Source organism: Xenopus laevis, chromosome 8L (assembly GCF_017654675.1).
Source record: "Xenopus laevis strain J_2021 chromosome 8L, Xenopus_laevis_v10.1, whole genome shotgun sequence".
Classification (NCBI taxonomy): Eukaryota; Metazoa; Chordata; class Amphibia; order Anura; family Pipidae; genus Xenopus; species Xenopus laevis.
In genome coordinates, this window is record NC_054385.1 from 85,513,595 (window position 1) to 85,657,773 (window position 144,179).

The window sequence follows — 144,179 nt, forward strand, 5'->3', positions numbered from 1 at the left end:
AATGTTATAAAGCCAGGCCAACATGAGTCACGTAATTAGCCTCTGCAAATGTGTTTTCCAGCTTGCAAATGGTTTCCATTTTAGGCATCCCAATAATACTGACAAACAGAGCCTGTAAACGGCAGAGTTTGCCAGACAAATGGCTGCTAGTGTTTTCTCTGCTGCACAAAATGATTTATGCCCCCCCCAAGGTGTTTTACAATATCTGCTCTCGTTGTACGATTCTTTGCACATGCCTGTTGACATTTTAATTGACATCAATGAAACTTGTGCAGGTAATGTAAAAATGTGCTCCTTTCTACATACATTGGTAGCATATTGCTAAAGCATTTACAGGGCACAAACTTTCTAAAAGCAATTGTTTCTCTGAATCCAAAGTGTTCTGAGCAACAATTATTCATTGTAGTACTTTCCTGCGTCTCTCAGTGCCACTTACTGTGTTCACCACCACTACAGGGAGGTTGTATGTTCGAGTCCTTCATGCAAACAATTTGTTAAACCCAAACCCGACCCGCGACCCACATACTTACCCGCTTGGACCCGCTACCCGACCTGCAAGTACTTTATCTACAACCCGATCCACAACCCGCTGACCATCAAGAAACAGGAAGTGCTGTCACTGTCAACCGGAAGTGACATCATTAGAAGTAGGCGTGATCAGAAAAAAAAAGGAGTAAAACTCGCTATTGAGAAGCCCCGCGACCCTGAAGAACTGCCGACCCGCGTCTATACCAGCTCGTGAAACTTCTACCTGCAACCCGCAGGGTACCACAGGTTTTTGCGGGTAACCCGAGGGTATCCAACCCGCTGCAGGACTCTGTTGTATGTGTCCAACGGCCTCTGCAATTCTTACATAAACAAGCAGTCTGCTTCCTTTTGGCACCGGCATGTATGAGAAGTAGCACCTTTACCCTTGTGCAGTTTGTCAGTTTGCTGATATACTGCTGCACCAAGAAGAAGCTCAGCCAGTACTTATGGGACCTGTTATCCAGAATGCTCGGGACCTGGGGTTTTTCCCAGAAAATGGATCTTTCCATAATTTGGATCTTCATACCTTAAGTCTACTAGAAAATCATGTAAACATTAAATAAACCCAGCAGGCTGGTTTGGTTTCCAATAAGGATTATGCCCCAGAGGAAGCCGGTCACGCGGCGAAACGCGTAGGGCAAGGCAGCATAGGTGGAGGATGGTGAGAGCAGCTCCTATCACTCCCAACGTAGACAGGCAGGTGCTCTGTGTGGGACTGGAAGGGAGGGGGGCAGACCATTACGGTCGGTTACTTACTTGACTATCAAGCATGGTGCTATTTAAGCCTTACTTTCTGATCTAAACAAAGGTCTTGCCATCTGTCCACCTTTGCGGTGTTTTAATTGTGTGTTTTTTATGGACATGGTCCAGCACTGTGTGCTTACACGCAGTGAATTCGTCAGTGTGGTTGTGGGGTGTCACATGGTTCACGCGTTTATATAATTTTAAATGGAATTATTAAAAGTTAAATTTTAGAAAGCTTTGTCAGTACACAAGACTATAGCATGTGTTCTGAACTGGGTTGCTGGGTGGCGGGACCAGATGTACTTGGCTAGCTGGGTGCACGGCTCCAACCCCATTGTTTCTATTTAAAAAAGGATTAATTATATCTTAGTTTGGATCAAGTACAAGCTACTGTTTTATTATAACAGAGAAATAATAAATGATTGTTTAAATCTGGATTATTTCAATGAAATGGAGTCTATGGGAGATGGACTTTCTGTAATTCCAAGCTTTCTGGATAACAGGTATCTGGATTTCCCATACCTGTACTAGCAGACTTTCACTACGCCACTGCTTATGGGGTTGGAGCTTAAACAAACAGCCTGCATAACGATACATAACCTGTACTAGGGGAAGATCAGCACTTCTAATATGTTTGGTTATAGAAGGAACAACATATGAAAACATAGAGCAGAAGGAGGATGCATTAAATCAGAAAACACCAGTAGGGATAGTGCCCTTAGAATACAAGTACAGGGATGGGATCCATTATCCAGAAACCCATTCTCCAGAAAGCGAGAATTACAGGAAGGCTATCTCCCATAGACTCCATTTTAATAATATAATTCATAATTTTTAAAAATGATTTCCTTTTAAATAATAAACAGTAGCTTGTACTTGATCTCAGCCACAATTTAATTAATCCTTATTGGATACAGATCAATCCAATTGGGTTAAATGAAGATTTAAAATCTCATACTTTAGTAGACTAAGTATGGAGATCCAAATTACAGAAAGATCTGGAAAGCATTCTGGATAACAGGTCCCATACCCTTCTTTCTATATTTTATGTAATGGTATTTCTTAGCTTAAGGAGAGAGAAAGTCATTCTATATGATGCATAATAAAAACAGCCTTGCCCTGTGTAACTGTTGGGAGTCAGAATGAATTTAAAACTTGCATTTCTAATAGTGGGACTATACAGAAAACCCAAAACCCCATAAATAAAAGGTTATCTTTTATTTAAAATAAAAAGCATTTATACATAGTTTTAATTCATATCATAAACATGTTTGAACACAGAACGTTGCAGCAAGTAAAAGTGTTTCATGCAGCTATAACATTATGCATTGGCAAAATAAACTTATTTTATTAACCCTATCGTGACAAGTGGGGACTTCAGCATTTGATAAGCCAAGAACCAGATACTACGTGGCTAAACACAAAAGGCATCATTTTGTTCAGTTCTTGGTTTCAGACGTGGATATGGCTTCCAACCACCAATTAAGATTTGTAGTGCATAGTAAGGAGTCGGGTCTCCTAGTGTTTGCGCTTTAGTCGGCATATACACGCTGTAGCAACTTGCATTCAGGCCCTAACATTAATAACACTTCTGAAACTTGGTGCTGGTAGAGGTATAGGGGATTCACACCACCGTATGTATAATTATATATATATATATATTTTAGACTCAATATTCCTTTTGGATATGGTGAAATTTATATATGCTTTGATATCGAATTACCTGCATTACTCAGCACCCAAAGATATTACTATATATCTCTCTAATGGGCTGTGGTGTGAATATATAGAAGCCAGACCTGTTAATAGTCAGGCATTACTCCTGCTGTGCAGCCGTATAACTGCATTTTCTGTACAAACTCATACAGCTCAGTCTGTTTCTCCTTTGGCATTCAGGAAAGGCACGTTCAGCTGAGGTTAGGAATAAATAAGTGGATTCCAATTAACGTTCTATTTGTCATGTATAAAGCCTGACCAGTAGCAGATTGGGGATTTGGCTACTAAGGAGCATTCCTGCTGTGGTGGAAAGGAGATCAGAACATTCCAGTAGTAGCGATTCTCTACCTGCAGCTCTCCCGTTGTTGTCAGACATTGAAGTTCAACAACAGTGAGAGAGTGTCACAGGTTGCAGACCACCGCCGACGAATCAAAATTAACTTAGGCCCACCTTCATTTTGTATTGCAGACAGCGGCTACTATCAACAACTGAGCACCGTCTAGTCCCCTGCAGTCTGACCTGTCTATTAAAAAAAGGAAAAAGTTCATCTCATAATTCAGTCAAAAACAGGGACAAATACTGTAGTGAAATACTTGGATTCTAAATATTAAGGCATATGTTTTAAAGGCATACATTAATAAATGCATAACATTCAAATGCAGATACACTGGATCTAAGGCAAATGTGGCTAATGCAAAAACAAACCAAAAAAAAAAAGATAAAACTGTACAATTATTATAAAATTTGTGTTTGTACATAAGTTACACAAAAATGTATACTTCATTAGACCTTTACTTCATATTGTCATGACATATTGCATATCTGACGTGAGTATGCTGGTGAATACTACTTGTTGTCATAATACTATATGGTGTAGAGAGAATGAAAGACGAGAAGATATATATATATGAAGGAAGAAAACAGGTTACAGATGGAACATTACATTTCCTCCCAGGCCCTTTTCATTTTCAGGATAGTCCTAGAGTTCAGTTTGATCTGGTGTGGTGAAATGACTAGCTGAAAATGGTTAACCCTGAGTGCTAAACAAGTGTGCACTCTGCCCCCTTCAAAGGGTTAAAAGGCAGGAGAGTTTAAAAACCACGCGGTCACCTTTACAAGTCAAATAGAAAGACACACATGCATTACACGTGATAAATAGATGTCGAATAGTTTAAGCGCCTAGGTACTGGTGTGGTTAAAATGGCTTCGGATTCTCACACCCTTTCATAGCTTGGGTGGGATAAATCCCGTCGCTGTATTCACTGCCAGCACAACTGTAACAAATACCCACAATGCCCACCACTGACCACAGGCAGAACTAGGTTAATGGAGGTGTCCAAATTAGTGCACTCTGATCTCGTTAAATGCAAAACGTTTCATAGAATGGATACATTTCAAGCTTATGTTTATTCTTCTTTTAAGCAGCATATGTAAAAATAAAAAAAAATAATTAAAAAGCTCATGGTAAATTGAAATTAGTAGCTGGAGCGGGGAGCGCGGGGGGGAGGGGCAATCACACCCAGCCACTGGTGAGTTTGAAGAACATCTCTTCGTCTAGACTTTCATTCTGGTCCTTTGCACGTGTCGACAGGAAAATGTAACCTCCGATGAATTCATGAACGACTTTGCAATCTACTTCTGCGCATATGAACGACAGCCGCATTTCATCTGCAAACTCCACAGTCACCTGTAGGCACAATTACAAGAATCATAGTCATAATGTCGCTTAGCTAAATACTGAATAATTGGGGGATGTGAAAATAAAGCTTTCTCCTCCAGCTTATAAATGATCTGGGTATGTAGCTTTCAGGGCTATGAAAGAATGATTTTGTTTGGCAGTTTGTGCACATTATTTCAGCACCAACAAACAATGCAATAACCATAACAAAAATATTACTACTTTTGATCATTACTAGGAGGGCTGCTGCTCTGCTATCAACAAAAGAATGAAGAGTCATTGCCAGGGCTAACATTCATTTGTCTGATCTTCCTGTAAGTTATAGAATTTCAAAACTCCTTGCCTCGAACTTCACAGTATAAGTAGAAAAGTGCTATATAACTTCAGAAAAGTAGATTCAGTACTGAGCAATAAATCCAAGTTGTTTTGCTACTCAATTTCCTGCTTAACAGTGTGCACCAACAATAGAGCACAAAGCTAAAAATGCAGCAGCTTCGTGGACTAGTTAGTAACCCATTCATGCGATTGTTCAAATGCAGCTCCAAAATAACATCTACTTCTCTAAGTACATCACCATTTTTTTTCAGTTGCACATAATCATATCTTTTTAGCAAAAGAAGCAAGAAATAATTTTCTGCATTCAACATTCCACAGTGACTTATCTCCAGTGAAATTGCACATTTACCATTTTTATTTCCCAGTTGACGTTCCACTGCTTCATGTTGCTAAAGCGCCAGGTCTTGATTGCATCTCCAGTGCTGGCATCCATTCTAATCAGCCTGTTGTATGCAATTCCAATCAGCTCCTCTTTTTTGCCTCCTTGGAACCTGTACAACACGTGTTGCTGTTAGTTTGGGAGCAGGAGTTACAGAGAAAAGCACACACTCCTCGCTCTGCAGGAAAAAATATTTTAAGCAGGGAAATATCGGCTGATTTTAGTAACAGTGGATGGTCAGTCTGCTGCTTTGATCCCCTAAAGATCTCCCACGTGTGCCCAAAATGTTTAACACCCCAGCAGAGACTGGCTGCTATATTATGGAGCTAGAGGACAGCAGATGTGAAAAGAGAATTCTGGGCCAAGACAACGGTCTGCCAATGCAAAGCAATAGCAAAACTTAATAAACAGGAGTTGTAGGAGACATGGGGAAATGTGACAGTCACATGAGTGTTCCAACAATGATTTAGTAAACATGGAGATCAGCTGACCATTATCACCTATAATGCATACACCCAGTGGTAGCTGCAATCTTCTCATTATCTCCAGCACTGTTGAGCCCAAGAACATTGTGCATTAGAGAGCCATTAAACGTGTAACTAACACACAGTAATAAGTGCTGCTGCATTTACACAGCCAAAACATTGCATCACATTTCATCTAGTTACTAATTTTTCTATGAAGGTAAAGCACAGAAATATTTCAGTAAGTGTTTGCTAGGCACCTGAAAGCTTAAAGTACACCATGCATATATATTTCAAATATTTGTTTTTCTTTACAAAATATACAGTGTTATAAGTACACATCTCTCTTGTATCCTTACAGGTCCAAGGGGAGGTCATGTACCACCTGAGCCCACTCCTTATAAATACAACACTGCTGAATGCAAAGTTCAAAAAACATTGTGATATGTGCCTGTTCTATGTGCAGTACTTTGCCATCTGTCCCATGCTTTGTAAATTGGGCCTTAATGTCAAAGGCCTTTCCCATTAAGTGGCCATGACAGCAATGCATCCCTGGCTTCATGAAATATAGAAAAAAGGTTTTGTCCCAGAACATGCCATAGAGTTACCCTACCTAAGAAAACTATTTATACACCATGTCAAATAAAAATAAGTGGGCCAGGACAATATCTGAATGAACGTGTGCTTGAAGAATTATATTAAGTATGGACAAAGATTTAGCACACAGCCAGACTTGCTTTATTTTATCCAAAGTTTTGTCTACTGACCTGGCAAGAAAGTGGGTGATGCCAAATTCTGGCAGAGATTGCCAGGCTTGAATAAACCTCATTTTGGCCTCAATCAGGCTCATCTGTGCTACGTTCTGATGAGCCTCCAGGATCCTGGCTGTGATCTGAATAATATAAGAAACAAACATTTGCATGAAAATAAAAGGTGCTTCACACAGACGTCACTTGGCAGAGCAAAATTTCAGCATTAGTTTTTTTGGGCCACTTTTCTAGAGCCTTCAGAACACAACACGTGATATTAACATACCAGCAAGGGGGCATACACGGAGAGGAAATCTATAACTATTTAGCATGTAATGCAGCTTAACTCACGTAAATATGAAATTATTGGAAAACCGATCAACAAATTACGAAATTCCCCATATATATTTTTTTACAAATAGAGCAGGCTATCTCCATGTTTGATAACTGCTTGGGGAAAAGCTAAAGGGACACAAATAAACATCACATAAAATTCCTCTAACGTAGTACTGTATAGTATTTCAGCAGGCTGTGGGGGGTAATATTCCCTCGGCAGTCAAAACTTTATGGCCAGGCTACTATAAATCACAGATGACAGGAAATGAAAAGTTCGGATAGAAGAAAAATTTCCTCCAGCTTGGCGGGAAACCATTAGTGCAACAGGAATTGTTATTATAACATGGTGTTGCTTTTTCTTAGTAGGGTTCCTTTAAGAACTTGTCCAAAGTCACTTGCAGACTAGGTGTAGTTTTGGAAAGGGGAATCTAAATAACCCGTGTCCAAATGCTACAATATGCCAAGAGAACACTGCAATCCCAAACAAAGGCTTGTTTAAATATGGTACATATATTTTTAGTAAATACTTCATATTACGCACAGAACGTCTGTTCCAAAAGACACTTTTAAAGAATGTTTTCATCACATACTTTGTGATCAGAACGTACTGCAACTTGGAACAGACGGCAGATATAAAAAGCCCACAAACAGTTCAAAAATTTTAGAAGTAAACAAGCTCATGAAACCTCTCTGATTTAGCCATGCCTCAAAATTCCCGTGAATGTTTAAAATGTATATCAAACAGGCAGCGTGGACTGAAAGCACTTGCAAAAGCCACATGCAAAGATAGTGTATGAAAGTGTGAGACGAATGTGTTCAGCCCAGAGATCTGCTTATTCCCAGGGAACTCAGACTGAAGGTTCCAAAAATTAGTTATTGTGTGCCTTGTTTGAGTTTCTATTGGCTAATGTACCAAGAAATGAGACAGTAATAAAGGGAACCTACCGAGATCCACCCTAAACCACTAGGATTTGTTTTGGATCCCAGGTCATAAAGTTCAAGAATCTCTGGCTCTTTTTAAAGCATGGAAGGCATTCAGAAAGCAAGCCTGCCCTAAGATGGTTTCCATACAGATAAAAAGATTTCAGTAGCATTTCTTTTTGTAGAAGTGCTTTCTGTGCACAGTTTAGGTTGCTAGCTTTAGTGTTTTAGCAGCCTATTCAATAGAAAATATATTAATGTTTATTAACAGAGGTATTTCACTGCATTATATATTTTAGCAGTTAGTGTGGGGCTAAACTACTGCGATATAGAAAAACTAAAGTTCAAGTCAACAAAAATATTTCTTCAAATGGCACAGCCCTTCACATTGGAGTTATACAGTTTTATTAGAAAAGCTAAGCGCTAGTTTAGACTGAATTACAGTTCATACAAGTTCAGCCCACAGAATGTGTCAGTGTGAGACAAGATTAACTCCTGTTTCTTGTAACTTACCAAGTCTCTTACATAGCCTGGCTGTAGGTGGCAGCGTGGAGAGAGCAGGGCAAAATATATAGCAGGATAAAATAAAAACAGAGAAAAAAGCATGAGCTTTAAAGCAACAAGCAAAGAAAAAGCTGCAGGCAAAAACATGCAAATAATGTCCAAAAGAAGCAAAACAAAGCACAAGCGCAGGAGTGAGGAAGGAAGCATTCGGCTTTATGGGAACTGGTGCAGCATAGTGGCACTTAATGTACGGATAGAAACAAACAAAATGTACAGATAGAAACAAACAAGAAGCACAGGGAACAGCAACACTGAATCACCAACGGCGATTGGGCTGTGATGCCTTCTAAAGAGAATTATAAATACTGCAGTGTCTAGCCAACATGTGTTTCCTTTGATAAAGAACATCATTTATAACAAATACATATTCTTTCTTCACATATTTTCATATGAGAGTGGGCAGCCATTTTGCTTTGTTGACATATGCACCCTCTGTAAACAGCAGAGGGTGCATATCTCAACACTTATTGAGGATCACTGTAAAATATGGATAAGTCTAAATATCCAAAGAAAGAATAGTGGTGCCCTCCTTAGGCTAGATCATGTTGTTATACAAAAGAAAAGAAATGGAACATATTAACAAAGCCTGTTCATTTCATATTTGAGGAGGCAGAACATAATATACCACATGAATGCATGCAGCTAGTTTAGATCTCAACACCATCAATATTGGCTAAACCTTTATTCACTCACTGTTGCTGGACAGTTTGAAACAACTGCTTACTTTGTCTTACACAAAACATGTATATAAACCCTGTGCTGTTAAAATTCTCATTAACTAAGCCTTTTCCAAGGGGCTGCATCATGCTGTCAACTTTGTGCTCTCAAACAGCAACTGAAAATGAGCCAACACAGTGGACTCAAGAGTCTTGTGCCAGAGGCCGGACACTAAGCAGCTTGGGTAGAGCCATTGCAGGGAAGTAGTATCTCAACATAAAGGCATGCTGTTCTCTCTTCCTCTCACTTGAAAGGGGGAATGTGCAGAGACAGCTGTGGGGATTAGTGTTTGACCTCGGTGCAGCTGCACAGTGATGGCCCTGGCAAACAGCTGCAAAGGTTCCCACTGAAGTGGGAGTAGAGGTTATTACCTCCTTTTTAAGCAATTTTAGTTTTAAAAGCTAAATCCACCTCACATGTGTAAAATATGCCATTTTCTCAGATGTTTAAAATAAGTGTAAAATTAACTCCATGAGTGGAAAATATTTGCCTACAAATTCTGTAATATTCCAATTAAAACTTTGAGTAAATTTAAATATTTTCCTAGATAACTGTGTTTACTTCTGTTAGCAGTTACACATTCCTTGCATTCTCCTGGCGCAGCACTTCCTAAATCACACAGCAGCCCAGTGTCATGGGATTCTGGGGACAGAAATGTGACGATGTCAAATCCCACGAAAAACAGCCTGGGATTTGTGGGTGGGAGGCAAGACATGTTTAACTGTTTGGAGACCGTCAGAATTTAATGCCGCTTGTTCCTGGTACCTTGCGACAAGAACGGTCATATAGAAAAGTGTGATGCAAATGGTCACATATACAAGTTAAAGTCCCTCATTAACCCATACAAAAACACAAGTGAAAGGGAAAAAAACATTAGCTGAGAAGGCAAAGTCACACATTGGTGCATGTTATTTTAAACAAGGAGCAGCTCTGCTTTTAATTTCCACTTTTCCATTTGAGATGTCAGTGCCTGGAAGACTAAACAGTACCTGCTTGTTCTTGTACTTCTTCAGATATCGAGGAGAAACAACACATTCAGGGTTTATATCAGAGTTGACTTGATCAGGAATAAACTGGGGATCTGGGTTGAGATGCTGCATCTTCAAGAAAGACAGAATATTCTGCACCTCCAGATTATAAGAACTGTCTGCCATGGTTTTGCCCTTGGAGGCTAACCTACAAGCTGCCATCCAGTGTGCATACTGCTTTTCCTGCCATTAGAGATAAGAGTGTCAGTGTTTGTATCTACATATTAATGTAAAAATAATTCAACTACAGCCATCATGCAACCCAGCACTTTACAAGTGTAAAATATCATTAAGATGTACCAAGAATTATGCATTCAGTTGCATGAATAAATATTCAATACCAAAGCACTTACATTTTCACAGCGCAGCCAGATTTCATTCATACCCTCAGCAACTGGTATGAGGAGTTTAATATTAAACTTCTGGCCGGATATATTAACATCCGGTGTCACTTCACAACCTGCAAAGTAATATAAGCAATTGGTAAATTGGTTGAAAAAAGTATGCAAGGTATTCCCTACATATAGATCATACATACAGTACATACATATAGATTAGATACTAGGAACCTAGGAGTGACATCACAGGCCAATGCATGCAATCATTTTTCAGCATCACAACAGTCCTGGATTTATTGCATTAAGCTTTCTCACTGCACTGCTCAATGTGATGTCCCTCTGGGATTCCTAGACATTCTCTGAACTGAGAATGCCAACTGAATCCACCTAATTGTGTTTGCATGACCTGGGAATGCGCACTTCTCCTTCTAGGGCTTTGATGATCAAAACTAGGATTATCATTTGTGCTATGGAGTAGCGTTTACTCAACAATAGAACCCTTCATGTACTTCATGCACATTTTGACACTTCTGCTTTCAGGCATATTTACTATATCAGAAGTATCCTTGATTAACTAAACTGTGTGCCCTTACTGAACTGTTTCTCCTATGGATGATCTACACCACTGGTGCACTGGAAGAACTGAGCAAATAAACCTTAAATAAACACACAGTAACTGGCCAAGCTTATGGTGCCTCTCTAACACCAATTGTGTCTGATCTCCAAAAAAACTGGGGCAAACTGTAATTAGTGTAGACAATTTGCTAAAGGCCATAAACTCCCCTAATTTCTTGCTCTGGTCATTGGAAAGTATTAGTGCATCATTGACAGATCAAGCCATAAAAGTGAAGAAACAAAATATAGGCCAGCCAGCGAATGCCTTTCCATGTAACCCTATGACAATATGTTTACAATTTTACTGAATTTTTAGGATTTTTAAGGTTTAGGGATTTAAATACAAATATTTTATGTGTCTTGTCGTTGCACATCTGGTCTTTATTGTTTATTCTGTGGTCTTCAGAGCTGTAACTCACAAACACAGCCTTTTCTAGGGAATAAAAAATGTCAGGCAGACTACTTGAATATGAAAAGTGCAGGGCAAAATACAAAGGCATTATTAGATTATTATCTATTTTGTTCCATTTGGAAAGCATAGTTAGAAATAACCCTATGTGTTAAGGATAGTTGTAATTCACAAATGTACCTGCTGTGCCCAATGGTAACTCCCATGTGAATAATTTACAGATTTCACAGAAAAAGATCTTAAAGAACAAATCATTATACAAGCCCTCCAATATAGGAGGAACAAGCGGCAGCAGTTAGAGAGCATGCTGTAGGAACTTCTAGATTTCTGGGATCTGTTGCATGCAGGAAAACCAGGAGAAATGTACCTAAATTATAGTACCACCATAGGTAAATTGGCCAGTGCAATGTCCTAATTATGTCTGAGAGCTCCCCCTTCATTCAAAAAAAAAAAAAAAAAAAAAAAGAGGGGTGGGGCCAAAAATACACTTTCAGGATTTTAGTTAGTGGTTAAGATGTCCTAACATTATGAAGAGTACACCTCCTGCAAAAATTCTTTTAGGCATAGTCAGCGGGATCCAGACTGTGTCAGTGTTCCCAAAATGGCATTCCAGTCTATTTCTGCAATTCTCTGTAGAGGGAGCTGACATCATTTGGCAGGTTGTATGTTTATTGCAAGACTGAAACACTAAGCAGGGGTCTTTGTATGGCGTTACACTATACAAGGATAAGAAAAGCATATGTTCAACTCCAACCCCCTCAAGAAAAACTGCAACATTTTTTTTTTTTTCATACGGGAGACACGAGGAACAAAAATGAAGAGTAGAATTCGTATCGCTGTGTCTTCTAATGGCTTTCCTTACCTCTAAGGTTCATCTGATGAGCTGGAGTTCCATTTGATTCTTCTTTACTCTTGTAGCAAGAAATTGATGTGTCTTTGAATGTGCACCAATACTGTTTGTAGCCTTTAAGGGTGAGTTTCTTTGGCCTACAGAAAATGAGAGAAGTTGAAAGGAAAAAAAAAAACAAAACAAAAAAACCATTGACACAGGATACACATTATAGGGAGAAGCAATTAAAGCGATTAATTAGGACAATGGCACAAATTGCAGGTGGTGGTGTATTGACTGCCAATCGTTTCACTGCTCAAAACTATACATCACCTCATATCAAAGTCAATAGTTATAACAATCACCAGTAGAAATATTTTCTCACAAGTCCTATAGGGGGTAACATAATAAAAGTCTCAAAATTTGTACCAGGCCTGTTAACAGAGAGCAATTTGGGTTGACCGCATTTGCTGGTCACCTGTTTAAGTGCTTGTTATGGGTTCTTAGACCTAGAGCTATCATAGCGACTTTTATTACATTACCTCCCTTTGAATTCAGTGGGAGAAAATTTGTGTCACTTTGATGCCCCAATGTGATAAAGCCAGCCAATGTGGATGTGCTCCAGTGGAGTAGGGACCAGTGTGAGTGATAAACATTCTCTGTACAGTGTTGTGTAGCATATCAGAGCTATATACTTAAAGCATTATATTTACATGATATAATATTATAATACAGTTCTTCTGCAGTTAAGTATTTGTTCTTTTCATAGGAGAGATTCCTATAACAGAACACTGAGCTGCTCAATCACAGACGTTCGTTTTGTACATTTCTATCATCTCCAGCCAAATGGTTTAACCATCGGTGTGTGATGCGTACTCCAAACGAGCAATTTGGAGTATGCAACACTAGTGTGATCTTTGGTTGATTTAACTAAGTGGAAGCTAAGCCAACCATACCCTACCTAAGGGCCAAAAAACTCCCACAAGCCTTATATTCTCCTGCTCAGCTTATGCACATAGTCCCTGATAGCAGGTTAAATACCTTCTGATAATAGAGCATGTAAGAATGTGACAGGGGCCTTAGACTGTAAACTCCATGGGGCAGGGGCTGACTAAAGCAATAAAGAATATCTTGGAGCTATATAAATGAAGACTTATAATAATAGGCAACAAAAAAGCAAGTTAACAGGCCACTATGCACTTCCATTTTCAGCTCATTAGAGGGGAATACCAACTAAAAATTTTAGGCTGAGCAATGCTGTCTATAAATTGAAAGATCTGTTTGTTAAACAAAGACATCAATGGTTCTTTCCTCAATATTCCCACATTGAGTTCCTGATCAATATCTGCCAGATGTTGGTTAGGTAGGTCCATCAGAGTGCCCCATACATGGCCACATAAGCTGCTGACTCGGACTGAAGGGACTGAATCAGCAGCTTTAACCTGAACCGCTTCATAGATTTTTTATTTTGGTGGCAGGTAGCCAGAAACATTCTTCTCTTAATATTTTACACACTTACAAAAGGAATGTAGGATTAGTGTCTGATTAGGGAACAGAGGTGCACAGAGCAGGCTGAAATGTTGGCAGCACATAACTGGGATTGCATTGCACAAATCTCGACTGTTTCCAAACTCGGACTTGGCTGCACATATACATTTTATTTTTATTATGATCAGGTGCATATTCTGCATAGTCTGCTGTCAGACATTCTATAGCAGTGATCCCCAACCAGTGGCTCACAAGCAACATATTGCTCACCAACCCCTTGGCTGTTGCTCCCAGTGGCCTCAAACAGGTGATTTTTTTTTTGAATTCCTGGCTTGAAGGCAAGCTTTAGTAGCATAAAAACCATGTATACTGCCAAACAGAGCCTCCTGCCAAACAGAGCTCACATGGAAATATTTGCATACTAAAATTGCTTATTTTACATTTGTATGCAAAATAGTGCTACGCAATATGTTGGCGCTATATGTTGGCGCTATATAAATACATGTTAATAATAATAATAATAATATGCGCCTCACAGATTAAAAGGTAATGGACCCCTGCTCTATAACCCCCGCTACATGTAAATGTAAAAATATTGGGAAGACACAAGAAGAAACAAAATCATTGGGGATGCCAAAAAAGGACTGGATAGGTTAATTAATAGTCCCATGTGGACTCCTAGCCTACAGGAGGCCCTATTGGAGTAATCCTGTGTCTTTATGCCTCCAAAACTTGAAGTTAAACCAGGAATTTCAAAGTGGGCCACTGGAAGCAACATCAATTAAAGTGTAAAGCAAAATGTTACTCGCGAGCCATTGGTTGGGGGAATCACTGCTATATGTCTTTGAAAATGCCAGGAGTCAAAATAAAAACCTTTAAGCATTTACAACATATAATAATAAGAGAACAGAAAACAGAACATCAATAATGAAGAGTAACTTGGCAATGGATGGTATTGTATTTGTTAAAAGAGAAGAAAAAAATACTATAAATACAGTATGTGCTTTACCTGCAGCCTTCAATGCAGGACAAACAAGTTGACAACCCTCACATGGAACAATACATTTTAGTGTGAACTTCCTACACTTTGGTTATAACTTATTAACCCAAATGGAGATCTATGGAAAATGGAGTGGATAAACAACAAATCCATATTAATAAACTAAGCAGAGACAAGGATGACATACTGGGGCTTATTTATCAACACTGGGCAAACCCTAACCTTTAGCAACCAATCGATGATTAGCTTTTTAAAGCCAGCTGCAAGAAGAAAGATGAATGCAGCAATCTGATTGGTTGTCATGGGTTACTGCTAGGGATGGGCGAATTTTTTCCCCTTGTTTCACCGCGGAAATGACACCCATAGACTTGTATGGTGTTGTGCGACAAAAAATATGACTTCTGCGTCATTTCGCCGGCGGCGAATTTTTGACGAAACTAAACGGGTGAAATTCGCCCAAGCCTAGTTACTGCCCATGGGCAAATTTGCTCAGTGCTGATAAATGACCCCCATTGTGTCTGTAGTCTGCTTCAGCACTTTCAGATGATCATTTCTCTGTAGGCACAACATACTGAACACTGAAACCATGCTTAGCTTCATGCCCACTTTCTCTGGTGTCCTTCCAAAATTCAATTAGATAACAAGAGAAGATGATCTGGAGCTGCTGGGTATTGTACTAAATATAGCAGACATAATTTATTGTCTGGAGATCATGTGTATGTGGGTGGATTCTCATAACCAACACAATCATTATTGGCAGAGTCATTGCCTGCTGTTTGGGAAATGACTGCATGAAGCATATCCTATAAGCATCACTGGAATTTATACACAAACGTCTCTCTTTCTGCAGTACTATGACCTGGGCAATGCAAACAATGACCGCTAGCACATGGAAGAATAGAGGTGGCCCTTCGGGGGAACAATGTGTAGATAAAAATAAAATGTTTTCAGTACAATTTCATATTTTTATTTTTAACAAGTTTATATTCATGTATTCCCAAATTTCTTGCCAGTCATTGTATCATTCTGTGAACAAGGTCAGGAGTGAGATATGTTCATAGTATTATCCACACAAGAGAAAACCTGAACTTATGTCGATACTTAAAGGGATACTGTTATGGGAAAAGTTTTTTTTTTCAAAATGAATCAGTTAATAGTGCTGCTCCAGCAGAATTCTGCACTAAAATCCATTTCTCAAAAGAGCAAACAGATTTTTTTATATTTAATTTTGAAATCTGACATGGGGCTAGCCATTTTGTCAATTTCCCAGCTGCCCCTGGTCATGTGACTTGTGCCTGCACTTTAGGAGAATAATGCTTTCTGGCAGGCTGCTGTTTTTCTCTCACTGTAACTGAATGTGTCTCAGTGGGACATGGGTTTTTACTATTGAGTGCTGTTCTTAGATCTACCAGGCAGCTGTTATCTTGTGTTAGGGGGCTGTTATCTGGTTACCTTCCCATTGTTCTTTTGTTTGGCTGCTGGGGGGGGGGAGAGGGGTGATATCACTCCAACTTGCAGTAAAGCAGTAAAGAGTGATTGAAGTTTATCAGAGCACAAGTCACATGACCTGGGGCAGCTGGGAAATTGACAATATGTCTAGCCCCATGTCAGAATTCAAAATTGAATATAAAAAAATCTGTTTGCTCTTTTGAGAAATGTATTTCAGTGCAGAATTCTGCTGGAGCAGCACTATTAACTGATTCATTTTGAAAAAATCTTTTTTTCCCATGACAGTATCCCTTTAATTCATGAGGATGTTATATCCTTTTGAAACTAATATCAGTTTATAAATACATTGAAAGAAATGAGGCCTTCAACCTTTCTAGAGAAAATAAAAACTTGTATCACAGATCTCGGTTACGCTGCCTGGTTATTTTATTGACTCACGTTCCTTCAAACACAGCGACGGCAAAAGCACTAGTTTACTGCATCTGATATTTTGGTTCCAACTGGGACCTTTCCCAAGGATAGATAATAGAGACAGAGATAGCTAAGACATATAGATGATAGATAGATAGATAGATAAAGATCCAATAACCATCATTATGGTAAAGTACTTACTTGAAAACCTTTAAGTAGTCTGTAAGTTCAGGAATAGAAGTAATGTCACCCTAAGGTTAAAAAAAAAAAACATACAACAAATAACAGTTACTATAGAAACGACATGAAAATCAGATATTCCAATCCTGTAGCCTTCCAGCTGCTGTCAAACTTAATTTCCCATCATGCCTTAATAGTCTATCAATAGATACTTCCATTTGTAAAGCACTGCGTATCTTGTCGGCGCTATAGAAATAAATGATGATGATGATTTGTTATTTTCGGTTTGGCCAGAAGTGGTTCCATTGGCAGCCAACCATATGCCTACAAACTATGATACAGACTATAGGAGTTAAGAAAGAAATATAGTTAGCCAAAAATGTAATGTGGCTGGAGTGACTGGATGTGTAACAGAACAGAACACAACTTTCTGCTTTGCAGCTTTCTTTGTTTCCACTGATTGGTTACCAGTCAGTAACCAATAGATACATAGAACTTTCTACTATGGTAGGAAGGGACTTTTTTCTCACCAGAATAGTTGATGTTTTGCCTCCTTCCAACGTGATCTCTAGATCAGACAGGGCAGCATCAACCTCGTCCACTTCTTTGTCACTGTTGTTGTAGTGATTTTCAGAAGACATGACCGACAACTTGTTGATATGGTACTATAAAAAGTTATAATAAATATATTCATGTATATTATCATAGTGCCAGTGTGCAATACAGCAGTTTCACCATTCTAATATGTCATGTAAATCAGGCCTTCTTAATTATGCAAGCTTAAAGATTGTTAAAGTTGAAAAATATTAAATCGCAAAATATAAAAATAGATAAAACATTAACATTTATTTTCAGTTATCTGGTGTTATAACTGCAGCACTTTAGGTTAATGCTGCATGGGGCTGTTTCACCACCTGCGAATAAACACAGAAACAGCCAATCTGCTCCTATTTGTTCCATGATGTAACTACATTAAACAGACATGGCTCTGGTCTACATGCAGACACCCTGAGCAGAGTTTGGTGAGAAAATATCCTCGGATGTTTCCGCTCCATGTAAAGCCATTTTTTAAAAAGAACCACACGAAATTACATTGAGTTTTTGACAAAAAGCTCCAGATTGACCTGGATGTGCTGTTGTGCATTCTGCTGTCTTGCTCAATTTATTCCCAAAAATATTAGGCATTTTGTTAAAGAAGAAAAAATAAGTGGTGCAGAATACAAATGAAAACAAATAACTGTAGGGAATCCGTGCAAAATCATTGCACTTATCCCTGTAAGGGCACAAGCCCAGATCCTGTGTCTGTGTGATGTAAGCTGTTACCTAGCAACCAGCTATTCGGTGATCTCAGTGCAACAGGAAGTGACACAGCAGCTAGTGAGTGGCTGGCAGGAAAAGGAAGTCACAGATACTGGAGAGCCTGGCATAGAGAGCCGCATGGCGGACAGAGAAGGAAGCAAGAGAGCTGCTGGTGGGCCCAGAGAGCCCGGTTAGGAGTGCTGCATGTACTAGTTGGCCATTTATTTTAGATAAACCGTTATTCAGTTTAACCAATACTGTGTGTGTGTTATTACTGTATTCCTAGTTGGGCCACCCGTAGGTGCATTCCCGGATCCCACTAGGTGAAGGCACTGCACTAGTAAGTACCAGGTACCCAGTCTCCCCCCCCCCCATACCACTGCGGAGTGGCTCAGGTTTGTCCCGTGCCATCAGGTAAGCGCCACACGTGGAGTGTAATACAGACAAAGGGGTGTTGAAAGGGTTACATAACCTATTTCAGTCTGCTAAAAATAATGAAGCTTGGGTGAAAGTTCATCATTACACATGGCCAAATTAACACCGGAGTGGCTCAAACACAAACAAGGTCAGTATTCCATAATTGCCAAATCAATGCTCAGATCTTAATCCAATGAGTATTTACCCAAAAGCCTTAAAGCTGTTATTGTTGCTAAAGGTAGCTCTACAAAATATGAAAGTGTGGTGATGATATCATCACGGACACAGCATTTCAGTTTATTTTTCTCAAAATCAGTTTCAGTCCTTTGAAATAAAAATATCAGATTTCAGCTATTTATTAAAACCAGAGAACTGGTTAAGGTTTTGAGACAGTGTTTTTGGATATTATATGCCAATTTAAAACATTTAGATTGCATCAGTGTTTAACCCTTTAAGTGCCACAGAACGTAGAATCTACGTTCTGTGGATCAAAGGACCAAAGTGCCACAGATCGTAGATTCTACGTTCTGCAGCACTTCCGGGTTTGCGAGCGGAGGAGCGGCTGTTAGAGCCGCTCGCTCCGCTCCTTCACGATCCCCTGCCCCTAGACAACGAGCAGAGCAGGGGATCGTGTGGCCCCTGGGGCGCGATCGCCCAGGGGCCCCAAAGCAGCAGCAGGGACGCGTTTCCTATGCGTCCTGCTGCTGCCTGCGCCGCACTTCCGCCCAGCTCCGCCCCCACATGGCTGATGATCGTTGGAGCTGGAGATCTGCTGCGTGGGACCCTTTCTGATCGATCTGCAGCATCTACCCCAGGTAAGTGTAACATTTACACACACAAAAACACACAAACACACCAACACACACTTATTACAGTAATATACACTTACATTCACACTTACACACACTCACACATAGATTTTTGGGGATTGGGGGGGTCACACACACTCACAGCACCCATGTACACTTGCACACGCGCAAATAACATGCAATTTACCCGTTGTGCACACGCATATGTACATATATGGCTTTGTGGCTTTTTTTTTTTTTTTTCTTATCGCATCGTCTCTTTTTGGGCTAAAAAAAATGTTTTATTGCCGTTCCGAATAGCGTATTCGCTAACCGTACTGTGCAATAGCTTTTGTATGTTATTTTGGTGGTTATATTGCAATTTTGGGTATTTTGGTGCATTTTTAGCCATTTTATTGAATTTTTAGCCATTTTATTGCATTTTCAGCTCTGCATTTGTGTTGTTCACTTGTTTCTGCCCGTATAATCGATTTGGCCCAGCTAAAATATTCAAACGGTAATTCTGGTGGCCGATTACACTAGTGTGAAAAAAAAAAGCATTGATTTTTGTGGTTTTATTAGTTTTTGGTGATTTATTTGCATTTCACACTGTTCTGTGTTATTTTGTTTTGCCTATGTAAATTTTATCTACTATATATCCATTTGGGGGTCTCTGTGCGCCACATAGTTTGGTATATCTATGCATATTGGGCATCAAAGTGTTCAGTAGACCCCTGTCATTCATATTTAGGATGTTTTATGCCGATACGTTACGAAATGTGGGGCACATAATGGGGTAAAATTCAAGCTTTGTGACGATTTTCAGAAATTTGATAAAAACCGTTATGTTCAGCATTGCTTTGCAGTTTGGCAGTTTGCTGTAGAAACACTTATTTACCCATTTTGGATTCGTCAGAATGTGTACTTTCTGAAAATATATGGTTTTCTGGGGTCTCTGTACTGTTAGGGGGGTCTAATGTCGCATAATACACACACCAGGTGCTTATATTGCAGCAGCCAGCGCGTCAGCTGTGAAAATGTCTATACATATTGTCATTTGGGGGTCTCTGTGCGCAACATAGTTTGGTATATCTATGCATATTGGGCATCAAAGTGTTCAGTAGACCCCTGGCGCTCATATTTAGGATGTTTTATGCTGATAAGCTACGAAATGTGGGGCATATAATGGGGTAGAATTCAAGCTTTGTGACGATTTTCAGAAATTTGATAAAAACCGTTATGTTCAGCATTGCTTTGCAGTTTGGCAGTTTGCAGTAGAAACACTTATTTACCCATATTGGATTCGTCAAAATGTGTACTTTCTGAAAATATATGGTTTTCTGGGGTCTCTGTGCTGTTAGGTGGTCTAATGTCGCATAATACACACACTGGGTGGTTATATTGCAGCAGCCAGCGCGTCAGCCGTGAAAATGTCTATACATATTGTCATTTGGGGGTCTCTGTGCGCCACATAGTTTGGTATATCTATGCATATTGGGCATCAAAGTGTTCAGTAGACCCCATGCGCTCATATTTAGGATGTTTTATGCTGATAAGTTACGAAATGTGGGGCATATAATGGGGTAAAATTCAAGCTTTGTGACGATGTTCAGAAATTTGATAAAAACCGTTACGTTCAGCATTGCTTTGCAGTTTGACAGTTTGCAGTAGGAACACATATTTACCCATATTGGATTCGTCAAAATGTGTACTTTCTGAAAATATATGGTTTTCTGGGGTCTCTGTACTGTTAGGGGGGTCTAATGTCGCATATTACACACACCAGGTGCTTGTATTGCAGCAGCCAGCGCGCATCAGCCGTGAAAATGTATACACTATTGTCATTTGGGGGTCTCTGTGCGCCACATAGTTTGGTATATCTATGCATATTGGGCATCAAAGTGTTTAGTAGACCCCTGGCGTTCATATTCAGGATGTTTTATGCTGATAAGTTACGAAATGTGGGGCATATAATGGGGTAAAATTCAAGCTTTGTGACGATTTTCAGAAATTTGATAAAAACCGTTACGTTCAGCATTGCTTTGCAGTTTGACAGTATGCAGTAGGAACACATATTTACCCATATTGGATTCGTCAGAATGTGTACTTTCCGAAAATATATGGTTTTCTGGGGTCTCTGTACTGTTAGGGGGGTCTAATGTCGCATATTAGACACACCGGGTGCTTATATTGCAGCAGCCAGCGCGCGTCAGCCGTGAAAATGTATACACTATTGTCATTTGGGGGTCTCTGTGCGCCACATAGTTTGGTATATCTATGCATATTGGGCATCAAAGTGTTCAGTAGACCCCTGGCGTTCATATTCAGGATGTTTTATGCTGATAAGTTACGAAATGTGGGGCATATAATGGGGTAAAATTCAAGCTTTGTGACGATTTTCAGAAATTTGATAAAAACCGTTATGTTCAGCATTGCTTTGCAGTTTGGCAGTTTGCAGTAGAAACACTTATTTACCCATATTGGATTCGTCAGAATGTGTACTTTCTGAAAATATATGGTTTTCTGGGGTCTCTGTACTGTTAGGTGGTCTAATGTCGCATAATACACACACACCGGGTGGTTATATTGCTGCAGCCAGCGTGTCAGCCGTGAAAATGTCTATACATATTGTCATTTGTGGGTCTCTGTGCGCCACATAGTTTGGTATATCTATGCATTTTGGGCATCAAAGTGTTCAGTAGACCCCTGGCGCTCATATTTAGGATGTTTTATGCTGATAAGTTACGAAATGTGGGGCATATAATGGGATAAATTTCAAGCTTTGTGACGATTTTCAGAAATTTGATAAAAACTGTTACGTTCAGCATTGCTTTGCAGTTTGACAGTTTGCAGTAGGAACACATATTTACCCATTTTGGATTCGTCAGAATGTGTACTTTCTGAAAATATATGGTTTTCTGGGGTCTCTGTACTGTTAGGGGGGTCTAATGTCGCATATTACACACACCGGGTGCTTATATTGCAGCAGCCAGCGTGCGTCAGCCGTGAAAATGTATATACACTATTGTCATTTGGGGGTCTCTGTGCGCCACATAGTTTGGTATATCTATGCATATTGGGCATCAAAGTGTTCAGTAGACCCCTGGCGTTCATATTCAGGATGTTTTATGCTGATAAGTTACGAAATGTGGGGCATATAATGGGGTAAAATTCAAGCTTTGTGACGATTTTCAGAAATTTGATAAAAACCGTTACGTTCAGCATTGCTTTGCAGTTTGACAGTTTGCAGTAGGAACACATATTTACCCATATTGGATTCGTCAGAATGTGTACTTTCTGAAAATATATGGTTTTCTGGGGTCTCTGTACTGTTAGGTGGTCTAATGTCGCATAATACACACACCGGGTGGTTATATTGCAGCAGCCAGCGCGTCAGCCGTGAAAATGTCTATACATATTGTCATTTGGGGGTCTCTGTGCCCCACATAGTTTGGTATATCTATGCACATTGGGCATCAAACTGTTTAGTAGACCCCTATGTTTATATTTAGGATGCTTTATGCTGGTAATGATACATGGACAATACGATGCTGGAAAGTTGAAGCTTTGAGGCAATTTTCAAAATATTTTACCAAAACCGCCAAATTTGGCAAAGCCTTGCGACTCAGTAGTTTGGGGCAGAAAGGCATGGGTACCCATTTTAGATTCTGTATAATGTGTACTTTCCAAAAATATATGGGTTTGGGGGGTAAACATATATTTCTGTGTTTTTACCCCACAAAAATGCAGTCAATGTGTTGATTTTTCATTAGCTGAAGTTACCCACAGGACTATTTGTATGCGCTAACTTCATTTTGGGGCCTCTAACTGCCATATACTTTGGTAAACCTATGCACAGTGGGCACCAAACTGTTTGGAAGACCCCTGGCAATCATATTTAGGGTGTTTTTTTTTGGTGCGTAACGATACGTGGGTGATATGGTGCTGAGAAGTTGAAGCTTTGAGGCAATTTTCAGATATTTCACCAAAACCGACAATTGTGGGAAAGCCTTGCGACTCAGTAGTTTGGAGCAGAAAGGCATGGGTACCCATTTTAGATTCGGTAGAATGTGTACTTTCCAAAAATATATGGGTTTGGGGGGTAAACATATATTTCTGTGTTTTTACCCCACAAAAATGCAGTCAATGTGTTGATTTTTCATTAGCTGAAGTTACCCACAGGACTATTTGTATGCGCTAACTTCATTTTGGGGCCTCTAACTGCCATATACTTTGGTAAACCTATGCACAGTGGGCACCAAACTGTTTGGAGGACCCCTGGCAATCATATTTAGGGTGTTTTTTTTTGGTGCGTAACGATACATGGGTGATATGGTGCTGAGAAGTTGAAGCTTTGAGGCAATTTTCAGATATTTCACCAAAACCGACAATTGTGGGAAAGCCTTGCGACTCAGTAGTTTGGAGCAGAAAGGCATGGGTACCCATTTTAGATTCGGTAGAATGTGTACTTTCCAAAAATATATGGGTTTGGGGGTAAACATATATTTCTGTGTTTTTACCCCACAAAAATGCAGTCAATGTGTTGATTTTTCATTAGCTGAAGTTACCCACAGGACTATTTGTATGCGCTAACTTCATTTTGGGGCCTCTAACTGCCATATACTTTGGTAAACCTATGCACAGTGGGCACCAAACTGTTTGGAGGACCCCTGGCAATCATATTTAGGGTGTTTTTTTTTTGGTGCGTAACGATACATGGGTGATATGGTGCTGAGAAGTTGAAGCTTTGAGGCAATTTTCAGATATTTCACCAAAACCGACAATTGTGGGAAAGCCTTGCGACTCAGTAGTTTGGAGCAGAAAGGCATGGGTACCCATTTTAGATTCGGTAGAATGTGTACTTTCCAAAAATATATGGGTTTGGGGGGTAAACATATATTTCTGTGTTTTTACCCCACAAAAATGCAGTCAATGTGTTGATTTTTCATTAGCTGAAGTTACCCACAGGACTATTTGTATGCGCTAACTTCATTTTGGGGCCTCTAACTGCCATATACTTTGGTAAACCTATGCACAGTGGGCACCAAACTGTTTGGAGGACCCCTGGCAATCATATTTAGGGTGTTTTTTTTTGGTGCGTAACGATACATGGGTGATATGGTGCTGAGAAGTTGAAGCTTTGAGGAAATTTTCAGATATTTCACCAAAACCGACAATTGTGGGAAAGCCTTGCGACTCAGTAGTTTGGAGCAGAAAGGCATGGGTACCCATTTTAGATTCGGTAGAATGTGTACTTTCCAAAAATATATGGGTTTGGGGGGTAAACATATATTTCTGTGTTTTTACCCCACAAAAATGCAGTCAATGTGTTGATTTTTCATTAGATGAAGTTACCCACAGGACTATTTGTATGCGCTAACTTCATTTTGAGGCCTCTAACTGCCAGATACTTTGGTAAACCTATGAACAATGGCCACCAAACTGTTTGGAGGAACCCTGGCAATCATATTTAGGGTGTTTTTTCTTGGTGCGTAACGATACATGGGTGATATGGTGCTGAGAAGTTGAAGCTTTGAGGCAATTTTCAGATATTTCACCAAAACCGACAATTGTGGGAAAGCCTTGCGACTCAGTAGTTTGGAACAGAAAGGCATGGGTACCCATTTTAGATTCTGTAGAATGTGAACTTTCCAAAAATATATGGGTTTTGGGGGGTAAACATATATTTCTGTGTTTTTACCCCACAAAAATGCAGTCAATGTGTTGATTTTTCATTAGCTGAAGTTACCCACGGGACTGTTTGTATGCGCTAACTTCATTTTGGGGCCTCTAAATGCCAGATACTTTGGTAAACTTATGAACAATGGCCACCAAAATGTTCAGAGGAACCCTGGCAATCATATTTAGGGTGCTTTTTCTTAGTACGTAATGATACATGGGTGATATGGTGCTGAGAAGTTGAAGCTTTGAGGCAATTTTCAGATATTTCACCAAAACCGACAATTGTGGGAAGGCCTTGCGACTCAGTAGTTTGGAGCAGAAAGGCATGGGTACCCATTTTAGATTCTGTAGAATGTGTACTTTCCAAAAATATATGGGTTTTGGGGGGTAAACATATATTTCTGTGTTTTTACCCCACAAAAATGCAGTCAATGTGTTGATTTCTCATTAGATGAAGTTACTCACGGGACTGTTTGTATGCGCTAACTTCATTTTGGGGCCTCTAAATGCCAGATACTTTGGTAAACTTATGAACAATGGCCACCAAAATGTTCAGAGGAACCCTGGCAATCATATTTAGGGTGCTTTTTCTTAGTACGTAATGATACATGGGTGATATGGTGCTGGGAAGTTGAAGTTTTGAGGCAATTTTCAGATATTTCACCAAAACCGACAATTTTGGGAAAGCCTTGCGACTCAGTAGTTTGGAGCAGAAAGGCATGGGTACCCATTTTAGATTCTGTAGAATGTGTTCTTTCCAAAAATATATGGGTTTGGGGGGTAAACATATATTTCTGTGTTTTTACCCCACAAAAAATGCAGTCAATGTGTTGATTTCTCAGTAGCTGAAGTAAAGTCCTGAACAATTTGGATGCGCTAACTTCATATTTGTGTCTCTAAATGCCAGATACTTTGGTAAACCTATGCATAATGGATATCAAACTGTTCAGTGGACCCCTGGCAATCATATTTCAGGTGCTTTTTCTTGGTACGTAATATAGTTTGGGATATGCGGAGCAGCAAAATAAAACCTTTGAAATGATTTTTCAAAATTTTGAATTTTATTTTGAAAAACCGCTATGTTCAGACAAGCTTTTCTGTTTGGTAGTTGGGAGTAGAGAGACATAGTTACCCATTTTGTAATCGGCAGAATGTGTACTTTTCAAAAATGTATGGTTTTCTGGGGTAAACCTATGGTTTCAGGATTTTTTGCCTTGGAATCTAAAGCATGCCGTTTTCTGCCTTAGTGCTTTCAAAATTCAGTAATATACTGCCGGGAGTTTTTGCTGTACAGAAATCCTAAATCTCCCTAAAACTATACATATCTGGTATTGGCACGTTCGAGAGACATAAGGCTTTCCAAATCAGTTGGATTTTCATCTGTAAAATGAAATATTTTTCTGGTATAAATTGATATACAATGAAAAATGGTAATTTTTCATTTTTTTTTGTTATTTAGCACTATAAATTTTTTTGCACAGGTGGAAATACATGAAAACTCAGGCAGATTTAGAAAGCTCAGTTTCTACCGAAAAAAACAATGTATAGTTTTCCTAGGTAAACTATAGGTTTCCCCTCAGAAAATGCCCCTAAAGTGAGAGAGCACAAAATGCTTAAAAACGGCTGGCATTTCGCGTAACCAAAATGTGAAATTCTGCTGGCACTTAAAGGGTTAAAAATCTGATAATTCCAGTGTGTTTCTTACAATCATTTTACAGCATCAATGATGTAAATAAATGATGGCTCCCTTTGTTATTATCTGGCACACCTCTACATACAAGCCTTGCTAGAACGAGAGCCAGTGTGCAACGTAGTTGCTTTAAAATTTAGGGGACGAGCCTTGAAGAGCTACTGGATTTCATGTCTCAAAAAGGGCAGGCTAAAACCTAATGGGTAGTCCTCATTTTTTTTTTTTTTTTTTTAAACCAAACCACATTGCACTACTGAAAGGAGGCGGTAGAAAATATCATGTAATTTTTTTGCAGTATTCTCCAGGGAAAGCCAAAAGCTTGAAGCTGGTGGGAATGATTTTTTTTTTTTTACATTTGCTGGGAGAACAAGTAGCCAGCATTTAACATTTCCTGCAGAAGGGGGTGGGAAGCACACATATGTTCACGTGGCCATGCTGCTGTGTTCAGTCCAGCTGAGCAATCACATTACTTAAATAGGTTTGTACTATACAGCTATGTTCAAGGTCAATACAATAGCACTCTTCAGGAAATGCTCCATCCCCAGGGCTGTATGGATCACACAAGGTCATCCCATGAGACAACAGGAAAAGAAGTTAGTTTCACTGGGAAGGAGGTCTCTCTCAAAAAGCACATACCCCCAGAACAATAGCAGAGCATACCAGCTGATATTCTTTCTGCTCCTATACCAAGAATAAGGAGAACTCTCATTTCACTTATTCAAAACTTCTAATCTGATGGCTAATCCTGAAATAGGAGTGAGTACATATTGCAAACAAGGCACAGATTTGGGAGCGTCGCATTTTTTGGCCACATACCACCAGATTGGGTTCCAATATTTTGCCCTTAGTAGGCAAAACCAAAGTGGATTTTCAGACAGCTAGTGCCTCAGCCATCATAAATAGAGGACTATTTATCACACCTCTGGCTGCAATAGTAATAAGCACAGGAAAGCCAAAATCACAATTTGCTAATATCTGAAAGATTTCACCCAAATCAACAACCACTCGTCAGCATATTCTTGACCCTGATAACTTCCACGTTCAGCCCCTGCGGCAGAGAATCAAGGGAAGGAGGAATACAGATCCAAATTAGAGGCTACTAATCAATGACTGTCAGCATTATAATCCCACAAAGCATGTGTGGGTAAAGGTCACCGGTGGTAACCAACCCACACCATCTTTAGTTCCATCACTATCATGATTATCAAGATTTTTAAAATCTGAATAAGAAATATATTTTTTGCTTAATTATTATAGCACTGACTTGGCACTGGCTCATTGATTCTCTCTGCTATCTATGGTGGGTCCTTCTGAACTATAGCATGTATATTTGTCTAACAGATTGCTCGCTTGTCCAGCATGAGTCGGGCCTCTCAGGTTTCATGCACCAAGGGAGATCATTAATGAAACAGAGTGAATCAGCTGCCTAGATGACAGCAGAGTCTCCTAGAACATTGCAGCACATAGCCATTTTGCATTCCCAGACTGTGTGCCTAACTAGGAACATCCTGACATCAGGGCTTTTAATATATGAATCATTTACTATAGCACATAGCAACTTTCATGATTATTTACACTAAACATTAACATGACCATCCAAAGCCTAGCCACATGAAGCCTAGCCTTATTGGATCATGGGTCTCCTGAAGCAGCTTTGTCTCAAATGGGGTCATGAAATCCTCCGCTGTTACCCTGCCATTTAAAAAAAAAAGTACACGCCAGAGCTAGCAGCTGTGTTAAGGAAAATAGATCACATTTCCTTGGTACAAAAAAAGAAAAGTGGAAATGCAATCGCTTTCTCATATCATTTGTATGTGAGGTCATAGAAAAGAGAGAGTTCTGGATTTGTCTAAGAAAGCCATTAAGAGCACACTGTTACATAGTTAACATGAGTTCCACCCCTTCAAACAAATCCCAGCACACAGGCATCACAAAACCAAATATCCAGAAAACTGAAATACAATGCGGCAACCTCTCAGAGTGTTTATTTTAGGCAATTCTAAATTTCGTACTACACAAAAGTATATTGCTGACAAGACAATGTTGTTTTACACACACACACACACACCTTTCCGTAATTTGGATCTCCATATCTTAAGTCAACTAAAATTAGCTGGGATAAAGGACAAGGAACAGTTTCATTACTATAGAGAAAAAGGTAATCATTTCTAAAAATTTGAATTATTTGATTGTAGTGGAGTGTATGGGAGACTTTCTAGATAATGGATTTCCAGATAACAGATCCTATACCTGTAGTAGATTTTAGGTACAAGTTACAGAAGGCCATGTTACAACACTGTCATAGTTCTGACACTGGGTCTGACAACCTATGTGAATTTTAATGTTCACTAAAGGGTCATAGAATTCATTGCTTTTCTAAATAACATGACCCATGGATTTAAATCTATAGAAGGAAACTTTATTTTGCAGACTTCCTTTTGTCTAGGGTTTATATAGCTTACATTGTAGCAAGATAAAATTATAAGAACAGTTTTAGAACAGGACAAGATGTATTCTGCGGAAGTCCCTGCCAGGAAGAGTTCAGCAACCTTATGTACTGAAAGGACCAACCCATGTATCGGGTGAGGAGCAGAAGTATTTTAATTAGATCAGCAGGACTAAAACATACTCCAGCACAACAAACAAATCCAGTTTTGCCTTTCCATAACATACAATGAGTGGCAGGATGGGTTAGATCTGCAAATCTGCAAATTACAGACAGAATGTAAGGACAATACCTGCAGAGCTGCAAACATCATCATCTCTTCTTCTGTGCACTCAATTTCCTCTAGAAGAATGGCCCATTTTGCTTGTTCATAAAGCTGGTTGATTCGAATTGCATCATACTAAGGAACAGAAATAAACACAGAGGATCAATTATGAGAAAGGAAAGCTGGAATGGGACAAGAGAAAAAAAAATGACAGCAAAAGTAAACAGTAAGAAAACTGGGGACAGTTAAAAGCATGAAAGAAAAGGAGTGTGAACGTTGGAAGTATCTCTGGGGAAAGAAGGAGGATCAAAATGTCTGGAATTGCAGCGGAACGGAAATTACAAGGCTTATTGCAATTAAGGCACACTGAATAGTTGGCCCTATTTGCAATAAGTATTGTGATATAAAATAAGGAAAAGGCTGTGGGATGGATGTGGATCTCCAAGAAATTATAAGGATTCTACCAAGAGGCAACGTCTACCGAATATAGAAAAACAATATCGGCTGCTTAATTTCCAGGAAGTCAACTAAATCTCTTGTGCCAAAATGCAGCCATTACTTAAAAGCACTGCCAACGCTCAAGAATGGGGAATTATAAAAAGTGTAGCATAGTACAGAGTGTGAAAGAGAAAAACCTCGCAATAGCCAAGTCAGTTGAAAAACATTAATGGCATAAACAGTTTTCTGTGGATGAATATGATATATTGCACATATATTAATATACAAGTTTATAATAATATAATACGTATGATATATATATTGAGTGGCTGTACAAATTCCTACATACAGCAGTCCTATGCATCTGCAATTATTGCACCCAGAGCCCATGTATCCCTTTGGCAAATCAGGATACATATTGCAATTCTCAGCCAACTGTAATAAATGAATAATTGCTTAAAATGCTTTACTCTGGAAAGCTATTAAGTACGAAGTACAGCAATTCTTGACAGTTGGTTTTTTAATTTAACTCCTACTATTCCTTGGAAAGCTGGTGCTTTCATTCAGAAACATGTGAAACACATACTGGAGATCTCCACTACAGAAATTCCCACCATTCATTTGGCTTCTGCTTTTATTATTGCATCTACCACCTGCTACCCACCTTAAAAACTTTTCTGCCACCCACCAGTTTATGTCACTTCCTGACAGCCTACAGACACATGTTTACACAAAAATGGTTGTGATTCTGATTGAACACTGAGAATAGCAGGGGCAATGGTGGATGTTTGGATAATGCATTTGTAGAGCAGAACAATATTGCAGTAATCAACTCTCTAGCTGACACTTGTGATTATCTATCTTTCTGGGGTGATCAACACACAACATGCCATAATGCGTTGAATGTTCTGTGATTAAAGGAAAACTGGAATATATATATAAGTAAATATTGCCCTACATCTCTTGCTTTGAACCACCATTTTGTGGTGGTCTGTGTGCTGCCTCCAAGATCACCTGACCAGAAATAATGCAGCTCTTACTGTAACAGGAAGAAGTGAGGAAGTGAAAGACATAACTATCTGTTAATTGGCTCATGTGACCTAACATGTAAGGTTTGTTTGTGTGCACTGTGAATCAGAATCCCAGGGCACTGCCCTTATTTTTTAAAATTACAATTTTCTATTTATGATTACCAATGGCACATACTACTAAAAAAGTATATTATTATAAAAATGGTTTATTTACATGAAGCAGGGTTTTACATATGATCCGTTTTATGCAATATGTTTTTATAGAGACCTTCATTGTTTAAGGGGTATAGTTTTCAAAGAGGGTCAATCACAGAACCGCGTGAAGCATTAATCAAATACAATGCAATTACAAAAAGATTTGTAGGGCTTCTGTACGATGAAGGTTTGGTAGTGTCCCTTTAAGAAGAGATGTTGACAAAGTTAGGCCATGGCTGGTGCTGGAACTGTTGTTGAGCAGTAACTCCCAGCATCCCTTATCAGCAACAGCTGCTGTGCCAAAGGTTGTCTATCTCTAGCTGTTAGTTATTCCAAAACTCTGTTCTAAAACTTTGCCCCATTTCCTTAAAAGAAAAAGTGCTGGCTTGAATAGTTGCAACAGGTTTGCCCACATGGCAGCCAAGATTAAAAGACAGGTGAAAGGTTTCTAAAATTAAACTGTCAATAGAAAGTGAACACATTGATTTTCACCCACTATAGATTTTAACAGTATACAATGCATGCACTGAATGCCGGGACTGAAAGGAAAAGTGCTGCTTATTGAAAATGTACACTGTGCTACTTACAGGCATATATTTAAAAGTATATGTTATATGAGGAAAGAAGAGCTATTGAAAGTGAACTCTGGGGTGTTACGTGTAAAGTGGAGGGACAGAAAATGTTATATTTGGAAGTGGGGGAAGGCAGACAAATTATAGGACTAGCATAATGTTTTTCAGAAATGGGTTATGCTACATTCCCCTTTTATAGCTTATAAAAAAACATGGTCTTCCATATCTATATGTTTCAGTCAAAAGTTTTTCCACCACAAACATCTGCTGCCTGCAGCACAAATCAGACTGTAGCACTGTTCAGCAGAAAAATCTGCCTCCTGGCAAAAATGTTTTAATGTGGAGCTGCAACTAATTTCAAGCGACAAAGCAATTAATATCCTCATTTTAAGTGGAATCACTTTGTAATAAAACACCACGCTGAAGTGCTATCCCCCTCCTTTTTTAGGGGAGGGAGAGGAATCTCAAAGTGGGGATTACACAAAAACAAATCCAAACCAGTTTCACTCTCTCAAGTATATGTAGTCACATTCATTTTACTGATGTAGTGTCTCACACTATGGAAAAAGCATGAAATGGGCCACCATATTCTATCCCCACTACGGGTTTCTCAAAATCCAGAAGGCATTCTTTACACTGACTGCCGTTACTCATTTGCTCAGTAAGGGTAGGTACCATGCAGGGGAGTCTTTTGGCTGCAAAAACGCATTACAAGAAGGAAAAGTAAAGGAAGGATCAAATTACCTTTGGATTTAAATCAAAAAAGCTGTAGTACTTGAATCGAAGTAGTAAGGCATCGTTTTCTTTCACATCTTGCTCCATGAGAGATCTAGCGGAATCCAGCCACCTAAAAACAATCATACTTTAATCTCCGATATTAAGATACATCTCTGATATTAAGCATCAGCTACACTGTTGGTACTTTGAGCACATAGATGTATTTCTTTTTATTATTTTAAGTGTTCACTAAATGCTTAAAGGGGTGGTACACCTTTAAGTTAACTTTAAGTACGTTCTAGAATGGTCAGTTTTTCTTCTTTTTTTATAGTTTTTGAATTATTTGCCCTTTTCTTCTGACTCTTTCCAGCTTTCAAATGGAGGGTCTCTGAACCCATCAAGAAACAAGTGTTCTGTAAGGCTGCAAATTTATTGTTATTGCTACTTTTTTATTATTGCTCTTTCTATTCAGGCGTTCTCCTATTCATAATCCAGGCTCACATGCAAATCAATGCATGGTTGCTAGGGTAATTTGGACCCAAGCAACCAGATTGCCAAAATTGGAAAATTGAAAGCTGCTAAATAAAATAACTCAAAAACCATGAATAATTAAAAAAAAATTGTGACAGAATATCACACATGGAACATCAAACTAAATTTAATTTAAAGGTGAACAGCCCCTTTAACTCATCCTTTGCCATATCTACTAAAGGAAAGACAGTGATGTTGGTTGATAAGTCATATAGGCCACCATGATTCTCAAGCAGGACAGACAAAGTGCTTCTTTTTAGCTGCAATACATACCCTTGGTTTATTTTGGCCTTGTCAAGAAGAGTTTGTGGCTTGTACATTTTGGCTAAAATCTCTGGTGAAGTTATTGGCTGACTGACGGCAAGTATACCAGGATTTCCTTCAGAAAGGGCACTATCTCCAAACCAGGCAGATGTTGGTGACAAGGGGCTACCATCACGTGAATCATATGTTGGTGTCATGGTTTTACTGTACAGACCAGGACTGGAATAAATACTCCCTAGTTGAAATAGACAGAAATCAGACAATTTGCACAAAATAACATCAAACACTTTGCAAGCACATATAAAACACAAATCAGATTTCTGCATACTCCACAACTCAGCAAGTTGGAAAACACAGGCTTGAAACAGGACAGTGAAAAAAGCAACAGAGCAGAGATGAAAAGGAGCCCAGGACTCACCTTTTACTGGGCCAATGTAAAGAACATCAGTTCCTAGACAAAAGATGGGAAAGAGAAGGAATGAAATAGCAAAGAGAAGGACTGCAGAGGGCCAGAGGACAGAAGCAAAGATAAATGGGTTTCCTGATGAGAGAGTGTAAAAATTGCAAAATAGACAACATACATGACTATAGTTATATAGTAGTATATAAACAAGCTTCTGTGTAGATACGGGGGCAGCCATTCAAAGGAGAAAATACTTACATAGCAAATAAGCTCTATAGAATATAATGGTGTTCTACAGAGCTGGTCTATTAATATACACAATAGTAGAGTTCCTGAAGCAAACACACCATTTTTACCAGGGCATGCAGTGCATTTACTACTTTAAGACACTTTCATTTATCAATCAGAAAATGAGGATTGTCGGTCATATAAGCAGATGCTACAGAGCTAAATATTAAAATTCCTATGCTAATTGCACTGGTTCCTGAGCTGTTGTGAAATCTGAATTACTAATCAACCTTGTATCATGCCTTTTTATTTTCTATATATACACCATACACAAATACAGTATATTGTAAGTCGGTCCATAAGCTTAGGTAACGGACAGTAGCTAATGGGGTCATATCCAGAGGAACAGATCTTCACTGTCAAAGGGCTGTGGTTGCCTTGGGTCGTTACAGAAGCCCAAAATATAATGTACAACATTTCTGCTCTACTTCATTAGTTAAAGGGGTTGTTCACCTTCCAAACACTTGTTTCAGTTCAGTTAGACTTTTTTAAATTTTAGTTTTTTTACCGGTTTCCCAAAATTTACGTTTAAATTGGTTGGTGTTTCAGTCTGGCAACTCAGTGATCCAGGAGCATTCTGAACTGTTACAGTTTGCTCTATTTAGTTGCTCATGATACATTTCTCAGCAGTATCTGTGGAATATTAGCAACTATTGTTTCAAATCTAACAGCTGCCTTTAATGAAATTCAGGGATTCAGCAGGGACAAAGATAACAAATGTATCAACTAAATGTATTAATTTAGAACAGTTAAAGAGTCAATGCCCCCCCCCCCAGAGCTGCTTTAGGTGAAAAATGAAATTGTACACTTCAATGTCAGCAAAACGGTCACATAAATAGGTAGTCATTGGAAAAAATCTTACGTTTCAGATTGTTCACCAGAAATAAACAACCCCTTTAACCTTTAAACCACCTGGAGGGCCACATCAGTCTGGCAGGTCTCCAGTTAGACAGCCAATTCTGAGGAACTGGTGCATGGCCATTTATATGAAGGGCAAACAGCCTTAACAGGGATACCAACTGCATGCAGAGATCAGAGACTGAAAAAACGGAAGTCGGCTTTCTGATTCCTAAAATATTTGCTTAAAGGGTGCACAAAGTCCGTATAAAACAAGTCAGTTATACTTGCCTCATACTCATATGCATTTTAAATTACTTGAAAATAGCACAGAGGACCACTTACTGCTTTACAATATAGCCCAAGTGTTGGTTATAATTTAACAGAGTGATTATATTGCTGTGATCAAGCTGGGTTTGATGGGCAAGATCTGTGTTGCTAAAGAGGCCAGAAAATAGAGAATACAAACAAAATGTTCATGGAGTTATCCAAACCTATAGAAGATGCACAGGTTGATACATTTTCCAGTTACGCCATCCAGAGACCATCCTAAGCAAGTGCAGAGAACTATTCTGCAACATACCATGAAAATATATGCCCGCAGCAAGTGAATACAGAAAAAGTATAGCCCATTCCTGTTCTGGGCCCTTCCATAACAGAACTCTGCACCTGTAGGAACAACACGATCCTCCTTTTGAGTACATTTGAACATACCAGAACCTGGAGTCAACAGAGGCCCCTCAAGTTCGAGAATGTTATCTTCACACTGATCATCAATTTTCTTCTTTTTTTTCTTAGTAGGATCCCTTGGTTTTCTAAGCAGGGAAAGTTCCTCTGGATGTCGAATGTCTGCGCAGAAGAGAAGTAAAGAAATCATATTTCAACATAAGTCTGGCTACATTAATGAACATTTTGAGAGGCTGTTAAAAGAGAGGCTTCCTACTAAATAAAAACTTAATAAATAACCTTTCAAAAAATATTTTAACTCATTTGTGGATACACTGAATACCTAATCCTCCAGAAGAAAAGAAAAACATTCAAGCCCATGATAGCTTGAATATTTGTTCTTCCTGTGCTTGTGTGGATTTCCTTGTGGTATTCCAGTTTCCTCCCACAGGCATATACAGGCAAGTTAACTGGTTCCTGATAAAGCTGACCAGAATATGTATGGGAGAGAACCACCACATTTACACTCAGTGGGCCTCATTTACTATAGGGCTGAGCTGCTATGGTCATCTTGGAATTACTAGATCATAATCTACAATTTAGATGGTTTAAGCCAGGTTTCATATAGCCAAGTCTACAGTGCTAACGCACATGCACCTTTCAGCCTTTTTTTTTTTTTTTTTTTTTTTTTTTAAACGAATGAAGTTCATCAAGCCCAAAACACTTAAGAAATTTCTATTGCCAGGTCAATGGCCAAGAACACAAAGACATTTAAATGTTTAAACTGGCAGGGGCAGCTGGCCTTGGAACGAAGGACAGACAAACATTACAAAATTGTAAAAATATTTCACATCCTTTTAAGGGGAGAACGAACTTCTCTTGGTTATGCAACTCAGATAAAAGAATTATATTTTCCAGTATGCAGAATTAATCCAGTCCCAAAAAAAGAGAAATACACTGACAACTATAGTTTATTCATTGTGTGTGTGCGCGTATGGCAAAAATAAATCACACGAGACACATACTAATCCAGTAAGATGTCAGTGATCATATCGCAATACTGGGTGATCTCAAAGCAAGTCTGCAGTTTCTAACCCTTCACAGACTAGGGGTAGGAAAAAAAAATGAGGCACAATCCTAGGACTCAACATGGGGGTGGGGGGGGGGGGAGTTTTAGCACGAAGCCCAAACTTTGTGTGGGCTTCTTGCTATTCAAGATCTATTGTGTGATACATTTCCTCTGTTTCTTTATGAAATACAACATATTTTAGCACTCAGACTAGAGATGGAATTTCTCTGCAGCTCTTTTGCTTTGCACCTATGAATACTGGGAATTTGAGATGGAATTTCCACCTTTTGCTGGATTTCATCTTGTCATTGTCCACAAGCTACAAAATCATCCTTTGTGACACTGCCCTTTATAGAGACCCATTTTAGTAACCCTAAACCTATCCCTGCGAGGCAGACCGCCTGTGCAATGATGCAGATATAGAGTGGCTGAAAAAGAAGTGCACCGTGCCAACTATGGCACTTATCCAGCATCACTGGATGCCAGAAACCAACAATCGTGCTTTCCTGAAACGTTTGTGCTGGTATTTGGTTCTGTTATCAGGCACAGCTAATGCACGTTAAGTATTTTACACTTAAATTAAGAGCAATGAATTTCAGTCAGAAATCTATAACTCATACTAAATGCTATTACCCACCAAAACCCCTCCTGCTACTGACCCAACCAACTAACATTATATTGCAACATATACAATGTTTTAATAATAAGCTGTACTTATTGGAGATGCATAAAATCCAAAATTATGTGATTTTAAAGCTCTGGGCAACTAAACACGCAAAATAAAATTGTGCCATTTTTTTTTAAATATGCAAATTAGGTTTCGGCCACATCTGAAAAACTATGGATTTGGTGCATCCGTGGTAAAATAGTAATTTATTAGGGATGCACCGAATCCAATATTTTGGATTCGACCAAACCCTCGAATCCTTTGCAAAAGATTCGGCCGAATCCCGAACCCTAATTTGCATAAGCAAATTAGTGATGGGAAGGGGAAAACTTTTTTTCCCCCTGGTTTTGTGACAAAGTCACACGATTTCCCTCCCCACCCCTAATTTGCATATGCAAATTAGGATTCCGTTCGGCCAGACAGAAGGATTCGGGCCGAATCCGAATCCTGCTGAAAAAGGCCGAATCCCGAACCGAATCCTGGATTCGGTGTATCCCTATAATTTATCCATCTATCTATATCGCCACACAGGGCATTTATTGGTGCTGCTACATTTACTTCTTAAGAGAATAAATTGAGAACAGGAACGATTTAATATCATTTTAAATGACAACCATTGCTGTTCCTGGTTTATAGCAGAAAATATAATGCCCAATCTATGCTCTGGAGGGCTAAAATTTGTGAAATTCAGGGTTTGTTGCCCTGGCGCAGATTTGTTTTTGCACCAGACATTAAATGATATCACACTATGGTCACCATTACCCAAGCGTTCAATTACTTGCACATTTGCCATACATTCTGGTCATTCGAGATCACTAGATCCAGTATAGCATTTTTTCTGGTTGGCTCCTCAACAACTTGTGTCATACAATTGCCATGCAACAAGTTTTTAAACTTGTTTTCATTAACGGTCCTGGCAGTACCGTGGCTCCAATCAATATCTGGGTAATTAAAATCCCCCATTATCATTACTTTCCCCAATCTAGCTGCCTTTTATATTTGCATCAGGCCTTCCCCTTGTCACTTACGTTAGGGGGTCTACAGCATACGCCTACAATTAATTTGCTGGACTCTTTACAATCAGTGAAAAGCTCCACCATAAGGCTTCCGCCCCCTCATTTTCTAATATAACCTCCTCCTTTATATAAGCTTTTAAACCCTGCCTAACAAATAGACATAGCCCTCCTCCTTTTTAATTGCCTCTGGACCTCAGATACAAAGTATAGCCGCGGATATTAACTGCCCAGTCATGAGACTCATTCATCCATGTTTCAGCAACACCAATCACATCATTCTCCCACATTCTCATTTTACCATACAGACTCCTTGCATTTGAAAACACACATTTAATACTGGAACCAGAGTGAGAATTTTGTAAATACAGCATGTGGTCCTCCCTGTCCTTAACCCACAACTAAATCTCATTGAATCCACTTTGGTGGTGTGGTTCTCTAAAGCATAAGGCATACATTTGGTTGTGAGCTTTGTTACTTGGGACTATGAATAACACACATTTAATACTGGAACCAGAGTGAGAATTTTGTAAATACAGCATGTGGTCCTCCCTGTCCTTAACCCACAACTAAATCTCATTGAATCCACTTTGGTGGTGTGGTTCTCTAAAGCATAAGGCATACATTTGGTTGTGAGCTTTGTTACTTGGGACTATGAATAAACCTGAACTACTGGTGCTGGTTTCTCTGAATTGGCCTAGGGAATTACCGCCCTAGAGTGCATTCGTTAATATATTTTCTATACTAGTACCATGTGGCCAGTAGAACTTCCCATTCAGTTCAGGATTTGGCAGTACGACAAAGAAATTTCTGGTATTTTTGTATGCTTACTTAGTTGTTAATGTGTGACTTTTCGGTAACCATTATGCTACTGTTGCTACAGTAATTTTTTGTCCAAAATGATTTGCAAATTAATTTGCCATCCTGCAATAGAGGCCGCACAGGTACAGTGATTGTGATTGGTGCACAACTACTCAGCCCAATACCATCAAGTGTGTGTGTGTGTGTGTGTGTGTGTGTGTGTGTGTGTGTGTGTGTGTGTGTGTGTGTGTGTGTGTGTGTGTGTGTGTGTGTGTGTGTGTGTGTGTGTGTGTGTGTGTGTGGTCAGATTCCTTTGCTAAAAATAATAAAAGCAAGTCTCTCTCTCACTGTAGAGGTCATGTCCAAAGCCCCAGTAAGCACTGTAGATGTGAGGTTAGGAGCCTGCAGGCTGTGTGGCCGATAATGAACTACTACCAGCTGTCACAGGAAAACGGAAACTTCTTCCTATATACCATTACAAGTTTTATCCAGTATAACACAATTCCAGTTTGTCTACATTTTGTGTACAAAGCAGAAACACATTCTGGGGAAAGGGACAATGTTGCTTTCTAAAATGTTCAATTAACCTCAAAGTTTGTTTTTTCTTTGCTCTTCCTAGAACACTTTTTCACCATTACTTAACCTATAGATACAGAAAATGCTTTTGAGTGTCATTAATTATGTATGCACACAGGGATCTTAAAAAAACCTGTATTTGCACTGAGCTTGTACTTTTTGATAATGACACACAGAGAGTGGTCCCAGTGGGAAGATGCAGTCTGAAAACACTATGAAACCGTATAATGCAAACAGAATGTAATGGATCGAAGGGATGTTACCAAAAATAAAGCAACTTGAGAAGACTCTAGAGCTTCATAGATTTCAAGAGCTGTAGGCTAGGCACTAGGATAAGGGGCAATCAGCTATTTCATTTCAGAGATTATTAGTATGCTGTACGTATTGCGTGTAGGCTATATACAGCTCTTGTGTATACACCAGAGATATATGTATACAGTCCAGGTCATACTGGGTTAAAGACAAGGGTGTTGTATTTTTGAAACAGATGGAATGGCCATAGAGGCATATACAGATCACAAGTTTACTACTAAGAAGGCTATCTGGCTATCCCCAAATAGCGACTCTCTGCATTTCTCCTTTAGAGCAATGCTTGGGGATAGTTCATGGTGTGTCATACATCAAAGGGAAAAGAACTGCATTTATGGTTACTTCTTTTCAACTCGTCCATTCTAAGATGGCATCACTGGTTCAGCTTCCAGTTTTATTCTTACCTCAGGAGCTACCTTGGACTTTTGGGGCAGGCACTCAAGCAATTTTTAGGTCAGGTGATTACCACTCAAAAACACATCAGTGAGTGATAATTGGATTACAACATTTATGAACAGAGAGGAAATTTTGAGTTTGTTGAATGCTGGCCAAGAAGTTACGAAAAACTGAGGATATATAAAAATAGATTGTCTTAGGATAGAATCTATTACCTCTGACAGTCACACTGCTGTGAGTGGTTATTCTCTAACAAGAAGCCATAAGGTTTGGATTTGTAGTTCAAGTGTTGTGGCATGATGCCCTTTGGAGTGTGATGAGCCAAGCAGTGTTGGATAACAAATGGAACGCCCCATAGAATGGACAACATTTCTTAAAAGCCTCCACTGAGAGATACCTTAAAAATAATACTAGCACAGCATATGTTGCTAAACAGATTATTTGAGGTTACAATAGCCCTTCAAAGTACACAACTGGCTCTAATTTTCCCCTGTAGCTAGGATCATTTGATTTCCTGAAGCCAGTTTTGACAACACATTTTCATCCAAGAACAAAATAACTGCTACTACAACATTTTAGAACAAATAATTTTAGCATTGTTATCTGTAGAGACTTGTGTCTTATGAGTTAAAATGTAATTTAATCACAATAAGAATGCCATTTTGTGCGGTTTTAAAGGCGACGCAAACTCTGATTCAAGGGAGTGGGCCATTTTTTTAGTTTCTTTCTCCTTTGGCACCCATACAAAGAAAGAACCTGTATTACCTAATCCTAATCACTGGCTCACCTGGTAAATAGGAAGAAGTAGATCTGCAAACAGTTTACTCAAGTAGCAAGGCTACTACTGGGCAAACTAGCTGACCACATGGAGCATATGGCCATCTTTACTCAAAATCATATTCGTGTACAGGTTGGGCGAGAACGAAAATTAGGTCATTTCTCCCCTTGCCAAAACAGACATGGTTCAGCATAATCTTTTCAAGGGTATTGCTCTCAGGTAGAGTGGGAAGCATGACATACTTGAAGTATCGTGAAGCATTCAAGAGATACTGTGTGTGTGTGTGTGTGTGTGTGTGTTTACAATTTTGAATGGATTTTATTAGCCTGTTTCTGACTAATCACTAATACAAAACACTTACAAAGCCCTTTATGATTTAGCAATTTTTATAATCATACCCGGCCAATTGAATAAATTATATCTGTAAGTACTGCAAATATATATATATCATAGTAAAAAGTCTATTTCCCAGGCATCCTGCACTCACAAACACACTTGAGATTAATGTAACAAATTTTTTTCCTTCCGTCTGGTATTTGAGACATTTCGATGAAAGTGTCACTCGGTCATTGTTCCAGGAATTACAAAGGTCGCTCAGTAAGTGTGGATATTGTGAGCAACAATCAGTGCCTGTAAGGGACTGAAATTCTTACAGACTACATATAGAAGCAGCTTGCTTGAACAAAGTCACTACTGTGCAGCTTTCAAATCTCAGCTCAGCAGAACACAATTAGCTATATTGAAGCCAGCTCATTAGACAGGCCACTCACCCATTGATCAGTAAGAGACTTGAATAATAATCATGTAGTTGAGCAGAATTACAAGCTTTCACTTTTTTTTTTTTTTTTAAATGAATTGCTCTGCCATACCCTAAAATCAATATAGGCTCAATCTAAAGAACAGCTATGGGTCATCATCTTTGACCTTTGCGCCGTGAACAATTTCCTACTCTTCATCTGCATGTATAACGCTACTGTTCTTCTCCAAAACGACATTAGAATGCATATTTTATAAGCACAAGAGAGGACAACCCTACAGATCCACGAGGACATAAATCAATGCATTACGCTTACAAAATAGATTTTCATAAAAGAAGTGCACTTCTTGCGTTATTGACAGTATTTTGAAATAAACTGCATTTATAATCAAAATAAAATCAGTTTTTCTTAAAATGCTGTGGCAGGAACAAGCACAACAATCTAGCAAAGCCAAACAGATTCTTAGGTTATGGATACAGGGCTGCCTTTGGCAGGACATGAAAGCAAAAATTGTGGAACCTCAAACAGCAGCAGCTGTAGGCACTGCAAATAATGTATGTTGAGCAGTACATAGAATTCTCTATTTTCTGCAAAAGGGTTGAAATTGGGGATACAGTGGAAGTATCTAAAGATGAAAAATGGTGTTAAGTGGGTGTAGCTATGAGAATGCATGTACAAGAAGGCAATATAGTGTTGCCTACACTTTATATCAGGGTTTGTGGCCTCCAGCTGTTAACTACTGCTGGTAAATGTAGCTCTGCTAGCCAGATACGGGTTGGATTATCCAGTGGCGGAACTACCGGGGGAGCAGGGGCCCCCCGGCAGTCCGTTCGCCGTTGAACATGCCGGCAAATGCGGCCGTACAGAGGGGGGCGGGGCCCGGCTGTGCATCACGCACCAGGTCCTGCCCCCCTCTAGGATCGCCACTGGGATTATCATAAAAAGGGTCTGCATTATTACCCCAGGTCTAACCACCACCTTTCAGGGTACCCTGCAGGTATAGGCCGTTATGTAGCAGACCCAACAGACCACAAAACGTTATGCCAACACAGCCACCTGGTGGATGCTATGATGGCAAACAGTGGAATGCTATTAAAATTTCTGCAAAATTCCTTTTGCTGCTCTAAAAGATTAGCATCTCCCCTCACTCACAGAATGGCTTTACATTACCAAATACAACCAGTAAACAAATATGGGTGATATCTGTAGTACTGCATATTGTATTATCTAATTTTTATACAGAGTAAGGTTTGAGGCTAAACTCCAAATATGTTCTAGTGTGATTCTCACCTACACTAGACATTTAACAGTGGTTTGATTTTTATATCTACAATACAAACATATGTAAAAAGTTAAATCAAACAAATGAAAACCTTTTAATTTAAGAGATATTGGACCACTCAAATCCCATTTAGGCTCAGGTTGCAACACTAACCAGAAAATAACTTTAACATGCCGAGGTGAGAGATTTTACAACTTGGTGTTATGTGGTCTCCGAACAAACTGTTGACACTTCAGTGGCCATAAACATCACTTTTTAAAAAGCACTTTATCTGTTGTGACAACAGCCAGGTAAGATAGTGGCTTGGTGCATTTCAAAGCAAATGTATATTACATGACACTTACTGAAGGTTTTGCAGATGTCCGAGACAGCTTTGAAGACCTTGTCGGAGAAGTTGACTTTTACTTTAACGTACTTCATGTTTGGAAGCTGCAGCCGTAGCAGTTTGTGCTGAGGTGTAAACTGCAGTTTGGCATCTGCTTGGATGCCATATTTGTCCAGTGTCCAATGGGTTTTGAGGAGCCAGGTTTTCTTCTTTTCCCACCATAGCACATGATCTGACCAATCTTTCTTAACATCTAGAGGAAACAAAGAAAGGAACATAAGCTTTGCTAAAAGAAAAATGCTAAAATGCTGTTGGCAACATATAAAAATCAACATCAACATAACATAAAAGCTAACAATATACATGCCCATATATGCAACTTCTTGGCATATAGCGAGTATGCTTTATGTTCTATAAATGGAAAATACAAGCTCCCACTTTTGTAAATATCCCTTAATAGCATAAGGCATCCAAATCAATGATTGCATATTCCATAATGAGTATATAAAAGATTCATTTATAGTGTTCAAGCTGCTCCCAGAGTCTGGCTAATTAGGGACATTGACAGTAGACATTTCACAAAATATGGTCAATTTCATGGCTAGCTGGTTGACAGTCTGCTCATGTTTCTTCCAATTTCCTTAATTACACATATCCCCAGAGATTTAGGCCTTCACAGAGACATCTTGATGGCTGGGCTATGTCATTATCACTTATTTCATAAAATGTAGTGCTTATCCATAAAGCATTTCAATTAGAATGCCTGATTTAATATTATTCTGGCCCAATAAGATTTTGCTTGCATTTCGTTTTACCTTAGAATATCATGCACAAGAAGATGATACATGTCTGAACTTAAAAGATAATAAGGGAAATTTAATGCAGCCTGCGTCCTTTCCATTACAACAGCAAGTCAAGGACATTATGTTCTGACACTTTTTATCAAATATATGAGGGATAAAACCTTCCCATGAACTGCGGATCATATAATAATGAACATGATTTACAGAAAAGTGTAGACAACCAAGTAGTTTATGTTCAATGACTTAATCCCGTGTAGGCTGGAAAGAGGATCACTGAACATTTTCTCCAGGGTTATGTTTAATTTTTCAGTGGGTATCAAATGAATAAAATAGCTGCAACAAAATAAAAAGAAGGCCATGGCAGGACTGAGATCATGAAGTTTAAAATTGGTTACAATTTGTTTCTTAACCAATACGACATTGCCAATCCAAACATTTATTTTAGTATACAGAGATCCAACATGGGAAAAAAAACAGCCATAATCATGGTAATTAGCTGAATACCACAGATTATGTGATAGTTAGGTTTCAGAATTCGTATATGTTCAATTCATGCATCAGATAGCCCAGGGCTGTCCAACTGCGGCCCGCGACCCCCCACATATGTGGCACCCCACATGCTGTGTCTGCTTACCATATGTAAACTTTAAAAGGTATCACTACAGAGATTAACTGGCACCTGTATTGTTTAAACCTCAAATTCAGATCCCCCTGTATTGTTCACACTTGTGATACCTCTATTGTTTATATCCTAAAGGCCTGTACTGTTCACACCTGAGACCCAGACTGAAACTGCCCACATTGTTCATCTGTTCACATCTTATTCAAAATGCTAATGGGGCACCAGCACTGTCACTGTATGTAGTACATTTTAGAATGATAGCTTTCCCTGTCTCCTGCTCTGTTCTGCCTTCCCTCCCTGTGTGTGCCATTCTGTGCTTGCCCAGTGCTGCTTGTGTGTGCCATTCTCTGCTTGCCCAGTTCTGCTTGTTTGTGCCATTCTCGGCTTTCTCAGTGCTGCTTGTGTGTGCGCCATTCTCTGCTTGCCCAGTGCTGCTTGTGTGTGCCATTCTCTGCTTGCCCAGTTCTGCTTGTGTGTGCCATTCCCTGCTTGCCCTACTCTACCTGTGGAATGTAAGCCTGTTAGGGGTTTGTTCTTGGGGTTTGTTAGCATTTGGAAATTGTTGTTAAGGGCCCCTAAGGTGTTTAATCATGTGTTGGGGGGTTGTTGTATTATCCACAGGGGAGGATGAGGCATATGGATTTAAGGGTATGTTTTAACATGACTTCAATTTTTCACATATGAGTGATGAGGGATTTCCCTGCAGTGAGCACCAACCATTTGGTTTTTTGATCTGCTACCACCGTTAATGTGGATATGATCTTAAAAGTTCTTTTGGTAACATGGGTGTGGTTTCAGAGGGTGTGGTTTAAAAGGTGAGTGGCCAACACTGACTTCCATTATTGGCCCTCCACCACATAGCAACAGCAAACAAGAAACGGATCCGCACACACGCTATGATCAGCAGTTGGGGGGACACCCCTCTTTATTATATCACCTCGTGATCAACGTTTCAGGGAGGTTTATCCCCCCGAAACGTTGATCACGAGGTGATATAATAAAGAGGGGTGTCCCCCCAACTGCTGATCATAGCGTGTGTGCGGATCCGTTTCTTGTTTGCTGTTGCTAAGGGACCTGGCCGGGGTCAACGGAGAAACCAGCACCACCAACGCAGTGAGAGGAAAGGCGAGTGTGCGGTAGGAACATATATTACAGAATCTGTCCTCCACCACATAGGCCAGTAAAATTTTGTCCCTCGATACCACAGAAATTGGAGAGCACTGAGCTAGCCCATCAAGGAGAAGCTCTGTTCAGCGGGCACCCTTTTGACTTTTGGACCTACAAATAGCCAAAACTTTTGAAAGGCGCTTTTTTAGAGGAAACTTCCATGATTACCTTTTCAGCAGTAGTTCACAAATTCAGCAAAATAGTAGCTTTAAAGTTTAGGAGCTTTTAATTTTAAGGGCAAGGGCACAAAAAGCGAATGGAAAGCTCTCTCTAACCTTCGGATTTTGATGAGGTGGAGAGAAGCGGATCAGCTTGTAGCAGCGGCTTCCTCTACATGCACTGAACAAATGTCATTTAAAAAACCCACACACACACACAAAATTGAAGACTAAATGCAAATAGCCTTAGAATACTGCTGTCTGCATGATACTAAAGGTTAAATTACAAAGTGCAATACGCTGTTAATTTCTGACATATTACAAGTTCTGTGACAATATTACATCCCAGTACTTCTGCTTTCTGATGAAAAGAACTGCAGTTGAAAAACAGTTGTACTTTCCTTTAGGTTATTGCGGATTTATTATAAACCAGTGTGTATGCTGCCAGGTATTCCTATATTGCAAAAACATTTAATAAAAAATTCCCCACTCATCCCAACCCAACATTTCCTGCCCCAGATCAGCCCGAAACTAAGGTTACCTAGCCTAAAGCAAGTATTCCTAGAAAGGTACAGGTATGGGGCCGGTTATCCAGAATGCTTGGTACCTAGGGTTTTCCGGATAATGCATCTTTCCACAATTTGGATCTTCATACCTTAAGTCTAGTACAAAATCATGTAAACATTAAATAAAACCTATAGACTGGTTTTGGAATAATTATATCTTAGTTGGGATCAAGTACAAACTAATATTTTAAAAATTTGGATTATTTGGATAAAATGGAATCTATGGGAGACAGCTATTCTGTAATTCAGAGATTTCTGAATAATGGATTTCCGGATAACGGATCCCATACCTGTATATTTCTACAGAGTAGGGTTGGCCCCAATGCTTTCCTGCTTTCGGCATCTGGTGGAAGGATTGTTAGAAAGGCATCACTCTACAAAGAATGATAAGGAAAATAATGAAGGGAGGGACAGGAAGTACAAACAATCTACTAATTTGATTCTCTAATTAGCAGGGAATAAATAATTCCTTGAACTGGAGTGCCCAATCAAGTAACAAGGCAGAAGCCTGATTCCGATTCCGTTGCTTTAAGGCTTTGGACAAATCCAAATCTTGCAAAAAATCTTGGCAACAAGCCAAATCCCAAAGTGATTCCTGGCTTTGGTGCATTATATATTTGCCATTCAAGCTTCCAAAGAATCCAGTCAAAATCCTCTCTAAATACCTTGAGAAAAAAGGACTAACCCTGCCAAGTATGTCGCAAATACATTTCAAAGTACAGCAACTTGATTAGATGCGGACAGCACATCTGGATTTTTGGACTGGAAAAATGTATATGTAAATATAGATGAGGCAAACTGAAGCCTATTAGGAGTGCTGAGATTTGTGAAGGTGTGTGTACACTCCAGCAATATAAAACCGGGGTTTGGGCAGTTTAACAAAGCCTGCACTCTCTTTTACTTGAATGGATGAACCAATCTTGTCTCATATGAAAAAAATCAAAGATCTAACTGTATATCACTAGGTTTGGTTGACAAAATCCCAAGGAGCCAGGTAGACTTGGCTATTAAAACAGTCACAGATGCCTTTACGTTTTAAATGTTTTCTATATATAAAATCACCTAAAATATATAAAATCATCCTAAAAACAGTTATTTTGCACATATTTGCCAACATGGGCTACCTGTTAACAGAAATATTCATTTATATAGTTCTATGTATATATACAAACAGCACTATACCTATCCTAACAGTTTAGTATGCAGGTAGAAGTTGCAAAAAGAGGCGAGAGAGAGGGAGATAAATGTGTGTACTCTCCTACTTTTGATTTTTTTTTTCGTATGGCTATATCTGTGCGCACACAAAAAAAACTTAAAACATAAAAAAAGCAGAGAATATATGACAGATGTATTGCATAGGAAGAACTACGGACGTACAGGTGCATTATTAAGCACAAGCTATTACCTTGCATAGAAGCCAGCAGGCCCCATAAGGCATTAACTTGGCATTAGCTAAACATACCTAATAAAGCAGCACATCCCATACTGAAAGTCTAGCCACATAAAACTTTTCCAGGGCTTAGAATAATGAAACATGTAGTTTATCATATTGGCGTCCAGGCAAGGAAAACACATTTATTCCTTTCCTGAAACTAAAAGGGAAAAAAGTTCTATATATTATTTTATTCATACACCCAGAAGAGCCCCTACATATGTTACTAATAACATGGGAGTGCCCAAAATATTACCTTACACGCAAAATGGAATTTGCCATGTAAAACACAGGTGTGAGCAACCTGCTGCTGCACTTAAACCAACTATACATCATTGACTTATAATATTAATACTTGTATATTTAACTCCGCTAAATGATTATTGACTCATATAACTCAGCTATTTTTCAAGTGGCCATCAGAAGCAGTGCATAAGGATTTGGGGTGACTGGGGAATGGAAACTCAGGTTAGACAATGGACATATCTGCTATCCTGCATTAGTAGATTTAATGTTGCAATCTGAGCTAGCTGCACTGTAATTTGCCCATCCACTGGGTGGTCAAATTCTATAAATAAAACATCAATGACACATGATTCCTCCTCTGCATATGAGCATTTTTACCTATGTTAAACAGCACAGCTGAAGGAAGCAATATGGCATCTCAGATTTAGCACAACATTCTTCTCTCCAAGCGAGACAGTTATAAGAGTCAAAAAATGTAACGGACAAGCTAATTGCATACCTCTTGGCTAAACTTGCATTACAAAATATTAACTAAGGAAAAGCTCATTACAAAGATAAATGTTGCCTCTATCATGAAAACCGTAACTTAACTATTATTAAACATAGTTTTTCTGCTATTCGTTTTAGAAACATAGTTTTTATTATTATTTTTTTTGTTTGTTTGTTTAATTGTTCAGCACAACAGAGGAGAACAGGATATACTGGTGCTTTACCAACAAAGGACAATAACTAGTGCAGGAAAGATGCCTAGAACAAGATTTTATTCTGTGTATGGGCATATCCATAATGTAAAGTGCCAAGATTCCCGAGGCAATTTCAGTTTATGTGCAGAAGACAGAGGTTTAATTATACGGAGACCTTTTGGCTCATTGTGATGGAAAGTTAACTCTTTTTGAAATTGGCATGGGTTTCAGCATAAATCATTTCACCAATGAAATCTGTTAATTCTAGTTTTCCCTACACTATATAGTGAACATTAGATTGTAACTCTGGGCAACACAAGACCTGAAATGTAGTGAATAATCTTTTCATGCTTCAGGTGTATCTCCAAACAATTGTCACCTACCGTGTAATGTGGGACACCAGAAATTCCACGACAAGAACGTAATGCTGCGCACGAAGCAGGCAGGCGCTCCAAAACCCATCCATGAAGAATATAATATACAAATCCAAACGAAACAAAGGTACACTCCATTCAATGCATCTGCAAGAATCTAAACCTTCTTTATTTAGGCGAGATCCTAGAAAACGTTTGGGGGACAAGCCCCTTCATCAAGTGCTTGTCCCCGAAATGTTTGCTGGGATCTCAGCTAAAATCATTATAAAGATATTCTTTTGTGGTTAAAGATTGCAAGGAAGGAGTTTAAGAATATAAAATAGCATTTCTTTTTCACCCTGATCCCAGCAAAACTGGCCATGGCACAATAAAATTATGCCATAGAGGAGACTACAAAGATCTAAATAACTTTTTGTGTGTGACGAGGGCTTTCTGATGCTCTTTGCTGTTTACAACCACTTATGAAGCAGCAAAAACGTTAAAAATCAGACTGTGCTTCATTTAGATTTTGGGAAAATGGTGCTTCATTTAAGCAAATGCATGAATAGGATCCAAAAAAACAATATACAGAAAGCTTCAAATTACAGGATGGCCATAGGGTCCATTTTAATCCGTACTCATTACCCGATTGTAATTAAGTTGTATTAATCATTATTGGTGGCAAAAAACAGAATCCCTTTCAAACGTAAGCTCAGTATGTCATTACTTTTTATTTCTAAATTACACTGTTTACAAATAATTCAGTCTACTACTCTATTAAAATGTTATTCTTGAACCAAAAAATGATGTATTTTTATGTGTAAAATTGGTGTGGAGGCAGCCATCTCAGTGCATTGTGCCTGAGCACAATGGGAAACTAACAGTATGTCTAGCCCCATACCAAATTTCAAAATTAAATATTAAAAAATCTGTTTGCTCCTTAATAAAAGTATTTCAGTGCAGAATTCTGCTGGAGCAGCACTATTAACTGGTGTGTTTTGGAAAAAAAAAAAAACATTTCCCATGACAGTATCACTTTAAATGTCTTTTAGTATACTTCTGGTATATCTGGTTATCCAAATTACATAAAAATCCTTTATCCAGAAAACCCAAGTCCCAAGCATTACAAACAATTGATAACATGGCAGTTTTCCTTTTAAGCCAGCAGAATACTTGTATGACATAATAAGAAATAAAACCAACATAAAAAAAATATATGATGTAATAACAAAACTGGCAGATGTGTTAAAGTGAATGCTCCCTGCGCCTGGGTTTTTGTTCAATGAGGTAACACATGTAGAGAGAGACCAATACGATTTTGAAAATCTTGCACTACATCTTAAAGGTGTTGTTCACCTTTTAATAAGCTTTTATTACGATATAAAAAGTGATATTCCAGGACAATTTGCAATTGGTTTTCATTTTTTATTATTTGTGGTTTGGTTATTTAGCTTTTTATTCAGCAGCTTTTTATTCCAGTATGCAATTTCAGCAACCTGGTTGCTAGTGTCCAAAATACCCTAGCAACCATGCATTGATTTGAACAAGAGACTGGGATAGGAATAGGAGAGGGCCTAAATATAAAAAAAAAAGAGTAATAAAAAATTTTTCAATGAATTGTAACAGATTAACTCAAGTGAGGTCTGTTCATTAATGATATTATTGGGATGCATGGATTGGGTGTCCACTTACTCATCAATATTGAACAAAACAACAAAAAAAAGGGACTTCCACAACACATGCGCCCAAAGAGTGCAGTAATAGTAAAAAATAGCAAGAACAATAAATGCGTAGCCTTACAGAGCATTTTCATTACATGGGGTCAGTGACCCCATTTGAAAGCTGAAACAGTGAGAAGATGTGGGCACATAATTCAAAAACTATAAAAAAGAAAAAACGAGGATCAATCAAAAAGTTTCTGTAACATACTAAAAGTTAACTTGAAGGTGAACTACCCATTTAATAAAGGTATAAATGTGTAACTATTCATATTTTGATTAGGTATATGTGTTGTATATACTTTTATCACACTCTAATAATTTAACCTTCCCTCTGCATGCCTCAAAATCAGTAGCAACAGCTGATAATGTCAACACTTCATTGGGATTCCTCTGCTTCAACTGTCTCCTGGCAGTCTGTAATCTTTCTGGGATAGGGACCTTATTCCCCAGTTTGCATTTACACTTTGCGCTGCATACACTTGAGTTACTAAATAAATAAATACAATAAATAGTGATTGTACAGCCACATGTCCTTACAATCCCACTTGACAACTGGCTGTGAAGTGAGCCCAACAATAAGCAATTTAGTTCTCAGTCTAGCCAATTCTAGCCACACTGCCAGATTGTCATTCTGAATGGGGGCACTCAGAGTTAGTAGTATGAGACCTCTTTGGAGCAATCCCTTTGTGCAACAGATAGGATACATGTGGCGAGCACTCAATGCAGAAAGATAGCAGAACAAGCAGATCCTTGTAAGAAACACATTTTTGCTAGGAAGCTTCCTGAGGAGAAGAGGGTACATATCACCCAGACAGTAATTAGCCAAGCAGGGGTGATTACTCCAGGCACTTGGCAGATACAGACACTCCAAGAAGGTGAAAAAAAAAGTTTTGCTGACAGTAGGAGTTTTCAAACAGAGCACAGCAGGAGACGGAGCCTTAATAATAAGATAAGCAAAGGTACATGGAAAGAAAATGTACAAGGAGCTGGAAGATATTGGAAAGAAAAGCTGGCTTTCAAAGGCCTATATCTGTGTGGCAGCTATATACGCAAACTAATCACTCAGGAAATATATGTGAGAATATACTTTCTCCCTAAAGTAATTTAGGCACACTGTGGATCAGGCAGCAGATGTTGAGAGGGGTTTAATTATTGTAAAACTCCTTACGGTTATTCAGCATTTATAATAATTTATAACTTGCTGGCACTAAAAAAAAAAAAAGATGATGATGAGCAGATAATCACAGAGTGCTTAATTGCTGAAAGAATACAGTTGCATCATGCACACCCACACAAGCACTCAGCTACCTATGAGACAGACTGTTTGGAGCGACTGAGCAGAGACACTCCTTCTATCCACAGAACTAATTATTGATACAGAACCATACAATAAATGTCAGGTTTTTGTCTGCAGGAGCCAGTTAACTTGCCTGTATGGTTTTTGCCTGCAGGAGGAAATCCATGCATTTACAGGGAGAACTTCTACACTCCATGCGGATTGTGTCCTGGTCAGATTAAAAACCAGGACCCCATTGCTGCAGTAATAGTCAACACTACATCACTGTGCATTGCGACCAAAATTGCTTACCAAGTTTCATAATATTTAAAGTGTCATACCATACCTAACAATTCCTTTTCAACAAAACATCTGTCTCATAATTATATAATGTCCATTTAACAGTTTAAGGGCAGTGGCCGAAGCGGAGGTTTATTTATGTACGACTGCGAGCGACAAATCTCCAAAAATTGCGCCTCCATTAGAAATTACTTAAATCACTGGCAGTAAAACCAACATAACGCAAAGTCGCCTCCCCGTCGACCACTGCCCTAAAAGAATAAAGTAGTAGACCCCTTTATTCAGAATGCATAGACTAAATGGTATGCTCACTCATGGTCCTGTTGCTTTCAACCTACATAAGGGCTGAATTAGCATTTACCTCCCCAAAGTGCTGACTTCCCTATTTTTCATAGATAGTCATTAAGACAAGGTTTACCTCAGTTTTTCCAGCTAGACAGAGATTATAGAATCTGCTGTGATGCCATTCTGCCCTTTTTGTATTTTTAATGGCAGAGATAAAGAGAAAAGAAAACTATGCTAAGGCCAAGCAAAGAAAGCCAATAAAATACTATTAAACATGTAATTGTACTTCCCATTTAGTATTCACTTAAATGCTTCCAACGTGAGGGGCTGTTCTGGCTAAGAACAGGGTTGTGGATTTTAAAAAGGGTGGCATTAAAAAGGATGTAAATGCTGTACATGGGAAATCACGAGAACATCAGTGCAATGCAAAAACAACTATGAGCAAATAAAAACTTCTGGGATACAGTTGTCCTTTAAAGGGGACCTGTCATCCAGACATAAAAATCTGTATAATAAAAAGTGTTTTTTAAATTAAACATGAAATCCAAATTCTTTTTTCTATTAAAACAACGATCGATACCTGTTATAAACTTGTTTAAAAGTCTCAGCTGTCAATCATATATTGCCTGCCACCCCTCTATGCCTTAGATGTCATTGCACTCCCAACATTCTCCCTTCCTCCTCACCATCTAATTGTGTAGCCAGTGCGTGGGCATCAGGTGCCCCATTCTGGCACATAAACAATATTTTGCCATGATGCAAAGTTGGCTTAATAACAGTTAACAAAATGGCTGCTGCCTACTTGCTGTGTAGCAAGAATAAGATTTAAATAATTTTTAAAGTGCAAGTGAAGTTTATTTTGCTTGACCAACATCATAAAATAGGGATTTGGAATTATTTCTTAAGATGACCGGTCCCCTTTAAGAAGTGCTACCTACATAAAAGCACAAATATAGGATGGGGGATCACAGTCCATGGGTAGTGAGATCACTTCAACAGCACTGAGGCATATGCCTAAGTGAACATCTGGAACAGATCAATGCTGCCCACAATGTGTTTTCCCTCACTCCCTGAAACTGCCACGTCATTACTGTGTCACACTTTGCTTTCCTTGTGAAATGCAAACCTACCACAACCCAAACCCAATTGTGCAAATGTTTAACCTAAATGAAAGACAAGAGGAAAAAAAAGGCAACGAGTTCTCCGAGCAAAGTATATTCTCAACCACTTTTCTAGAAATGGCTTCTTATTTGAAAAAACATAATCCTTGTATAAGACTGAAAAAAGGTACCCTGAAGTTCTCCTTGAAAATTAACAAGGTAAATAAAGTCCTTACAACTGCATGCATTGGTTTTCAGGATTTTAGGTGAATAGCTCCAAACTAGCAGACACTCTCAAACTCTCATAAAGTAGTGTGCACATAACACAGGCCATGGTTTTAACTGTATACCATATAACAAATATTGTCTGAGCATCAGAAATCATGGAAGTGAATAGATTGCCCTTAAATACTGTTATGGGGTAAAATATCTAAAGGTGGCCATACACTAAAAGATCCACTCGTTCGGTAAGGTCACCGAACGAGCAGGTTTTAACCCGATATGCCCACTAACAGCTGGCCGATATTGGATTACAATACTACGAATGGGCTCCAACGGGTCGCAGGACCACATCAACTAGACAATGCGGCCCTGGATCGATATCTGGCCGATTTTTGGCCTGATATCGGGAGCCCCCACACATGGCCAGACAAGCTAAAGGACCGATATCGGCAGCTTTAATATGCCCGTGTATGGCCACCTTAAAGGGATCCGGTCATCGGAAAACATGTTTTTTTCAAAATGCATCAGTTAATAGTGCTTCACCAGCAGAATTCTGCACTGAAATACATTTCTCAAAAGAAAAAACAGATTTTTTTATATTCAATTTTGAAATCTGACATGGGGCTAGACATTTTGCCAATTTCCAAGCTGCCCCTGGTCATGTGACTTGTGCCTACACTTTAGGAGAGAAATGCTTTCTGGCAGGCTGTTGTTTATCCTTCTCAATGTAACTGAATGTGTCTCAGTGGGACATGGGTTTTTCTTGGATCTACCAGGCAGTTATCTTCTGTTAGGGAGCTGCTATCTAGTTAACTTCCCATTGTTCTTTTGTGTGTCTGCTGGAGGGGAAAGGGAGGGGGTGATATCACTCCAACTTGCAGTACAGCAGTAAAGAGTGATTGAAGTTTATCAGAGCACAAGTCACATGACTTGGGGCAGCTGGGAAATTGACAATATGTCTAGCCCCATGTCAGATTTTGGAATACATGTCAGAATTGAATATAAAAAAAATCTGTTTGCTCTTTTGAGAAATGGATTTCAGTGCAGAATTCTGCTGGAGCAGCACTATTAACTGATTCGTTTTTCCCATGACAGTATCCGTTAAGTTTGTTCATCTTTCTACACTTTTTTCAGATAGTTCACTAAAAATAACGACTATTTCCAATTACTTTACATTTTCTAATATTGATGTGCAAAGTTTAATTTTTTACCTTAGTATGTCTTTCTAAAGAAGCTCTGGGAGGTGGGGGGCAAACTGTTCTAAATTGATACATTAGTTGATACATTTCTTATCTTTGGCCCGGCTGAGCAGAATCCCTAAAGGCGGCTGTACAAATTGATACAATAGTTGCTAATATTTCAATGTATCAACTAATGTAGCAAATTGTAACGATTCAGAATCTGCACCTGCTTTACTAGGCTGCAAGACTGAGACACCAGAGACAGAAATATTAAATTTAAATCAATTCTTGAAAACAGTTAAAGGAAAACTATACCCCCCAAACAATGTAGGTCTCTATTAAAAGATACTGAGTAAAACAGCTCATGTGTAAAACCCTGCTTCATGTAAATGAACCATTATCATAATAATATACTTTTTTAGTAGTATGTACCATTGGGTAATCATAAATAGAAAATTGCCATTTTAAAAAATAAGGGCCGTCCCTAGAGATCGTAAGATTCACTGTGCACACATACAAACTACATGTAAGGTCACATGAGCCAATTAACAGACAGAGTTCTGCCTTTTGCTTCCTCACTTCTTCCTGTTACAGTTAGTGTTGTAGTATTTCTGGTCAGGTGATCTCTGAGGCAGCACAGATATAGTCACGAAATGGCGGTTCAAGGCAAGAGATGTAAAAGAGCAATATTTATGTAAATATATATTCCAGTTTGGTAAGATTCTTTAATATGTCATTCAATTTGATATAAACTATCTGTTGCCTAAGTATTCATTTTGGGGGTATAGCTTTCCTTTAACAAATGGAAATCAATTGAAAAAAAAAGTCTGTTTCTCGTGAACAATCTGAAAACAACTGAAAAAAAGTTTTTAATGGTAAACAACCCCCTTAATTGTGGTGGATCATTGAAAACGGAACTATTTAAAACAATTGTTTTCACACTGGTTAAATAACACATTATTTTAAGGCACTCTTGACTACTTCATGTGAAACCCCTTATTTGGCTTTGTATATATATATATAGATAAGAAAACCTACACCATACTAATGAAGCCTCACAAGGGCACAAAATATTTGTAATTGGGAACGGATGAGAACCTACCCTGCCTGTCATTTAAATCCCTGTGGGATCATACAGATTTTACAGTATTCTGTTTATAATATTAACGCAGTCACGTATAGCTTATCATTAACTGTAATATATTTTATTTAAGAAGGCAAATGTATAAGTAAAAAGGCTTCTGAATTATATAATGTTGAGGTCACATGCAGGATTTGAATCCAGAGCTGCCTGGCCTATTCCCACAATCCTGACCGTAACATAACACCCAAATGGGAAGTGTCTGCAGCAGCGCAAAGGCATTTTCCCTGTTTATGGCATTTCATACAGAGCCCGGCATATTGTGCAAGCCTAAGGGATGGGGAGCTGCTATAAGAAGACCCTGTTAAGTTTTGTTTATCCAGATCAGTTGCTGCTATGATAAGAAAACCTCATCCATGCACAGATCCATAAACAAAAAACAGTTCCTCCTGGAGACATGAGCATGAAACATTGTAAATCAAGGGGAAATGCTTGGAGGACATGGATACCGACTTGGCCTGAAACCGTTTCTGCCCACTTCCAACTTGCATCCAGTCATTTAGTTGATGCATGATCATCTCACATGACCATGTGTTCTATCTTAAGATGCTATTTCGGGGGAAACAAATCCTCACAGAAAGACTTGGCATGACTGCCCAGCTGAATAACTTCCCTTCAGCAGCCACAAAAAAAGCTACAATGTTTCTAGGCGCTTTATTTGTACAGATCAATATGACAGGTGGGCAGGCCTTTCTGCACGTATTCCATACAGACAGCCAAATCGCTTCCTCCACCCCAATCCAAATAATGTTTAGTCTAAAAACCAACAAACATTACATATTATTCCAGACGCAGGCATTTCCCCATTATGCTAGACAACTTTATTTCCCCCTCCTGACTTGGGTGTGTGGCAGATTCTCCTGTGCTATTTATAAATATCAGATGCTTAGGAAGCCACTAAATGCCTGTGTGTATAGACTTCCATGCATGAACACAAAACATATAACAATGCTATTTCTGGATATGGAAAGCATATTCCCATCCCCTACACACAGTAGAACAACTTAACCCGTCATATTGATTTACTGCCAACAGGTAAAAAACATACATGCATTCCATCTAAACATTCACACTCCTGGGCTGGAGAGCTCCATGCACTAGTGATGTGTGGCTCATGAAAAATTCAACCCGCATCACTCGCACCTAATCCGGCGTACCTCCAAATATATAGACCCTTGCCCTCCCAGCAATAATGTCATGGAAGGGGTGGGGCCATGCAGGCACAAATCTATAAAAATTGCTCAGTGGAGGCGGAAGCTGGCAAAGTAAGGTCACAGACGGGGGAAGAGCAGAAGAAAGCGCTCAACCCAACCCCTCAAATGTACACAGAATTTTACCCGAACCTGCCCAACCAGCGGTAATCGGTCAGCCCGCACATCACTACCATGCAGAGAACTGTGCATCTTCCTGGCACTATATAAATAAATGATGAAGCATTTAGACATTAATTAGCAACATATAATGACTGGAGTACATGCACAGTGAATCAATTTGCTAATAGCACTTTTACCCCCATATTTAATAAAAGGCACTAAGTTTGACCAGGAGCAGTAATACATAGTAACCAATAAGATGGTTGCTTTTAAACAGGTGACCAGTAAATTCTAACTTCTGATTGGTTGCTATGGGTTACTGCTCCTGGGCAAACTTAGTGTCTTTTATAACATATGGGGGTAAAAGTGCTATTAGCAAATTGATTCACTGTGCATGTACTCCACTCATTATATGTTGCTATTTAATGTGTAAATGCTTAATCATTTATTTATATAGTGCCAGGAAAACAAATGCTCTGTAAGGCTAAAAATGGATATTGCTTATTTTTATTATATTCTACCCAAGCCTCACCTATTCATATTCCAGTCTCTTCAATCAATGCATGTTTGGTGCAGTAATTTGGACCCTAGCAACAAGATTGTTGAAATTGATTACTGAATAAAAAGCTAAATAACTAAAAAAAACACAAATAAAAAATGAAAAACAATTGCAAATGGTCTCAGAAGATTACTCTCTATGTCATACTAAAAGTTAGCAACCCCTTTAATTGGACCTAATGCATGAAGTCATACAGGCCACCAATCAAAATGTTATGCCAATACAATAAGCAATCAAATCTATCCCAGAGGTCAGCATTAGAAGACATTTAAAGTTTAAACTACATCTGCAGAGGGAGGAAAAAGATACAGCTGATGCTTTAAATTAAGTAGAAATGTCTCAGTTATTTTAATAGAACAATGTAGTTCCAAAAACAAACTACTTATGGAGTAAGACTTCACCAAACCTTACCACTATCACTTCTTCATTTCCAATAACAGAAATGTTGACTCATTCGTCCTATGTTATGGGACTGCTTTTAGTAACAACAGCCAAGCAACAAACGTATCTTTAAATGTTACATTTTTTACAAAACATAGAAACGCATTACAATGCTTACTTTTTTGGGGTTAGGTTGGAATGGAGACAAAATCACACTTACAAATATAGTAACAAGCGAAAGAAAAACCTATCATACTGTAGTATTTAGCTTCTACTGAACAGGATCCATTCCCTAATACTGTGCAGAGGAGATCATGTGATTGAAACACTTTCTTGGAACAATATATTACAGAAGAAAGACACATGCACTATGCATGACGGTTTGGGATCTAATGATCTTAGATATATAGAAGATTAATTTCCGCTAATCAAAAATACTTCCTTTTTAAATGTAATCTGCTGTGCACAAAAGACCGGCTTAAAGCCACCAAAGCCTAATCAAAGATAAGAGGACATTGTTTAGGTTTTGAGTCTCTTTTTTGTACAAGCTAGACACATATTTAAATAAGATTACTTGCTGTTTGCACATCATTTACGGTCACGTTTAATAAGCAATCTGCACTGGTCCATTCCAAATTATACTGTAATAGTGGCTGCAATGCTAGAATTCAACAGTGGTCAAACCAGCATTTTTTTAAAGGATTTATGCTCCTATAGCAAATAGTCTATCACTAACAGAAACAATATCAAGATTTTATTTAAATGTGGTCATCTATAGGTATTTAGTAGAATTAATCTCCTACAGCATAGTAACAAGCCCAGATTCTGTTCTTTAAAGTCTTGAGGGCTTGTTTCCTTTCAGTCATGCCAAAACTGCAGCGGTCATTGTATGAATTAACGCACGGTAGAAGAGTAGCTCCAGGGTTGCCTCTGTGGCCAATAGGAATGGGGCACAGTCATCATTTTGACACGACCATCAGGACATTTGGACTTTTAGGACAGCTGTGCCTTTATTGTGGGTAAAAAACACATTTAACTGTATCTGAGCAGGTGCTCACATATAATGTCCCGTTCATACATAACGATATGTTTGCACTGTCCACCCTGTCATGCTTTATATGGCCACACATGAATAGATTTAGGTGTTTTCACCACCAGCATATTTTAGTTGATGAATAAGTGCACAAATTGCCTCTTCTGCATCCTATTCACTTGATCCCTGACAGGGCCAGCATCTACGTACATGTCCCACTGAATATCAATACTACATAGCTTGTGGCCTACCAGCAGGTGAAATATGTAACAGAAACAACATTTATTAGCATGGGCACAAGGCCTAAGAGGTTGCATAGCAAGAAAGCTTGCTTCCCTCCTACCAGTGGGACAATAAGGTGGGCAGCTTTTCTAGAGCACAAATAAGCAAAATGGTACAATGTTAAACTATTGTGACAAGTAAACGGAGTAAAAAGTTATTGCAAAAGTGATCAGACGAGCACTCTGAGTCACTTAATATTAGGTTTTCTGGTGGTGAGCAAAACTTTATGTTCCATGTGGCAACAAATCAAAAAGTGCAACCATTTGAAAATGCCCACATTGTTCACCCATTCACACCCCATACAAACTGCTGGAGGGACACCGGCATTGAATAACTGTATGTAGCACAGTATAAACTGTTCATCTTGGAGTGGTCCTGATAGGTTTCCCTGTCTTCTGCTTTATTCTGCCCTCCCTATGCTCCCTGTGTGTGCCATACTCTGCTTGTCCTATGCTCCCTGTGCCATACTCTGCCTGTGGGAGGTAAATCTGGTGGGGGGTTTGTTAGCATTTGGAAATTGTTGTTAGGGGTCCTCAAGGTGTTTAATCATGTGCTGGGGGGTTGCTGTGTTATCCACAGGGGAGAAGGAGGCATATGGATTTAAGGGTATGTCTTAATATTACTTAATAAACTTGTTTCACATAGGATTGATGAGTGATATCCCTACAGTGAGCACCAACCATTTATTTTTTTGGTGTGCTACCACCATTAATGCGGACATGGTCTGGAAAGTTCTTGTGGTAACATGGGTGTTGTTTTTAAGTGGGTGTGATTTAAAAACAGGGAGTGGTCAAAGGCAGCTTCCATTATCAGCCCTCCCCCACAGAGACAAGAGCGGGAAGGGTGGGTTTGTTCCCGAGCATTCTGGATAACAAGTCCCATAACTGTGTATATCCTACCAAACAAGCAGTACCTAGCTGACACGTTCATGGGTTATACCAAATTAATCACAAGCAATTCCTTACAAATATAATAACTTTATATATGGGTTAATTCTCTAGTATTTTTAATGAGCTGAATTAAAACATGGAAGAAATAAACTATTTAGTAGAGGAAGATTAGGATATAGTAATTGATAATTTAGTAATTTCTCCTTATAAAGATACCTATGAAAAGGCATTAGTTTGGGAATGCATAGTATTGTCTTCAAATAATAAATTCCTTAGGAGACAAAAAAAAGAAGCACAAATAGTCACTTGGATAGTATACCCCATACTGAGCTTCAGATTCACAGAATTCTTTGTTACCAACCCAGTATTTACAATAAAACTGCTGCCTTTTCTGGTACTGTAAGAGTGAAAGCATGCAGCTACAAATCTGAAGTCAACAATACTGCTGAAAAAAAAAGAATCAATCATTTCAATGTAGAAGGGCTGCGGTTAGGTTATGTCATTTCTGCAGACTAATGGCTTTATTTTGAGCACTTAATGGAGCTGCAGAAGTCACCTTGACCAGTTCACTTCACTTGTTTTCTTTCAGAGTAAAAATAACTGGTAGACCCAGCCTTCCCGTACCCTTTGAAGATATTTCAATACATGACAGAAAGCAACTGGCATTCCTCTTTACAAATTTATGTTTTCATGTCCTCACCTTGCTAATGGATTATAGCATTTTTACAATTAAGAATCATGGTCCCTTTTATCTAATTAAAAATAAGATAAGCCTTTTATCAATGGGCACAAATAAAAGGCTATCAATTCTTAATTCCTGCCCTGATCATTTACTGTCCAACCAGAGACTCAGGGACCAGATACAGCCCTTATCAGATTTTTATGGCCTAGTCAAGTACTCAAATATTTTTTGCAGGACATAATTATAATAAAACAACTTATTGCACATGGGGGATGTAGGTATTCACATTGGCCTAGCCAAACTACAGTTAAGTATTTCTGAAACCATTGAAGAGCCAATATCTTGAATGCAGCAAATGGGGTGATCCCAAATTTATTACTTGGTGCTCCAGACACTTTACAAACGTGATCGTGTGTAAAGTTCCTGGAGCACCATGTAATATATTTGTAATCACCCCTTTTGCGTCATTCAATGTATTGTAATGGTTTCAGGAAGAATTTTATAATAATACACCATGAATAACTTGTAAACGATATGCTTATAAAAGGTGCTCAGTGGTATCACTTGTGTCCTATGACTCATGGAAATTTGCCTACAATATAATAAAATAATTTACACCCCAATTCAAAATTGGAGGATATTAGAAGTCACGTTGGAGTCCAATAACCACAATATATGGTCAATAAAAACGCCTCAGTAACTCCTAATATTATAATATTTAAATATGGGGTATATTATGCCCTATACGCAACCCCCAATTGTGCTAAAAAAAAAAAGTGCTTAAAAAGTGAACAAATAAGAAAGGATCCTTTACTGCATATGCACAGCATATTTCTTCTCTGCATTTATGCATACATGCATATAAGTGAGAGCTGTCATACTGCTGTTCTTCATCCACTACCAAGCAAGTTCATATATAAAATGCAATTATGAAGATAAATATGATTTTATTAACAAAATAAGCTGCAATTTCATACTTTAGAAAATAAACAGAGAAAATAATTTAAAATAATAATGAGTGTCTGTTTTCTGAAGGTCATATAACAAAAGGAAGGCAGGGCAGTATAATAAAGGAAAAGTCTGCAAGGGCATCAGTTTTTAATAAAATACACACTATACCTTATCCCTCCCCATGATATTACACGTAAGGGAATGAGGTTAGAGTGTTAGTCAAAGGTTTAGTATTACACATATACAGTATGATAACACCAATAATCTACATCTGGGAGGTGTATCTTTAAGAGTTACAGCATTTCTTTAATCACATTATTGTAGTGACATAAAGGTCCTTACTTATGCACACCCCTCTCTGTTCTGCTACTGCATCCAATGAAACAAAATCATATTCCTAGTGACTGCATGCCCATGCTAGCAAACAGATCCTGCTACCTGAGGTCTCCACCCCGAGGACAGAGGGAATTCATTTGGTAAAGAATAGTTTTACAAAACAAAATGAAAACTAATCTGATCCAATGTAAGGGTGGGAAGTTATGTTAAAAACGAACCAAATAGCATGCCCTCATTTATGCTGATCATTGACACTAGTTCTTCACAAAGCAGAAGACAGATACAGGAAGACAAAAGAGGGAGCTCTAGAGCTGGTCAGTTGCAGTCTCCAAATAAACAGAACCTTTCTATTACTTGATTTCTATAGGCCTAATAACCTTTTTAAGTAAATCAGCGATGCAAAATAATCTAGCCCTTGTTCTGAAAAACACTGGTTTTTAATATAGAAGTGGTGAAATAGTTATGATACACTAAATAGTCCTCAATCAGATGTTACATGTTATAAAAAGCATTACACATACATGCAAATAGTCCACATGGGCACAATGCCAATCAATCAAGGGCATGTGCTGCCCCAGAGGTTCTATAATTACCAGTGTTTCTATGTTTACAATTGAATGCAAAACCTTTAAAAACACGTCATTTCAACACCTGAGCATTACATATTATTGCAAGCTGCCATAGGTCTGCATAAGCACATATCCTTTCTGCGCTAGCCTCATGCCACATGTTTATCTAAGGATTTGCACAAACTTCCATTTTATTTTATTACATGAGCTTTCACCACTGGGGCCTTCAATGGCTTTGTATCAGTTCTTACGATCAGATCACCATCATCAGCTATATATGATGTGCGCCTGGGGTCAGGGGGATTGATTTTTCGTGCATGCGCAATAGTGAAAGCATAGAAGCCTATATTCCTTTCTCAAGATGGCAACCGCATTCTTCCAAATAAGCTGGAAACATCAAAGACGGTTCTCTAACTAAATAGGCAGAGTGGTGAGCTAAAACATTAGCGATTACAGTCATAAGCATGTGATCTTTTAAGGGAGGTAGTGTATAACTTTTGCCTTTCGTTCTCCTTTAAATACTTTCAGTAATTTTCTACAATTGCAACTCTAAATATTAAGTGCTCAATAAAAAGGTGGACAATTAATACATTTATGATTACCCAGCATCCCAAAAACAGGTTTTACTCTTGGGGTATGTGCAGTTGAATAGCAGCTGAACAGTGCACTTGGCTTGGCAGTGCATAAGAAACCAGTAGTGACACACTGTCATGGAGAAAATCACACAGAAAACTCATTCGCTGCAGGTAAGACAGCTATATCCTTTGACTGAGGTGTCAGGCATGGACCTGTGCTGAACCAGTGTCGGACTGAGATGTCAACGGCCCAACAAAAAATCTTAGACCAAAGGCCCAATTTCCACCTATTTTACCCTTCTCACTTACTCAGTCTATTTTCTTTACATACTATAATCTGGTTTTCCATCTATTTAGCATCTTTTTTCCCAGAAATAACGAGGGACTGACCACGACATAGGCCAAATAGTTAGAAGCAGGAGGGCCCACTGGGAGGTATCCTGGAGGGCCAGGCCCACACTGTGCTGAACTACCAGATCCCTCATTTAAGGATACTGGGAGTTATGGCTCATCACCAATTGAGGGTGGCAAGTTTCACACTCTCATTAGTCTGAGGATTACATACAGTACAAAGCAGCTTCAGAACTTTCAAAGACTTGTTTTTTGTCCATGCATCGAGTAAATGAATCCATTCTTTCTGGCTTGGCTGAGGGGGGTAGTAGGAACAGCCAAGGCAAGTTCTTTAACACAACCACACCTACATTGAGCTTGTGCAACTTACCAAGTTTTTCCACCAGTTTCAGCATCACCCCTCCAATGTGCACCTCCCCTGTAACCCTCAGGGTAACATCCCGATTCAGATCCGTCACATGGATATTTAACTCCCAAGTTCCATCTGCATAGCAGCCATCTGGCATCCGTATACCATCCAAAGCCATGATTCCTTTCCTGACAGGAGAGAGGAAATGACACTTCCATTAGCTAGAAGCAGACCCCCTAATAGAGAATCTTTGAAATAAAGGATGTCCAAGCAATGCAGTAGTATAATAAAGCAAGCAGAATGCACAGGCATAGGCATCGGAGAAGCATTTCTGTAACACTGTAACACTCTTTCCTGGGCAAAGAATATTAATGTGCGTACACGTGATCCTGCCTAAGTAAAACAAACGCTCTCCTTAATAACAGCTAGAGAGTATAGAAAACACCAAATACCCTGTATTAAACACTGGGCAGTTAGCCCACTTTATATAAGGAAGAGCAAAAGGGTGCCATCAAAGATACTGGGGGGGGGGAATGTACAGCATACCATACCAAACTGTTCTGAAGTTAGAGGAAATCCCACTAGCGTTTCCCCCCCCCCTTTTCCCTTGGTGATGTATTAGCCCTTCCACACCCAGCACTGCAGAACTGAGCCCCAGCAATCCATTGAAACAGAAAGGAGAAAGAGGGAAACTACTAAAGCAACCACAAAATAATCTTCTTCTATCCAAAGGGGAAATAATGAATCAGTCAAAGAAATGCAATTTAAAAAAGTCCATTGTGGAGAGAGATGGAAGTTGTACGTTTTAGAGACATAAATTACAAGGCTGGCTGACGTTTGAACACAATAAAAATCACTTTGTGGTTAAGTCAGGCCATTGTGGATTTATCATTTATATTTTAAGGGGATTGGGAGAGTTGGAGTTCAGCAACAGCTGGAGGCTCTGGGGCGCAATATTCACACTGTGAGTAGTGTTTGTGTGTGTATAGTAGTGTGTGTGTGTAGTAGTGTGTGTGTGTATGTATAGTAGTGTGTGTGTATGTATAGTAGTGTGTATGTATAGTAGTGTGTGTGTGTGATATAAGTGTGTGTGTGTGTGTGTATAGTAGTGTGTGTAGTAGTGTGTGTCTAACCCATGCAGCCCGAATACTGGTGTAGATAGTCCTGTCGAGCCCCTCCTTGCCCCGGCTCAGCCACTTTTTTCTTCCCATGCTGCTTTAATCCCCTTCCTTTCTCTCTCTCTTTCGTTCGTTCCCGGGGGCCAATCCATGTCCCTGACTATTATTTACACACATCTCTGCTCCACAAACCGTTGTTCACCTGTTTCCCAAAGTGAACCAACCGGTCGTGCTACTTCCAGCCCGAGTGGAACATTAACTTTGCCTGAGATGGAGGAGAGAGGCAGCAGCAGCCTCATGAGGGGAGGAGGGGGTTCAAACTAGATCAGCAGCAGCAGTTTAATGTGGCACAAAAGCAGCGACTCACCTTGCCCTCCCCTCTTCCTCTCCACTTGTAAGGGGCACGAGTAAAGGCGCAAGAAGCCCTAATCGTCCTTTTCTTTTCTTCCCAGTCCGAGCGCTCTGGGCTAATGGAGTCCCCCGGGCTCCTCTTCCCAAGCTCTGATCACGTCACTGCTTCTCAATCTGGTTTCCCCTGCAGCAGCACATACAGGCAACACACGCAGGCGGCAGCAGCAACCCCAGCAGTCACTCCCCTCGCTGCTTCCTATCTCTCACTGGACAGGACTCATAACTCCGCAAACTGAGCATGAGGAGGAGGAGTGTGGGAGGCGGTGAAACAGGACTCACAGATTAAAGGGGGAAAAAACTCCAGGGCTCGATGGTTGGGTCCAGCGAACGTGATTAAGATAGGTGGAAAAAGTCCCGAAGAGCTTCCACAGCCGCTGCCCTTTTATGGAAGTGAATAAAACAGCAGGATTGGATCCAACATCCGGGACTCAGCCAGGGAGCTGGGAGGGGGGAGAGGAGGGGAGGCTCTGCTGTCCCGTTATACGCACTGAGCAGCTCTGTAGCCTTTCTGATATTGCTGCTGATACTGATGCTGATACTGCTGATGCCTTCCAGCTCCTCACACGGCCAATGGGCCACTTCTAACAACCTTTGCACTGATTTATCATCAGCTACGGCTGCTGCAGTTAATCATTTCTCTAAACTGAGCCCTTAATATATACCGAGAGCTGACTAAAAATGGTGAGAGGGATGTGCTCCTCAGGGATTCCACAAGTTCTTAACTTTTACTGAGTTGTGTGAAAATGTCAGTAGGGTTTGGGGGTGCTCCTCCCTTCTGCTGCTACTACTACTGCCAGACAAGAGAAGGACATCCTGCTGGGAAAAGTTAGAGCAGGAAGTCAGGGGTCCTGTGAGCAATTCCTTCCCCCCCATCCTGCCTCACAACTACAACTTCACCATTCTACAAATGAAACATAGAAACAGCTATGCGTGGAAAAGGTCAAATGGAGGAAGTTGTGGTTAATATTAAAAAAAGGGTTGTGGGTGATTCAAATACATTGCTTCTGGCTCACCATGTCGATTATTGAGTTGTAATGCACAATGGAAGCCTCACTACTGTACAGTAACAAGCTGATACGAAGCATATTGTACAAAACTCCACAGAGCCTCAAAAAGTGGACAAAGTATCGGTTCATTTGTATCTATATTATATCTATATTGTATCTTTAATGTACAGCCCACTAAAATATTAATATTGTATCTGCCCTGGAACAAACCTTAAACCGAGTGGCCTATTGAGTGGAGCCAAACAGCTTTTTGAAAGTATTATGGGGTGTTATGGCCTGAGAGGGCTTTCCACACACCTTAATGGAGAACTAGAAACTTAAGTCAATATGGAGTAGAAATGTCATATTTCATACATTGAACTGCACCAGCCTAAAGTTTCAATGGGAGAGTCAATGACACTGCACATGCTCCGTGTGTTCTGCTCTAAAGAACTAACCGAACACAAAGAGTTTGGGCTCTTTTTATCTAAATTAAATAATCAATACCAGGGTCTTGGCTGACCATTTGCAGCTAGCAACTACAGTGTGTAACCTTTGGTGGGTTTGTACATACTGAAGCTTCTCGTTAGTCTATGTTCACTGATGGTAGGAGGCAATTAGGTCCACTTCCTTCCTGCTTCCTGTCCATGTGCTGCTATAGTGGATCAGAACAATCTGGCTATTCACTGTATGTGATCTGAATAAATTGACCCAAGCGCTAACTGATCCATTTTTATTGGAACAAGCCGGTTTGTGACCAGCTATACAATCTAAATGCAGCAAGAGGACCAATTTGTCACCAATGGTACAGTCTGCAGGGGAAGCAAGTTAGAAGCTAAGAGAGAGAGAGAGATATGCAAGCAGACACTGCAATAGGGCTGGGAGACTGCTTAGGGCCATATTTATTGGATTTGGATGAGTTCTCTGTGACTAACATCTTAACCCTTGCTGAAAGTTGTTGAGGGGGCTGTAGCAGGTCATAGATGACAAGCCATGAGTCTGAAATGCTTACTTTATGTAGACAAGACTGTTCCACTCTGGTTTAATACTACCAAGTCAGGATTTTTTTTTGTCTTATAAAAGTGTTTTATTGCAAAACATTTGCATTCTCTTTTACTAGCCTAAAATTAATCATAAACATCACTCTGCTTTCCCAGTAAGTCTGAATGTAATAAGTCACATATTCAAATACCTATCATTGCATGGGCTACACACCAGTATCTACTCTAGGATTCTAATCTATCTATCTATCTATCTATCTATCTATCATCTATCTATTATGACAAGTCGGGCCAGCATTTTCAAACAAACCAGAATGTATTCCCATAAAGAGACCATGAACTTCTTTGGCTTCAGGCTTGGGGCAAAAGTCTACCCTTTATTCCCCTGAGCAGCTAAACTCTCAAGTCCCTCACAACTAAACAAACATTTGTGCCACTTGGCAGCACTTTCCTATCACCAAGCACAGTGGAATTACTTGCATGTGCTGCCAGTGCCAAAGAGGTGACAAGTGGATACACCTGACGGACAGTGCAAGAACTGCTAACCTTCAAAACTGGGTTTGAACTTATCTCTCAAGGTAAAATGTACTAAAACTAGGCATAAATAACTAACTTTTTCAGATTTTTGTTATCTGTGGGGAAAATGTTTGTTTTCACATACTTATTTGCAAAAAATCTGCAAATATCTGCACTTAATCCCACCCCCAAAAATTCAGATTTTGGAAGCAAGCTGTAAAGCTTGCTACAGTTTTGTCATTGTATATAATGTTTTATGTCATTTAAAAGCAACTGACTGCTTTTAAGTGAAAATACCCTAAGGAAAGTTTAAAAATGCTTTTAGTGAATAACAGGAACACACGTAAAAAATGATGTTCCACTTTTTATGACTATGAAAAACATTGATTTGGGAAACCACTAATTCCAGGGCAAAAATGTAAATCTGCGCCATAGTGTGATCAATTAATTCTGTACATTTATGAGCAGAAATTCATATGACTACATGGTTGAACTATACTAAATTAGGATAAATATGTGTATATTGGTCTCCAGAAATAATAAATATATTTCAACGAGTAAGTTGTGGACTTTTATCTGCAAGGTTATCTGCCAACATTTACATCTCTACAGTCAGAGGGGAATATGGGTCCATTGTGAATATTATTGATCTTTGTATGCAGGCCTTACATACAGCACAGTTTTTCTCTGGCACTAGTTCTACAGGAAGGAAACTTCCACAAAGTAACACAGTTTTCACTGTGCTGGTATTAAAGGAGAACTAAAGCCTAAATAAAGAAATAGGTAGAAATGTTGTACATTATGTTTTGGGCTTCTGTACCAGTCCAAGGCAACCACAGCCCTTGAGCAGTAAAGATCTGTGTCTCCAAAGATGCCCCAGCAGCTCCCCATCTTCTTTTCTGCTGATTCACTGCACATGCTCTGTGCTGCTGTCACTTACTGAGCTTAGGGACCAACACATAGAAATCTCACAATATACTGCTGATTAGTAATTAATACAGATAAACTTCATGGCAGCACAGAAACCAGTGCAATTACCATCAGAATTTAATAATCAGCCCTGTGGCATCAGCTTATATTACAGACCAACCACATTTTCTGCTTGATAATTTGTGACGACCACTAAGTTTAGCTTCTCAACAGCTGCTCAGAGCCCACTGAGCATATGAATGTCGCAGACACTTTCCAAGATGGTGACCCCTGTGACAAGTTTGAAGTCCTGGATCATTGCTGCTATTGAGAAGCTGAAACTTTAGGCTGGTGCTATATGTTCATTATATAAAATATGGCATTTTTAGACACATTAATTTTTAGGGTTAAGTTCTCCTTTAAAGGTATGAGGAGGGGGGGATTATGATCCAGCAGACCCCACAGTCCGGCCCGCTCCACGGCTGTGGGTTTGCTGTATAGGTAGTTATGGCACTGTGCACATGTCCACAAGTACAGTGAGTGTAGTTATGTTTTGAGCACAATCAACATGTTTTTCCCCCCATAATGCAGCATGTTTTCCCAGAATTCCAGCATAATTGTGGTCAAAGGGGCAATGCATTCGGTGCAATTGCATCCGATTCTTGCACATTTTGTCTGGCATCATTTCCAGGGTGAAGCTGGACGCAAAGGGAACCCAGGAGCTACTGCCTGGTCAAGAGATGGTGGTAGCTCCAGGGTTCTCCTCTTTCAACAGTCATGGCAGCGCTCATTTGGAAGGGAAGGCAGGAATGACTGAGTGGCACCAGGGGTGCAAGGAGAGCATTTTGACTCAAGCAGCCTAAGTGAAAGTGATTTTATGTGCAACTTACTGCGGGGAAATTGCAGGGACCCCAACTACACTTGTGGATGTAAATGAGTCATATAAAGTAATGTCATTGGAGATTATTAAAGAATCCAAATTAATTTGTAGAGTTTTAGGTAAGAAAGGTGAATTTGAGGTCATGATGCCTAACCTATTCTACACTGCCCCCCTGTTAAGGATCACATTAATACATGCTTAGAGGAACAGTTTGAGAAAAACAGTAGAATGGAATTGCTCATTCAATTATGTTCAAACCTGAAAGAAGAGCTCCTATGGGTTCAAGATACATCAGAAGCCCTACACTTAATACCTGGGAATGGCAAGACTTAATTATAGGGCTCCACTGTAGGTTCAGGAGTATGTGGACATACTGTATGTGTGCTGTCATATTGTTTGTTTGAATCCTCCAGAGAGAGACAGTTTAATTGAATATTGCCATTATTATATGGGGTTTTGAATCGTGTAGAGAGACTCATCAAAGAAAAAAAAAGGTAACTCAAATCAAAGCAAGTATTTAGCCAAGTATGTGAAGAAAGGCTTTGCTTGGAACACGTTTTACCTTCTTAATGGTTGTCTTTATTGTTGGTGTGTTTTTGTACTTTCATGCTGTTCTAGCCCTATTTACTGTATCTGTAGAAAAAAACAAAATCATATCACTCAACATGCTAGGTATATATTTAATATAATGACATAGCCGTTTCAGTCATAGGATAGTAGATTTCTTTAATCTCTCAATTTCCTTGGCAAACAACCTGTTTTGAGTTGAGATGAGATACTTTAAGTAGGGGTTACCAGAAACCGTGACAATATAAAACTGGTCTGTAGAGATGGGTGTGAAAAAACTTGACTGGCCCTGACCTCAGCTCAACTGCAGAGATGTGGGGGCAAATCCCACTAACAATTAGTGAACACCATCCCAGAAGGTTACGGTAATAGCAGGAAAGGGAGAACCAGCTACCCGAGAACCGATACCCTTGGTTTATGAATGAGATGTTGGACAGGCAGGTGACTGTACTTTTAACCATATATTGTACAGTAAATCTGAGGTTATTTGATTAGTTACAGGTATTTTCAATTGTGAGCTTTGACACTACTTTTTAAGTACCATGCCTGATGATTGGGCATGTAAAAGCCTGCATTGAAAAAATCAGGCAACTTTATCTTGCTTCTTTGTATTTTTTTTTTTTAAACGTGGTTTCAGGGGATACATCAACAGAGTCATTTGCAGTTCAAGTAATCCATAACAGCTAATAACATCAGGGGGGTGAGCTAATAAGGAAAACAATTACTGCGTTGTATGGATAACACTTAGTAAATGGTACAGTATAGCTAATGGTGTTAAGTTTCCATTAACATAAATGCATGCTGCTGGAATCAGTTTTCTTTTGCAAAAGGACAGTTGTATACCACTAACAACAATTTCATGAATTATTCCCACCCTCTTTTTTTTTTTTTTTGCTGTTAATTTAAAAAAATGCACAAAAAATGCCACAAATGCAGCTTTCCAAGCAATCGTGTAACAACCAATGTGAGAAGTGCTTTTTACAGCAGTAATGGGAACAAAGTTATTCATGTGGTAATCAACTTAGAAGGCTGTAAATAAAAGAAAAAGGTGGCTCATTAATAAATAAATCCAGCCATTTCTAATTTCCAGCCTTGGTTTCTTAATTCTTCTGCACTCGAGAGATTAGCTGCTGAAATAGCAGCATTCAGTGCCATGAGGTTTGTTAGTTTAAGAATTAGCTGAGTATACTATATAAAGCAGGACAGTGAGAAAGGGCAGGAGGGGGCCGGGGAGTCTGGCTGACATCAGACATCTAGTTTGTATGCTAGGTATTATATTGTGTAAATCCAATCCCAGTGAGTTGGGACCTTATTTGGGTATTGCTTCTTTTATAACACTGAGCTGTTCTGAAGCACAAGAGTTGGCTGAGTTTCAATTGCAGCAGCAGCAGCAGCAGTTCTCCCTGAATGTGATGCAAGATCCTTTGCATTAAAATAATGCTTGTTCTGTCTATTTGATGGCTACACCATCCTTTCTGCTTTTTATAGAGCTTCCTACAGCCTATTGCTGTGGAACCAAGGGCCATGGAAGGACTCCTACATTCCTTTCTCAGGTATGAGTTTAATAAGGCCCCAAAGACAGCTCTGCATATTTTAAAGGGAATGTGTCACTGGGAATCAAATGTTTATCAAAGCAGTTATTGTCTGCAAAGGAGCCTTGAAAGATCAGTGCATCGGTCTATAGAACAAGGTCTGGGAGCCAGCTGTGCAGTCAGAATAAAGAAAAGGTAGCCGGGTATTCGTACCCTTCTATAGTTTCTATTGAATCCCCACTCGATAGATTGCAGACAGTGGTTGGCTGGAATCAAGCTCCAGCCAGCTGCTTAATTTGACAACATGCTGTCCATATTTGGCATTAAAGGGATACTGTCATGGGAATTTTTTTTTTTTTCCAAAATGAATCAGTTAATAGTGCTACTCCAGCAGAATTCTGCACTGAAATCCATTTCTCAAAAGACCAAACAGATTTTTTTTATATTCAATTTTAAAATCTGACATGGGGCTAGACATTTTGTCAATTTCCCAGCTGCCCCCAGTCATGTGACTTGTGCCTGCACTTTAGGAGAGAAATGCTTTCTGGCAGGCTGCTGTTTTTCCTTCTCAATGTAACTGAATGTGTCTCAGTGGGACATGGGTTTTTACTATTGAGTGTTGTTCTTAGATCTACCAGGCAGCTGTTATCTTGTGTTAGGGAGCTATTATCTTGTGTTATCTGGTTACCTTCCCATTGTTCTTTTGTTTGGCTGCTGGGGGGAAAAAGGGAGGGGGTGATATCACTAACTTGCAGTACAGCAGTAAAGAGTGATTGAAGTTTATTAGAGCACAAGTCACATGACTTGGGGCAGCTGGGAAATTGTCAATATGTCTAGCCCCATGTCAGATTTCAAAATTGAGCAGCACTATTAACTGATTCATTTTGAATTTTTTTTTCTTCCCATGACAGTATCCCTTTAATAAGGCCATTAGAGCACAAGTCAGTTGAGATTATGGACACTGTCTCTCTTCTGGTTCCAAATGGTGTACTAAAGAGACAATGCTGTTTACTGAATAATATTTTCTTAGCAGCTAGACAGGTAATTGCCAAAGCATGGAAATCTCCATATATAAAGGAAATATGGCAACTTGGTTAGATTAAAAATATCAAGGCACTCTTCCAAAGTATGTGTTTTCATTGTGAGGGTGACTTGATCTATAGAGGTAATCAAATAGGGTGATTATATATACAGTATACGTTAAGGGTAAGGACACACTGTAAGATTCGGGGGGGGGGTTCATTGCCCGGTGACTAATCGCCTCTTCTTTGGGGCGACTAATCTCCCCAAACTGCTTCCCTGTGTCTTTCGTCTGCTACAATGAATAAACGACTGCGGCATGGCACTTGCGGCTCTTCATTTTCCGAAGTCGTCTGAAGTTGCCTCACGAGGAAACTTCGGGCGACTTCAGAAAACGAAGCACTGAGTGCCCCAAAGAAGAGGCGATTAGTCGCCGGGCGACTAAATCTCCCCGAATCTCCAGGTGTGACATTACCCTAAAAGGGTCAACGCTATTTAGTGAACTAAGATTAGAGTCGGACAAATGAAGCAGATGCGAGCAATGTCAAAATGTTTATTAATCAGAGGTATGGTTTTTCTTTCTTTTCTTTTTCCTTTCTTTTTCTTTTCTCCTTCTTCCTTTTTTCCCTTTTCTTTGTTGTGTAAAACGTTTGCTGATTGCGGTTTGTATTACAAACTGTAATAAAAAAGATGTGTGTCAAGTTATGAATAGTTAAGAATGACACCTGAATAAAAACTTATTGAAACAGAGACTATGGACACAACCTGCTAAGGCAGTGACCCCCCAACCAGTGGCTCGCCAACCCATTGTTGCTCCCTGTGGCCTCAGGTGCTTATTTGTGAATTCCTTGCTAGGGAACAAATTTTGGTTGTATTAAAACAGTTCTTCTTCCAAACAGAACCTCCTATAGGCTGCCTGTCCATATTGAGGCCTTAAAATAGCCAATCACAGCCTGTATTTAACACCTCCAGGAACTTATTTCATGCTTGTGTTGCTCCCAAACTCATTTTACATTTGAATGTGGCTTATGGATATACTGTAAAAGGTTGGGAACCACTGTGCTAAGGGAATTTTCTGTAATAACCGGGCCATGGTAATTACAGAGTACTAGTGATGTGCAGGCCATTTTGTAAGCCGCGGGTCAGTGGGTTCCAGCTGACTTCCACATAATCTTAATGCAAAAAATGAAATAACCAATACCTTGTTCAGATGCGGGGTGATCCCAAATTTATTGTAGTGCTCTTGACATGTGAGTCATGTGAGTCATGTGAGTCATGTTCAAACGTTTCGGGACAAACAAATGCCCTTCCTCAAGTCACTTGAGGAAGGGCATTTGTTTGTCCCGAAACGTTTGAACATGACTCACATGTCAAGAGCACTACAATAAATTTGGGATCACCCCGCATCTGAACAAGGTATTGGTTATTTCATTTTTTGCATTATATTATTGCTGGCGGTGGAAGAGGCCAGTACCAATACCTTCCCCAATTTTTTCTATTTTTCCACATAATCTTCACAGGGCACCCTCCATTCCCTTCTTATATCAGATCAGGGTTGGGGCAGGCATGGGTCTATAAATACAATGTGTGCCGGGTTAGGGTCTGGTGCAGATTGTGAAGGGCGGATTATGGTCAGGTGTGGGTAGGATTTTTGTCGAACCACACATCACTACAGTGCACACACTTGCATTTTGGTTGAGTTGGAGTGATTGGTTGCAGAGGGGACATAGAACCAGTTAAATGGGTTGTTTACCTTCCAAACACTTTTTATTAGTTTAGTTGTTTTCAGAACTGTTACAATTTGCTACATTAGTCGATACATCTCTGGCAGCATCTCTGGAGTATTAGTAACTATTGTATCAATTCTAACAGCTGCCTTTCATGAAACTCAGGGATTCTGCTCAGCAGTGACCAGGGGCGCTCCACCAATGAGGCGAGTTGAGACACTCGCCTCAGGCGGCAGCGCCCCCCTGGTTACCAGGGGCGGCAAAAATGCCGCTCCTGGTAACTAAGAGCCGAATTTCCGGTTTTCAACCCGGAAATTCGGCTCTTCTAGTGCAGAGAGCGCAATTGCGCTCTCTGCACTAGCGTCGTGCAGCGCCCCGACCCCCTCCTGCGCAGAAAATGTGAGCGCCGGGAGGAGGGGTCGGGGCGGCAACGAAAGGCCGCCTCAGGCGGCATAAAGGCGCGGATCGGCGCTGGCAGTGACATAGATAATGTATCAACTAAATGTATCAATTAAGAACAGTTACAGAGTTAGTGACCCTCCCTCCCAGAGCTGCTTAAGACATAAGAAGTTAAAAAAAATATGCAACTTTACACTGCAATATTAGAAAAACAGTCACAACTAGAAAATAGAAAGTCATTGAAAAAAAGTCTAATTCTGGAGAAGTATCTGAAAGCAGTAGAACTGAAAAAAAAAAAGCGTTGCAAGGTGAACAACCCCTTTAAAAACAGAACGTGATTTGTTGCATCATCTCTGCTGCATTATTTTCATGATTGAAAACAAAAATGTTATTATTGTTCAAAAGACTGATGTTTTAAATTCATTTTGTATGGTATGTCATATGTAGCACCCAATATGTATGAATTATGCAAATTCTGAAATGGAATAATCCAGATCTGTTATCAGACCCAACAAAGGAAATGTTTCAAATATTTTCAAAAGATAAAACTGCATTATAAATATGAAATACATTTGAAACAATGTATTAATGTATCTTAAGTAAGCATAACATAAGCAATTCAGTAAAGCAATTTCACTATAAGACCACAGAGCTCTGGCTGCTAAAATACTGGCTTGGCAGATCAAAAGCCTCCCTGCCATACAAGGAATAATCGGAGACAAAGGTCTATTCACAGAGGAGAACTCAGACTTTTCTGAGATTCCGTTTGCCTATTAATGAATGTGGTTTTAGCAACAAGTGCTAACTGTGCTCTCTAAATGACCAAGAAAATCAACCAAAGTTAAAATTATCCAAGAAGAAGGTGTCATTTAACTGCTATCATTAATATATCTCATACTATATCTGATTGTCAATTTTGGACAGCATATGGCCAACCTTACTTTGGATTTTGGCATGTGAGTCTCTGTTTCACTTCAGAAGCAATTAATTTGCTACAAACTCCATAAATTGAGCTCAATGTCTCTAAAAAAAAATTTGACCTAACATATGGTTTGTTTGTGTTCACTGGGAATCCTACGATCTCAGGGGGCGGCCCTTATTTTTTATGCCAGTTTTCTATTTATGATTAACCAATGGCACATATTACTAAAAAAGTATATTATTATGAAAATGGTTTATTTACATGAATCAGTGTTTTACCTATAAGCTGTTTTATGCAATATCTTTTTATAGAGACCTCCATTGTACGGGGAGGGGTATAGTTTTCCTTTAATTAACCCCAAACCCAGAATTTTTTTCACCAGCCATGGATCTCTGCAAAATTCCACAATATGCCATCTGCAAATATTTCCCCAAAACTGTTGCAAAAAATTTGCAGCGTCAAAAATGATGCAGGAACAAAAAATGATGCCATAAGAAAAAAAATGGCCATTGACTTTAATGCATTTGGACAAAAAAGTCGCAGAGACTGTGCAAATTGCTGTGCATGTAAAAAAAAAAAAAAGATCATAGGCCCAAACAGCTCTACAGCAGCCCCTCTGGCACTTGTCAGAATCTTATACTGCCAGTCCAGGCCTGCTATGCTGTCAGCAGTATATTATATACCAAAAACATAATAGCTTTTTACTTAAAGGAAGGCAGATTATTTTACCCTGCCCTCTTCTGTCCCTGAATAAATGCAGAACTCTCCACTTCATTTCAGAACCCTGCAGCTGCCCCATTTTAACAGCCCTGCCTGCATTCAGTAGTGATGTATTCAAGAGGGGCAACAGGGCAGGCAACCCCTCTCCCACCCTTACGTGCAAGTCAATTAAGAAGTGGCAGAGAATGCAGGCCACAACATGACTCTGTCCTTATCAGGCTGGCCTGCACCCCCTGGCACTGTGATGTGCACCTTACTGTGGATTTTGTAATTCTGCTTAGAGAGATTTTGAATGCCCCCTGTGTCAATCAGGTGAGAGGGGCTTGCCCTGCAACCATATATAAGGGAATGAGTAGTTGGCCTTGGCCTTTTTAGCTGGTGGCTGAGGAATGCTAATGATACCAAAGGCCCGAGGTGAGAGCCAATTCCACCAGCACTCACTGTGAAGAGCAGCTAGTATTACAGTAGACAGTGGTGCTCACCTTTGTTGGTGAGTGATAGGATTAGATAGGGGACTCCACCGATATGGCAGCTACCTGGCCGGAAATTTGACTGGCCCAGCCTGTAAATCACTAGCTAAGGCCGGACCGGAATTAGGAATTCACTGGCAATGTAATTGTCTGCTCATTTGTAACATCCTATGAATTCCTCATTTCCCTGACTTTCTACGCTGCTGTAAGTTTTTATATGGACAGGCCACCCTATTCCCTGCCTACTCCGCCCATGTCCCAACCTACTCTACCGACTTGCATGCCCAGTGATGTCATCACCCTCACATGACATCACTCCCCCCACTCCCTAACCCGAAGAAATGTTGCAAACCTATCCACCTAGGAGAAAGGTGGGATCAATACCCCATGACCCATAAGACTAAGAGGGCCCCTAAATAAAAAAAAAGAATCTCAAGAGCGTGGGCTACATCAGGGTTGGACTGGGCTGGCAGTAGAGTCTTCTGATTTAAGTTTGCAACCTGAATTGAAATAAAAGAACCTACTTTTGGGACTTAATAGTGCTGGCTGCTCCATACGTAAAGTCATGTTTCAGGAACTAGTATATTACTATGGTCACTTATTTCAAGAGCCAGTTAATCTGCCTTTATGGGAGGAGGAAACCCAGAAACTCCTTGCACTGTGCCCTGCCTGGAAACCTAAGCAATTTCTTTTGACAACATGGAAAAGGTTTCTGCCATTCAGCTCTTATTTTCCGCATTTTTTTTTTTTAACTTCTAGAGGACCTGGCACAATAACTGTATAGGTGAAACGTTTACTGAAGGAGCAGATATATTTTAAGCATTCCAGAACACATTCTGTAGTTCATAGACAACATTTTTCCAGGGCTTGTACAGTGCAGATATAAACCAGCTGCGTAAACTGAAAGCATTCTTTACTGCTGGTATGCACACTGGCATGCTCAACGCCTGCTCCTTCATGACATTAAACTATGCTTCCTGGAATTTGAGGGGCAGCATTTAAACATATTCAATTATCCACAAAACTGTTAGTATGCACCGATTGTACCTCATCCGTGAACAATAAAGTTTAATTGTTCAAGATAAAGAACCTGTAATACAGTAGGCATAAAAATGTATCTCTGTTTTATAATCTGAGCACATATTAACCATATCCTGCTCTTTATGTTCATAAGTATCTAGGCAATCCATCTAAAATGACTTGTCCTCTCTGTCCTTGACTCCATCCTTGTCCATAAGGAATGTCCACACAAGAACTATTAGAAGGGATCATGGGTTTTTATGGGTGATCAGAGGCTATCAACCCTAATGATATAAACCAGGGCTGTGGAGTCGTTACATACAGTAAATCATTTGCCTCAGACTTTTTATATACTTATGTATTTTCAATGTTTTTATCACGAGGTAATAGAGTTTAAGGTAATAGCATTAGCATATACAGTATATAAATCTGAATAAACTTTACCAGTTCAAAAATATAAACCACATCCTTTGGTCATAAAAAAAGTTAAGCTACATAAACCAAAAACCATTGGAAAACCTAAAGCAACTTATATATTGATTAGACCTGGCATATAGCTGTAGAATAGCTGCTAAATACAATCCAAAATGAACTAAAGTATTGTTCTTAGAAACAGAATTGCCTCTGCCATATCCTCCTTCATAGAAGATCTTAACTCTGATTTGATTATTTTCACTGCTTGTATACTCCATATTAAAATGATAAATGAATATCAGCAGCAGAAAAGTACTTTATTATGACTATTATCTGTGAAATAGGACATTGCATATTGTATTTTTTTTTTATTTTAAATTTAATGTCATCCGACTCTCACTCCATGACTACGACATAGACTCCACAGCTCGGATATAAACTTCCCTAAAGTTGGGAGGGAGGGATATATTACATTTCTTCATCTCACATCCCTGCATACATAATACCAATGGTAAAAGTAAGGAGAAATAATGGAATGGAGTTGTTTTCCATGGTTTGTTTAGGGCCATTGGTTCCAGTAATAGGCAAACTTCAAGGCTACAATATACAAAGGCATTCCTGATAATTTTATGCTTACTTTTTAATTGAGAACAATAATGCCCCCATGCACAAAGTGAGGTCTGTAGAGAACAGGTACACAGAGATGGGATTGGAAGAAGTCCTGCACAGAGCCCTTAACCACGGCCAGGGTCAGACTGGGCCAGTAAGTCAACAGGAAAAAACACGGTGAGACCCACCAACCTAGGAAACTCCCTTCTACCCACTGTCTCCAAGCTATTTTGGACGATTCTACAAGTACGAAGTAAGAGGTGAAATGTGCTTTTAAGGCTTGCAGCGAATATTTGTGACTGGAGCGGGATACCCTTAAGGTGGCAGCCCTGTGGGCTCTGGACTCCCCAGTCTGACACTGACCTTAACCCAACTGAACAGCTGTGGGATGAATTGGAACCCCCACTGTGAGCCAGGCCTAATCCCCAACATCAGTGCCAGAGCTCACTAATGTTTTTGCGCTGACTGGAAACAAATCCCCCCAAAAGTGTTCAGAGGTCTATAGGAAATACTTCCCAGACAGCAGCTAAAGGAGGACCAGCTTCATATTAATACCATTGGCTTGGTAATAAAGATACTTTTGGCCACATACAGTGTATGTGCTGCTTCTTAGGCTAGGTCCACACTACACGGATATCGGCCTTCCCTGCTGCTCCTCTTCTGCTGTGCTGCCTGGGTGCAATAATTTGCATTTAGCAAAAAAATCTAGAGAGATCAGTGTACAGTAGACCTTAAAGGCCTCTGTATAACTACCTTAATGGATACACGGCTATTTTCTTACATCTGTACTCATTTGATGGGCCCTGACCAAAGATTAGTTCGAAGGGAGCCCTGGTCAAAGGCTGAACGTTGATGTGAATCTTAAATTGAAAATAATTGACCAAATTCCTCTAATGCAGGTATAGTCAAGAGTATTCATAAAGAAACAACCTAGCATTTTTGACCCCTGAGCAGTGACAGCAATGCAGCCTATTGTCTGTACCATCGAGATGAGATCTCTATGGATAGTATGATTTTTCTTAAGTCCTTTGTTGTTTTCATCACTTCCCCTACTGACCTGAGAGCCCACTAGCATTTACTTTCCTCATTCAGAACTGCCATGTATGAGAGCAACCTTAGAAAACTTATGGTCAAAGAACGAATTTAAATCGACACAAAGGTTGATTAATCACATTTGTCACAGAAGTCAGGCTTGCAGATGAAGGAAGCAGAAATTGCTAGCAATTTCAGTTGAGAGTCAAAAGACATTATACTGATGAATGAGGCAGTGATCATTTTTGAGTGATCATAATCTGACCCGCAGTTGTTCTGGCAGGGACACTGGAATTAGCATTGCGAACTAGGGGAAAAGATTAAATGGAGTTAATTGATAATAATATAGCCTTGCTAGAGCAACTACTATTGATAAATATATATGCAGCAATAGAAAAACCTATATTGCAGAGTAAAGTTGAAGTAATCTCTATAGTTATATAGCATTAAACTATTTGGTGCTTTGAGATGTTTAACAATCCCATTACTCATGAGATGCAGAAGAGAATATTTGTGGGCACTGACAAATGCCCAAATCCTCCCCATGTTCCATAAGCTTATAGCTAGCTAAACTATGGCACCAGTAAACTGTTACTTCAGTCAAGCGAGGACAACAGCATGTGTCTGTCTGTACAGATCTGCAGAGCATGACCACAGCCAAGGACAACACTTACACATTAAACCTTTAACTGGCAGACAGTGCAGCTTTGCCTAGCAATCGTTTTTTCCCCATTCTAGTAGAATCTGTAAATTTAGTATCTACATTAGACAGAAAGTTAAATACACTTACCCAAAAGCAAGATGATTTCACAGTGCAACTTGAAAATGGAATTCTTTCAGATTATTACAGCCATCAATTTCTAGTACCTTGTGCCATCTAGTGTTCAGCATGGTGAAATGCATGTATTATGGATTCATCATAGCAATTTAGGTTCTTTAAAAAGCCAAAATAGTACAATTGTCATATTACAATACTATAGTAATAAATATCTGAGATGTACATAAAGAGCAGATTTTACAGAAGTCTAAATCGATTTTTTTGAGGGTTCGTCTTCCTTTTAAGAGCAATGGCTTGTCGGGCGATTTCCAGCTCAGTGTGTAGAAACACCCCATTTTCATTTCAGCGGCACCTGGACTTACGGGGGCATTTGTTGCTTGTAAATGTAGTAATCAGTGTTTGAGCAACAGCCACATGAATTACAAACAGTTGAATGGTGCACAAAGCCAAAATATTGGTAATACCAGGGAAAAGTGTAATAGGAAATAAGAGCAAAAATAAATAATGTTCACAGGGGGGCATACTCACAGTTCACCCCAGTCCCAGGGTGCAAGTCCATAATAACATTAACATTATTAACATTATTGTGAGTTCCTCCGAAAAATAAAGGGCCAATAAATTAAAAAAATACTAAATATCTATTAGGACATGTTAGACAGAAACCGAACGTGATTCATGCCTGTTGGGGTACTTACTCATAGGCTCATGAGCCCCAACATAGCCCAACAGGCACGAAACGCGTTCGGTTTCTGTCTAACATGTCCTAATAAATATTTAGTATTTTTTTAATCTTTTGGCCCTTTATTTTTCAGAGGAATTATTGGAATGTTATCATCAACAACCACATGACCTGTGTGGAAACGCCCTGAATTGCCCCATGTGACACTGCCCCATACTCACTAATCTATGTACAAAATCCAATCTTTTCTCTTGGATTTTGTAAAACTGCAGAATTTTTTTTTTTTACTACAACTGTAGAACATTTTTAGCCCATCTGTAGTCTAACGTTCCATACAAGCACTTAATCAGATTGTATGGTAAGCGGGTATTGTTTCACAAGATTCAGCAAAACATGTATATCCCCAAATCACTTTGCCACAACAGACAGACAGGAAGCATAACTATTTCATGTGCTCCCAAAAATGTCATTGGCTTTGTGACTGGATAGGAAATTGGAGACTGTACTAATCCATTGCTTAATGGTATGCCCCATAGCAGGCTGCAACTGGGGTCTCCAGTATCTCTAGCATATGAATGCTGTAAAATAAAAAGATGCTAATTATAAATAGAATAGACATTAACTTGTCCCTAAATAGTGTTTTAAATAGGTTTTTTGAAATGCAAACTTAAAACCCACTCTCTTTCTGGGCGGCTGTGAAATGTTTATAGTTTGAGGGTTATATTCCACATGTTCTCATGTTGTAATGTACTGTATTTACTCTGCTTTGCACCAAAAAGGACACTTAGAAATGCATATCTTCAAATCACTATACCTCAATGCAAAGTTGATACATAGACATATATAGCATGAGCCAAGGCCATTTCTTTTGGCCACAGAGCAGCTGTTTTTGCATGACCAAAGGCATGAAATCTACTCTGGGACTACTTCCTTGCAGAAGGATATTTCCAGCCTATATGCTTTTTTTTTTTTTTTTCCTTAAAGGAACAGTAACACCAAAAAATGTATGTGTTTTAAAGTAATGAAAATATATGTATTCTTCCCTGCACTGGTAAAACTGATCTGTTTGCTTCAGAAACACTACTATAGTTCATATAAACAAGCTGCTGTGGAGCAATGGCGGAAATTGAAAAACGGCTATATGGCACAGGTTAACTAATGGATAACAGATAACACCATTAGACAGACAGAGCTTATCTGCTGTGTAACTTGATCTTTTTCTCCTTTGAATGGCTGCCCCCATTGCTACACAGCATCTTATTTATATAAACAATAGTAGTGTTTCTTAAGCAAACACAGCAGTTTCACCAGTGCAGGGCAACACTGCATTATATTTTCATTACTTTAAAACACTTATTTTTTGATGTTACTGTTCTTTTAAAGGACAAGTCAACCCAAAAATAAACATTTGCCTAATAAAAGAAACCATAATTCTAAACAAATTTCCAATATACATTTATTAAAAATGTTCATTGTTTTTTAGTTATTTGTAAAAACAATTGCTATTAAAAGCAGCATTTGCCCCTGGTTGTTACTTTTAAACAATGTTGCAAAAGTTTTAGTTCCCTGGCAAAGACTGGTCTGTTAATCAGCTGCCTTGTCTTACATTGTATCAGTCTGAGCCACCAGGGCAGAGAATAGAAAGGAACATACAAACACTGCTTTCCATAGCAAATAATAAACACATTGCAAATTGGAAATTTGCTTTGAATTAGGATTTCTTTTATTAGGCAAAAAATATTTTTTGGGGTTTTCATTCCCTTTAATACAAACGTCATGATTCCGTTGGTGACCAGCATCTGTAAAGTGGAGCAGGCAGTGAGGTGTCTTGGCTTCAAAAAAGCAGAAGAGTAAAAGACGTACAAGATGCCTTTCCAATACTTCAGCCTATAATACTTCCTGTATTTGAGCGGCAACCGTGTATACGGTTGCCGCTCAAATACAGGAAACATTTATACACACACTTGTGAATGTCTCTACAGAACATTAAATAGGCACTTTCATCTATGACATGTAATATTTTATGAAGAACAAAAGCCATAGATAAAAAGGTAGTAATCCTGGAGAGGCCTTTCCCCCCAATTACTGTACTGGTTTTCCTTAACTGTTGAGAAAAGGTTTAACACAGTTAACAGAGGCCATATTCAGCCACCTAATCTTGTCCTGCAAGTGATTCTAGACATGAATCATGCTCTGGTTTAGCCAGGTCAAGATTGGCTTCAGTTGTGTGAGCTCAGAGTCTGATCATTTGCAGGAGGAGATCAAGCAGCACAAGATGGGACCCGCCAACATCAATGTGCTGCTGTGCTTTATCCCAGCATGTAAGGAAAACAGAGCAGTTACATATTAATAGTAGAGTTTCGACAGCTGACCCAATTCTGCACCAATGTCCTTAGAAAGCTGATCATTTCTACAAATGATGCAGAAATGTACTGACACATTTTGTGCAACTGTATGTAGGAAAATGTCAAGGGCTTGATATTAAATACCCTTTAAAAATAAAAAATCACTAACTAATGTCACCTTTCAAATCCTTCTGCAGCGCTGGTGTAGCATGAGAGTTCACAAGCAACTCATTATTAACTTTTTAAATAACAAGAAAAAAAACTTGCGTGTGAAACCAAAAATATTTATTTATTTTTTTTGTAATGAAAACATTACCAAGAGTGTCACCGTTTCCAGAGTTATTTTAGTACAAATATGTATTCTGGGAATAGGATGCAAAAAAGTAGAAAAGTAATGTGTTATTTCTTTAGGCAAAAAGAAAAACATAGAAATATCATGTCTCAAACAAGAGAAATTAAATAGAAACATGAGAGTTAATATAAAACTATAAATATTTTTTTTTTAGTTTACTGCTCAGTATTTATCTGCAGCACACAGCAGTCATTTCTATTTATACAGTATACATTGCAACATCTCACAAATCACATCTTTCTAAACAACCTTTGCCAACATGCAACATAGACAGACGTGACTGGTGCTCCATGTTCCAAATGAACATATAATTATAGCTCCCGCTCACGCATCCAGTATACACAAAAATACATACAAATTAACTAAGCCATTCATTAAGATCTGTTTAGAATGCTATAGTGGAGGGATTAAAGGGACACTTACATTCTTGTTATTATTCATTACATTGAAAGGTAACTATTAAATACTATTTAAAAAATATACTATAGTTAAAGTAGGTACTGAGAACCCATGGTAATAAAAATCAGTGTAGTCCAACTTTTTCCTATAATGGACTAATTATTCTTTATGCAACATTTTATAGGGCTGAATTATATTAAAAAGTGATCTCATACAAATAAGTCTATGAAGCCCTTCAGCAGCCCGGAATCTTAAAAATCACCTGGAGGGGCTGCATCTAGCTTAGAGTCTTCAGTCAGACACCACTGATATCAAAGATTCCAGATTTAACATTAACATGTCAACAGTGGGAAAGACAAAATAAAAAAGGGGCAGCCAGTCTGACACACAGGAACTGTCACCTTAAAGGGCCAGTATACCCTCAAAGTTTCCAGCAAAACTACACAAGAACTCAAGTTATCCAAAAAGCTCTGAATTATGGGAAGGCCACCACCCATGCAATCCCTTTTAAGCAAATCATTTTTTAAAAATAATTTCCTTTTCATCAGTAATAAAAAAACAGTACCTTGTACTTGATGGGAACTAAGTTTTATTAAAAAAAATCTTTTGGGTTTATTTAATGTTTAAATGATTTTTTGCAGACAAGGTATGGCAATCCAAATTACCGAAAGATCCTTTAGAGAAAACCCCAGGTCTCAAACCTGTACAATAGACCCTATACCTGTACTAACTGCATGGCAATACCTGTGCTGATAAAGATTTACTTTATCTCCCTGAACAACACATGGATAAAACCTAGCAAGTGGCATCTGTAAGGAAGAGTGCTATTTATGGCCCCGATCAGCTGGAGGCATTCCCAATGTGGTCTTGCCACATTACAGGATTGGTAGGTAATGACCACTTTTAATTTCTTAATTGCACTATTTTAGAAATGAAAGCCTATTATGAATGGTGACCAGAAAAACCATGGCTGCTTAGGCAAGACTAAAACTAAAAGCCTAGAATATCCTAGGATGTTAAGCTAATGTAAAATATACATTTGGTTGCAAATACTTTGGGACAAAACTGGAAAATGAAAAGGTATAGTTGCCCTTTAAAAACAAAATGTAAAACTATACAGTTTAAATAGTGCATTAACAAACCATGCTAATAGTATCCCTTTAAAGTAGCAAGAATGCTGTGATTTCTTTGCTGCTTTATGAAAATAAATTAGAGGTTATGAAACTAGGCACATTCATATACAGTACATCCCTACATACACCTACTGTATATGCACTGAATCCAACAATTATTCTCCCTTTCTTTCTTATTTAAATTCCTACCTTGGTATTAGAGTTTCAGGGAATGCTTTAAGTAAAATAATCACAGCTGGGTCTGTGGAATTGAAAAGTTAGTTTAATAATTAGTGCTGTCCTGCAGTTACAAACTATTCAGACATGCTCCTTAAGCCAAAACCTCATGCCTTGAACAGTCTGCATTTGCTAAAACTGTAGTGGCTAAAGTGCATCAACGCCTTGCTTCTCTTCATCTTCTACTTGGCCTTCTTTATATAAAAATGTCAGAAGGAAAAGTGCCACATCCATGGATGACCAGTAGGCAGTGTGGGAAGTCATGGCTGACCAGTACCTACTTTCTACCAGACCCTCTTTGAGCTCAAAATCGATCCGATGTTCTAACTCCACTGCAAAGGAGAAGAAAAAAAAAAACATTTGTATACATTCAAAACATGTCAACAGTAAAATATGAAACTAGCCAAATCCAAATATAACCAAACCAAAGCATTTCTATTAGTAACAATGGAATACAGTGTGCATTATTGCTTTCAGTAAAAATGTTCAATGACGTAAATATGTTCTCCCAAGATGGCATTTGAATCAGTCCCTGGAACATCTCTGTAACTGGAGTTAATTCCCCTTTGTATTTTCTCACTTTCTAAAAAGGCACCCAAAGAAACATGTTTCTGCAAATATGACTGTACAAGCTCTCGCTTAATTAACCAACGAAGCCCTTTCCAAATTTTAAGATTTATTCTAAATCTAAATGGATGCCCTCATGTTCGCTGAAAAATCTACTGTACAATAAAGCATTAAATTGTATGGCCCCCCTTTTATATTCATATAATGTAATAATTTCCCCATTAAAAACCTCTTCTCCAGTCTAAATAACTCAAACATACTGTAACTAATCTTTCCTCCAAGACCATCCATTCCTTTAATTAGCTTAGAATCTCTTTGTTGGACTATTACTTCTATTTCAACAATATTGGAGACCAAATTGCACTATAGAGTCATTCTAGATGCGGCCTTAGAATTGCTTTGTAAAGAAGGACCCTATCCTCCTTCAAATCTATACACCTTCAATCTTGCTGGCTTCCTGCAGCTGACTGGCACTACTTGCTCATTATAACGTTTTCTATTCATGTACAAACAACATTACTAATAAAAACAGACTGTAGCTTAAAATCACTGTATCAAAGCTGGCAAAATCCGATACCTTATGCTCATGGTGGACAAAATAGGTGGAACAGTCCAATATGCAGCAAGGGGACAAAATATAGCTCCCAAGCGATGGGTTCACAGAAATAAGAAATCAACATTGCATTTGTATAATGTGTGCTAATATACCCCCTTATAAACAAGGCAGTAACCTAGGTTTAAGTTTGTAGTGAAATATACAAAAGTTGTAATGAAATCATTAGCAATAATACACTGACATGTGGAGTCCAGTAAGCCAGACATGCTGTGAGGAAGAGCTTGGGAGCCAGTAGAATTCTGGCTTAAAACAGATTTCTTCTCTTCCCCTTCTGCTGAATCTTTAGCATCATAGCCTGGAGTACCAGTTGCACTAGAACGTGCAAATCTTGAAAAAAGCATTCCTCCCAGCCCCTTTCCAATGCTAGCAGCACCTAAAGGATAAGGAATAATAATATTAGTCATCGGTCTGCCATCTTCTGACAATAATTGTTTGAGCACAATTAACAACACCACTATTTAAAGCATAGCATTAGTGACAAAGGAAACAAAAATGCATTTATATATGTATTTTTGAAATGCTTCAGTTTGCCTCTCCAGGGCTGGATTTGTGCACAGTCCAAAAAGGTATGGGCCTAGGTTGGCAAAAATTTGGGGAGCATGCTGCCTGCTGGCCATATCTTCACTGGGAAGTGGGCAAGAGATTTAAATGGCTCTCAAAATCTCTACCACTTCCCAGTGAATATATGGCCAGCAGGCAGCATGCTCCCCAAATTTTTGCCAACCTAGGCCCATACCTTTTTGGACTGTGCACAAGTCCAAGCCTAGAGAGTGTGGAAGCAGAAGGCATAAAATTAAAGCTACAATATGTTTGATCCTTGCCAGCAGGCTTTTACTAGAGAACATACTGCTTTCAACATTTCTTAAATTTACAAATAATTTATATAAAATACAAATCCATTTTAACCAAATCCCAGCACTTTTTGCTGGATTCCACAAAATCCTTAGTTTTCAGCCAAACTGAATACAAAAGCTTTGGACAACAAGAGTTAGAATACGTTTTTTTATTCAGCACAGAATGTGGTCTGGTATGTGTCGGATAGCAAAAATTATGGATTTGGTGCATCCCTAATATAAAGGGTTTGCCTTACCTAATATACTTGCTTTGCCAATATTTGTTATGGATTCCCCATAATGTCGACGAGGCAGGACTGGTGAAGTACTTGGGCTCGGTATGCTTTCAGTATCAGACATTGAGGTAGTGTCCTTAGATGGATTGATAAAACATGGTTTTATATGCTTGTAAGGTAAAGGATTTGTTGTGTTAGAAAAGTGGATCTGAACAGGTGAAACGTTGTTGTAGTGCTTTAGTATTAAGGGTTCAAGTCTATAGGCCTGAAAAATACAAACAAAGTGTATGCATTAACACAAAAATACTGGAAACAATATCTTGAAAAATGTAAACAATTAAAACACAATTATTTCATAAGTAGATCTTTTTTTGCTGCCACGTATAACAAATATAAGTGTTTTAGATGTGCATGTCAAATTACAAGGGATCATTTTACTTATCCTTGGGACGTAAGTGCTAATGTGCTAAGGTGTGAAAGAGCAACCCCCTTATACATACTTAAAAGCACTTGTGCCCTGGGGAACACTGTGCTCTGCAAGTAGCAGCAGAATAGGTGTAAAGAACATAGTAATGGAAGCACAGGCCAGCCCTGTCCTTACCAACTGCCATAGTGTAGGAGGTAAATACAGGGCCCTGTTGAGGCTTTTGTGTTCTGTTGATCCTTAACTTGTATGTCTGAACGAGACACAAGGTAGAGGGAATGGCTGCAGGGATGTGCACGTGCCTTCGGTTCTTTGCATAAGTTACAGTTATTCATCAATATTTTGGTAATATCTAATTTTTTACTTTACATTTGATACATGCATGTGTCAAATACATAACCTTGTGATCACTGTAACAGTCTTGCATTCAACTGCATACAGAACAACACACACACCTTAGGACAATCCATAACTTCCTGTATTGCAGAAAACAGAGCTGTGATGAAAACTTCTACAGAAAAATGTTCCCACACAGCCGGTTACATGTGTGTTTACTTAAATCAAAGGAATTGTTCATGGTGAAAATAAAAACTTGGTAAACTGATAGGTTGTGCAAAATAAAACATGTTTCTAATATAGTTAGTTAGGCAAAAATTTAATGTATAACGTTGGAGTGACTGCTTTTCAGCTCTCTCTGGTTACCACTGATTGGTTACCAGGCAGTAACCAATCAGTGACATGAGGGGGGACCACATGGGTCATATCTGTTGCCTTTGAATCTGAACTGAATGCTGAGGATCAATTGCAAACTCACTGAAAACTGGGAGATCGGTATTTCTGGGAATTCGCAGAATTACATGGAAATCGCCGATCTCCCAGCAGCTTACCGAGGATGCGGAAGATGAGTGGAACTCCGCTGGAAGGATCTGCGCCGAGGGGTAAGTATGGAGTAGGGGGCATTTCCCTGGGGGATTGTTAGCCTGGGGGGAGGTCTACGTGGGGTGGGGGGTACAGGGTTTTTTGCAAAAGGGTTTCCTTCTCCTTTAAACAGATACTTTGGATCTTACAATCAAAGCAAGTCTGAATGAACAACACTTACCACTGGATCTGCAGGGTGGAAAATATTGAACAAACGATTACAAATAGCTTTAGGCAAAATGTGATCTTGAGTTCCACGGTTTCCTGGACGGATACCACGCAAAGCCAAAAACACTGCTAATGGAGATCCCATACAAAAAAAATTCTCAACCTAAAGAAATAAAAATGGGATAAGTGACGCAAGGTAACATCTACTTTGCCAGCTTTACCAAAACAACTGTGAACATAAACAGTGCAACTGAAGCACAAAAAATTGTATGATATGGAACATAATAGGCTTTGTTGTCTAAGTAATGTTCCCCAACCCCCCTTACTCTCTTACAGTTGCTGGATCTGAATTTGTGATCCCTCTCTATTTGCCTGAACCCAGAAAGAAGCATTTGCAAAAGTTTAAAAACTATTATATTATGACTAGAATCATTATAGCAAGTGGCTAATGCAAAGTAGTGCCCATGTTCTGTTTCACTTAAAGAGACAGCATACACCTAAAAACACCTTTGCTTAAACCCAGGGCCAGAACTAGGGGTAGGCAGAGGAGGCATGTGCCTAGGGCACAATGGTAGGAGGGTGCCAGGCATGTACCATTTCTGAGTACATACCCATAGTTCTGGCCCTTGGTGAGGTGAAACATCAGTACCAGCGCTTGCAGAGCTGTGCGTCTTGTTCCCCCCTCGGCTTGCAGCAGTCATCTTGCATGCTTGCACACGTGCCTTGGGAGCACAGGAAGCTAGGCTTGGCACTGCTTAAATTTACCCAATAAATACAACTTGTTCTTAAAATGCATTCGGATTTCCATTTTTTCCTATTTTTTTGCAAGCACCAATTTCAAAGTTGAGTTTTTCATTGAACATCCACTCCCTCTTATAAGAAGGGGAATTTGTTTAGCGCTCTTTAGTTTAAACCAACAATCCTCTCCCTTCTTTAAGCAGCAGTCTTTGAGCAGCTCATTATTATCAGAGGCTTCTTAGCGGACACTCAATTAGTTGATGTACTCTGCAGGATCAGGAAGTGATAGAAGTGCTAAATTAAAATTGGCTTTAATTCTTATTTAGTACAAGAATTAACAAAAAAAACACATATTTCTTATTTAAAAGGATACACAAAAACACAAGCTCGTGTTCAGAGGGTCTGTGTATACTGCCACTTTAAGGATGCACTGAACCACAATTGCCATAACTAAAAGTGAGCGAAACTCAAAAAAGTTTTTTTCCTTCAGTTAGCTAGTCACATGAATTTAAGTGTTCAGATTTGGTTTGGCTGAATACTGACATTGCGTCTGTTGTTTGAACTGCAGCGCATACAAGCAGTGCACAAAATGCCCTCATGAGAAGAATGTATCTCCAGTATGAACACTGCTCTGCATTTCTATTATTTTGCTTATCTTCCACGGTGTGCTGTGAGCTGAAGGGATGGTTTTGCTCTGGTTCAGTGCTTAACTTCAACCACCACTGTGCTGCTTTATCTGGCCACACTAGTGATCCGGCATGGAAAATCACTAAACAGTACCCTAAGGTAAGCAACTCAGCGTATCCTCAGATGTGGCTCATACAGCAGGTCTCTACAGCATAAAAATCCACCACTCAGAAGAGCAAATTTAGTTTGTAATTTGAGATTTATATCCCTTTCAAGCATTGTAAATGTTTTTTGTGTGCTTTTAAAAAATTGAAGCTGTATCACATTTGGCTGTGTGTTATGAAATACCAATATATAATTTAAAATTAACTCACCTTAAATTTTAAGGCAGGTGCATTAGCCAAAGATGTTGCTTGAACTTCATGTAATCTAACTTCCAGTTCTCTTAAACTAGTGAGTAAATGAAAATATTTATTCAACATTTTATTTTCGGATATAAAATTGTCTGCCCAATGTCTAAAAACTTTTATAGTACTTCTTTTTGCAACTACTTTTATCGGACTACCCTCCTTGAACTAAAACGCCTCCTGTATATATGAATAACATAGTACACAAAACTTCCTGCTTTTCAGTTCTCTAAACAAGTTAGTAAGTGACTTGAAGGGGGGCCATATGGGACATAACTATTCAGTGATTTTGCAATTGATCCGTAGCATGCAGCAAACGGTTATGACCAGGGCCGCCATTAGAAATCATTGGGCCCCGTTCAACAATATTTTCAGGGGCCCACCCTGGCCCCAAAGCCCCACCCCAGATCCCACCTACTCCGCAGCACAGCTAAAAGACCACACAGACATCAGCAATAAAAAAGGTACCCCCCCCCACAAACACAAGTTATAAAAAGCTATTGTTGGTCAGGGCCCCCTTATAAATTAAAAAAAAAAAAAAAAAAAAAAACGGTTTTGCCAGGGCCCCCCATAAAAGTTTTTTTTTTTTTTTTTAAAAAAAACAATTGGTGACCAGGGCCCCCCTGGTCACCAATCCCTGATGGCAGCCCTGGTTATGACCCATGTGTCGCCTCCCCCCCAAGTCACTGATTGGTTACTGCCTGGTAACCAGTCAGTGGAAACCAAGAGAGCTGAAAAGCAGGAAGTAGTGTTCTTACTATTATGTTAGACATCCAGTCACTCCAGGCTTTATACATTACATTTTTGACTAACTATATTAGAAACATTTTTTTTTTTTATACTGAGCAATTCCTTTAAGACTTTCATAAAAGCTTGGGAAAATACTAACATTAAAGTATATTTTCATTAAACAAAGCCACTGCAGAAATAAAAAAAGAAGGCATTCCATGATCAAGGAAAATATGTTTACATTTTCAGAAAAGACAAAAGTCATTTGAAGTTTTCATTTTTTGCATATCCTGGTGTTATTGGTCATTTTAAATAAGTTAAGGAGGGAACATCTATGATGACTAGGGAGAAAAAAAAAGTGAAGAGGAGAGTATCAGGAAACCCTGCTCACTGCCAAGCAGGAGCAACCTGTTTGTGATGATCTTGTTTTTTTTTTTTTTGCTACCAAAGATAATTAGGTGAAAATCCTTAAGTAGATGGCATACCGTTGTTTGGTCAAGTAAAGCTCTCTAAGGAGATGTTGCTCTTCATAGTTAATCCCTTGAATATCAGTATCATCATCTTCCTGTTGTTCATAAAGTTGTCCAGGATTCCACCCAGTCATGATATCATAAGTTATAACACATCCCAAAGAATGGGAAACAATTGAGACTTTTCCTCCTTTCTCTTCAAATTCAGGATTTCGGGAGCAAAACAGGGTGTAGAGACGATTTAGCTCCTGCTGAAGACCTTTCACTAACTGAGGAATATTAAAAGGTAGTGGGAACATTTTTATCTTTTGGATACATATCTTATAGATCAGCACATTTTGCATGCTTCACAATTTCAGTCCTAAATCAATCTATATTTAAGAGACTGGGAGTGTGGTTTACCAAGTACAGCTGCTCAATAACAGATACACCAGGGCTGTGGAGTCAGTACATAAATCCTTTGGCTACAGTTCCACATTTTATGGTACCGTCTCCAACGCCCATTTTTAAAGGGATGTCCTGTTGCTTTGCACTGTTAAAACTGGAGTGTTTGCTTCAGAAAGACTACTATAGTTTATATATACAAGCTGCTGTGTAGCCATGGGTCGGCCACTGAAGCTGGAAAAAAGGCACAGGTTACATAGCCGATAAGCCCTGTCCAATAAATGGTATTTTATATGTTACTTGTTGTGTAACCTGTGCAAACACAGCTGTCCCCGTGCATGATAACAATATTACTTTAAAACGCTTTCATTTTTTGGTGTTACTGTTCCTTTAATATACTAATGTATTTTCCATATTGAAAAGAAGATAAGTACACAACATACAAGGCATTTTATCACTGACAAAGCTCAAAAATATAAACCATATCCTTTGGTAATTCTAAACCAAACTAAATAAATCAAAAACAATTGGAAAACCTAAAACAACTTCTATATTAATTGAACCTGGCATATAGCTGCAGAATAGCTGTTAAATACAATCCAAAATTAAGTATTGTTTTAGAAACAGTATTGTTCTGCCATATTCTCCTTCATAGAAGCTCTTAAATCTGATTTGATTATTTTCAGTGCTTGTATTTAAAGTTATTTGGAGTTGGAACATTTTTGGCAACTCCGACTCCAGATACTCAAAACTGCTTTATCAGCTCTGAAATACTCTAATACAATTATTTAAGTGGTCAGTTGTGTTTTTTTTTACTAATGCCGATGCATCTGCATGTGGGGCACACGCAGGGAGGAGGCACTATGGAGGGCAGTGGAAGGGGCTTTTCACATGGGGGGGTTTAGTTCTCCTTTAAGGTCAAAATGAAATCAGTCACCGAATATTTTTCTTGACTGCTTACAGGACAATGATTTTGCGTGAAGTTCCCTTTAAAAGTGTAATAGCAGAACTGTTTCTCCAGGATTAAATGTAGTATTTCAAAACTTCTTAAAACATTGGAAGTGTCTCAAAAACGATGTTAAATTTGGCAAGTTATTCAGCCTACCCCCAGTTTTTTCCTTTAAACTTGGTAGGAATGTGGGTGACATGATTAAGAAGAAAGGTACACCTACCCCTGTGGAGAATACATCTAAGGTGGGTACCTATCCCTGCCTTAATTGCGGGCATTGTACCGGCATTATTAAGGGCGATTACGTGGTACACCCCTTGAGTGGTACAAAACACAGCATTAAGGGTTTCCACACCTGCAACTCTCAGGGGGTAATATACTGTTTAAAGTGCCCATGCGGCTTGGCATACATTGGCCAAACAAGCAGACAAATTAAAATACGGTTGAATGAACACAAGGCGGCTATCAGGAATTATGAACCACAGAAGGAACCTATCAAAGGGATAGGTGAGAAAAAAAGAAAAAAAGAAAATTTGAAACATTTCTGTATAAACATTTTTTTGAAAAAGGTCACCGAGTGTCCCAATTAAGGTGGCAGGTCTTAGAAAGGGTTAAGGCACCTGATCACATCCTTAAACAAAAATTGGCACAACGTGAAACATTCTGGATCTGGTTATTGCAGACACAGGTTCCTAGAGGGTTAAACGAGGAGTTTAGTCTGGCTTGCTTCTTATAACTATTTACAAAGTTGCTAAATACGTTAGTTGCTTATTTTTTTCCTGTTTTCTTACAGATTCTCCTAAGTTGATTATTGTTTCGATACAAAGTATCTAAGGAAAGGTAATATCTAATCCTTCCTTATATAGCCGTATTTATAGAGCTTTTTGTACTTTTTATGTTGCTATTGAACTTTACCTCCCCTGAACATTGAACATTTTTCATTGGACTTTTTTCATTTTTCAGGATCAATATGTATACAGATAAGGATATTTTTCCAATGATTGATATGGACTTTTTTTGACATCTTTTTGACCAAATACGTGTATTAATATCTCTCTGATCAAAAATGTGGACTGATATTTCTGCTAATTTAATTTGTACATTGATATGTTAATTTTTTTGAAACTATGTGGTTAATTAGGGGTTAACCTTGGATTTGGGATTGAAAGGCACACCTACACTGGTTTGCCCTCTACTTAAGGTGGAGGTGGGGTCTGCACAGCTCACCTGACGAAGGGGTACGCCCCCGAAACGTTGTTTCCTGTTTGGCATTGACAATAAACACGGGTTATGAACCCTTAAGCATTCGTGTGCTGGAGTTTCGTCTTATTGAGTATTTCAAAACTTACCTTTAAATCCTTTTCTACAGCAATATAAAACTGACAAAAGAAAATGAATTTTCATTCACAAAAAAAAAAAAAGTACTTTACCTCATCTCTGTACAGAGGACTTGTATAGTACATTATATCCATTGCACTGCTGTTCAACATGTCCCTTATGCCACGTACTTTATCTGGTGTAATCGAATCTACAGTATCTGAACAGGAAAAAACAAATCTTTGAATGAATGTATAGAGTATAGTAAAAAAAAGTTTTACAGTGCAAGTAAAGATGACCTGTGTTTAGTGTGTAAAGAGACTTTACTACTGTACATACATTTAATATTCGCCTCACAGAAGTTTAGATTCATAAATTCAGTACAAGTTAATGAATGAAGGAATATCAAATGGTTGATATTTGTAATGGTTTTCAACAGGCTGGAAATTATAAACAAGACTTCAATGATACCACCAAGCAAATAATGTCATCAATCAATCCAATCACCCGTCTTCTCAAAGCAAAGAATATTTTCACCTGCTGGACTGCCTAAAAGAACCAACAATTTGTCAGCTAGACCAACGACAGAATCACATATGGACTGTGCAGACTTGCTAAGAACTGCATCCAAAGCAATAATAATAAATAATGTCCAATGGCATTTTATAACATTCATGATCAGATATGGGTTTTGGAGATCCGTTTGGCTCTATACCAAGGGCTATTAAAGGGGAAATATTGTGAAAATGAAAATTTAATATAAGCCTCATCATGCTGAAATAAGAAACTTTCTAAATATAATCAATTAAATATTCTGCATCAAATAATCAAGTTTATCTTCTCTTCATTCAGTCTTTTTGGGTGTCAGATATTCATTGACAGTTAGATCCAATATATCTTATCGAGGAAGCTCATTTTCCTAGCAGATGAATTAGAGCTCACTCAAATAATGGATTCCAGTATAAACAAAAACATTTTTTGCACAAATCCTGCATGTAGAAAAACATGATGTCTGGTGATTTAAATAGAAAGAGCTCTAATACATCTTCTTGACAAAAAGAGCCCCCCTAAGACATGTTGGATCTAACGGTCAATGAATATCTGACGCCAAACTCCTGCATGAAGACAGAATGAAAAGAAAAAGATGCTGAGAGAGGGATAGTGAAGATAAACTTGATTATCTCAGAAACAGCACAGAATGTTTAATTGATTATATTTAGAAAACTTCTTATTTCAGTATGCTGTAGCTTATGTTAAATTTAAATAGTTCCCCTTTAAATTGAATATTAATAGAAGCTATTAGTAGCTTCTCCTCCTCCATTTCCCTCAGATCATGTTATTTGTCCATCTCTATACAAAAATAATAAAAAATAAATCTTTTGGGAAATATCCATGTAATGTTCTTTTATATCACACAGGGTTTTCTGGAAGATATAGCAATTATACAAACTATAATACATAACTATTCTAACTTGTAAAATATTACAGATTAAATTATTACTTCTATTAAAAAGGTAAGTGAGCCCTGTGCTGTATTAGCGTTATGTAAATCATATATTACCTCCATCAAGTGTAAGTTTGGACCGCCACTCAACAGGAAGGAATTCTACATGATCTGTTACAAGGTTGGAAAAGTGCTTTTCTTCAATTCTCCTTGCCGTGTCTCTCATCCTTTAACACAAACATATACATTAATCCTAAATGAGAAAAAATATTAAGAATGCTGTATACAAATCCTAAATGCAAAAAAAAATGGAAATTATCAAGTGAATTAATTTCTATGGCATGGAAAGTGCTCTACAAAATGTAAACACTGGCTCTTAGAGTCAAGAATAGACAAATAGAGACCCAGACTAAACAAATTTCAATTTCAAATTTCAACATGGGTTCAAAAGGACACTTGGCCAAACTTTTTTTCCCTACTGTTTTCACCACATCAAATCTATGAGCCAAACAGGACACACAGGGATACTGAAGCTTCTCCATGTTGGTTCTTTCAAGGTATATAATTACAATACTGGGCTCAGATAATCCTCCTGTATAACAGACTTCTGTTTATCTGTGCACTCTAGTTAATATAATTTCATATTACTTCTGTGCAGCTGCAGAACATTTATAGATTTCCATTTTCTCTACATTTAGAATAGGCTATTATAAACAGATTTCCTAAAAGCTATGCATATATACGCATACCAGGAGACCTTTGAGAACACCTTTTGATAACACTGTGATCAGACAAGGAGATACATGTTATATTTGTGTATGACTGTGGCATCTGAAAATACTCAATTCAATTTTTTAAAAAAAATGTTTGCTCCTTGACAGTTATGTGTATTGTTTGACAAATCACTATCTCTAAATAAACAGACTGAAAAAAGAATAATGGACATGAACACTCAGACTTATCAAAGGGCATCTATTGAAGAAAAACATATTTCCCCAACAGAGATGGAAAATGGCAGAGCCTGAACTCCAAATGGGGAAAACAATACTATTTGTGGAAGTTACACCCCTACAGTGTATTGCACAGATCTGACAATGTAGGCATTTGCTCAATGCAAGGGGCTGTATATACCAGATGCAAATACTGAGAGAGTGCCTCGGAGCCAGGACACTTGATGCATACATGCATGACCCGGAACCAAAGTCACACATCTGCTGTCTTCTGGGCACTCTCTCAACATGTACATGTGTGTGCTTCTATATAATCACATGCACCAGGGTGATCATGTAGCGTTGCCCTCCAAATGATTTTTATGGCCCTACAGTCTGCTTGTAGGCTCCACAGACCTCACTCTATGACACTTTCATTTTAACTCAATCTGGCCCTAACATGCTGTATGACATACAATTGGCCCACTACATGTAGAAAGTTGGACAGCACTGCTCTATGTCATAAGTAAAGAAATTCTTATTAAAGGAGAAGGAAAGGCAAAATTAGAAAACTATCCCAAAATGTTGACAATTACCCCCTGTCCTGAAACGCTGGGTTATATGATCTCTGTGTGCCCTTTAAAACCTCTGCTCACATTCCAAACTTATCAACATTTCAATAACTTTAAGGGCGCCATGTTCTTAACCCTATACGTCACTTCCCCATTAAACTTATATCCTCACGGACTTCCCTGTGCTTGTAACATCGTTACAGACCTCAGTCAGACAAAACACGCAGCCTTCCCTCCCCTGTTCGCAAAACTATCTTGTAAGCGGAGCGGGAGTTTAGCACAGCATTGCGTCTCTATGGTAGCAGAAGCTCTCTCGCTCAGCGTACAAGTATTGCGAACAGGGGAGGAAAGGCTACGTGTTTAGTCTGACTGAGGTCAGTAATCATTATTTAATTTATTTGTGTGTTTAACCAACGATGTTACAAGCACAACGTTTAAATAGGCTGTTAGAACCAAGCATAGATAGTGATGACGTTTGGGTGTCATGTGACTTGAATATCTTCGTTGCACAGGGAAATTTATCTGCACATGCCCAGGGCACGGAGGCATGGTTGTGCACATGTGCATGCCCTGAGATGGGGATTTTTATTAAGAGACTGGCGTGATATACCTTCAATCTACTTTGCAATAATTTCGAATTCGATTTCAGATTAATTTCACAAGGAAACCAAGTTGGAGATACGCATCTGGTAAGCAGATCTTAACATACTGGCCAGTACTTTGAGCTGTATTTGTATTTTGACTTTAGTTCTCCTTTAAGAAGGCTGCTAAACAAGTGCTGGAATATCAGAGTAATTCAAACACCTTGTGATTATTATTTAACAGAATACACAATTGCTGTCAAGCCAGTAAGACTCATTGGAGGGCAAGTCCCCTATTTTTTTTATCTAATATGTATACTGTATTTCAAAGATGATAAAATATATGTATAAATATATAACTCACGTAGCCGTATTTTTAATAATTCTTCCTTGGTCCATTTTCTGTCCAATTCCATGGACAACAAAGACAATATGAGTAATATCCACAGGTTTATCTTCATAGCTAGCTTCTTCAACATAACCTCTATGAAGCCGTGTTCCACTACTTGAAGCTTCAAGGAATACATAAGAGTAAAATAAGTACCCGTTATATTTAACAACAAAAAAAGAACTGGTTTTCTCACTGTGCACAGGAAAGCGACTTTGCATGCTGCTGATTATATTCAGAGAAGTGCAGCTTGATGCCTTCTTAGAGAATACAGTTAGAGATGGTCAGATTTCAGTTTTACTAGATAATGTTTATAGATATTATCTAGCTTCAAATATACCCTTACGTCCGAATTAAAAGGGACGTAAACCCAGAAATTAATGGAGGTAAACTTCCACAGGAGCGCCTCTGTAAAATGTTTGCGATATACCGTACATTCATACGTTCTTTTCTAAGAAATTAGCAGTTATAGACCCTGTACTCTGTACTCTGCTTTTCGCTCAATAGCCGTCTCTGACAGACAGCCATTAACCTTTGGCTTTACAGACTATACATGAAGTGCATAAAAAGTGTATAGACAGTTTAGGTTCACTGACCTTCAATGAATGCGGTTGAGCCAAAAGCCTGGTTTTAGCAAAAAACAGCAATATCAAAAAAAAACAAAAAACTAAAACCAGAAAATGCAAACTGCAGAAATGCTCACACCATAATTGTAATCTTACATCAATTATTGTCTGTTTATATCCTTTTTAATTTCTCACAATTACAGGTACCGGTATCTGTTTTATTTTCTTCCTGTTCACTAGATAAGTGTTAACATATATTGTCCAGTTCAATTCTCTTGCCATAGTTTTAGCGTGAATAACTTCTGAAGAGAAGTGCAAGAAAAAAATTCAAAATACAAACTTAAAATTAGTTTATTCTTGTAATATTGTTTTATGTAAACAAAAAAAAAAACAAAAAAAAACTTTTTTGCACATTTTGTTGAATCCACTTCCGCAGTAACAGAAGAGGTACATATGAGTAAATCTGAGCTAGGCACATGGTTCGAGAGTGGTTTTTACTCACTCTTAGACTTTTTGATGTTTCTAAACCTTCAGTTACACATTGCACAGCGAGTGTTGCAGGTTATCTAATTGTTGAAACCATTAGGCTTCTAAAATTAAAAAAAGGCGTTATACAACTGCACTTGGGAGACTGCAGTAAGTACCCAATGTGAGAATGAGTTCCAGTGGGTTTGCTGGTGTCACTCAATTTCTATTTTGTTGAATGTATGTAATCTTTGAAGAGCAGTTCCCTGGAGCATTTACCCGTGACAATTGCAGATGGGTTTTCCTCTTGGAATCTGAATTGCAGACTCTAAGGGGGGAACTTGTGATATTGAGGGGCTGCAAACATGGGGAGGATAGGAGGATCACGGCGAAACCACTGGTAGGGACCAGTGGAGTGGGGGTGGAGAAGGAACAGTGGAGACTAATGAGGGATGCAGGTTTGTTACAGTAAAAAGTGGAAGGGCAGGGCCACAGCTTGTTCACACCACCAGATTCACCATTTTGGATGAAGATGCTGAGGAGGACAGCTTTGAACTGGCAGGTATGGAGCAGGCAGGGTCTATAATACAGGTGTGGGGGGGGGGAGCGCTATGAAGGAAAGGCAGAATACAGTTTTAGGAAGATGAATATGGTAAACTGTTGCAAGGTCCCTTAATGGCAAACTGTCTGCTACTTGCCTGGTGCTAGGGTTGGACATGCAATTGAGCGAGTAAACAGATTATTGAAGGGTCCTGCAAGGTTCTGTATTGGGTCCACTTTTATTTTACTTGTTCATTAATGACTGGTGGTGGGTATTTAAGTATGAATCTGTGTTTTCGGATGACACAAAACTATGCAACCCAATTAATTCCATCCAGGATGCAGCATTCGTGCAACAGGATCTTGGCAAAAGGGCAAACTTGTAAGCGGCAGATGAGATTCAATGCTGATGAATGTAAGGTCGTGTACTTGGGATGTAAAAATGTGCGAGACACTTATACCCTTAAAGGGACTGCTCTAGGCAAATCCATAATGGAGTTCTTATAGATAATAAACTTGCATGAAGTGGGGGTATCATGTTACACGTGCATCATTTGTTTCATGGTTTGCTTTTCCTTGTTTTGTCCCATCTCCCCTCCTGTGGTCCCCTATGATCTGTTGGTTTACAGCACTTGTCTGGTAGTATATGCTAGGCTCCATTTTGAACAGCATCTATATGGCTAGAGTGGATCATATTATAATATTTTGACCTATCTGGATGTTCACTGTTAAACGATCTTCTAGGTGCCATTCTGATTGAGTAAACGGTCTGCTGACATTCCTGAGGTTGTACGTTATTGCTATCTCAAGACAGATCACACTTATGCTTAGAAAGGGAGGCAGAACGGGGGTTAGTGTTCCACTTTCCACAGCTGGTAAAGCCCCATTTAGAATATGCTATGCAGCTTTGGCCTGCAGTTCTCAAACAGGATATTGAGTCAAAGAAAGGCAACTAAGCTGGTAAAGGGTATGGAAAGTATCTCATTATAAATAAAGAAAAGAAAAAAGGAGGAGGAGCTGCGGGGTGGGGGGGATATCATAACTATGTATAAATAGGGATAACAATATCTCCAGTGCTTTATTTACCAATAGGTCCATGCAGAAGACATGAGGGGCACCCATTCCAATTAGAAGAAAGGGTTTTAAACAGTGAGAATTGCAGTTGTAGAACTGTCTCCCTGAATCAGTCATAATGTCAGATATATAATTTATCATCTGACTCTGGATGCCACAGAAAAGCTTGGGAAACAATTGGCCTATGGTACACAAAGGAATTGACAAGGAAAAAGTCTCAGAAATGCTCACTTAGGCATGGAACGTTGTGCCAGACAATTTTGGCCACTCGGTCCATTTTGGTTCTCCATGTATTTAACTAAAATGTAACAGAAAAACGCAAGTCTTAGCAGATTGTTCAGCTTGTAAAATGGTCAGGTGTCACCAGGCACTTCTATAGCACTGTGAATCCCTGTACATAAAGCTTTGCCTTATTGTAAAATACCTGACATGAAGGCATCCATATTTGTGACGTGCGGATCAGAGTTCTCCCTGACCCGCACCCAACCCTAACCCGCCCAGCTAATACCCGTGACCGATTCCGGGGGTCCTTTTATAGACCCGCGCCCACACGCCCCGCCGATGACATCACAAAAGGGGTGGGGCGAGCAGACGCGACACTATAAAACTGGAACCTGAAAGTCGGCATTTGAAGGTGGCGGGTGGGGAGAGCTGGAGAAGAGCTCAACCCGCGGATCCTGTGGGTATCAGGTCGGCCCGCACATCACTAATCCATATGTATACAGATGGCAAAGGAAAAATTACTTTATTAAAATACATTTCATTAACTATAAACATTGACATAAAAAATGCACACAATCAGAACATGGTAGATTACCTTAAAATGTTTATTCCTTGCGAAAGTTCTCTATCTTCTATTAATTCACTGAGGCTTATAGTATATACAGCAAAAAGTGTTTCAAATATGTAGTTTATTTTTGTTTTTTGGTGGTATATTTTCATCCTATCCCCAAAAGCAGTATACTGCAGTATTTTAGCATTTTACATTTCAAGGTTTTAAAGTCCTATTGATATTTATACAATACTACCTACTATATCATTGCAAAGCTTCCAAAAAGAATATTTGCTTGACCTTGAAGCTCTACATAAGATTTAATAAATGTTTTCACGCACATTTAAAAGATATAGAAAAATAATACCATAATCAAAAATCCTACCTTTTGAAAACCCAAGCTTCTGTGTAACAGTCCTTGCTATTTTGGAAGTTGTTGCATCACTATAAAGATATACTTCATCCAGGCAATGCCAATCAACATGGCTACGACTCAACTTTAGACTATGAGTAGCTGAAAAAGAAAGAGTACTCTTGAAAATATCACATCCACAGTGTTTTTTTAAGTATAAAATGTCCATGCACATAGCCACATTTCTTCTTCTCAGTGGTTATTTTAAGTGTTGTGCAACAATCAACCCTTTTACATGCCAAACTATGCAGCAAAGTATAAGAAACAAACATAGAACAGTCTATTAAGAAAGGCAGAAAATACAGATAGAAAGACAGAAGACAGGGTGGTACTTTGCAGCCTCGAGTACCAACATTGTTTCTAATACATGACATTTTATGGTGTATTTTATAAAGGGGCAACTGCATAAGGAGTCAGAGGATGGTGGCGTAAGTATCAGGAGTCAAAGGCAAAATAAACCGCCGTTCCAGAAAAGCCCACCTTAACTACCTGGCAATGCCCCCATCCCCGCACTGTGCATTAGTAAAAAAAAAAAAAACCTTGAAAAAAGTCTGACCCGAAAATGCAGAGCAGTGCAGCAGAGGCAATTAAGGGGGGCTTTTTTGGTACGGGGGGGGGTTTAGTTCTCCTTTGAAGGCCTGTATCTGTCTTGAAAGTGATCCAAAAGAACCCTCCATATATAAAGGACACGGCTGACTCCTCAGAAGTAATTTGTCTTATACTTAAGTACAAATAGAAGCGAGTGGTTTACAATCATTCCTTATATCATAAGTTTCATGGAATTTTAAAATAAGAGCCGCCTTAACATTTTGGTAGGGCACTCTGTGCAAAACAAAATAAACAGTTATGAATACATTTTAACATTTAATATTTTATAGCTTCAGCATGATCTAAGATAAAGGGAGTCATTCCCAGTTTGCGTACCAGTGCACTAATGCGCACAGTTTAAAACTTTATGTTCTCAGGTATGTCAATGTCAAGTGTGAAATCAGTGCACTCAACTACTGATTGGACAGTTTGTCCTTGATTTAGTTCAGGTGTCATGAGAGTGCTGTTTCAGGAAGAAAAAGAAGAAGCATCAATGAAATCAATCCTTATAAAACACAAAAAAATATATCCTTATACAGTTGTTAATGCACAAGTATGTCATCAACAGATATAACCACTACTTTAAAATATAATACATTACCTTACAGTATATGGTTCTGAAACCCTAAACTCCTCTGTGATTAGCAATATAAAAATTACATAGTATAGGCATGCAAAAAGACTGTTTCCCATGATGCAATGTGAGCATTTTTGTAGAGAGAAGAGCTTGCCAATTAGATCTTGCTGGTGCAATAGTCACTCAAAATCTCATGAATCTCTAAATTATAAAGTGATGTTTGCAGTAAATTTGTGTATTTAGTAATTTCAGACTAATCATTTATGGGAGTGCAACAGTGAAAGCAGGAACTAGAAGGATGACTCATATACCATTTAAGACTGGCCAGAGTAAAGCAACCCTTTACACAAAAGTCCCAAAACATATCTTTCAAATTCTATTTTAGCCATTTTTGCAGTATCAAGTGCCAACAATACCCTCAAGCATTAAAAATGTTGTTTAAATGTGTCTACGTATGTGAAAAGCCTATGGACTACAACTGACAGCATCTAAAAGCCAATAATCAATCTACAATGAGATAAAACTGCATAGGTACTGTACCTTCACAACGCTTTCTCTTAGCACATGGGGCCTTAGTGATCTCCTTATATCCACTCCATTTGAACAGAAAAGGGAGGGAGAAGGGAGGAAGGTGGGAGATAACTATCAAAGTAAAGACAATTAACTTTAATTCTGCTGTGAAATATATTTATCAGCAGCAGAATCACAGTAAGCTCATTACAAAACAAGACATTTACACTTTTATATTTTTGTCTTAAATGGTATCTCAAAATGGTCTTAAAAAAAAGAAGAAAAAAAAGATTGTACTGTTATTCTTTGCTAGGTTATGGAGCATAGCATAATTTTACATAATATCATAAAATACAATCACTCCCATGAGATAGATACTGTTACAAAAGGTTTCTCCCTACTTACTTTTATTACAAAATCTTAGGCCTCTAAGTGATACAAAGAGTACAAGAGATTGTAGCAGATAACACCAAACTGAAAATTCCTTCTAAGAGAAGGAAAATAAAAAAATTAACCAACAGAGCATACAAGCAGCTTTCAGCTGCTGGAACTCCCCACTCTCAGCCAGCTTTTGGTGGTGGGGAAGCAGAATTTAAAAGACTACTACTAGTATAAATTTGCTCGGTTGCAGAAATCCCCCCCCCCCCGCCTCCAAGAGGGCTGAGAGGATGGTTCCATGGAACTAACCTAGGCAACTGATCCTGTGCTATCTTAGTTTTTTTTTTTAAGCCAATGCCAGTGTTACACAAATCCTAAATGTAAAGTTTTCCTTGAAGATTTTAAAGGAGAAGGAAATTCCCTGGGCGCAAAAACCCTCCCCTGTGTTGCCCCCCCTCCCTCCTCCCCCCTGGCCTACCTGTCACGCCGGGCAAATGCCCCTAACTTGTTACTCACCTCTCTGCGCAGGTCCTGTCCATGGAGCTCACAGGCGCCATCTTCTCCCAAGCGGATCTACTGCGCATGCGCCGAATGTCACAAAGTTTTCCGATTTCACTTCGTGACATTCAGAGCATGCGCAGTAGATCCGTACCCGGTAAATGCTCCAAAAACGCCGGTCAAAGCAGGAAGAAGACCGCTTGGGAGAAGATGGCGCCTGTGAGCTCCGTGGACAGGACCTGCGCAGAGAGGCAAGTAACAAGTTAGGGGCATTTGCCCGGGGGGACAGGTAGGCCAGGGTGGAGGAGGGAGGGCAACACAGGGGAGGGAGGGGGGAGGGATTTTTGCGCCCAGGGGGTTTCCTTCTCCTTTAATGCAACCGTACAATCCTCCACAGTATCTGACCAATCCTTTCAGCAGGAAGGAAAGGACAGTTACCAGACAAGTGACCACATTCAGTTTATCATTCCTTTGGGCCAAACAATTGGAACTGAAGGAAGGAGGACATATAGGAGACATTGTGCATTGGCAGATAAACTTTTCGAACAGGACAGATCACGTGTGATCTGACAAGATTGAAAGATGTAGGCCAATCACAAAACTCCCAAGTCAGTGGATATCTCGATCCACTTTATTTTAGTGAAGTGTGCAAGATGGGTAGAACAACTGCTGGGGTCCTGAGTTCAGTTCCAGCTTGTTCACCATCTAGAAGGAGTTTATGTTCTCCTAGTGTCTGTGGGTTTCCTCTGAATACTTCAGTTTCCTCCCACACTATAAAAAAAACATACAGGCAGTTAATTGGCTCCTAATAAACATAGCAAGCTCCACTTGAGCAGAGACTAATGTAAATGATATTTACTCTTTGTAAAGTGTTGTGTATATAAATACATAAAATCAAAACAATATAGGTTGTGCAATGCAGCTTCTGGAAAACCACACTGTTCCTGTAAAAGCCAGATTAAATACAAAGGTGATATCACTTTAAACATTTTACGCCTCCTTTCTGCAAAGCAAATTTTCAAGTTAATGTTAGCAGAAAAATCAGGAAAACACAAGCTTGGAAATGAATCTCACCATCCTTGTCGTCTATGGGTTTGGTAATTTCCGTATCCAAGTTGTCCTGCATCTGTTGACCCCTAAAACAAGTAAGGTGATCTTGTTCAATCAAATTGCTTTCTTCTTCATCTAGGGGTTGCCATGTGCCATCGATGAACCACTGACCACGCATCACAGGAATTTTATCTGTTTCTAGAAGAAGAAAATTGCCAAGAGTTCAGACAGAACATTTCAAAATGTTATAAAGTAACTAAAATAAAAAATAACCAACTAATACTTTATAAAATTTATTTTATAGATACTTTACATTTTTAAAATCCATTTTGAATGTCATATGCCAATGTAAACAAGTTCCTACAGGTATAGAACTTGTTATCCAAAATGCTCGAGACCTGGGGTTTTCCGGATAACAGATTTTTCCGTAATTTGGATCTTCATACCATAAGTCTACTAGAAAATCATGTAAACATGAAATAAACCCAAATGGCAGGGTTTGCTGCCAATAAGGATTAATTATATGTTAGTTGGGAACAAGTACAAGGTACTGTTTTGTTATTACAGAGAAAAAGGAAATCATTTTTAAAAATCAGGAGTATTTGAATAAAATGGAGTCTATGGGAGACCGTCTTTCCGTAATTTGGAGCATTCTGGATAACGGATCCCGTACCTGTACTTTATTACTTAACTCTTCCAAGAACGAAAAGCAATAATAAATGCCCAGGAATAGGTAAGGCTTAATTCCTGTGGCCTGCAATGGAATACCTATGTGTAACCATGGTTAATTATGACCAAAAAGTCCTAGCCCTAAGCTGTACAACACTAGAAATGTCTGCATTCTTCATCTTCTTTCTTCGGTCTTTTTCGGAAGGTTCGGTGCATGCGCAGTTGGAGTAAATTTCCAGTCCCGGACCACTGCGCATGTGCCGAAAGTCACGAAAATTTCCGTGACTTTCGGCACAAGCGCAGTTTTTTGGTCCCGGAAATTTACTCGAACTACGCATGCACCGAAATTCTGTCATTACACGAAGATTACCGGAGAAGAAGGTGGCTGCCGTGAACTCCGAGGCCAGAAACTGCACGGAGGGGTGAATAGAAAATTAGGGGCATTTGCACAGGGGGACAGGTAGGCTGGAAGGGAGGGGTCTACCCTGGGTAGTGTTTTTTATAACGGGTTGATTTCTCCTTTAATAATTTCATATCACTTAAAGTTGATCACAAAGCTGAATCCACAAAATTATGAACAATAATAGATGTGTAATTATATAAAATCATATAATATAACTAAGTGGCAAAACAAAGAAGAAGAGAGCAATCACCATATCTGAATTCATTTGTAGTGAAACTGAACATTTGCTCAGTATTGCTTACAATGATTTTTACTTACAGTGGAATTCTTTTCTTGGAGAATATCTGCTAAAAAAGGGCATGTATAATAAACCCTTGGACTTCTGTTCTAAATATACAGTCTATAAAGACTGAAAATTTATTTCATTACCTTTATACATATTTATTTGCTTGTTTATGACTAATACAAATAGAAAAGAGTGGTGCTAAAAAGGCACAGCTGGCTTAACAGAAGGCATGCTAGTTAATGGTCAACCAACAGAGACTGAGCTCAACAGTCAAGTTAGCACTAAAGACCACTTTCTAACCTGCACTGTCTCTCCAAACAATGGTAGCATCTGAACTAGAAGGTGTGCATTATACAACTACAGTGGCCCTTTAAATAGCCTGTGGCTTAAGGGATAAAGCTTAGCCTGGCTAAATCTACTAAAGACACGGACCGAGCAGAAGATATAAGCCTGATGATCTGTTGCTCTGTGTGCCTTTCATGGCATATGGTTTGATTTACTTTAATGTTAGATTCAGCAGTCAAACCATAATGTATCCTATTCAGTATTGCTGCTGTCAGGGCACAAGCTACACTCAATGAAAAAAAGTTTACAGTAACATATTTTCTCTATTCTGGGGAATCCTTTCAACTTCTAACACTTCTAAATTCTAACTTATAGCAACCATGGTTTGCTTTTAAACAGGTGACCTGTAAATGCTACCTGTTAGTTGATTAGACCCGTAAGAAACTTGCACCTTTTATTACATACACATAATCGTGTCACTTTCACAGAGACCAAGGTATTTTTGAAGCTCTGTAACCTTAGCCTTTTCTGTATATTTAATCAACCTCTCAAATACTTATTTTCACACTGTGGAGTGATTGCCATTAGTCTTAAGATATGAAGATCCTTAAAGGGGCGGTTCACCTTTGGAACAGTAACACCAAAAAATGTTTTAAAGTAATAAAAATATCATGGTACTGTTGCCCTGCACTGGTAAAACTGATCTATTTGCTTCAGAAACACTACTATAGTTCATATAAACAAGCTGCTGTGTAGCAATGGTGGAAATTTAAAAAGGCTATATGGGACAGGTTAAATAGTGGATAACAGATAACATTATGTTCTACCAAGCTTTTCTTCTATCTGCTGTGTAACCTGAGCCTTTTCTCCTTTGAGTGGCTGCCCCATTGCTACACCGCAGCTTATTTGTATAAACAATAGTAGTATTTCTGAAGCAAATACAGCAGTTTTACCAGTGCAGGGCAACATTGCATTACATTTTTATTACTTTAAATGTTTTGATGTTACTGTTACTTTAAGTTAACTTTTAATTTTATTAAAGCAAAAAATTGTATGTCCTACAAAAGCCCTATTCATTGAATGGGGTATACTGTCCCTTTAAGATGAAAATATTCAATAATTTGTCCTTCGTGCATTTTTTTTTCTTGTTCACAATGAGCAATATTAACACATACATCCTGGTATAAATACAGTCTTCCTCAAGAAAACCTAGAAAAAGTTAATATTTTCTGCAAAAATGCATGCAGATGCATAAAAAATACACTGGAGTATGGTTTGCTTTTTTTTCTCTCTTAAAGGTGGACATACACATAGAGACCCGCTTGATTGTCGAAATCTCTTGTCAATATTGGGCTCATCTGATCTGGGCTGATCCTAGGGCCCAACGATCAGATTATAATGTAGCCAATAGGGATGGTCAGATGAACGAATAGATCGGGGAAGTCCGTCAGAGGGCCCCACGCACAGGACGATAAGCAGTCTACTCGGTCTGTCAGTAGCTTTTATCGGCCCGTGTATGGCTAGTTTTAATTAACACATTTTAACATGATTTCTCAATAATCTCTGCTTTCTCCTGCAAGAAGCCAGCTTTACATAGGTTAACTTTCTATGCAGAAGCTTCACTACACTATCTTTAACTTTCAATAAGATAATATAGGAAACCAATGTGTGTTATTTTACTACCACAGATAAAATATTAGTTCTTTAATAAAGTTTTTTAATTTAACATGAGACTCTTTCAGAAGTCAACTGCTTACTTCGCTCTACTGTCTGCTGTGCTGTATTAGCAGAATTATTAGTAAGAATTCAGCAATATTTTCGAAACCCACCCCCACACCAGCTAAGCTGTTATCAGACCGATCATTATCAACGTCCAATATCCACCTGGATGACAAAACGATTACAGATCTGTTTAGTCCAAGTGAAACTCTTTTCATTTATGAACTGTTAAAGGAGAACTAAACCACCCTTTAGCCAAAAGTCCCCACTGGCCCCCCTCCATGCCTCCCCCCCCCCCGGGAAAGCAACGGAAATTGCAGAAGGGACCTGAAGAATACCGAAGTGGCGGAAGATAACGCCCGTGAGCTCCGCTGACTCTGCATGAGCAGTCAGTTTTTCTAGAGGGGACACAATTCATGGTTAAGACTGTGCAGGGGGGGGGGCAGTGGGACCTTTGACTAAAGGGGGGTCAGTGGGGACTTTTGACTAAAGGAGGGTTTAGTTCTCCTTTAGCTGAAATGAGGCAAGTGAAATTTTGAGCTTGATCAGGGCTACTGTAATCTAACTTTTTGCTATTATAAAGCACTACTGAAGTTTTTGGTTTGTTTTCCCGGAAATTAATTTCTCCCCCTATAAAACCAGTAATTTGTTCAAATGGAGATAATGAACTCTAAATAAAAACAACCCTTTCCTGCCCAAGCTTCAGTCTTGGTTCAGCTTTGAAATAAAGTGTAAATTATTTTATTACTATACAGACTTAGCAGAACCTGGAAGTTATACAGTGAAATGGTTTCAATTTGGGAAGCACTGGATACACCCGAGTCCGAGCCTTTTTCAGCAGGATTTGGATTCAGCGGAGTTTGAACTAGAGTGACACATTGACTCTAACTACAGCAACTGCAAATGTAGATATTTAAAAAAAACCGCTGTATCCAACAAAAATGTCTTTGCATTCATGAATGTTAAAGTAACAGGCAGCACAGTGCCACCTGTCAATCCAAGTCATCCATGTAATTTAAACCTCTCTGTCAAGATAACCAAACTGCTTCTGAATCTTACGCAGGATCCATGGATCAGGTTGCAATTACAGGTGTGTATACATTGCATAGATAGAAAGACCAGTTTAATCTTTATGAAAGAAAAATAGTCTCTGCTTAAAAAAAAAAGCAAATCAAATAACTGGAAAAATAAATTCTCTAGGCATGGTTTATTGATATTGCACATCTGAATATTGGTGGTAAGACATACAGGTATCTACAATCTCCTGCAAATCAAGAGTACAAAACAGGCTTTTAAAGTTAAGAAACATTTCAGAATGCAAAATACTCAATCATTTTTAGTCTTTTAGCATCAATAGAATGAACACTGCGATCTGCCATTTTTCAGAGGCCAGGAAAAGTGTATAACACAGGTGTTTTTGATTCTGCCAATATAAAAGTGTAGTGAAATGGTGGGATGCCAACTGGGACAAAGGAGTGGATGGACACATGACCAACTTGTTAAGTTGAGTTGACAGAAAACGGCAGACACTCACAGATCCCACGAACAGGCTTGTAAAAGAAAGGAGAACTTTATTTCAGGCCACAAAGTAAATGAATACATAGCCTTACGAGTTTAGCGCACAAAATGCATAAGGATATGTATCCTTTTTACTTTGTCGCCTGAAATAAAGTTCTCAGTTCTTGTACAAGCCTGTTTGTAGGATCTGTGAGTGCCAGCCATGTTCTGTTTGGTTGGATACCTCCACCTTGAGCTGCAGGTCTGGGGCATGTGCACCTAGACTCCAGGTACTACTGGCAAGATTACAAATTTATTGGCCTTGCATTGGGAATTTCTTTCTTTGAATGCCGTTTGTTGACACCTAATTTCCCAACTGCTAAAATGTCTAACCTTAACTCACAACCCCAGTTGGACCACCGCTAAAGTTGGCCATACATTTAAAGACTTGGTCATTTCCACCTTGAGGTGGCCAGTATTGGGCTCATCCAATTGCTTTGTCCTGATAGCATCCCAACGGTAAATACATGCTGTCAGGACAAGGGCCACATCAATAAGGTCATGCAGTTCTTGTCCTGCCAGATATCAATCAAGCAGGCCTGTCAGAGGCAGCAATACATGGGCTAATAAACTGCTGACTCAGTCCTGAAGAATCAAATCGGCAGCCCCTGTATGGTCAATATAAGGCTTGTGTCACTCGTTGCATTTTCTCTGCCTACTTTAGCTTTTTTGAGCTGAAACCTGCCCTGTGTGTGCGCACTGGCGGGTGGATGCCATGCCTGTGAGTGCATGCAGAAGTCAGGGCAGATGGATGTTTTCTCTACCAGCATAAGGGCCTCTTGAGACACTAGACTAACGTCACACAGCCATTTTTGCCACCAGTTAATTGCTGTTAGCGAGGTGTGTATACATGCTTGTTCCAATACAGGCGTTTCCCAGTAACATTAGTAGGAGGTAGATGGGTGATTGGGAAGCCTAAAAAGTAGTCCCTATATAGTCTCAGCCAGAGACACAGGTGTGCAAGTCTATATAGTAAGGAAGATGTACTTGCTGTAACTGGGGCTGTCTCTGGCTATAGTGTAACTAAACTTCAAAATCCCTATAGATAGATACTGATCCAGAGAGAGCCCTGAACAGATGGAAGGAGCGTGTGAGTAGGCTGCTTGCTTCTATACAGATACTTACGGTTCCAGTAGACAGGGTAACACTCTCCCTCGTTCACATCTACTTCATAGAGGCCGCTCCTGACGCACACGGGCTCGACCTTCACAAAGTCGCCAATAGTCACTACGTCCAGTTCTTCGTCCTCTCCACTTTGGTCCTCCGCTGCGGCCGTAGTGAGTTCCCATAACTTGCGATAGGCCAACTCGATGCGCAGGGAGTCGTAACCAATGAAGGGTTTCCATGTCTTCTTGTCCTCCTTGTAGAACCAGCGCACCTCCTCCGGGCTCAGCTCAGTCACCACCTCAACGCGGGGCCTTGAACTACTGGACCTTGTCCGTTTCCTTTCGGGCAGTCGCACAGACGCATTGCTTTCCGGCAACTCCCCATCCTCGCCTTCAGAAGGGGAGCCGCCGGCCAAGCCTGGTTCTGGAGCGAAGTTGTTGAGGTGCAGCTCCAGTTCCAGGCGCTTCTTGCCTGGCGGGGACATGGATTTACAGTGCCGGCAAACGTGAGGAGGGGGCTGGTGAGAGCCGTGGTGATGATGGCGAGGCCGAAGCTGCTCCTCTCCGCTCCAAGCACAGTCTATGTCCTCCGACTCCCCGTCCTCCTCTTCTTCCTCTCCGTAGTACCCGCCAGGCTCCCACTCACTTTCGCCATTGGTTTCCGGACTGAGCGGCGACTGGTATCCTGACCGGTTCATGCCGTTGCCGGCAGAAGGAAGACACGACCGTCTCCACCGTTACACATATAGCTCACTTACATGGGAGCCGCGGGGGCCCGTTACTGAAAGGTCCCTGTCAGCAGCAGTAGTTTTCTACGCATGCGCTCTATCCAGGAGTCTCCTCTTCGGGTCGCGCGCGTATTCCGTCACGTGTATTGTAACCAAATAAAGTCACGTGGTCCCGCATTATCAGCTGCTCTGAGCTGAGGTTTCAGTGTTTCACAATGTTCGAAGGTTATGGGCACACAGACTGTTGTCAGCCTTTGTCATGAGACATTTTGTGTAAAAATGAGAATGTATTAGTGCATTATAGTCATTTAGATATAGAAGAATTGGCCTTAAAAAGTAGTGTTTTAGACTAGGGTTGCCACCTTTGCTGATGGCTAAACCAAAACACGGGGGCAGGGCAGATAACATTGGGGGTGGGGCAGTGATGTAAGAACAAGCATGTGTTGGTGGAGTTATGACACCAGCACAAGGTTATTGCATCACTTAGGTGCAACTGGCTGGATTTCTATCCAGTATTCTCAATGTTTTAAAGTGTCGATGCCCAGTTCAAAACCACACAGGTGGCTACCCTTATCTCTCGCTATATACTGTTTGATGATTAAGCCCAATCCTTTAATTACAGGTAGGAGATCTATTATCAACAAATAAGTTATCCAGAAAGCTCTAAAATACAGCAATGCTATTTTAGAAAAAGAAACATTCTTATTTTTGATTGATTTGCTTTTTTTTTTGTATCTGTAATAATAATAAATGAACCGTACTTGACTGTAACTAAGCCATGTTGAGGTATCTTAGTATTTAAATGCTTTTCATGTATTGGCCAGATTATTGTTTGGGTTTCATAAGGTTGAAAACCGAACGGAAAGTTCAGACCCGAACAGGCCTTACAAAAACCGAACCTTATTTCAGAATGATTTATTGAATATTTTCTGCAAAAGCCCTAACAATCCCTCCCTTCTCTTCCACTTCCTGCTCCCTCAATTCCCAGGCTGTGCAGGGGAGCCAGCAGCTCTAAGCTCTCTGCACTGTAGGATAGGAACCAATCAGCAGCTAGCAGGACCTGATAGGGAACTGAAGCCTGTCTTCGCTTGTGTGACTGCAGGGCTGTGATTGGCTGTCCCCCTCGTTCGGTGCTTCTGGCAGGGACCGTTAGGACACACCCACCGCTCATTTGAAACACAGACAGGGACCAGAGAACATCTATAGAGAGCTGTAATAATGGGGCTATTTTTAAAGATAATATTAATTTTAATCACCATGTAAAAGCAAACCATATATTACTTATAATTGCCTTCACAATTTAGGGTTTTTTCATTTATCCTATATGTCTTCTTTATATGCTGGCTGAGAAAAGCAGATCTACTCAGTGCCCCACTCCATTCATTGTGCACTCACACACAGACTGAGGTCAGCCCAAATTTGCAGGCTGAAAACATCTGCTGACAACAGCCTGTGTCCATGGCTTAATGTTTTTTTCATTTATATTATTTTGTCAGCTGTCGGTCCATAAATGTCAATGCTTCTAAGGGCTCTTACACATGGGCGTTTGTTTGTACACTCCCCTGCGTTTCGCTTTCCTCCGTTCAGCCGTAGGGGAGTTCAGGAGTAGACAAACTGAATTATTGTCAATGGGGCTGTACTCACACAGACGCATGTAAGCGCCAAACGCAGGTTTGGATGCAGCAAGTTGTATTTTACCTGCGTTCAACACATACATGCGTCTGTGTGAGTACAGCCCCATTGACAATAATTCAGTGCGTCTACTCCTGCGCTCCCCTGCAGCTGAACGCAGGAAAGCGCAACACAGAGGAGCGCACAAACAAATGCCCGTGTGTAATAGCCCTTATACTTTTTGCCAAATAATTTAGAAGAAACTAGTGCATGTAGAGTATGAACCAGGGTCGGACTGGGGGGCTTGGGACCCACCGGGGCTACTGCCCCAGGAACCCCCCTGCCGCTCCGGTGTGCCGTATTTCTGAGTATGCACGCGGCGCCGAGTCTGTGCGCACCCACATTTTTTTTACTGCAACCTCACGACAAAGGGAGATCGCCGGCCTAGTCCAATGTTGGTATGAACTGTATAGTTATTTACCCTTTATTGTCCATTTTAAAACATTATTGCTCACAGAAATAGTTTTGATGTCGTGTTTTATGCGTTTTGTGATATCTCAGGAAGTAACGAGAAGCCATGAAGCATGGAAAGCGCAAGATCCAAACTATTTTGTGTGAAATAAATAAAGTTTTAATATTGGCAATAAAAGGTACTTTTTAACTATATGGTACACACTCTGGTGCTCCTTGTATTTTTTAAATGCATCAATATGGAACTTCCTGGCGGGAACGTCTCACATGTAGCACAGAGCAAAGCTGTGGCCTGTTGGTGCTCCCTTATCATTTTTGCTTTTTCTCCATCCGGCCATGACAAGACTTGAGAAACTCACCTCAGGCAGCAGTGACAAACAAGTTACCAGGGGCAACAACCTGGTAACTTTGAGAACCTAATCTCTGTTTTATAAATTTAGCTCTTCTAGCACAAGAGACCACAAATTTGCTCTCTGCATTCAGGATGTGGTCCCCCACACCCCTGTCTGGTGCTGGAAAGGTAATCAGCAAGGAGGTGGAAGCATCGCAGGCGGCAGGAGCCATCTCAGACGGCTCTTGACATAGAAATGCCCCTTCAGAGGAAATTAGTACCCGATTTGTAAGGACATTTTGCTGGCACCAGGGTGGACTGGGCCGGTGGGACACCAGAAATAAAAATAGTTTGTGCCCCACCAACCCAGCATGCATAGGGCTCCTGCTTGTGCCTCTCTGCAACCCCCCTTCCCCGGGAGTAGTGTTTCTGAAGCAAACACACCAGTTGTACAGTGGAGGGAAACACTATGTTTTATCACTTTAAAACACTTTTATTTTTTGGTGTTACTGTTCCTTTAACTAGCATTACCAATAGTGACAATGGTGTGAGATTGTCAAACAAAACTGAAATAATTGCTGTTATTCGTCTTAATATAACAAAAGAAAGGTGCAAAATATAATAATGAGTACCGATCATAAAAACATCCCAATTTAAAAAAAAATTATGGTCAGCTTAAATGTTTCTTAACGCTATATATTTGATTTTTAATAGGAAAACGTCATGTGTTCTACTGTTACCACAATATCAGCTTTATCCACAAAGTCTCCGACAATAGAAAACAAATCCCCACCCCTTCAAGGAGAACTAAAGCCTAACTAAAGAAGTAGACTAGAAATGTTGTACATTATGTTTTAGGTTTCTGTACCAGCCCAAGTCAACCACAGCCCTTTAGCAGTAAAGATCTGTGTCTCCAAAGATGCCCCAGAAGCTCCACATCTTCTTTTCTGCTGTTCACTGCACATGCTCTGTGCTGTTGCAACTTACTGAGCTTAGGGACCCACTCACAATATACAGTACACATAGAATAGAAATGTCACAATATAAAGCTTTTTAGTAATTAATACAGATAATTACTATATGGCAGCACAGAAACCAGTGCAACTAGCATCAGAATTTAATAATCGGTCCTGTAGCATTGGTTTATATTACAGGCCAACTTCATTTTCTGCTTGATAATTTGCGACAACCCCTAAGCTTAACTTCTCTACAGCTGCTCAGAGCCCACTGAGCATGTGAGTGTCGCAGACACTTTCCAAGATGGTGACCCTCTGTGACAAGTATGAAGTCGTGGATCATTGCTGCTATTGAAACTACTGAAACTTTAGCCTGGTGCAATAAAGTTATTATCTACAATATGGCGTTTATAACCATATTCATTTTTAGGATTTAGTTCTCCTTTCAGCAACACTCACCTGCTATTGATGAAACATGCTTTGTTAAAAATGTGTAAGAATTACACCTTTTTTGGTTAAATGTTTGCAGTACAAGAGACATATGTTTAGGAACGTTGTGAGCTAGCAAGGATTAAATATGGACTAAATAGAGGAATATCATCTAATGGCCAGGATGGTTAAATAGCATTATTTTTTTTTTTTAGATAAAAGTGAGAGGGTGAGGTATCTTCAGTGCAAGCTAAAAAGTTTGCATTTTTAGAAAGCTCCTCTGCCTTTAACAGAAGTTGATGCATTATCAAAGAGCAGGTGCATTAGGAGTTTATATCAGACAGCTAACTTATATGGCCACAAGGCCTATCATTTTTCCTGCATACTGGACCCAAGAGTCACAAATAAGCCCTAAGGTGGTGCAAAGATAAACAGAATTAAAAAAATACATATATACAGTACACATAGGGGCTGATTCACTAAGGGTCGAATATCGAGGGTTAATTAACCCTCGATATTCGACTAGGAATTAAAATCCTTTGACTTCGAATATCGAAGTCGAAGGATTTAGCGCAAATACTGCGATCGTACGATCGAAGGACTATTCCTTCGATTGAGCGATTAAATCCTTCGAATGGAACGATTCGAAGGATTTTAATCCAACGATCGAAGGAATATCCTTCGATCAAAAAAACTTAGGAAAACCTATGGGGACCTTTCCCATAGGCTAACATTGACTTCGGTAGCTTTTAGCTGCCGAACTAGGGGGTCGACGTTTTTTTTAAAGAGACAGTACTTCGAATGGTTGAATAGTCGAACGATTTTTAGTTCGAATCCTTCGATTCAAAGTCGTAGTCGAAGGTCGAAGTAGCCCATTCGATGGTCGAAGTAGCCCAAAAAATACTTCGAAATTCGAAGTTTTTTTACTTCGATTCCTTCACTCGAATTTAGTGAATCGGCCCCATAGTACACATGAGTTGGTGGAGGTTGTGTCTGTATCAGAAAAGTTATAAGAACTATCTTAGTAAAACTCTTGCTGGAGAGAATGACATAACTGACTAGCACCATAAGAAAGTTTATGATACCAAAAACGATTTGATCTGTGGTTGTGTGCTGGACAGATATGGCATCCCCTGGTATATACAGTAATACTGCCTGTCAAAAAGGAGGAATACTGCAGTATCAGCTGGACTCAGAGAAAGTTGAGTCTTTTGTTTCAGTCCACTTTAGCCTGTAACCCTCCTTCTCAGTAAAAAAGTATCAGGAAGTAAAATGAAACTAGTGTGGCTATAGAACAAAGTGAAAGATGCAATCTGTAGAAAAAAGAGCGTATAGCCTTTGTAAAATTTAGTAGACATGTGGATAAGTTCAGGAATGTAAGAACATTTTATTTTTTTTAAAGGAAAGCAGGTAACATGAGATGGAAACAAGTGAAATGAACTGTAACAAGAGACATACCGAAAAGAGAAATAACAAAAACATTGATTGTTATTATTATGTAATATATATATATTTTCCTATTGTTTTTTAAAAGCACTAAATTTGAGCATTATTAAATATAAAAACCACAAAATCCACTAATAAAAACTTTGCCAGGTTAAAGTTTTCAAGGTCCTATAGAATTTAATGGGAGCTATGCTGATCGTATTGGACCGTTTTAAATCAGGAATTGTCCGTGTCAGTGTTCGTATTTTTTTCTGGATCGTTCAACGTAATTTTACATTCATACTTTTTTTATTCTTTTAATTAATGTCATGACATTTGTGGTTTTAGAGAAAGTGAGTTTAGTCGTGGTATCAAAAACCTCTTAAACCACTAAAATTCGACTTGTAATAAATAGGCCTGCACATTTAGTAGCTGTTAAAATGTCTTAAATTATATCAAAGGGGCAGCATACACCTATATGGAACTTTTTTTCCAACATTTATTAAATTAATAGAGCTTTTGCTGAAAAATACATTGTGCCAATTCTTTAAAAAAATTAATTTTTTAAAGCAGTAAAGGAGCATGTTTTTGCTTTCAAACTGACTATCCTCCTGTAATTAGTAATGGTGACCAAATAGTGATTAAACCTGTACAGTGTCAGACTGGTCTGTCTATGGCTAGAATTGGCAGATACTATACGAGTAGCCATACACATTTTGACAGTCTTTCTATTGTCTCTAATTATCTGAACTGAAATAAATCCACCTCATGTGCACAGTGACAGGTTGATCTCATTCTTTCCTGTCACTTTGCAAATGGGACAGATCCAGGACTGACTGGCATTTACTCCACTGGTAATTAGGGTGAAGACAAGAGAGGGTTGTGCATTGGTATTCTAACTATTTATCCTGCAATGACCAAACATGGAGTAGTTTTAGTTTTGCCCTATTTAGCTCATTAAATAACAAAAACCATAGATTTTTTGCTTAAAATATTAGGCAAAAAAACTGTTTAGCACAAGCCCTGATTTAATTTAAATAATGCTGACCAAGGGTATCTACTACTGCCCCATTAAAGTTGGAGATAACAGCACCAGTAGGGGCTCAGTTGCTACCCAAAGTAAATTGGTTATATGCACCTTTATATGAAAAATGCAATTGAAGAGAATATATCAGGTTTGCCGCTTTCTAGCTATAAACAACAAAAATTAAGCAAATTGGCTCAATAAAAATAAAAAAATAGACCATGCATGTATTGTACAAAGCTGGCAAAGTAAGATAGATTGCTTGAATAGGGGCATAGTGATGGAAACTCAGAGGACAAAGGCAATGCTATAAAGTGGAATGTAAAAGCAGAGTCACAGTACTCACATTATTAATGTGTACACAGCTGGTACACCCATATATAACACTAGAGCAATATTAGAAGTGAATAAAGACGTCAGGAACACACCTGGTTAAGATCACGAAAAGTCAAAACTTATTGTGAGCTGGGTTCAACTATGTATTTTAGCTCTAAATGGTAAAAAAGTGATCATTTTTCTTTTAGTTCCATGTGAGCCTGATTTCCATACTCTGTTTTTACACCTTTTTTTGGGATACTTAATGATATCCCTGTCTCTACTAATTTTACATTCACCATCCCTTCATATTCCCTAAAATTAATTTTTCTCTATCCTGCCATCCAGGGTAAATTCATTGCCTTACTATCAAGGTATTCAGACTACTATCAAATGCAGCAATGCTTCAGATTAATTTAATGTATCCTGTGCCTGCCCTCCCTCACCATGTAACAATACAGGTACTCCTTAGTCTATTTTCCAACCAGCCACATGAGACATTAATTTTATTGGCCCCTTCTGGTTGCAGCACACAACAGAGCCAAGTAGGAACAGTAGCAATATGAAGGTTTGGCAGCATCTGACTATAGCAGGGAATACATGCACTGGCATGATAGTGGAATTGCAGGGAAATCCCAAATAGAAGCAGAAAGAAAATGATTTTAAGGTATCCCTTGTTTAAAGAAGAAAAAGGAATGAAAAGAGAAGGGAAGTAACTAAATTATTAGCCACGGTTATTTTATAAGAGAACAAACTTCTCTTATTTATAATCCCATTCTATTCCAGTTAGAGGTCATTAGGTCTATTATGCAGTCCTACTGGATCTACACCTCAGCCCTATGTGCACTACCTCTGCCCATGATTTCCCCCAGCCTTGCCCCATCCCTACTTTCTGTGCAAGGTCCTTCGTAGACCAGAAATAAAAGTTATAACAAGTGTATTGGTGTATTCCCTGGAATATTATGAATTTAGGGCCTACAGAAGTATGCTTCAGACCATGTATAAGTGCAATAAGAGTTGTATCTGTTCAAAGTACAGGTATGGGACCTGTTAAACAGAATGCTCGGGACCTGGGGTTTTCCAGATAAGAAATCTTTCCATAATCTGGATCTTCATACCTTAAGTCTACTAGAAAATCATGCAAACATTAAATAAACCCAATAGGCTGGTTTTACTTCCAATAAGGATTAATTATATCTGAGTTTGGAACAAATACAAGGTACTGTTTTATTGTCACATTTTTAAAAATTTGGATTATTTGATTATAATAGAGTCTGTGGGAGACAAGCTTTCCAGAAATTCCGAGCTTTCTGGATAACGGGTTTTCGAATAACGGCACATACCTGTATTGTAAAGTGTGAGCTGGTCTCCATGAGGGTTTTGACATTTCCAGTTGCAGATTTTTAAGGCCAAAGTTGTGGATGCAAGAGTGTCTGGTACAGAAGAGGAAATATAAATGAGGGTGATTCTACCCTCAGCAAGGGAATGTATGTGAATTAGGACCAGGCCCGGATTTGTGGAAAGGCCACCTAGGCCCGGGCCTAGGGCGGCAGGATTTTAGGGGGGCGGCATGCTGCCCAACCACACCCACATTGGTTTAAAAACACTGGGGATGTGCTGGAGATACAATAATTTTTTACATTTCCCATGTGCAAATCCCCATTGCTCCTGTCCCCCTGGAGGGGAGAGGGGCGACGAATGGCAGTGGGCCTAGGGGCGACCAATATGTAAATCCGGCCCTGATTAGGACCTTGACTAAGAAGGCTGTACTCATGAGCTTTAGGTACAGAATAAAATCATACATTTTATGGTTCCTGGGCTTTGTATGACAGCTGTGACAGGGGGAGGAGTTCAGTGATCCAGGTACAGCTGCTGTTGAGAGAAGCCAGCTGAGACATGGAAGATATGGGAGAGTCTTAGCATCCACCAAAGCTTGAGTCCATAGCTTGTCCATAAAGTTTGGTCTGTTGTGTTCAGCCTACTCATCTTGTTAGCTCTTACAACGAAAAATTGTGGAAATAAATGATGATATACTACTGTACGTAACCAGCAATAAATTGTAACACGGTGTTAATTCTGTGGCTCCATTGTGTTCATATAGGTACTTTAAAATATATCAGAGCTGGCTGAACTGACATATTGGCTCTAAGTGAAAAAAAACAGGACACATGAACCAATAGTTAGTGTAGTTAGCGATACAGAAAAACTGTGAAGAAGGCAAAAATGGGTGTCAGACACTCAAGGAATCCGCAAAAGTTACCAAATTGCCGTAAAAAGAAAACATTTATTTAATTTATTACATCATCTTAAAAGCCTTATGTGTTTTGTAATTATAGAAGGATTTGGTGTTTTGAAGTTTAGAAGGATTACCAATGCTGCAACATTCACCATTCAGGTGTAAAAGCAATAGCCTTTCACCTTATATACAGGTTTGATATATGTTATCCAGAACCCATTATCCAGAAAGCTTTTTGACTCCATTTTAAGCAAATAATTCTAATTTTTAAAAATGATTTTCCTTTTCTCTGTAATAACAGTACTTTGCACTTGATGCAAGAATCCATATTGGTGGCAAAATAACCCTATTGGGATTTGTTCATATTAAAATGATTTTTACCAGACTTAAGGAATGATGACGCAAATTATATAAAGATCTCTTATCTGGAAAACACCTGTCTATGGGAGATGGCTTTCCCGTAATTCGATGCTTTCTGGATAGAGGATTTCTGGATAAGGGATCCCAAAACCATATTAAACAAATAATTTACAAATATTTTCCTATACTTTACACATCCTAAACTCAATACCATTCTGGGATCAGGCTGAAAATTTGTAGTCAGGAAGAAACGTACTTTAGGGAACATTTTTTTCTCCAAGTATGGCTATTAGTCAGAAGCCAAAAACACCCAACTGGCTTTTATATACAGGTAAATGTGGTGCTAAGCACTGCATAATCTAGTGATACTGTTACTGCATCTGCCACAGGAAACGCTTATCAGATTGGACAGTGTATTCATTGTAATATAAGAAATGTTGCACAAACTAGTAAAATGCTGAATGTGTTTTTATCTAGTCCTCTATTTAATCACTTATAAATTTAGTAAATACATATAAATATAAATAGAAGACGGAATACCAGCACTCACGATAGCGTAGTTAATTCTGCCTGGGTGCCATCTTAGTTGGTAGTACAGGTATAGGATCCCTTATCCGGAAACCCGATATCCAGAAAGCTCCGAATTACGGAATGGCTCCCATCCCATCCAAATCCTAATTTTTAAAAATGATTTCCTTTTTCTCTGTAGTAATAAAACAGTAGCTTGTACTTGATCCCAACTAAGAGATAATTAATCCTTATTGGAAGCAAAAACAGCCTATTGGGTTTATTTAATGTTAAAATGAATTCCTAGTAGACTTAAGGCATGAAGACCCAAATTATGGAAAGATCAGTTATCCGGAAAACCCCAGGTCCCGAGCATTCTGGATAACAGGTCCCATACCTGTAGTAGTAGTAGTACAATCAACATGACCTATAGGTAACTTTTAATGTTGATTCATATATTAAAAAGAAGTTTTTTAGTGTCAGTATCACATTAAGGTGAATACAGTAAAAGTATTATAATATAAACGTCCTCAGAGGCACAAGTAACGTTTCGACTGACTCCTCAGCCTTTCTCAAAGTGACAATGCAAACACAAACACCATGTCAAAAACACAATATTTACTCTGCACGTCACTCTGGGTCCCCGCGAATATTGTGTATTTGATTTGGTGTTTGTGTTTGCATTGTTACTTTGAGAAAGGCTGAGGAGTAGTGATGGGCGATTTTGTCCAGTTTTGCTTCGCCGAAAAATTCACAAATTTCCTGTGAAATCTGCGAAACGGCGAAAAATTCACGAAAATGCAAAAATTCGGATTCACTGAAAATTCGCGCCTAGCGAATAAATTCGCCCATCACTGCTGAGGAGTCAGCTGAAACGTTACTTGCGTCTCTGATTTTACTTTATGCACCTGTGAGTGCGACTTCTTACAACTACCACTATAAATATATATATATATATATATATATATATATATGTATAACCATTTGATTTATTATCCAAACCAGAGTTATATATTGTTTATTTTTAAACTTTTTTTCTGCTTTTTATTTTTTTTAATACAATTTGGTAATGTTTTTATTGCAACCTTGTTCATATTGCAATTTATACATTGATACTCTGTTCCTTTAAGACATGCATTGTGTTTTTTACGGTGTTTTCTCATTTGCAGTTTTGCCTGTGCATCCTGTTGAACACATTTAGTCTTTGTTTAATTGGCTTCTGGGCACAAGTGCTTAAGGCTTTCGAGATGATGTCAGAAAAAAAATTCTCCTTTTACTGATTTTCTGATTTTCTGTCTTTCTTATTCTCATGTACAAGCACAAGTAAATAAGTAAGCTTTGTGAATCACATTGAAATGTGTGGAATTTTGTGAACAATTTTGCCCTTGTGCCTGAAATAATTCATATTTTGGCTATGGTGCGCATGTGCTGTCTAAAAGTTGTAATTTAGCTCCATCTAGTGATGATATATGCATAGTGCTTTTTGATGGAAAAATCATGTGAAATGTTTATCATGTTGAGTAAAAATCAGTGATCAAGTACGCCACACATCACAATGAGGTCACCAGGCGTCACCTGTAAAAAGGCATATCAGTGTTGGATAATATGGCAAATTTTTTAATAACAGTAGTTATCATAAAACTTGTTATACATCGTTTTGTTCTTTGCACTTTATCTGTGAGTATACCATATTGCTAATGAACTCTTGTGTGAAAGAATGTGATAGTATTATGAAATACTGTCAGTCAAAAGGGAGAACTCTTATTCAGTTAGCAGATATGCAACTTGAAAATAAACTACTGCCTCAATGACAATCATCAAGGTCAGGCCAGGCTGGCCTGGTATAAACTCAGTGGGCCTCAGCCCTCGTGGACAGTGGAGTAACTAGAGTGCGCTGGCCTCCCTGCAAAAACATCTTCAGAGGGGCACGGACACTCTGATCCCCATCCTCCCACCACTTCCCGTCCTGCCTCCACCCTGCCCACATCCGGCCTCCCCCCACCCACATCCCACCGACAACCCACCCACTTCCTGACCCAACTCCACCCACACCCGCCTGACTTGCGCCCCCTTCCTTGCTGCAGGTAAGAGAGTGGCTAGGGAGGAGGGTTTTTTTTCATTAGCTATAGAGGAAGCAGACCTCTATAGTTATGCTACTGCTCATGGTCCCTGCCGACCCAGACCCTCACTTTCTGAGACCCTGCACTGCTCACTGATCTCCCTCAGTCACAGTTGCAGCTAGAGAACAGGTATACGGGGGGGGGGGTAGTGTGATGGCTTGCATCTGGGGCAGGGGGGCACCTGGTGGGCTTTGGACCCTCCAGTCTGATGCTGACAATCCTAGTACCACTGGATCACACTTTCACACCTCAGCGCCAGCGACTGTCTCCTAACACCTACCTCAATAAGTTCAATTAAACCATTGTAGTTTGATTTTGTATTACCAAAAGAAATTCTTAGAGACTCATAACTGGGAGATAAAAACGAAATAGATGAAACAATAGGTGCCTGGAAGGACTTGCATTGTGCTGTGTTTGAAAGCACAAGATCATGTGAGATTAATTAATTATTAAATTAAAAAAAAAATATTCGAGTGAGAATACAATTCTAAATGGTAGAATTAATTATTTGCAAGGCACTCAACTACACCATAAAAATCATGGCAGTATCCCATTAAGGGATGAAAATTCCATACCACTTAAATGAACTGAAGAAGCGATCGGATAAGAAGTGGCACTGCACGCAGTAAGTCTAGTTGCTTTATACTTATCACTACCAGACACCGTACATCATGACCTGGATGAATAAGAATCTTCATAGACATATAGCAATCTTTATAAAGGATAGGGGTAACATCGAGGCAAGGACAAGTAAAGCACCAGTAGAGCAGTTTGCTCAACCTTTAGGGTACCCTGGCAACCAAAAAGGCAACAGAATATTTACTGTGTTTTTCAAACTTCAGGACAAGAACTATTTATTGTAGCATGCTTTTTTTTTATGATCAAGGAGACACACACAAACCTAACACCAATAGATGCCATGCTTAGCTTAGTGGTATAAAGGTTGCTGTGATCAGACTTTATAGCTGCAATAAGCAAATACTTTTTTTCCCATAATTCTGTATATTTTGATCTGAGGCAACTGTCACATATTGTTTCCCAAACCTAGAACAGATGCCAAGTTTCCACTCACAGCTCACGCTTCCACTTATATCAGCCACCTTTCACTTTGGGAGGAACCCTCTGCTACTTGGATGCCACCAGGTCTTAAAGTGAGAGAACCAGGGTGAGCATTCTGGGCAGGCAAGGATACTGTAACGTGCAATAGGAGGAATGGGGTTAAGGCAAAGCCTAATCGTAGGAGAGGCTGGGGTCAAAACCAATCAGTAAGCGCAGTACAAAGTCAGGATCTGGAAGAATAGTCAAACAGGTAGGGGTCAAGGAACAGAGAAACAGACTAGAAGTGCAGCCATAAAATCAGAAAACCTATGTTGGGCAATGTGAATAGGAATGTGGTCCCTTTAAATATTGAAATTCCCTCCAAGTGCCAAGAAGTCACTCAAAAAGAAAAGACGTACGTGAATGGACGCGGCCACGCGGGGGCCAAATCTGAAAACGGCGCAAACCCGTGCGCAGAAGAGGAGGTGATTGGCGTCCCTGCCGCCTCCCCCCTTCGGGTCGGGGGGGGGGGGCACTGGTCCCCTAGGCTTATTAGGAAATTTAGCATGAAATTGACGTATAACCCGATCAGCCCGAACATAAGACACAGGGACCCAAGATCTCTCCTCAGGACCATAACCTTTCTAGTGTACCAGATATTGCAATTTATCTCTGGAGAGGCGAATCCACTAACCTCTGTACCAAATATTCAGGATGACCATCAACAGAAATCAGAGGAGGAGAAGAATGCTGTTGAACAGCTCTAACAGGCTTTAAAGAAACATGACAAAAGTTAGAAATTTCGAGTTCAGGAGGAAATTCTAAGTGGACAGTACTGGGATTAATAATCTCAGATACAAAAAAATACCAATGAATTTGGGTCCTGATTTAGCAGAAGGGATTTTTAAAGATAACTAGACCCTATCACCAACCTGATACTCAGGTAACACTTTAAAATGTCAGAGGCTCTCTTTTGGGCAGCTACTGTTTAAGATTTTTTTTGAACCTTCTGCCAAATTTTAGAAAAGGGATCAATCAAAGGGGCAGATTTACTAAAGGGCGAAGTGACTAACGTTAGCGAAAATTCTCCAGCGTGACGTCATTTCATTACTTCGCCAATTTACTAACAGGTGCAGGTGTAACTTTGCTAGCGAAGAAGAAGAAATCGGTAATTCGCTCCCTTAGGCCTGGCAAAGTTGTGCTCTGGCGAATGAACATAACTACGCAAATTCATTCAAGATGCGGATTTTACTGAACGTTACCTCTTGCACCAGACTTGCCTTCACCACCTCAGACCAGCTCGAAGTGCAATAGAGTAGATGGGATTTCCTCAAAAAATAGCTGAATTTTTTTCTAAGTCCCAAAAAACGCTGGTGACTTTTGATTTTTCAGGGTGATAGGCTGCAAAAGATTGTAATTTTTTTCTGGGGTACCCGGCTTCCCCCCTACATTTCCTAACATATGGCACATAAACTATACACTGGGCTCATGTGTAGGCCAATAGAATAACTCTATTTTATTTTATTATGGTTTCCCGGGCTTGTGTAATGTATTTGCTGCAACATATACGTCCATTGAACTTTAACTTATAATACAAATTAGGCAACGCTAGCGCAACTTCGCTTTGCTTGCCACGGGTAGCGCGCGGAAATCGCAAATGGACGCATAATTGAAGAGGGTATTTATTTTATCGGTGATCCCTTTACACATCAGAATCCCCTTGACAAAGGCTGTTGCCGAAACGTTGGGGCTGTTCTCATTTTGGCAGGTGTATTCGCTTCTTGTAGCTTCTTGTTTGCCTTCTTTGTACCAAAGGGTGGAATGTATACTATGATCATGTGGAGTGTTTTGTCTCTGTAAACATTATGTTACTGTCAAATTGTTCTTCTAATTAGTAAAACATTTTCTATTATACCACCTGAGTCAAATGACTTTTTGTGAGTGTGCAGACCTGATTTTCTGATATCTTGTTAGCAAACCAATCTACTTGGGTTGTGTTTTTGTTACCAAGGGAGGCCTGGAATCACAGGAGTATGGGGACAATTAATGATGTAGAAGAAGATCTGTTCAGAGTAACTACCCATGGACATTATGATATTATCAGACTTGGCAGACGCTAAATCACACCCTATGGAACTTCCATTGATGGCCAATAACTTGAGCAAAGGGATAAGGGGTTGTATTGGACTGCCATGTCCATGAGCAAAATTAATATCTAAGGAGTTCCCTGCTGCCAGAATCCAGAAAGGCATTACTTTCTACACATTCGTTATCCCAATCTAAGAGGACCGGAATAAGTACATTGGAAGAAAATTGTTGGGGAGTAAAAACCTAAACAGAACTTAGACCTACTTAGGTTTTGGCTTTTCCTGTCCTCTTGGGACAGGAATTATGAAAATTCCCTTTATCCCCACAATTCAAACATAACCCATTAGCCCACCTATGACCCTTTTCTTCAGAGGAGAAATGGGTAGAGCCCAATTGCATGGGTTCTTCTGAAGGTCTAGGGGCTGCAACTTCAGGTTTGGGTACCAACTCTGAGGGGAATATAAGGGATAGCAGCAGGAGGTCTTTTCCTGACATCTCTCCCTATGCATCCTATCAATTTGTATAGCGAGGTGCATTAGGGAATCAAGGTAGGATGGAGGAGGAAATTTAACTAGGCTATCTTTAATAACATCCAAAAGTCCCACTTTGAATTGACTGCATAAAGCAGAATCATTCCAGCCCATCTCTACTGCACCAGTATCAGAAATAGACCTATGTTGGGTGATGTGAATGTGGTGCCTTTAAATATTTGAAATTCGCTCAAAGAATGATGACGTCACATGGCGCGAAAAAAAGAAAAGACGCGTGCAAATGGATGTGTGCATCAAACTCAGAAGCGGCGTGGAGCTGTGCGCAGAAGAGGAGGCAGCAGGTAACTCTACAGGAAGCGTCCCCAGGTATCATTATAATAATATTTTTTAAGGTGGAAGGGCTGAATGAACAGGGCTGATTAATTGATATTGATACGTTCCTGTTTGGAGAATTTGACCTGCCTGAGTGTTAATTGTACAGAATTTGAATACAAATTTTGAGTGTGTTGTGACTTGCCTTGCATTTTGCGATGCCAATTGGCCAGATGGGGCATAAATTGTTTTGTTGAGATGGGACTACAGTAACTTGACCTGTGCAGAGCCCTGCCTGCAACCCACGTGAACACATGTGGGATAAATTGTACTGGGGATTGTGGGACAAGCTGAATCACCCAAAATCAGTGCCCAACCTTACCAATGTTGTTGTAGCTAAATGCAGGCAAATCCTACCTAAAATGGGCCAAGTTTGCCCAGGAGCAGTAACCCATAGCAACCAATAAGATAATTGCTTTTAAACACATGGCCAGTAAATGCTAATTTCGAATTGGTTGCTATGGGTTACTGCTCCTGGGAAAATGTAGTGCCTTTTATTACTTAACCCCCTTTATTTCTGAATGAGATGTTGGAAGTCTTAAAATATAAATAAAGATACAATATAGAAAGAAAACCTAGAGACTATCTCTGGCCAACCTTAAACACTAGTTCCCACCAATCCATTTTTTTAAATCTGGATCAAGGTGCAGGGCAGAGTTAAACTGGGGAAACAAGTGATATTTGCATGAGCTCTTGCACTTCTTCCCCTCATCATTGGAAATGTGGTATATACGATGCAGTAGAACATACACTATATACTGTACTACATACTTGAGTGATCTATAATTCACTTAAAAAAATATTTTGTACCTCCAACCATCAGTCTTAAATTTTAGTGGTTACTGACAAGACTCCTAAATGTACCTTCTCATATAACTCCTTGTTGCTTTTACTATTCATTCACAGTACAAAGACAGAACATAACTAGGATTAAAGTTTGCACTGACATACAAAATGAATAAAATGTCTGACATATATCATAGAGTCCAACATCAAATTGCATAAAGTTATCCATAAGTGAGTACACTTGAATACATACCCTATGGGGGGGTACACTCAGAACTTCTAATCGTTCCAATTCTCCTTAGTGGAGCTTCAGGCTGCTCACTAGCTAACCCAATCCTGTCTCTCACTCCTAGAGTCAGCTATTACAGAACTATCCTCACACCTATACAGCCTATTTCCACCCAGGCCCCAAACCTACTTACACCTTATGGGACAGTGGAATCCAAAAACAAAGGCAGAACACATGTTGGCTTCCCCTTTTAAACACTTTTACCAATTACACCTCCTGACCAGTCACTCAAGTCCCAGAATACTTAACCCAAGATAGGAAAACAACTTCCCTTCTCAACAGTAACTTTGCTGTTAAAAATGTAGGGTACTGTCTGAATAAAGGGTAACTGAATCTTCAGACCCCTACAGGTCATAGGGGTATATTTATTAAAGAGTGAAGCTAGCGATCGCCACAGTCGGCTAGAGTGAAATTCTGCCACTCTCCATTCATTTCTATGGCATTTTGAAAGGCCAAAGGGTGAGCTTCCATTTTCACTCATTGATAAATACTCTTTTAATATTCCCATAGATATGAATGGAGAGTGTCAGAATTTCACTCTAGCGGACTAGCGGTATCTCCTCCCTGTACAGTCAAATGATGTCACCTCTGATGGGTTTTGCTTAATTTCTTCTTCAGAGAGACATAGTTATAATAAATTCTGACAAGAGACTTTTTTCAAAACTTGATGGTACTATAACTTTTTCTATTTTTTAGTAAGAGACCATCAACTTTGAATAAAACCACAAGTTTGGCTTCTCTTACAGCTTGTTTTTAAGAAGCCAGTCTTTTCCATAGTGTGCTTGCACTACTGGCCACAGTGTGGTAGCATTGCTCTACTCTCCAGTCCCAAAAACTGTTTATGTTGGATATTTGTCTATGTATTCTATTAAATGAGCTTGAACTAAAAACTAAGATTGCTTGACTATTTTTATCAACTATGTTGTGTCTCCATCAACTCATGTGAAAAGAGCAGGGATAGAAAATTCAGCTGGAGGGGCTGGAAATGTTGCAATTCATTTAAATGCAATCAGCTTGCAATAAGAGCAGCCCTGCCACTAGCATTTAGCAAGTGTCCCTGATTTTTTTTGCTTGCTGTGGTCTAGCATGTGCCTTATTGTTATGGGTTTGAATTTCACAGTCAGTTCTTCACTAGGAACCCTGTTTTATCACATCGCTAGGCCAGGTTATAAGGCCCTGTGCTCTGTCTTGCTTTAGTGCTCCAAATTAATAAACCTGGGCCCCTTGTTCAAAGAACTTATGGTTTAAAACTAAGTACATGTATGTAACTGTTTCTCATTTTTGTCTTAAAACAGCCTTGTGCTTATCCACATTTGTTTCTTATTCTGTCATTTTCTGTAATGGTACAACTCACTGCATGGAAGTTGCCACAAGGTGCCAGTATTGCAACATGGAAAGTTAAGGATTTTATTTAATCTGACATTATGGTTAGTGTGGAGTATTAAAGGGGTGGTTCACCTTTAAGGTAAGTTTTATTATGTTATAGAACTGCCAATTCTAAGCAACTGTTCAATTGGTTTTCATTATTTATTTTTTTATAGTTTTATAGTTATTTGTCTTTTTCTTCTGACTCTTTGCAGCTTTCAAATGGGTGCCACTGACCCCTTTCAATGCTCTTTAAGGCTACAAATGTATTGTTAATGTTACTTTTTATTACTCATCTTTCTAATCAGGTCCTCTCCTATTCATATTCCAGTCTCTTATTCAAATCAATGCATGGTTGCTAGGGTAATTTGGACCCTAGCTACCAGATTGGTTAAGATGCAAATTGAAGAGCTGCTGAATAAAAAGCTAAATAACTCAAAAACCTTCAATGATAAAAAATTAAAACAAATTGAAAATTGTCTCAGAATATCACTCTCTACATCATACTAAAAGTTTTCTCAAAGATGAACAACCCCTTTAAGTCCTACTTCTCTCCTAAAATTACATTTTAGTTCTCTGCAGCTGACACCTGCCTAAGTGCCACCCTGTAAACTGTCACTTTACAAACCTACAAAGAACATGTTCCTTATATTTCTTTATTAAAGCTCCTCTAATCAAGAGGCTCATTTAACAACCACAGCTGACTATGCAATTGTGCACACCGATGCCATTCATTAAAGGTAGTTGCTTCCAAAACTTTATAGCACTTCCCTATATTTGTTCTTGGAACCAATATCACCTCCTGTTCTGAATCATGTGTAAGTGCACCTATTGAAGCAGGGAAACCCTGGCACTACCACTTCCCCACTAATGTATTCTGCATAGCAAACACGGTGAACTGAATCTGAAATTGAATTTGCACAATGCACTTGGTTTTTTAAATGTGCTATGATGTGTATGGAGTCACATAATATTGATGAAGGGCAGGAAGTATTATTAAGTATTAAATTATTATGCACTAGATATCTTTTAAAAAGATTTCTTATTAGTAGTTGATAATGGGATTACTGAGATATGTCCCACCACCTCTCACCTCCTACTTTTACAACTGGAGAATGCTCCTATTTAGGTCATAAAGTACAGAAAGGACAGAAACAGCTGCAACTTTATGTTCAAAGTCTGTGTTTTGGAATGGAGCTTGTAATGCCATCTGAGAACTGTTTATTTTTTGTCCAGAACATTCCACACTATAAAGATCAGTAAGTACTGTTATTGTTCATAGATATGGGGATGCAAGGAACTGGCATCAATCATAAAATCATAAATCACTTCTGTGCACTGTCTTGAATTATTTAAATTGTATTTGTCTAATGAGACCTATTGAACATTAAATATCCAGAGATGCAGTCCAAACTAGAACTCATAAATAGACACAAGTATATTTAAGTAGTTGCGAACTGTCATTCTATGTTGCCATCCATAAAGATAACCAAACTGAGCAATATTCAACATTTGAGCAATAGACAGCTCAGTGTTTTGGCTTATTTACTCATGTTGTCGGTGTAACTAGTATTTTTGTCATGTAAAAGAGACAAAGAAGAGCAAAATGTCTGTAACCTCTTGGAAAGGACTCTTTGAAACCTATTGCACTCACTTGCCATCTGTAACCCTCATGCCCTAACAACACAAGAAACAAAGTTCTAATATGGCTGTCTATTAACTGTTGAACATAATGTTTTTGTGTCCAGTGTTTGTCTCTTTGATCTGCTACACTCAGGCTGCCAGTCCATATAGGGGCTACCAATACCCAATCACAGCCCTTATTTGGCACCCCAGGAACTTTTTGCATGTTTATGCTCTCCCCAATTTCTTTAACATTTGAATTTGGCTCATGGGTAAAAAAAAAGTTGGTGATCCCTGCTCTTGGTTTTCTAGGATATTGAATATATTCTCAATCTACATTTCTTCCTAACTGGCTTCTCAAGTGGGCTTCAGTATATATATATATATATATATATATATATATATATATATATATATATATATATATATATATATATATATATATATATATACACAGTGTCAGACTGGGACACCGGGGGCCCACCAAAAACCCTTGGACCCGGGGCCCACCCAAACACCTTTAGACCAGGGGTCCACTCTAAGTATTATTTTCTTCCTTTCCTTACTCAGCCTCTATTATCCTATTCTCTTTTCTTTACATACTATTTCCTATTATTCCATCTATTTAGCCTCTTTAATCTCATAGAAATAGGTAATGGCCATGACACACTGTAAGTCAAATGTTTAGAAGCATGAGGGCCCACCTTGGCCCCACCAGGAGTTTTCCCTAAATATATATATATAGATGTGTATATACAACAGTTAATTATCTTATAATAAGCTTACCCATCTACTACAAAAAGGAAGCCACAAAGTTTGAGAATGCTAATGGATAATGTTCAATTAATCTTGCAAACAATACACATTTTATTTGCAAGATATCCGTAAGGTAAGTGTTGCGTCTTTATCAGCACATTTTCTATTGTTTTTATTGGAACACCCCTGTCACAAACAAGAATTGCCACATATTTTATTGAAGCTTGCAGGCCATCTGAAAAATAATCCACAAATGGGAATCTGGTAACAATTCTCTAATTCTCTAATACAGTGTCATGTAAGGGCAGGGCAGAGAGTTCATGCACACTGACTCAGAGGGGGTCTTGGCCAGAACATGTACAAATAACAAATAAAAGTATAAATGCATATAACTTCTTTGTATATTAATTGATAGATATTTGTAACAGTGTTCTCCTGCCTGTTTAGTTTGGACTTGCCAAAATATTGTTTGGTATCGTTGGGGTTTAGAATTTAGTATTTTTATTTTCTGGGAATCCTCTACTCTTTTTCTCACAACTACCATTTTTGATGTAGTGTGCTCCAACAATAGTATGCTTTGGCTATGTTTGGCTACTGACAATTAGCTGAAACTAATAATGTTGGTAGGTAGGCAAACACACATGATGTCGCTGCTTATGTTCTGCAAAGCTCACTGTAACAGACTCAGCCAAGGTTTCTTTAGGACTATGGCACATGAGCAATTTCAGGTGTTTGGTTTCCAACAAACTGTTTGCAATTGTTCCTCATGAATTCAGAGGCTTACTTCTCTTTTAAGCAATAATCACTTGTTCACCCATAGCTTCAGGTGATTGCCATAAAAGATATGGTCAGGGCATAACTACAGAGGAAGCAGAGGTAGGAGGTATAAGGGGTCCCATGAGTACCATAATGAGCAATTTTAACACATATTGGTAAAAAAAGACAACCTCTGGATATTTTGGGGTCCCTAAAATGAATTTGCTTTGGGGCAAAGTAACATCTAATTATGCCACTGTTTATGGTGGTGCAATTCAATGCTTAACTATATATTATACTTAATATTTTTCTACACCTTTTATTGGTGTGTAAAACATAAATGTGGCCAAAAGGCTATGGACACCAGATTTTTGTCCGCCACTGCAAACCAGGGAAAAACAGTGGGGTACCAATCTTCTCCCCAAATGTCATCACTCCAAAAACAAGTAAATTGTTGAGTTTGACATTTTACATGAATTAGAATATAAAAAAATTAATACAAAATAAAAAAAATCAAGTAGGAGTGGGGATGAGGAGGAAAGGAGCATAAAAGTTACAGATGGTTTTAGGTGATAGTGGGAACACTGTGGATATGGGTTGATTGATCCAGCTACAGTTATGTTTACTGGTTTCAAAAGTTTGTATGTATCAGGTTTAGTAAATTTATCTTTAACATGTATGGAGAAGGTGTGGAGAGGGACATTTGTCCACTGTAGATTTCTGTTAATTGGGAGCAGTGAACCTAAATACTACGTGTACAATAGTTCTTAGAGTCCAGGACTTTTTCCCCTTAGGAAATTGGAGAAGCATTACGTGGGTTTTCATGTACCTCCGAATCAGCTAGCGGTTAGGAAGGCTTCACTTCACAACAAAAAGTTTGAACTTGATGGACGTGTGTTTTTTAAACCTAAATGACTATGTTACTATGTTTAGCTGTTGTTGATGTACAACTCCCCGTATCCCTTAATAATGGAAATTGTAGTTCAACATCAGCTGGAGGGACCCACGTCAGACATCCCTGTTTTTATGATCGTTGAGTGAATTATTTTCCAGAAACCTGACTCAAAATCATTTTCAACATTTGTGAATTTAATTAAGCATTACGCTGATTGTTTTTATGCATTTGCAAAGAGTTATAGTATTATGATTATTCATTCACTTTAATGGACTCAATGTGGTTGTCTCTAGCTTTGGCCTTATAGTGCTTGGCAGACCGCCCCAGTTTAAATGTGAGCCTTTCTGTATCCAGAACTGGTTCCTATTATTTGGCAGCAACTCCCATCTCAGTGATGGAAGGTTTAACGAAAAAAATACCATTACATTTGAAAGGCTGCCAAAATCCATCAATGTGCTGTTAAGCTGCCATCTATTGTACAGTGAAATCCTCTTAAGATTTCATATTCCTACAATTGCAGTGCACCTGTTTGCAAGAAAAACTACCTTGTCACATGATGACATGTTTTGTTAAATCGTCTGTGGTTTATTTATTAGCTCCACAATGTCATTTTTTTTTTCAAAGGCTTTGCAACCTGGCATATTAAATGACACTTCCTTCTCGAATTTCCTTTTGGAGTTACACAATGTATTTAGATAGTGTCTTTAGTGTGAAACAGCTATAGCTGCTGGAGAAATGTGACAGTGTCACACTTTTGGTTCAGTTACACATGGTGACACCTTTGGCTTATATAAAACCATTGCTAAATCTATCTTTTGTATCACAAATATTTATTTCTTTTAAGTAAAATGCCGGCTTAGGCCAAGCGGCCTTTAGGAAGTCCAAGCTGGGGGTGACTGCACTGGAACCTACGCAAAAGCTTAATAATGCTCAACAAGCTGATTTCTTGATGGATCAGGCAATGAAGCAGCTACTGGTTTAATTAAAAATCTAATGGTAGTCATTATCCTTTATCAAAAATATTTTGATCCAGTTGTAACTTAACTTTAATGTCTCTGTTAGGGGTTGGACAGGGGTCTGACTCACGTCAGTATGTCATTTGTATAAAATTGTTATGCCAACGCATGTTTCTCTCCTGCTTTCTCAAGGCAATCCTTATTGGAAGTCATTATCCCCCATATGCAATAAAAGGCACTACGTTTGTCCAGGAGCAATAACCCATAGAAACCAATAGGATCTTTGCTTTGAAACAGATGACCAGTAAACTCTACCTTCTGATTGGTTGGTATGGGTTACTCCACCTGGGAAAACTTACGGGGGAATGTAATAATGTAATAAAACTTCTTACTGAAAAAGTCGTTATGTTTGCTCCAAAAGATTACGAAAACTTCAAGCACTTCTTAAGAGTGCACAATTAAAATTCGCAATGAGCAATTGAAATTCTCAATGCAATAACAGTTTAAGGAATAATATTGCATTGCGAGACGTGGATTTTTAGTCTTTTCTGTGCGTATAGTTTTGCTCTTTGAGACTTTAATTACATTCCCCTGTTTGTGCCTTTTATAACATAACCCCAATTATGAATGTTGGCCATTTAACACTTTATACCAGTGTTTCCCAAACTGGCAGCATTCAGCTGTATACTGTTGTTATACAACTTTTGCACTCTTCAACATTTCCATTTGGAAGTTATGGGAGTTATTTGAATTACAGTCTTTACGCCAAATTCCCACAACTGTTCATACTTGGTCTTTCTAGTTGGCATATATCAACATGACATTATGTGCTTGCCAATTGAACCTGTACATATACAGTCAGCTGCCTCCACTGCCTTGTTTTTCTGCCAGAATTGTTGCCAAAGGAAGGGATCCCACCATTAAATCAAAGGACTATAAAGGCAAGGCTGCAAGTTTGCTTTAAAGCAATTATTGGTGCTCCAACACTTTCAGAACTTACTGACTGTTCCCTTCTAAAAGTATCTCTAGGATGTTCTTTTTGATATTCCTCACCAAAGTGTGGCTTCCTGGTATGTCAGCTCGGAGTATTACCGTGCTATTCCTAATAACGGTAGTCAGTGTGCATATTCCACCTTTAAATATTAAGAGGTGTGAACAGAGAGGTGCCAAGAAGTGAGTGAACAAGAGGAGGAGGGCCAACAAATTTCAATTTTATTTTATCTTTATCTAGCAATAGCTCTAAAATGTCATAGTGTGGGAAGTCTAGGGCTATCTCCTTGTTAGTTATCTATACGGTTGCAGTCTACAAACAGGGGGACTTAAAGCTAATTATCCAAGCTACAGATGACTTCACCTTCGTTCAGTGGGCATTGCAGCACCATGTAACATATTATAAGGGATCATGTCATATCACTAAAAATATGTATCTTCAAAATGCACAGGCTTACGATTTACCAATTATATTATATTCTTGTATCCTATGCATAAAACATAAATTTTTTTGCAAGTGCAGTGCAAATAGTCATTTAAATATGTCTAAGATGAATAATATACACAAATGTTGTGTGTGACAAATTATATCCCACGGGGTGATAACTCTTTCTTATTGTCTTTGCCTTTCAACTGCCAGAACCTTCCAACATCCATTGGTTATTTGTAGTTACAAGGAACAGCTAAAGTGCTGCATAGTAATGACTGTCATAGTTGTTACTGACCATGCAAAACCCCAGGTCTGGCTGTCACATGAATTTGAATTTAGAGCTTGTGTCATTTCAGTTCCGTCATATCCACTGAGCTTTGCTTCTGTCCAACACAAACACTGTAGAGAAGGCTGTAAGATGGGGGTCTCAGTGAGTCTTTTGCCCAGGGCCCTATTTAAAGTTTAAAGGCTGCTTTTGGTGAGTCACTTCAGAAAAACGGCTCTTTAACAGCATGTGTCAAATGCTGTTGGATGATGCAATTACAAGCTCATGTTCAGAATCATGAAATCAAGTAGACCTCAAGTGAATTTTAAGAGCAGAATAAAAGGCAAGCAAAAGTGAGCTCATGTAAAATGAAAATAAGGATTTCGGCCACATCGGAACAATGTATTCAGACGTCATTTAGGAGGAAAAACATACCTCTCAAAGTTGTTACATTTGAAACAATAATAATGAATCCTAAAGGAATAGGTAATAAAAAAAAATATTGCTGTTGTAAAAGTTGAAAGTTGAAAGCTAAAGACTGATTGGAACAGATTGGAGAGATTGAAATATTGAAAATATTTAAGAGTATGTCATATGTTCTCTTTTGCCCTTTATTTATAAGAAATAAAACCTGCAGCATATGATATTCTGCTGAATGTTCTCTTTTGCCTTTTATTTATAAGAAATAATACTTACAGCATTTGAAATTCAAAGTAAATCCTATTCATTTTGAGTTTATTCAAATGACACCAAACTGCTATAATGGTCCTTTTATTAGTAATATTGGATGTAAATTGAAAATACCAACTATTTCTTAGTGGAGCAATAACTTGTGAACAAACAAATGTGGAATTTTCTTTGTTATGCACAAGTGTACCTTGCAAGCTGTGCTTCAATCCCTAATACTTTAGTTATTCTGGTTCTGGTGTATGCTTTCATTAGCCTTCCTGAATCTCTTGGATACTGCTATTACACTCTAAAGTCATTATATAATGTACAGTTATTTCTCTGAGAAAATTGTAAGATTTGCACAATTCTGTGGGTAGGCATAATGCTTTCTGCTTAGCACCTTCAGTCCTTAAAACAAGGGATAGACAATCACAGAAACACAGAAATATACACATCATATTTAGCCAAACATAACAGCATAGCTGATTGAAAGGTAATTGTTGGTTAATTGGAGCGATGCTCAAGAAGAAGTCAACATAGTCCAATAATAGTTCCTGCACAGTTCTATCCCACACAAAGATCCACAGATTTATTACATGGTCAATAGGAGGACTGTTATCCAAGGATAGGATGGGTAAAGCCTACATGGTATGCACTGACATCCTCCCGATGCTTCATTAGGACATATGCTTGAGCTGTACAAAGACAACTTAAAAATGATGGGTAAATGACCCCTATAGTCAAGTGTTGTCATAATTAAACAGGAAAACAAATTATCCCCTGCTCCTCTTGAAATGTCTGGTCCTGTTTGTCACACTTTTGAATTTAAATAGCCAGTTTTCAGTAGCCCATTGAAACTCCTCTTGTTCTGAGAGCTGTATCTGTCTTCTGCCTGCCAAGGCCTGTACTTTACCCATGGATTCTGTAATTTCCCCCAAGCTTTAGCTTGAATAAGATTATATTGATCTCTGTAACCTCTTATCTTTTGCTCTGTTTGATTCCACTCTTATCAATGCTCAGCTCAAGCTCCATAATCAGCTGGGACTTGCCAGTTCTGGTAGCAACCAAGGAAAGCATATCTCTCTATTTACATTCTGTGTATCTGGGCAGTAAAATGCACAATCCAATGCAACTGGTATTTTTTGGAAGATGGGCTAACACACAAGTCTTCTACGAGGTCACACCATCTCCAAATCCATCCTGTTTGCACTGCAGCTGCATCATGACCCCACCCTGGAATCACAAGTGCCAGAACCAAAGCAATAGCATAAACTCCAAGTTAGGCTTTGGGTCTTGGCACTAATGACATAAAGGTTTAGTCCCAACAGGAATGGCTTAGCCAATATATGTTGCCTGCTTAAACCAGGTTTGACATCAGATTTGGTTACAGTCATTTGCTGACTATTCTGCTTATGATTATACAGTAATATAATTTGGTTCACCAACAATAGCCAAACTTTAGCTTAGACTTGTAGGGCATCTTTTATTTGGTGAGTAGACTACTCAGTGAGTGTATTAAAATGTTTGTGTCTTTCTGTAATTCTTTCTGACATTTTTACAGTGGTGTTAGATTTGAGATATCTTTTTCTTTGCAATGGGTTCTTTTAACTACTTCGGCTTCTTCCCAGAGTCCAAAAACATATTGGTAGGTCATACATGTTTGGATGTGTTGGGTATATGCAGTATTTGTGGCAGGGAGTTAACACTTTTTCCTTGTTATTCTAGTGTTGTAAAGGACTACAAAAGTATTTGCACTAGTCTTTGCAGAATTTGGTTTCAAATTTATATGATAACATACGTTTAGCCAATGGTGTCTTTAAATGGACTTCTGAAGGAAATTAGAAAACACTTTCCGCCAAGAGGATACATTTCCCATTTAGTATTTTTTCTGTATTCTCAGTCTACTGAAACTAATTAGGATTCCTTAACACTCATTATCATATTATGCACTATAAAAATACTACTCCTTTGTTTATTTTGACATTTACCTTTCTGGTCTAAGATAGTCATTGGTAACTCAAAGTACTCATTGCTTAACAGAACTGCCAGCACTCACAGGCAGCTTAGCCCAAAAGCTGGTCAGTCCAGCGCAGCTGGAAATCATCATGGGTCACTGACCGCTTTTATTTAAGGCCACTGTGGATTGACGGACAGAGAAATCTGTTGTTAAACATCAGATTAAAGTCCCCATTAGGATCGGCAAACTTGCCAAACAAAGCATCAAACAGTAGAATATTCAGTAGAAGCCATAATGAAGCCAAATCCTATTTGGGTCGGGTGAAAACAGTATCTTTTTTATCCTTTTGTAAAACCCTAATAGTATCTAATCCTTCTGCACTGATGAATGGAGGATGGCACAAGAGTCTAATCAAAGGCTGGAAACTAAGGATCCCACTGCTAATTGTTGATGTTTTGACAACCTTTTGGCATTGACAATTTTGACTGATGTCAATGTTGAAGGGAAATGCAAAAAAAAAAAGTATTTTTGTCTATAATATTTGTATTGTGTAGTATAAAGTAACATAATTCAAAAATAATATTTTTCAGCGTTTTGGTTGGTTCTTGGTTATTTTAAAGCACTGTATCTAATTAAGCACAAGACTAATCTACTTCATACTGAATCAAATGAAACAAAATAAGCAAACAAGCAAAACATCTCTTCTCTACTCACTCATTTGCAATCAAAATCAACATAATAGTGCATTCACACCAATGTGTCAGGCTGAAAATTTTTGTATTGAGCACAAAACTAGGCATCACTATAACATGAATTTGAGCCAAGACAATATAATGCAGTTAAAATTAGTAAGTAACAAATCAGAGAACATAAGCTATGTTACATGAGTTAGAGCAGTGTTGAATGGTAAACACTATGTTTCGTGTATCCAGGACTGTTTCAAGGGCGTCCCTGTATGTTAGGAAGCCAATGGCTTATTAATGATTCACTGTTATAACTACATCATGCAGTCCCTGATAACTGAGGTACAGTAGTTGTTGGTCTATGAGTATTTATGGTGGTAATACTGGGCCGCCTTTGTATGTAGAACAGCACCAGACTGTGAAACGTTAGTGTTTAAAAAGCCTTTATTTCAGTGGCCTTTTGTCAGCTTGACAAAAGGCCGCAAGGCCTGAAACGTTGCGGTGATGCCCAAAGCTGAAATAAAGGCTTTTTAAACACTAAAGTTTCACAGTCTGGTGCTGTTCTACATACAAATGCTGTCGTGATATCAGTGGAAAGTGGCCACTGAGGAACGTGCACCAAGTCTCTACAGGAGAGATAATCGTTGTGCTGACTACTTTTCCAAGGTAATACTGGGCCAACAATTATTTTTATACTACAACACTTGCAAAACTATCTTTGTCTGACGTATTATGTATTGGCAATTAACTAACCCAAGGCAGGTCTTTACTGCAGGCAGTGCAGTTTTATGTTGACCAAACTGTCAATATGGTCATTGGTCAATATGATATTCCATGTGTACGCCAGTTTCAACACAATTTGACTGAAAAACACCAAACTTGCTGACAAAATAGACCAAAGTGGGACTTTGAGAGAGGGTTAAATATGCTAAAAGTACACTGAATGGAGGGAGAGGTACATGGTAATGTTGGAAATCACTGGCAAAATAGCACTGTAAAAACATTATTAACCGAGAGAAGTTATGGAGATGTATCACTCTTGTATCTTGTACACCTGTAAATCTAAGAAATCTTCCAGTTGTAAAAGAGACATCTGCCGTTGACGTCCACATGATTGTGATTAGGTTTTAGCTGGTGAATTTTCAGATTCTGAATTGTCGTTTTTTCGCATAAAAAATCAGAGAAAAGTCAAGCTTTTTCAGATTTTTGGTGTAAAAAAGCCAGACCCAAAAAAAGTCACAAATTAATAAATCTTCCCTATAGTATAAAAAGAGTAATATAGTAGGGTAGGAGGGTAGGGTTTTTTTAACTTTAAGAAAACAATGCACTGCCCGGGGGGAAGGGGGTGTGATAAAAAAATGTGGCTATATCTGTTATCAATATTATTTTAAACACACACACAAACATGTACTACTAAAGTTTTTAGGGTTTACACATATA

General features: G+C 39.0%; 2 protein-coding genes across 6 annotated transcripts; both read right to left on the bottom strand.

Annotated features, from left to right (window-relative positions):
* Positions 1-2,475: 2,475 nt before the first annotated feature.
* Positions 2,476-67,218, bottom strand: fermt2.L (FERM domain containing kindlin 2 L homeolog). Of its 4 annotated transcripts, XM_018228994.2 has the most exons (17): positions 66,396-67,218; positions 64,932-65,098; positions 43,403-43,636; positions 35,458-35,592; positions 33,634-33,666; positions 33,225-33,450; positions 32,448-32,550; positions 29,495-29,602; positions 17,411-17,545; positions 16,902-16,951; positions 12,386-12,510; positions 10,515-10,621; positions 10,123-10,344; positions 8,366-8,386; positions 6,614-6,738; positions 5,353-5,494; positions 2,476-4,676 (listed from the first exon to the last, which is right to left on the bottom strand). In XM_018228994.2, the coding sequence occupies exons 2-17, from the start codon at positions 65,086-65,088 to the stop codon at positions 4,503-4,505; spliced, it is 2,097 nt and encodes a 698-aa protein (XP_018084483.1). In that variant the 5' UTR covers positions 65,089-65,098; positions 66,396-67,218; the 3' UTR covers positions 2,476-4,502.
* A 19,875-nt stretch (positions 67,219-87,093) lies between these two features.
* On the bottom strand, positions 87,094-114,679 carry ddhd1.L (DDHD domain containing 1 L homeolog). Of its 2 annotated transcripts, XM_018228546.2 has the most exons (13): positions 113,837-114,679; positions 107,817-107,990; positions 105,897-105,998; positions 104,165-104,293; positions 100,339-100,486; positions 98,010-98,119; positions 96,562-96,668; positions 93,814-94,067; positions 92,567-92,642; positions 90,841-90,990; positions 89,339-89,582; positions 88,430-88,621; positions 87,096-87,397 (listed from the first exon to the last, which is right to left on the bottom strand). In XM_018228546.2, the coding sequence occupies exons 1-13, from the start codon at positions 114,513-114,515 to the stop codon at positions 87,213-87,215; spliced, it is 2,550 nt and encodes an 849-aa protein (XP_018084035.1). In that variant the 5' UTR covers positions 114,516-114,679; the 3' UTR covers positions 87,096-87,212.
* Between the last annotated feature and the right edge of the window lie 29,500 nt (positions 114,680-144,179).

What these genes read in the sequence shown, in the direction of transcription:
- fermt2.L (XM_018228994.2), bottom strand. Translation starts at nt 65,088, where the DNA reads ATGGCTTTGGATGGTATACGGATGCCAGATGGCTGCTATGCAGATGGA. An exon ending in GGACATCTGCAAAACCTTCA is followed by an intron (nt 35,593 to 43,402) that starts GTAAGTGTCATG and finishes TCTTCTGCGCAG; the next exon opens with ACATTCGACATCCAGAGGAA. An exon ending in CAGGCTATGTAAGAGACTTG is followed by an intron (nt 6,739 to 8,365) that starts GTAAGTTACAAG and finishes TATATTATTCAG; the next exon opens with ATCACAGCCAGGATCCTGGA.
- ddhd1.L (XM_018228546.2), bottom strand. Translation starts at nt 114,515, where the DNA reads ATGAACCGGTCAGGATACCAGTCGCCGCTCAGTCCGGAAACCAATGGC. An exon ending in TTACCCTGTCTACTGGAACC is followed by an intron (nt 107,991 to 113,836) that starts GTAAGTATCTGT and finishes TTCTTCTTCTAG; the next exon opens with AAACAGATAAAATTCCTGTG. An exon ending in TCCACCCTGCAGATCCAGTG is followed by an intron (nt 89,583 to 90,840) that starts GTAAGTGTTGTT and finishes TGTATTTTTCAG; the next exon opens with GCCTATAGACTTGAACCCTT.